The sequence below is a fragment of the Phoca vitulina genome, unplaced genomic scaffold, assembly GCF_004348235.1.
Source record: "Phoca vitulina isolate PV1807 unplaced genomic scaffold, GSC_HSeal_1.0 scaffold71, whole genome shotgun sequence".
Classification (NCBI taxonomy): Eukaryota; Metazoa; Chordata; class Mammalia; order Carnivora; family Phocidae; genus Phoca; species Phoca vitulina.
Window position 1 is genome coordinate 13,712,276 of NW_022589774.1, and position 144,179 is coordinate 13,856,454.

The following is a 144,179-nucleotide window of genomic DNA, read 5'->3' on the forward strand; positions in this document are numbered from 1 at the left end:
AGGCTGATCACAGGAATGGTTTAATGGAGGTACCTAGCATCTGCCTCATTCTAAGACTTAACCTACACTAATGTGTGTATTTCCCCCTGAAGGCAGATTAGAGTAATCTGGATTGCTTTGCCTGGAAAGCAGAAGGAGGAAGCAGACAGAAGGAATGGCTGAGGTATCCTACAATAACCGACACAAAGAAGCCTTCCTTACGGGAGAGCTGAACACCCCATCAGGCAGACCATTGCCAGGTTAAAGCAGCTTTATCAGAAAGATTTTCAGGGTGTGGGCTCTCTCCACCCTGGAGGCTGGCAGGTGTTTGGGGACAGGCTTGAGCTGCATAGGCCTAGAGGGCCCTACTAGCCAAGGGCTGGCTGACAGGGTGTAGACCATGCATGCACGGGCCACACAGATCAAGGCAGTCAGGGACCTGGAACAGGGAAATATAGGGTAAGGCCAGGTCACAAGAGGGCATTAATAGGGGTACCTGACATGTGCCTAATTCGGAGGCTTAACCTACTCAATATTTAGCCTAGCATAATACAAGGTGATTGTGCTTGGAGAAATATTGGCAATAACAGCCATAATAATTACAGAATTCCTTGAGCGACAAGAACAAGAATTAGAAGTTTAGAGGACACTACCTTATATTGCAGGCATGGATCCACTATGCATCTTTTATCCTATCAGTATTTCTACTGGGCCAGGGCAGCATTTTGCCTATTGCTCACGACTGGATCCCATACTCATTGCAGCTATGGATACTCTTCTGACAGCAAAGTCAAATTAACTGCAGGAATTAAAAAGAGAATGAAAACATGCATCCCTAAAATAAGACAACCTTGAATCCTTATGTTACAGGGGTCAAACACACGCTTGATAGGGCTATGCAGGCTTGTACCCCTTGGAGCTTGATAAAAATGATCTCTATTTAGAAATAATTTGTCAAGGAAATTAAACTGAGGGGTTTAAGAAGGTTTGATTTGATTGAATGTTCATGATTAGATTGAAAGTGACGTAGAATCAAGGAGTAAATTATTTTTGTGAACTTAGATCTGTACTGGGCATTAGGTCTAAGGACCTAATTAGTGTGGGAGTGATTTGAAATTACACAGCTGATTGTTTTGCATTGGTTTCAAATCCACTCAAAGATTAAAAAAAAAAAAGTTGTTTTTAGAAGGAAAGTTGTTTTAATATAAGAATGAACTAAGTTGGGGCACCTGGGTGGCTCAGTCATTAAGCGTCTGCCTTTGGCTCAGGTCATGATCCTAGGGTCCTGGGATCGAGCCCCACATCGGGCGCCCTGCTCAGCAGGAAGCCTGCTCTCCCTCTCCCACTCCCCCTGCTTGTGTTCCCTCTCTCGCTATGTCTCTGTCAAGTAAATAAATAAAAATCTTAAAAAAAAAAAAATGAATGAATTAAGTTGTGTCAGGACATCATCATCTCCTCTGTTCTCACCCGTAAGAACTCAGTAGCTCAGCTCGTGAGGGGCCCTCCTGGGGGCTTACCAACAAACCCATATGAAGAAGCAGCTCTAGCAAGGCGCTATTTAGACTACATAGACAGACAATGCTGAGACTACATATATGATCTAAGAGTGCTGGGTCTGGGCAAGGCTACACTTCGCTGATCTAAGATAGCTCTCTGAGGCCCTGGGGCAATTAGTCTCTGCAGCCTGCAGCAGTAATGGTGACTCCTACGTCTAGTGGAGAAAGCCATCCAGTCAACCCTCTCAGAACATCTTCTGTCCGTAAACACCGGCACCATCGTTCCCTTCCAACGTGCTCTAGAACACAGGACTCTTACCTTTGCACTAGCAGCCAGACTTCAGTTCTCAGTTGGCTAAACCATGTCTCCCAAATACCAACTCATATAGAAGTACACATTAACTTCATGTACTTCCAAAGTAACATTTGGGGTTTATTCCTTCCAGCTTCCCTGGCCTGGACAACAGTGTGACTAACCTAAGATTATTTTGGAGCATGTCATTTCTTTATTGGCTAATTAAAAGACATTGTATGCTAATGGCTTATGAAATTCTCACAGTGAACCAATGTAAATACATCGTTGGCCTAGACAAATCAGTCTATGAATATTATTGCCTTCCAAAACACAACAGCCTTCGGGGATATATGTGCACTTGCAGAGGTTGGGGCTTGGAACTAGGCTGACTTCAGGTACCCCCACTAGCCTGCCCCTGTGACCTGGCCTTGCCCAACATTTGCCCTGTTCTAGGTCCCTGAGCTGCACCACCTGCCATGAGCAGTCCACGCTCTGTCAGCCACCCTTAGCCAGAGGGGATCCTCCAGGCTTGTGAAGCTAGGGCTCATCCCCAACCCCTGGCATTGTGTCAAATGTGGAGGGAGCCTACCCCTGAAAATCATTGTGAGGCAGCCATTAAATGGGTATCAGTCCATCCCCATGTGTACCCCCCATTTGCTGGGGTCCCAGGGTCCTGTAGTAATGGAGGCTCCCAGGTGTCTCTTCTTGGAGGGTACCAAAGCCAGCCTGCCCAATCCAACCCCAGTGAGGCAGTCCAGATTCCTTCAGCATTGCCTTGAAAGGGAATATGCTTACTTGTGTAGTCAGGGCTTAGAATTAGGCAGATGCCAGGCACCCCCAATGGCCTCCCACCATGACTGGCCTCCCTGGACATTGCCCTATCCCAGGTCCCTGGCTCCCCTGACCATCAATGCCCATGCACATCTAATCTGCACTTTGTCAGTTGGCCTTCGGCTGCAGGCCTGTGGAGGTTAAGGCTGTTCCCAACTACCTGCTCACCCTCCATGTTAAAGAAACCACCCGCCCCCAATATCTTTGAGGCAGCAGCTTTATAATGGCAACTCTCAGCCCCCATTTGGACTGGCTGCCTGATGGGATCTGCTCTCCCGGAGGTCTGCTATTGGAGATAACCTGACCAGCACCCCGGGCCCTTCCCCAGCAAGGCAGTTTGGATTTCTCCAACTCTGCTTCAGCGGGAATATGCACACTTGTGCCAATTAATGCTTGGAAGTAGAAGGATGCCCAGTACTCCCAATAGAATGGTCCTGTGATCAGCCTCATCCGACATTGCCCTGCTCCAGGTCCCTGGCTACCCTAATCTGTGAAGTAAACTTGGCCCAATTATTTACAAAAGTGCATCACAAGTAGCGATTTATCCTATAGGCCTCTTTAAAGCACTGTGCGCTCTGCCCATGTCAGCTGGTCTTGGGCCTCAGGGTTGAAGTCCAGAACTTCTCAGCAATCAAGGTCCGAGGTGTCTGTGATTGGAGGATACCCCAGCCAGCCCACCTGGCCCCCTCCTGGCAAAGCAATCCAGAATCCTCCAGCTTTACCTTCAGGGGAATATGTGTATTTATGTAGATTAGTGCTTGGAATTAAGCAGCTACCATGAACCCCCAAGAGCCCATTCCTGTGACCCACCCTCTCCCATTACTTGCCCTTTTCCAGGCATCTGCTTAGCCTGACCTGCATCACCAGCATGTGCCCATATGCCCCTGGTTTGCTGGCCTTTGGCAGCCGGGGCCCTCAGAGCCTGCAGAACCCAGGCCTGTCTATACACACCTACATACATGTCAGGCTTGAAGCATCTTTTTTTTTAAGATTTTATTTAATTGTTTGACAGAGAGAGAGTATGAGCTGGGGGAGTGGCAGGCAGAGGGGAGAAGGAGGCTCCCAGCTAAGCAGAGAGCCCGACACCGGACTCGATCCCAAGACTTTGTGAGCACTTTGTATGCTATGGCAGGTGATCGTTTTTCCTCTCTTCACTTGAAATTTGACCTTCGTTTGGGGGCCTTGGTTGACTTCCGAAAGGAAGCCTTGGTTGGGGGACAGACGTCAATCAAGAATCAGGGAAGACTTAGGGATTCTGCTCATAGAAGTTCTCTTGTTTCTTGGATTCTTGCTAATATGCATCTACTTTTGCTGTCGTATAGGGTAATACCTTGCTTAAGATAAAGAAAGTAAAGTAAAGCCTAGGCATGTGTCATACTAATTTGATCCCTTCATGCAGCCCTTTGGGATGTGTACTTAAAAACTGAGCAACTTTTAGTTGTGACCCCATGAAAAAGAAGATGATGATATTTTTCTATAATACTATTCAGCCACAGTAGTCTTTAGACCCCGGAGGAAAATGGCCTAAAGATGGATCTTTGAGTCAGAATTAGAATCTTGCAACGAGAGTTGTTTTGTAAACAGGATGGAATGAAATACCCTTTTTCAGTTTTTTTGTGTTGTTGCACCAGAATAAGGCTGTGCAAAAGAAATATAAAATTTTAGTTCAACAAGAAGGGCAGGTGAAGAAACCTGTTCTATCTGATTCTAATGAAAAGGACTATTTATTGTTGATTCGTGCACACACTCACTGCACCTCCACTTCCTCAGCCCCAGCTGCAGCCTCAGGCCCAGCTCCCCACGTTCCCCAGGGTCAAAACTAGGAATGGTCTCTCCCTCCCACACCCAGCAGTGTACTCAATAAACAAGGAAGTCATCCCATCTCAGGTAGGGTAATTCGCTTTAAAGCAAGTCCTTATAGGAGGTGTGGACATTGCTGGGCAATCAGCCAGCTTTGATTTGGCTCTACTCTCCCTTTTCATCCTTGGACTTGTTTAACTGGAAAAAGATGCCAGTTTACTGAGATGACCCTATAGAATGGAGAATTTTTTTAAGATTTTATGTATTTATTTGAGAGAGAGAGAGAGAGAAGGAGCAGGGGGGAGGGGCAGAAGGAGAGGGAGAAGCAGACTCCCCGCTGAGCAGGGAGCCTGAAGCGAAGCAGGGCTCGATCCCAGGACTCTGAGATCGTGACCTGAGCCAAAGGCAGACGCTTAACGACTGAGCCACCCAGACACCCCTAGAATGGAGAACTTTTTTGCCTCTATTTTTGCTACCCATAATCCAACTTGGGCCTTTATTCAAGCCCTCCCATCCTCCTCATATCAGAGGAAGGTAGGGTGATCTCTGAAAAGGCTCATGCTGAAGCTGATAAAATGCTTGAGGAAGCCCCTAATAATCCACTGAGAGTCAAAGCAGCCTTTGCCATGCCAACAACCGACTCTAGATGGAGCCCTTAAGACATGGGAGATAGAAACAAGCTTGACCATTGTAAGATTGCATATTTAAAGGGTTAAGGAGGGAGTCCCAAAACAAAGAAGCATAAATAAGGTTCAGGAGATAAAGCAAAAACCTAATGAACATCTTTCAAAATTTTTGGAAGTTGTTTTTAAGGCAATACACAGACATAGACCCAGAGGCCCCTCAGAATTTAAAAATGATAAATATGACCTTTATTGGTCAAAGTGCCCCAGATATTCAAAAGAAATTGCAAAAAGTAGAGAGAGCCCTAGGCATGTCTGTGTCTCATCTGGTTGAAATTGCCTTTAAAGTTTTCAAGGGCCGAGATCAAGTTCAACAAAGAAAAGGACAGAAGATGAAACAAGGAGCTGTTTTGGCTGGTGGCTGTTCCTGCCCCAGGACCACCTCACTCTCCGCCACGAGGAAGAGTTCCGTCTAAGGTAGGCTGTTTGGGCCCCAAGTCCCAAACCTTAGGGGACAGCCCACAGTGGCACCCCACCAATGTGCCTATTGCAAACAGGAAGGACACTGGAGAAAAGAACACCCCAGCCTAAACCAAGCCCCAGGAAAAGGCAGCAACCAGCCATTCACCAGATGCCAGAGATCACTGTAGGGATCAGGAGTGAGGAAGCCCAGGAGCTGCTTTAGACCTCACTAACCCAGTCAAGATTTCCCACACGGAGCCCCACGTGCCCATGTCAGTGGGAATTAAACTCCTGGACTTTTTTTTTAGAGAGAGGGAGAGAGGGGGTGGGGGGTGGGGGCAGAGAGAGGGGGAGATGGAGAGAGAGAATACTACGCAGGCTCCACGCCCAGCATGGAGCCCAACACAGGGCTTGATCTCATAACCCTGAGATCACAATCTGAGCCAATATCAAGAGTCAGATGCTTAACCGACTGAGCCCCCCAGGCACCCCAAACTCCTGGACTTTTTTGATTGATTCTGGGGCTAGCTGTTTGGTACTCAACACTCAGCTTTCCAAATTGTCTGAACAGACAGTGTTAGTGACTGGAGTTTGGGGGAAAACATTGAAAAAGTCATTTCTCCAACCCCTAGACTGTCAAATGGGAAAAATACATCTGAAACACTGTTGTTGGTTTGTTTTTTTGTTTTTTGTTTTTTGTTTTTTTTTGTATTTGCCTCAAAGTCCTGTTCCACTGCTGGGGCAAGATTTACTGACCAGATTAAATGCTAGAGTCACTCTTGCACCCAAATGGCTATCAAAGTTTTACCTGATCAGGCTTACGCCCTCCAAGTAGTACTGTTGCAACAGACTACAGAGACTCTGGCCGAGATCCCAGAAGAGATTCTGTGAGAGGCGTGGGCAGATGGTAGGCTGCCATGGGCAAAGACAGCAGTACTTACACATACTAAAGTCTGTTCTGAGTCAAAGGTTTCAGTCTTAAAACAGTACCCACTAAAGAAGATGTTACACAAGGTATTCAACCCTTGTTGGCTGTGTTCCTTGAATATGACCTCATCGGCCCTTGCTATTCTCCATATAACACACCAGTTTTGCCAGTGTGAAAGCCAGGCACACAAGAATATTGCTTTGTCCAAGATTAAAGCGCAATTAATCAGATTGTAGAAGACATCCATCTGATGGTGCCCAATCCTTACACCCTGCTTACTACTCTGTCCAGAGATTTTAGTTGGTTCACAGTTTTAGACCTTAAAGTTGCATTCTTTTTTTGCAATCCTATGAGCCCTGATCCCCAAGATTTGTTCACTTTTGACTTAGAAGACCCCAATACCAGAGTCAAGGAACAATACTGCTGGATTGTTCTTCCCCCAGGGCTTCAAGAACTCCCCCCACCATCTTTGGCAAAAGTCTGGCCAAGAATTTGAGAGACCTTCAGTTGGAAGAAGGAGCTCTTCTCTAAGACATAGGCAACATTCTGATAGCCACTAACACTAAAGAAACTTCAGATAAAAACACAATCTTAACTCTAAACCTCCTAGCCAAGCAAGGCTACAAGGGCTCAAAAAAAAAAAAAAAAAAAAGCCCAAATTTCCCAACCATCCATCAAATAGTTGGGTTTTAAACTGGTCACAGGGGCAAAGGAGTCTACTCTTTGATAGGAGGGAAGTACGAGTCTGGGTAGCAGGCCCACCACTAGAAGACAGTTACATGGATTCTTGCGCATCTGCCATATCTGGATCTCCAGCTCTGGATTAATAATCAAACCCCTTTATGAGGCTCTCAAAGGAGGAGACAGTGAATCCCTCAATTGGACTGGTGATCAAAGAAAAGTTACTCCCGGCTCCTGCTCTGGGTCTTCTAGATATTAGAAAACCATTTGATTTGTTTCTTCATGAGAGACAAGGAATTTGTCTTGGGGTTTTAACCCAGAATCTGGACCCCACCAGGAGACCAGTTGCCTCCTTTTCAAACCAATTGAAATACAGTACTAAAGGATGGCCCATCTACTTGAGAGCTGGGCCTGTCACCTGTGATCTACTGCCAGAAAAAAGAGAAGTTCACACTGGGACAGTCTCCCACAGTGTGCAAACCCCACTATGTGCTTCCCCTCTGAAAACAGAAAAGGGGTTCTTGGCTCACATCAAGAAGACTGGGCAAATATCGGGCCATCCTATTAGACAACCCAAATATTACATTAAAGGCAGTTTCAAATTTAGATCATGGCACACTGCTTCTAACCAGTACAGAGGAACCTATGCATGACAGTATACAAATAATTGACCAAGTTTATTCCAGCTGCCCTGACCTGATGGATGTGCTATTAGAACAGCCAGACCTCAAGGTGGTCGTTGATGAGAGCAGCTTCATGGATCAAGGACAATGTAGGGCTGGATATGCCACAGTGACTCACCAAGAGATACTGGAAGCAGACGCCCTTCCACCATGTACCTCAGCACAGAAAGCAAAACGTAACAAGGGCTCTTCATCGAGGTAAGAATAAAAGAGTGACTATTTTTACTGACTCCAAATATACTTTTTCAGTGTTCCATGCTCATGGGGCCATCTGGAAAGAAAGAGGGCTATTAACTGCGGGGGCAAAGGAGATTAAACACACCGAAGAAATCCTAGATTTGTTAGAAGCTATTATGGAACCAAAAGAAGTGGTCATTGTCCACTGTCCCAGCCATCATTTTGCTTGGCCGCCCTAGGAAACAATCGAACAGATCAAGCCACAAATTGGCAGCTAGAACAAAGTTGCCTAAATCTTCAAAGATGGCTTTAATCCCACATATAAACTTGACCAAATATCACCCAAAATATTCCCCTGATGATTTAGAAAGAGCTAATGAATGGGAATTTTATTGGAGTCCTAATTGTTCTCAGGATGCTAATTATAAGTATACCCCAAAAGGGTGGATTTATAATAAGCAGGGAAAAGTCCTCATCCCTGAACATCTTATGGAACACGTCAAAAGTCACATTTACCAGAGCACCCATTTCAGGAGAGAGGCTACTCTCCAGTGGATTCAAAAATTCATCATAGGACCAAACATGCACAGGACTATTCAAAAGGTAATTTTAAAATATATGATATGTGCTAAAAACAACCCAAAGATGGGACCACCGTAAATAATAAAAGGGGTCTGATCTAGAGGCACTGGACCAGGAGAAGACTGGCAAATTGACTTCAGTAGGATGCCAAGAGCAACTGGAAACTTCAGGTATTTATTAGTGTTTATAGACACTTCTACTGGCTGGGTAGAAAACTTTTCTTGCTGATCTCAAAAAGCTTCTGAGGTTGTTACACTCCTCTGAAAGGAAATATTTCCCAGCTTTGGGCTACCCATGTCTATTCAAAGCGATAATAGAGGAGGTCGGACAGCAAAAATAACCCAAAAATGTCAGGTGCCTTGAATAGTGATTGGAAACTACACGCTTCTTGGTGATCACAGCCTACTGGCAAGACAGAAAAAAATGAATCATACTCTTAAAAATACATTAGCTAAAATTTGTCAGGAAACTAATTTAACTTGAGATAAGATCTTGCTACCTGTCCTGCTCTAAGGACGGCCCCTAGAAGCAGGCTCCAATTGAGCCCCTATGAAATGTTATATGAGAGGCCCTTCCCATACTTTGAGCACCATAAAGTATATAGTCTTTGAGAGCTACTCAAACTACTATACATGAGTTTGCTTCTAGCAGGTTATTATATCCTACAGATACTCCTCTCCACCACTTGTCTCCTGGAAATCGGGTCCTATTAAAGTCCTAAAGAAACAAGCACATAGAAAATTAACTCCAACCCCACTGCGTGGGACCATATGAGGTCCTACTGGTGATGAACTCTTCTGTTAAGCTAAAAGGTGTCAAGCCATGGATCCATCACTCTTAAATAAAGCTGGTTTCTTGGGAATCATCAGACCCACCATGCCCCATCTGTCGGAATGCCACTGGGAATGGAAACCATGCCATAGAAGAACATAACAACCCAGATCATCACAATTGGGCTTGTTTCATCCCCCAGACACTGATTTCTCCAAGTGGACCACTGAGGCTTTGACAGACCTCTAACTACTGTTTAAAAGGAAGGTCCCAATGGACCAAAAATATAAGTAATGAATAATATGCATGCTATCATTCTCATTATTTTGATTTAATTACTTTAGGTGCTCATATTTAAGTACAAACATATGGCTCTTTTTCTTCTTTATCACATTTCCCTGCTGATTCCAACTCCCTAAGCCTGGAAAAATAATTCTATGATTAGGATTTCCCAGATTTTAGCTAATTCGGGAAATCTCTCTAGATGTTGAATTTGTCACCCAAAGCCTTATTTGGTGCATTATCATAGTGACCCCATGCTAATGCCAGTGGCCAAATTTTCAAATTTTCCCAACTTTACCATGACATATGACCAAAAAAGTCTATGCTAGATGCTGGGGAATAATGTAAAAGCAAAAGCAGTTAGATTCATAAAAATTAATTTGCTGATGGGCAAAAGAAACTCACTTGTTTACTAAGATTTGGGTTATCTATACTTTGCATTTCATTAATTGGGTACGTAATAATCAAACGTGCTTTCTGATGCTGCTCCAAAACAATCAAAGAAAGCATATTTTGGTCATGCAGAATGTACATGTTAAGGTAAGTACTGGAAAGTATTTCCAACAAAGTGCAAAGTTGTTTCATTCCTCAAGCCCCTTTCCAGCAGGTAGTAGCCAGAGCAACTGTCACCCCAATCCCTCAAAATTGAGGAATGATCAAATGATAGGGGGGGACTGAAACCAACATGCCGAGTTAACAAATGTTTGATTGTTTTACCTAAGAAAACTCAGGTTAATCTAATTGATTTATGAGCTTATTTTGTAGAAGTTGACTGACCACCAATAAGCAAAGACTAGAGCAAACCGGGAAGAATTCTTGCAGTTGCACAAAAGGGATCAAGAATGCACAAAAGTGATCTCTGTGAGGACACACCCGGAGATCTCCCCCAACTTATCATGCTTACACCGCCATTTTATGAATGGTCTTCCATGAAGAGACACGATTCCTCAACGGGCGTGCTCAGAAAGGACACCTCCCCTTTTCCCAACATCCAATCAGCATATTCCATTCAACCTACATACCTTGTGATATCCTGACCCCTTATCCTTAAATGCACCCAACCCCAACCCTTTGGGGAGGTGGGTTTGAGAAATTTTTCTGCCATCTCCTTGCTTGGTGCCCTACAATTAAACCTTTTTTCTGTCACAAAACGTGTCAGTGTCTGGCTTTCTGCACATCAGGCAATGGAAACTTGTCTGGTAACATCTTCATACTACAATCTTTAAATAAAGCACAAAACGTGTTTACTGACAGACACAAATTTTAGCCTAAGTTTCTCTGTAATAGGGAAACCAAAAGTGGGTAAACCTATGTGTTTAGTAATTAATATTTCATTATTTTATTTGGAAATGATCTAGATACTCAATGAATTTAAGTCATCACTTGGCAAAAACTTTAAAGTTCAGGATATCAAAAAAATTGGGGGGATTTTTTTAAGTACATATATCATAAAATATAATTGTTGCTAAAAGGTTATGTATAAACTCTTATTCTACTTATACCTATCTAAAACATTTGCTCCCAACAATTATGTTTAGATCACCCACAAAAACTTTATGAGACATTAGACAAAATCAGTTACATTCTAAGTTAGTTTTGTTGACAAATTTTGTAACGGAGATAACATGAAGTTATTTAACTAGTAAACCCCAGTAGGAGAAAAAAGTGTTATATTTAATTCTGATAACTCTAAAGACATGTCTATTTTAAACAAAGAACCTTAAATTAGCTAATGGATTATTTTTCCCAGATCCTGTAAACCTGAAATATATTTGGATTAAGTTTCTTTTTTATTTTAGAGAATTTTTATGAATACTAAATGTATGTAAGCACTTAATTTTCTTTAAGCCAATGAAATAGAGCTCTTTTATAAATTAATTATGGCGATACCATCTGGAGGTAGAAAAATACCGTATCTCTAATATATATACATACGAATACAACAGATAAGCACAGAGATCTTATAGTTTCTGTTTTAAAACGATATAAAATACGCTAGTCAATAAATAACAGTCTGAATAAATTAAGTTTACTAGCTCAGATGGCTAAAGTCTTTTAGGGGTCCCTGGGTGGCTCAGTAGGTTAAGTGTCTGCCTTCAGCTCAGGTCGTGATCTCAGGGTCCTGGGATCCGAGCCCCACATCTGGCTCCCTGCTCAGCGAGGTGTCTGCTTCTTCCTCTCCCTTTGCCCCTCCCCGCTGCTCTTGCTCTCTTTCAAAAATAAATAAATAAAATCTTTTTTTTTTTTTAAATAAAGTCTTTTGGAGCACCTGGGTGGCTCAGTCGTTAAGCGTCTGCCTTCAGCTCAGGTCATGATCCCAGGGTCCTGGGATTGAGCCCCACATCGGGCTCCCTGCTCCACGGGAAGCCTGCTTCTTTTTTTTTTTTTTTAAGATTTTATTTATTTATTTGACAGAGAGAGACACAGAGAGAGCAGGAACACAAGCATGGGGAATGGGAGAGGGAGAAGCAGGCTTCCCAGAGAAAGAATGAAAGAGTTTTGTTTGTTTGTTTGTTTGTTTAGTTTTGGGGTAATTATTATTTACCTCTTTTAAGTACAAGGCCATTTGTTCTAATATCCTGGTGTTTTCTGATATCTACAAATATTTTGAGAGGAATAGGCAAGGTTTGGGGATTGGTAAAGATAGGTGGGTTTTGACTTGTTTCTAGAGTTACATTTCTGGTTTTGTAGAGATCTTCAAGACAAAAGCAATAGTTTCTAATTCCCCCAGAGAACAGGATTAAAGCTTGGATATTAAGGAACTGACCTACCTTTTTTTTTTTTTTTGATTTATTTTATTTATGAAAGAGAGAGAGAGAGCTTTTGTTAGAGTCATTTCTTGGCTTTCAACATTTACATGAGTAACCCGTATACTTTGAACCCAGAGATTGGATCAGAGTGCTTTTTTAAGTCAGGATAGGTAAAGGGAAGTTAAAACAGGCAGATGGGGCCAGATTTTAAGAAGGGGAACTTACGTTGGATATGGACAATAATATTTGTCTGAAGTCTAATTTCTGTTCTTTCCTCTTGTCGAGAGTCCCTAAGTCCAACTGTTACACTAATAAGACAATTGAGAATGCTCTATAAAGAGTGGGGTTTGGGGGCACCTGGATGGCTTAGTCAGTAAGCGTCTGCCTTCAGCTCGGGTCCTGATCTCAGGGTCCTGGGATCGAGCCCCACATCGGGCTCCCTGCTCAGCGGAGAATCTGCTTCTCACTCTCTCTCTGACCCTCCTCCCCACTTGTGCTCTCTCAGATAAAAAATTTTTTTTAAAAAAAGTGTTTTTTTTTTTCTTTCAAATACAGCCAATTTAAAGGAGCCATCATCTGGCCATGATGAGTAGGATCATATTGATCTCAATAGTGACTCAAGCCAATAAGCCTTTTTATGGAACGACCCAGAGGCAACTTTCCAGGCTTAGCCCTTGGGTGTAGGAGGCATCCCTGGAGAGGGCCTAGATGATGCGGCACCCACGATTCACAAGTTTACTCCCCAAAAATAGCCTAAGAAAACAAAGGCCTTTATTGTACAGGTAGTAAAAATGGGATAGTGAAAACAATGTCTCTGGTCTCCCACAAAAATGTGAGATGTCTCCAGTCAGTCGTGCTGATCTATGACACGAGGGCGACATTACTGCAATGGGACTTTTCCAGCACTAACAAACAATAAAGGTTAAGATGACAAAGGTCCCTTATTGGCAAGGGACCTCTTACGACTAACTCCTCAGAGAGGTGGCTGGCACAGCCAAAGGGAGCACTGCTTATAACTGTGTGTCTCTGAACCCCAGTCTATGTGACTACCCACCAAGTTGTGCCCAGGTTAAGTCACCCTCCGGATGGCGGAGACCAGAGAGAACAGTCTCACTAGTCTCAAAGTAAAGGTTTCAGACATAAAACAAGACAAAAGGAAAACCCTCATCTGGTTTTTACAGAGGGGCCCACCGCAAAGTTTGTCTAAACAGACACGGTCTGATGAGAACCATGAGCACACCAGTCTGTGAGGCTGGTTCGAACGGCAGGCTGATAAGGCCAATGCCTGTGTTCCTTCTCTACCATAATTCCTTTCATGGCAAATGACACAGAAGCAAAGACAAACAGTGACCCTCTCTTGGAGGAAGTGGGTCAAACAAAGAGCACTTTACCAAATTTACCAGAGATGCTAAGCCCAAGTAACGAATTCCACGAATATTGTCTCCTGCTAATCTACGTTTAGAAAGAGATAAAAAGGGCCCCCTTCATTTTCATTGCATTAGACCCTGCACTTAGAGAGCCAAGTAAGGACTCTTACCTTATGTCGGCTGTTTGCTACCTGTCCCAGGATCTCAGCTGCAGCCGTGTCCAGCCAGTGAAGTCCATCCTGCTGACTATGCCAGCCGTTGGGGAGGAAAAATATTTTTCCATCCTTCAAGATTCTTCTAGCTGGTCTAAGAATTAAATTGACATGAGAGAGATTAACAGAAGGAAAAAAAGTTTAGTTAACTGTGCATAGAGGCCCAACATTAAAACTGAGACCCAAAGGAATGACCAAGGCAGCCAGCTTTTATGCTTTTTAGGCAAAGAAACAATAAACCAGTGAGTAATAGTTAAAAGAAAACTTATGTTTGATGGCTTCAGTCAGTAAGGAATTCTAAAAAGAATTTGGTCTGAGGTAGTAAATTATTAAAAGTAACAAGGTTTGTTTATATAGAATTCCCTCTCTCTGGTGATAAGGATGTCTCTTCACATCTGGTACAGGGAAAAGTGTCCCAACCTTTCACATGGGCAATTTATTTCCTGTTTTCAGGAGATACAGTGGAGGGAGAGGGTATCTGTGTGTTCTCCTTGCGCTGGCTGTTTCTTATGTAACTTTATTTCAAAATAATATCCCAAAGGGGCATATTTTGGGGCAGACTGCCATTGGCCCCCACATGCACATTTGTGTAGGTTAGGCCTTGGAATAAGGCAGATACTATGGACCCCCAAGAGATCACTTGTGAGAACTGGGTTCTCCAGATGTGGCTCAGTTCAGGTCCCTGATTTTCCAGATCTTCAGTGGCCCACGAATGTGCAGAACCTACCCTGTCAGCCAGACTTGGGCTACCTGGGTACTCCCAGGGCCGGGCAGCACAGATGCATCCCCAACCAAAGGCATAGTCTCCAGTGTGGAGGGAGCCCAACCCCCAAAAACCCGTGTAAGGTGGCAGCTTTAAACTGGCCACACTCCGTTCCCATTTGGACTCGCTGCCTGATGAGGTATGGGGTTTACCAGCAATCAAGGTTCCCAGCAGTCTGTTAGTAAAAGCTATACCAGCCAACCACCCAAACCAGCCCTGGCAGGGCATACCAGATCCCTCCGGCTCTGCTCTCAGGCGGAATAGGTGCATTTGTGGAGATGAATGCTTGGAATTAGATGCCAAGTATTCCCAAGAGCCCCACGTCCTATGACCCAGCCTCACCCAACATTGCCCTGCTGCAGGTCCCTGGCTACCCAGACTTGCATGGTTCACATGTGTCAAGTACAGACCCACAAGCCAGCCTTGGGAAGTCCCAGCCCTCCAAGCCTGAGGAACTCGAGTCACCCTCCAACATAATCTCAGCACAATCCCTGACATGGAGGGAGCCCACCGTCTGAAAATTGCTCCAATGTGACAGCTGCAGGTGGGCAACAGTCCTCATGTGGACTTGATACTTGTTGGGGTTCCAGGTTTCTTCCGGAACCAGTACCCCCAGGCGTCTTCTAATGGAGAATACCTTGTCCTGCTGCCCAATCCTTCCCTGGCAGGGCAGTTGAAAAACCTCTAACAATGCCTCGAGGGGAATATTTCACAACGGATCAGTAGACCTTGAGATTAGGCCAATGTTTTATTCTAAGAGCCCGCTCTTGTGAACCGACCTCTCCAGACACTTGCCCTGTTCTAGGTCCCCAGCTACTCTGTACATGCACAGTCCACACTCCAGCAGCTGCCCTGGGGCAGCCAAAGCCCTCAGGCCTGTGGAGCTGAGACCCATCCCCAACCTAACGCTTTGCCTCAGCGTGGAGGAAGCCAACACCCCAAAAATCACTCTGAGGCATTGCTGAAAGGGCCAACACTCAGTCCCCTCGTGGAATGGCTGCCTGATGGGCTCCCAGGCATCTCTTATTGGAGCCCACTCAAATCAGCCCTAGCAAGGCAGTCCGGATTCATCCAGCTCTGCCTTCAGGTGGTGGGGGGGTGGTGATATTCACATTTGTGGAGGTCAGTGCTTAGAATCAGGTCGATGTCAGGTACCAGCAAGAGTCCCCTTCAGTGACCCGGCCTTGCCTGACATTGCTTCACACCAGGTTCCTGGCTCTGTGAGGACCAAACGTGCACAGTTTGCCCTCTGTCCACAGGCCTTGGTCTGTAGGAGTCACTTCTGCCCTGTGGAGCTCTGGCTTGACCCCAATCACCTACATGGCCTCAGGGTGGAAAGAGCCCTTCCCCTTAAATACTTTCTGAGGCAGCAGCTTTAAACTGGCCCCATCAGTCCCTAACTAAAATGACTGCCTGACAGGGTCCTGGGTTTCTCCAACAATCGAAGCTTTCAGGTGTTTATTATTGAAGGAGACCCTGGCCCTCCCACTCTGTCCCACAAAGGCAAGACAACCCAGATTCCTCCAGCTCTGCCTTTCGGGGGAATATGCACATCTATGTAGGTTTAGGCTAAGCATTAGGCAGATGCCAGGTATCACCAATAGGCCACTCCTATGACCGGGTTTCTCCTAACACAATTTCAGTTTCCTGGCTAGTCTGACCTGCCCCAGCAGCAAACGGGCAGTCACAGGGCACACCCTGTCAGCTGGCCTTTTACTGCTGGAGCTGCCAAGCTTGTGGAGCCCAAGCAGGTCCTCAAACACCAGCATAGCCTTGTGAAAGAAGATTCCAAAATGAGATAAGCATTGCTAAGAAAGTCATTCAAAATAGAGTCAGTAGGATATTGAGGAGGCAGAGCCTTTGCACTCTCCTGTTTCAATTCTTGGAACACCATGAACTTTTGACTTTTGTCAGTTGCAACTGGACCACTTCCCCCAACATGCTCTGTGCATAAAGCATATATTTTTGTGGATATGTTCACCAGTCTTGGGCCTATGAATGTCCTGACAGTTGGAGAGGCCTTGGTGGCACATGTTTTGGGGGGGCATTTAACATCTTTTACTATTCTCAAAATGGCTTCCTGAATCTCACTCAAGAAGAAAAAGAGCCTCATCCATAGTCGATGAGCGCCCTGATGAGGACCCTTCTGAATATGAAGACAACAGCTGTGGCCATAGCTAAGGCTGTGGCCTTCTTGTCAGATATTTCAGAGATCAGATACCAAGTCATAGGTCCGTGGCTTGGAGTAGGCACAGCAGACTTGGAAGTTATGATGAGAAGTCTTACCAGAACTGTTAACAGAGTAGCTTGAACCACCCCCAGAGCCGTCGGAGCCCAGAAAAGATCTTTAGGTTCCCTCGCTTTGAGTAGTCCTTCACAACAGGATGGCTTTAGATTATTTACTTGCAGCCCTAGGAGGAGTCTGTGCCGTACCTAATACCTCTTGCTGTACTTGGGTAAACACCTCACAACAAGTAGTATGGGAAACCACTCCTTTGCTCAAACTAGCCAAGTCCTTAAAGGGGCATTTGAGCTTTACCACAGGAGGTGTAATTTTAAGTTTTGTGATATTTTTAGCTGGATTATTTTAATTTGTCCTATATGCTATTTTCAAATTGCTTGTACTGCATATTTCCTATTGCTGTACTACTCAAAATGTCAATGACAGTTGCTCAAAGACTTGAAACCATTCATCAGATCTACCCTTTGACTAAAAGAAATGAGAAACTGATTGATGGCTAGACCTTATTTCCTCAAACCTCCTCGTTACTCCTTGTGGCCATAAGACTCTCACCTAGCACCTTGTTGAATATACTAAATATCAATCAGCTATGAAATATCCCCCTTCCTGAGAGATATGATGGACCAAGAGGAGGCTGCCAACCACTGCAGCGATGAAATGAAACTCCACCATCATGAAATTGATCACTGATGCTTTCCTGTCTGAAAGATCTTGATCAAAAGGGGGAAATGTGAAAAAAAAAAAAAAATTCCAACATGAAGTAAGCATTGTTAAGAGAGTCATTCAAAATAGAGTCTGGAAGATATTGAGAAAGCAGAGCCTATGCCCATCTCCTATTCAATTCTAGAACACCATGAACTTTTGACTTTTGTCAATTGCAACTAGACCACTTCCCAGAATGTTCCCTTCTACTTTGGGCTGAAATGGAGATAATGTAACATCTGCTAGCTAAATAGCTAATCCTGTATCAGTCAGTTGAACTCCACCAGCACCATTCATAATTCTTTCAAAACAAGTGTTGTGGTTTCTGCCTTTACAAGGCTGCACTCCTGAGCTCACAGTTTATAATTCAAATGTTGGTCAACTCTGTGTCTCCCAAGATTGCAATCCCTAAGGCCCCAAATAAACACTTTGGGCTTTACAGACTTGTGGTCTTCTTGGTCCACAGCCTTCAGGGTGGAGAGAGCCCACCCACCTAAATCTTTCCAAGGCTTCTTAAATTGGCCATTTTCAGTTGCCATTTGGACTGACTGCCTGATGAAATCCCAAGCTTTTCCAGCAATCAATGCTCCTGAGTATTGCTTAAGAGAGAGTACCCCAGTAATCTCACCCACCACTGCCCTGGCAAGGCAGGCCAGATTTCTCCAGCTCTGCCTTCGGGGGGAATATGTGTATTTGTGTAGGTTAAGGCTTAGAATTAGAAAGATGCCAGGTACCTCCAGGAGCTCCCTCCTGTGACCAGTCTCAGCTGACATTGTCCTTTCTCAGGACCCTGCCTGCCCTGCCCTGTCTTCCTCCCTACCCCCCAACCCATGCATTAGCAGTCCAGACCCTGTTAGCAGGGCTTGGGCTGCAACGAGCACTTCAGGACCAATGACTTTGGGCAGGACCCCAATTACCAGAATGGCATCAGGGTATAGAGAGCCCATGCCACGAAAATATTTCTGAGTCTCCACTTGAAACTGGGGATTGCCGATCCCTAGTTGGACTGGCTGCCTGTTGGTGTCCCAGGCTTCTCCAGCCATCGAGGCTTCCAAAGGTCTCTTATTGGAGGGTACCCTGACCATCCTGTGTGGCCCACCCTGACTAGACAGTTCCAGGTTCCTCCAGCTCTGCCCTCAGGGAGAATATGCGCATTTGTGTAGATTAGTGTTCAGAATTTGCCAGATGCCTTGCGCCACCAACAACCCACGCCCCGGACCTGGCTTCTCCGGACACTTGCCCTATTGCAGGTCCCTGACTACGCGGACCTGCACGGCTTGTGCATGCGCAGTACACACCATGTCTTCTAAGTGTAGCTCGGGCCAGGCCGAACCACCTGCATAGCCTCCTGCCTGGAGGGATCCCGCTCCCAAAGATCTTTCTGAGGTGGTAGCTTTAAACTGGTGATAGTCCACATGAGGACTGGCTGCCTGAGGAGCCTTTGGCTTCTCTAGCCATGGAGGCTCCCAAGTGTCTCTTATTGGAGGCTACTCTGGCCAATCTGGATGCTGGCCAGTCAGGGTAGTTTCCTCCAACTCTGGATTCGGGGTGGGACCACCATTGGTCCAGAACAATCGCAGCCTTCCCTCTCCCCGCCCCAAACTCAGCCCCATCATTATCAGCACAAAGCTCCCAGCAGCTGTTGCAGTGGATCAGATTAGAAGCGATTTAAATGGGCATTTGTACAGCACTTGAGATTAGGCAGATACTTGTACCCCAAACAGCCTGCTCCTGTGACCAGGCCTCTCTCTACCTGTTTCCAGTATCACGGCTACCCTAACCTGCGCGGCTTGCGCATGTGCAATCCGCACCTTGTCAGCCACCTGTGGTTTGCAGGCGCGCTCCAGGCCCATGGAGCTATGGGAGGACCGGACCCCCTGGACGGCCTCAGGGTGAAGGAAGCCCACTGGCAAAATATTTCCGCGGTGGCAAATTTAAATGGTGATAATCAGTCCCCATTTGGACTGGCTGCCGCGGGGCTCCCGAGGTTCTCCAGCAATCAAGGCTCCCAGGGATCTCTTATTGGAGGGTACCAAAGCAGTCCAGTTTCCTCCAGCTCGGCCTTCAGGGGGAATATGGACATTTGTGTCGGTTAGGGCTTGGATTAGGCTGATGCCTTGTACCCGTGTAGCCCACTCCCCTGCCCCAGCCTCTCCAGACACTTGCCCAGTTCCAAGTCTCCGTGACCCTTACCTGCTGGCTTGCGCATGTGCAGAATGCATGCCGTTAGGTCATGGAGGGCGGGGGGGGCGGGTCCTCCAGGTCTGTGGAGCTGAGGTGGGTCCTGAACCACCTGCGTAGCCTCCTGGGTGGAGGGATCCCATTCCCGAAAATCTTTCTGAGGTGGCAGCTTTAAACTGGCAACAGTCCACATTTGCACGGGCTGTACCTTGGGGACCCCCAGCTTCTCCAGAAGTCCAGACTCCCAGGGGTGTCTTGTTGGCTTACTCCAGCCCGTGTGCTGGGTCACATGCTGGCAATGGCCTCAGGTAAACAGTTTCCTCCAGCTGAGCCTTCAGGGGGAATATGCGCGTTTGTGTGGAATTGGGCTGGAATGAGGCAGATGCCAGGGGCTGCAAATCACCTGCTCCTGTGATTCCCCCTCTCCCTACAGCTGCCTTTTCCCAAGTTCCTGGCTCCTTTGACCTGCACTGCTTGCGCATGAGCAGTCTATACTCTGTCAGCCAGCCTTTGGCTGCTGGAGCATTTCAGAACTTTGGGGTTCAGTCTGGTCCCCAACACCTGCAAAGCCTCCAAGGTAGAGAGTGCCCACTCCCCCAAAAATCTTTCTGAGGTATCAGCGTTAAACTGCCATTAGTCCCCAATGGACAGGCTCCCTGGTGAGATCCCAAGCTTCTCCAGCAAGCAAGACTCCCATTTATCTGTTATAAAGGGTATTTTTGAGACAGGGGAAAAGGGACCCCATGAAAGAAAAAGCTGTTTTTTTGCCCCTTTGCTTTTTTTTTTTTTTTTCCTGCTTCTATTCTTGCTAAGACCTGCACCCCCACCCTACACATGCTTCAGTGCATGTCTTCCTTGTATGGAACAAAGAGTTAATGATATCATTGGAGTCTTCCAGCACAACAGATAATTCCTAAGCCACGGGCGCTAGACTTCTTGACGCCAAGACCCCTGGCTTCAAGGAATAAGTGACTTATGATAGACACCTGGGTCTTGTCCTTGTCCAAACCAGTTCCTGGATGCCTGAGAGGACACGTACACCAGACCCGAAACAAAGAGGAGACTCATGCTCGTGCTCCTTTCCTTTCCGAGTCTCCTGGATGGGGGTCTGTATCTGCTCTCTCCATATCTTCAGTAAACTCTGCTTGCACCTCCTGCTGGCTCGTGTTTGACTTCCCTCCTATGGGACCCCCGCCCCCCCGGCCCGAGTCCCTGCACCCGGCCTGCTGGCATCATCTTGACCATCCCACACTTTCCACACTGGTAATGTAGTTTTCTATAGCTCTGTCTTTGGGGGAATATGCTCATTTGTGTAGGTAAGCCTTGGAACTAGGCAGATTCCAGGCACCCACCCAGAGCCCTTTTTTTGTGAACTGACCTGGCCCAGCATTGCCGTATCCCAGGTCCCTGGGTAGCCTGAGCTATGCAGCCTGCTTATGCGCAATATGCACCAATCAACTGGCCTCGGGCAGACCCAGTCCTCTAAACCCATATAGCACAGGCCAGCGCCCTGCGTAGCCTTTGGCAACTAGGGATCCCGCCTCCTGAAAACTGCTCTGAGGCAGCAGCTGCAGAGAGTGACTATCAGCCCCCATGAGACCAGAACGCCTGATGGCCCTCTGCCACAATCAAGGCTCTCAGGTGTGTCTTATAGAGGGCGACCCTGGCCAGGCCTCCCACCCAGCCCTGGCGAGGCAGTCCAGATTCTTCCTCTCTGCCTTCCACGGGAATATGCACATTTGTGGGGGCGCCTGGGTGGCTTAGTTGGCTAAGTATCTGCCTTTGGCTCAGCTCATGATCCTGGCGTCCTGGGATCGAGCCCTGCATCGGGCTCCCTTCTCAGTGGAGAGTCTGCTTCTCCCGCTCCCTCTGCCCCTCCCCCTCCCCCAGCTCATGCACATGCACGCGAGGGCACTCTCTCTTCTCTCAAATAAATATAAATAAATAAATCTTTAAAAAATATAGATGCACATTTGTGTCAGTTAAGGCTTGGAATTCAATACCACGAAGCCCCAATCGCTCACTCCCGTGAGCTCACCTCCCCAGACACTTGCCATGCTCCAGGTCCCTGGCTCCCCTGAGCTGCATGGCTCACACATGTGCGGTATGTATCCCATCAGCTGCCTTTGAGCAGTCGGGGGGCCCCCCAGGCCTGTGGAAGTTGGGTCTATCCCCAACCACCTGCACTGCCTGAAGAATGAAGAGAGCCCACCCATTGGCAATTGTTCTGAGTCATCAGCTGAAATGGGCAACAGACAGTCCCCAGTGGACCTAACCCTAACCCTAACCTGATGGGGTCCTGGGCCTTCTGGTACAATCAAGGCTCCCAGGTGTCTCTTATCAGAGGATACTACAACCAGCTTGCCCAGTTTAGCCCTATCCGTAAACCAACCATTATCCTCTAATCTTTAATCCATAAAAATATAAGTTAGTCGATGCCTCTCCTTCCAGTATTACCTGCAGTGTCTATTTTAGCTTGTTTTGATGTCTTTAAAAATCCATAGATCGGCTCCTGTACTGTAGATGATCCCCCACTTCTTCTCATTGAGACTCATAAACTAAACTTACCCTTAGCCAAGGAGCATTTACCTGAACTAAAGAGCACATTTTGCACTTGAGAAGCAGTGGCCTGAGTCACATCACAATAGGGTAGAGTTGGCAAGAAGATGTAATGCTTGCCACCATTGGTCCAGAACAATCGCAGCCTTCCCTCTCCCCGCCCCAAACTCAGCCCTATCATTATCAGCACAAAGCTCCCAGCAGCTGTTGCAGTGGATCAGATTAGAAGCGATTTAAATTTATTTCCCATCCCTGTCATAAAAGAAACAGCACGCTGATTTCCAAACACAGGCGCATTTTGCTTTTTTTCTACTTAAAAAACAAATGGGCTTTGCCAATATTAATGTCACATTTCTTGGCAGTCCCTCTTCTTCTTTATGCAACCGTGATTGCTTTTGCATGTGTTTCTTTTTTTTTTTTTTTTTGAGATTTTTTTTTTCTGGTGGTTTATTTTGTATTATTATATTTACAATGTAAATTTACAATTTACAATAATTACAATGTTTAAAACATGGCAGGTACTTAAATGTTTACTTGAACATAAACTATGACTATTATTTAAATACTCTAATGACTATTGACTATTATTTAAAACGACCTATCAAATAAACAAACACCTGCACACACATCTGCATTGCATACATATACTTTGCTACTGCACTCACCATGACCACAGGTGGGTGCTTTTAAGAAAAGCAATAAATTGCATTTGTTTCTTATGGATGTTGAAGAATGTGCCTTATTCCAATTGGTTGTCTTGTTTTAGCCAGAAAGAAAATCTTTTTCATTTTTCTCAGTCGACTGATTCTTGATTAGTTCCAAAAAGAGCAAGTTTATAGAAGTTGCATGTGTCATTAAGGATGGGACAGGAAACCGCCCTCCTTTAGCAATAAGTCCAAGAGCCAAAGAATCCTGCGAGGGTCAGGTGACACCCCTGGCCATCAGTGGAGTGACGCAGCCCAGTCTCCAGGCCTGGAACCTGCTGCGCCCTCGTTCACCATTCTCCGTGCGCTCGTCCTCATTCACGAGGCTTTCTTCAATCGGAGAGAGAGATGGAGGTTGTAAGCTAGGTCCCAGGAATTGCTCCCAACCTGGGGTGTGCTGACTGGGAATGTGTTAATTGTTAAGTATGGACATCATTCAGTTATGCGTCTGGAGTGGGAGGGGCCAGAGTGTCTTCAGACTTTCTGCCTTAGAATGTTGTCCAACCAGAATTAATGAGCAGAATTGCCCTCGGCGCCCCCCACCCACCCTTCTCCCAGCTTTCCGGCCGCACCGTCTACACCCAACTAACAACATCGATCTGTTGACATCTTTTGTAGAATAGTTTTCTACCAAATCTGAATTTGATTTTGAAAATCTCAAAGACGCACTCCTGCAGTTTAGAAAAACAGGAACTCTCAGGAGTCGGCGTGTCTTAAAATTAGAGCTTTCATTGAAATGGGCTACCGAGGATGTGATTAAAGGAGCAGTTAATAGTCATTCCCAACCTCTGCAGGTTTGCGGCAACTTGATTTTTTTAATACATAAACTCACCACTAGAGGATGTTACATACTTCTCCAAATACATTGGAACAGACTGAGGCTCCATACTGTGAAAACCGGATTGAGGAGGACAAGAGGGGCTATGAATTATTTACCTACTCTAGGAATTGTCATTTTAAGTAGTATGTAATAAAGAGGATGTCAAGTCGGAAGTTGCAATCTGGGTCATGGAATGGTTGATACAGAAGCTGACAAAGATTCTTGACCAACCTTTAGTCAGGTTCCGCAACCTTCTCATAGGTCCATCTATGCACTTGCTTGTAAAATACAGCTTGACCAAGAACCCTGCTAAGTCAGTTTAACCCTAACCCCACACACCCCCACAATATCTGGTCTGGCTCCTCATCCTCCAGTGTCCCCCTAGGGGATGTCTAATCCCCACAGCCTGTCTCCAGCAAGAATCCCGTTGGGTGGGTTTATCCAGAACCCCCCTCATCCCCAATGTGTCCCTGTCCTTTCCCAAGCCCAACCTCCCTCCCCCACTGTAAAATCTCACAGCAGTGGTCCCTTTGCCTAGCAGGAGGGTCCCCAATAAGGTCCACCTTACCATCCTTAACAAGTGTCACTGACGTTTTATTCTCTAACAACGTAGCTTCATCAAGCTACACGAAGAAAGGATATTAGCTAGAGTGACCCTTAGCTACTTTGTGAAGAGGAAACAGAGTGGGCAGATCCGGTTTTGTACAGGTGCAGGGCACTCCTTACTGAGAAATCCTCCCACACCGTACATGATTTTTGGGGCCTGCAGAGGCCCCCATACCCACAAACACTAAAAATGAGACACTTAAATGGTCTTTTTTTGACTTGTAGCCTGACACTTTCTAGGATCCCTAATTTTCTAATATTAGTACAAATCAATATTTGAGATGAGCCATCCATTCAGTAATGTCTGTTATTACCATGTTCCCTGAGATGCCATCGTTAAGTTCTCACGTTAACATCCCTCTGTCATTCCAAACACATAACAATAATAGATAAAATATTTCAAGGGGATTTTAAAAACACAGAACCAGGCTCAAAAACAAAAGAAGCATCTTTGGGGCCCCTGGGTGGCTCAGTCGGTTAAGCATCCTACTCTTGGTTTCAGCTCAGGTCATGATCTCAGGGTCATGAGGTGGGGCTCTGTGCTCAGCAGGGAGTCTGCATGAGATTCTCTCCCTCTCCCTCTGCCCCCTCCCTCGCTCCTGCGAGTCCACACACGCGCACTCTCTTTCTCTCTCTCAAATAAACAAATAAATCTTTAAAAAAAAAAAAACAGAAGAAGGGTTGCCTAGGTGGCTCAGTCAGTTAAGCATCTGCCTTTGGCTCAGGTCATGATCTCAGGGTCCTGGAATTGAGCCCCGCATTGGGGTCCCTGCTCAGGGGGGAGCCTGCTTCTCCCTCTCCCTCTGCCCCTCCCCCTGCTTGTGCTCTCTGGCTCTCTCTCTGTCAAATAAATAAATAAAATCTTAAAAAAAAAAAAAAAAGAAGCATCTTTGAGGATCAGAAACAGAATAAAAACAAAGTGGCAAAGCCACATGGACGCTGCATCCAGTCAGGCAGGGGCTCCTGGGCGCTTGGAACAAGACTGCCCCGGGTGAGGCATGGAGTTTGGTTACATAAGCATGATGGCTTGTTGGCAAGCCCTGCCGACTTGGTATTGTTACCTGCAAACACTCAGTAATTACATTGTTTCCAGCAGCCTTTTAAAAAACATCTGGTTTGAAAGCCTCCAGTAAGTATGCTACAAGCCACTTTCATAATTTCTTATATGTCATATAGTTTGTCTTTGGCTGAACAAGGTGATTATGAACCTGAGCCACTATCTTTCTGCTTATAGACATAATTTTGTTACATGAAGTGGGGCTATAATTACTCACCAGACACATTACTAAGCAGTGTGAACACACATCATATGCTTCTGGTTACTACATCCCCATGTTGGCTCTATTGTCGGGGATAACTGCATGCCACTTTGTCAATTTTCCATTCTCTATATTTCTTCGTTCACATTTTCACCATATTGCTTCCTGACTGAGAGCCAGAAATTTCTCAGAAAGCAAGAAAAATAGAAGCATAGATGAATTCATGTATCTACCATGCTGTCAAAACCATTAACGGTGGTTTTCAAATGTCCCTTTGTACATGATACTGAATATTATTTAATCATGGAAGTTAGCATTTATATTGCACTTCTTTTCTTCAGACTGGGTTCTTTATTATATCTGATTCATAGATGCGCTTATACATAATTTTGGAATTATTTCCTTCCCATGAAATTTTGACATCCTATTTTTAATGCATCCTTACAAGCTGTGAAGAATTTCTAATAGGACTCTTTTTCAAAAAATGCATGGCCTAAATGAAAATAAATATCTAAAAATTAAATGTGGCTTTAAATAATAATACCCCAAATAATCAAAGGAAGATTAGGATTAGGATATCTAATCTCTTATCTGCTTTGTTTTATTTACCCTTTTTTCAGCTTTATCGAGATATAATTCACAAAATTGTATATATTTTAGGTGTATGAGGTGATAATTTGATATACGTATATTGTGAAATGATTACCACAATCAAGCTAATTAACACATTCATCACCTTCCCTAGTTACCTTCTCTTTGTGGTGAGAACACTTAAGATGTACTCTCAGCAAATTTCAAGTATGCAATACAATGTTATTAACTCTAATCAATGCCGTACGTTAAATCCCCAGAACTTACTCATCTTATAACTGAAAGTGTGTGCCCTTTGACCTACATCTCCTCATTATTATTTATTTTAATAAGTGGTGCTTGTCTCAAAAAGAATATAATGATATTTTCAAAAAATCTCTCTTAAGATCTATATTGACTGTCAATTTGTTTCCCTATTAAGTGTTTTCAAGTACACAGTAATTTTTTGTATATTGAATTAGCAACTTTCATCATCACAACTTGTAACATTTTACTCTTGTGATACTAATTATTAATTAGATTAAATGATAGATTTTCAAATCTATCGCATAAAGTGACTTTCATTCCAAGGTACACTATAGATTTAGTTTATTATTTGAAAGTGAATATTCAGCTTTAACAAAAAGTCTGAATTTCAAGCTTCATTTGAATTTCTGTCACTGTTCAAACGTCATTTACTGAGAGTCTATCTCTTCACCGCTGGCTTTAAATGTCACTTTGTGACATACTCAGTTCCCATATGTATTTGTGCCTATTTCTGAATTTTCTCTTTGATCCATGGATCTGGCCATCAGGCATAAGTACCATACAGTTTAAATTATTGTAGCTTTAACATATGGTGGTGGCTCAGTTAGTTTATTTTCATAATTTTCGTAGCACTATTATTTCTTCAAACGAACTTTAAAATCACCTTGTCTAAAAAAGATTAGTATTTTTCATATGGGTTGCATTAAAATTTCTTAAAAGTATTTATTTATTTTAGAAAGAGAAAGAGTGAGAGCACAAGTGGAGGGAGGAGCAGAAGGAGAGGGAGAGAGAGAATCTCAAGCAAATTCCCCACTGAGTGCGGAGCCCGACGCGGGCTTCAGTCCCACGACTCTGAGATCATGACCTGAGCCGAAATCAAGAGTTGGACGCTTAACTGACTGAGCCACCCAGGTGCCCCGCATTAAAATTTTTAATGATCTCATGGGAAATTGGAATCTTTATGATAATTACTGCATATCCAAGAACCAAACAAACTGCTTAGTTTGGGTAGCCTTGTTTTTGTGATTATACTGTAGCTAGAAGATAATAGAAAATGTTTTGTTTCTCAAATCCCAAAACCCACACCTGGTGAAGTTCTAACTTTTGTACTATAAAAACACCTAATTTTTGTACTGAAATATCAAAGATAATAGTGGGTTCTCTGTCTCTCTCTCTCCCTCCCTCTCTCTATTCTCCCTCCCTGTCTCCAACAGTGGGAAAGTTCCTTCCATTACCTGGAAGGGAGGAATCTTTACTCATCTTTGGAATCACTCAGTTCACTAAGGATCACTAAGAGAAAAATATTGCCTGCAATGCTACCTAATTGCCCTGGTTCTCTTGTGACAGGAAGCTCCTCTCTCTTGAAATTCTGATTATTTTGCAAATAATGATGAGTACTAGAAGCTCTATGAAAATATGTATTCCTAGGCAAGGAGTATGAACACCCTCTCACCAAAGCCAAGTATCCCCAATCCTGTCTCCTGACTCTGTTTTCTGTAATCTTAGGCATGAGGCAACACACTCAACTCCATGACTATTTCCTGGATGCCCACCACGCACCAACAACTGAACTGAACCCTGGAAGCTGAAGGACAATAGAAAAATAAAAACCCTCACGTGGGTTGGGAGAACATTTCCTTCCATCGCAAAGTTTGTAATCTTGAATAAAACCTTTCGTCTTCTATCTGTAGGAAATACAACTAAGAATATGTATGTTTGGCAGAATGGCCTTTTTGCTGACAGATACCCATAAACAATGTGCTGGCCAGAGCCTGAGAGCAGGAGATCGACATTTTGGCACTGAATGACAGCATGCTTTCAAGACGTTACCCAGAATGAGTAACTGAGTAACTAGCCCTGCGTTAGAAACGATTGACCCCAGGGGCACCTGGGTGGCACAGTCAGTTGAACGTCTGACTCTTGGTTTCTGCTTGGGTCATGGTTTCGGGCTCATGGGATCGAGCCCCACATCCTCTGCATATCTACCCCCATCTCTGGTTGAATTTCATTCTCTCTTCACTGCCTATAAATCACCTTTATTCATGGTTTCCTGCCCCTAGTGACCCAGAACTCATCTGCTATGGACTGAATGCCCGTATCCCCCTGAAACTCATGTGTTGATATTCTCACCCCCAATGTGATGGTTTTAGAGGGTGGGGCCTTTGGGAGGCAATTAGGTCATGAGTGTGGAGACTTTGTGAATGGGATAGTTTCTTTATAAAGAGACTCTGGAGAGCTCTCTTGTCCCTTCCACCATGTGAGGACACAGCGAGGAGATGGCTGCCTATGAACGGGAAATCAGGCTCCCACCAGACAACAAATCTGCTGGTTTCTTGACCTTGGACTTCCCAGTCTCTAGAACTGTGAAAAATAAATGTTGTTGTTGAAGCCATGAGGCCTATGGTTATTTGTTATAGTGTCTGAATGGACTTAGACGCCCTTCTTGGCAATCTCTCTGTCTCTCTCTCTAAGCTGAGGACCGAATCTGACAGGAAAGGAGTGCTGAGGCTAGGATCAACTTCCTAAGGTAATTATGCCACACCTGGCAGGCTGAGGGACCCATCGTCTCTGCTCCTGCCGCTCTGAGGACACCAGACTCTCGTATTTTAGTCCAGGGCAAGCAGATACCTGGAAGGATTCCACTTTTGGAAATGTGTGTTCATTTTCTGTCCCAGAGTATAAACCCCTTGCGGGCAGGTGTGTGCTTTTCATTTATAGTTCTCTAACACCTAGAACAATGCTTAGCACCTGGTGTAGAGTTCCCAGCAAATGCTAGTTGACTGAACAGTTCTGCATATGTTAGCCCTATTCTCTAATTTGTGTTTTCAAAATCTGTGCACTTTTGGCCTTCCTGCGTATCTCAGCTCACACCACTTGGTTCACCCTTGGAGTAGGAGTTGGATTAAATGGTTGAAGCTGTGGACTCAGCCACAGAGGGAACCGAGGGAGTGATGGTTCTAGGCCACTTAACTGACTATGTAACTTTATGCAACACCCGGATCCCTGAAAGTTACACCCAAGTCAGATTTCTGGCAATCAAGTTATTTTGTCTTTACTGGAATGTTCTGACTTCATTGGAATGGACTTGGTGTCAATTCCCAAGCATTTTGGGAGATTCCCGTTTGTAATCTGAAACCTGCCCCTGTACGCAGAGGGCAGGGAGAGACCAAAGAAAGAGGCAGCCGTGTAGATTGGCAGGCGGCAGGTGTAATAAGCAGAGAATTTAAAAATGAGGCTTGTTTTGGGGTGGGGGAGGGGAGGATGGCATCAAGACTGGTAGAATCCTGCACACCTTAAAAGTGTTAACTGAGTTCAGTCACGTATACCATCCAGAGGGTCTCAACACAACATCACCATCTCAAGGCTCTGTCCTTGGGGAACAGCCTCTGGGAGCTGGAAAGACAAGCCAAACCCACATTCCAAGGACAGGGGAGAGGGTGAGGAGCCTCCGACTGCCAGGGTCCAGCTCATGGGTCAACAGGCAGTCATATCCTCTCAATGACCTCCCCAACACTTGAACAACCAATAGGCTCTTTACACTTTGGCTTCAAGTTTCTTTGCCTAGAAGCCTCTAAGTCAAGAAGCTGTGGGGAAAGGAAGGCATGAAATACTAAAATAAAATGGTCCTCGTGATCATATAGTCAAAACCCCTCATTTTACAGATGGGGAAACTGAGGATCTCAGTGACCATCTAAGGCCATGTGGTTGTCACCGCAAAACTGAGACCAGACACGAGATCCCGAGCTCTAGGCTGCTGTTGAACGAGAGAAGCAAGTGAACTAGAGAAACACAGTATTTAAAAGAACCTACTGTGATATCAAAACGGGGGGTAGGGGGGCAGGAGGAGGGTAAAAATGTAGAGCTTTGCATCCAAACTTAAATTGCCATCAACTTTAAAAAGGTAAAACTTCAAGTTATAAGATGAACAAGTCATGGGGATCCGATGTACAGCATGGTAACAATACTGTAGAAAGTCACTAAGAGAGTAGATCTCAAAAGGCTCATCACAATACAGCAGCAACAAATTTATACCTGTATGTGGTGGTGGATATTAACTAAACTTATTGTGGTGATCATTTTGCAAATATACAGACATCAAATTGCTATGTCGTACACCTAAAACTAATACAACACTCTAGGTCACTTATATCTCAATGTTTTAAAAGTTAAATAAATAAGTAAAAGAAACTACTGTTGAACTATCCTATGATATGAAAAAATGCTGTTTGCCCCAACTGGTGGCTTTATCAGCACTCTGGACTTGTTTCACAGAGTCCACTCCCGTGCACACCCCCCAGATTTGTCAAGCTTACTCTCTAAAGCCCTGAGACCATGGGACCAGCAGCCCAGTGGGGGGCTTGGAGGAGGGGCTAAAGGAGACCCTGGAAGGGAAGCCTCACTCCGGTGTTCACTCGGTCCTTCTACCCATGTGATTCACAGGTCCTGTCCCCCTCCCTCACCAGCTCAGTCTTCTGCTGCCCAGGTCCCAAGAGCCAAACCAGCCCTCCAGGCGACGGCCAATCCGGGCACCGCCAGGGGTGTGGGCAGCAAGTAGGGCGGCTTTGGTGCTACCAGACAGGCCTGGGGGCCTCTATGGGGTGAGGAGCAGATGAGGCAGGCTGGGCAGAGCTTCCAGGCAGGGAAGGTCTAGGAGCAGAGCTGATGTGGAGCTAGAGAAGGAGAGGTGCACCCTGCAGTCTCTGGGAGGTGGGCTGGGAACAGTGTCTAGACATGGGTCTGGTGTTACCAGACAGGCCTGGGGGCCTCTATGGGGTGAGGAGCAGATGAGGCAGGCTGGGCAGAGCTTCCAGGCAGGGAAGGTCTAGGAGCAGAGCTGATGTGGAACTAGAGAAGGAGGGGTGCACCCTGCAATCTCTGGGAGGTGGGCTGGGAACAGTGTCTAGACATGGGTCCCAGTTTGCACACATGCGTGCTTGTTTCCCGTGCTCCCACTTAAAGGACAGAGCCACTCTTGCTACTACTGAACCAGGAGGAGACTGTCCTCACCGTGCCAAGTCCTGGGGAATAGCCATGGCTTTGTGTGTTTGCAGCCTTGCCCAGCCCGCTCAGAGAGCTTTGAGCAGCAACAGTGCCCCTGTTTCAAAGCCAAGGCCTTTGAGAGGCACCCCAGTGGGTAGACACCACTCTACCCGGTCAGTCTGGGACTCCTGAAAAATGTGCATCCCAGAGAGGCCGAGCCTCGAGCGGCAGATCGGTGCCGTTAGATTCCCACCGTCTCCCAGCTGGGTCTGGAAGCAAGAGGCGTGGCGGGGTGGTTTTGCATGAGTTGATTTGGGGGAGCTTCACACTGGAAGAACCAATAAATGACCAGCTAATTTTGTTAGGGTTGGTACTGGTTGCTGAGCAAATCCCAAAAGAGATGGAGCTTAGCGAGGAGGTGATAGAGAAACCGGAAAACTCAGATGTTACGGAAGGAGCGTGGCTTTGAATGGTCTGAGCTTCGTGCTCCGGATCAGCTCTGAGAGCTGTCCCAGGTATGCTCCCCATCGGGCAGCCTAGGACCTTGCTCAGATGCCCGTTACCCACTCCGTTGCAACTGGCCATGGAACCATCTTCTCCAGGGGCTCAGACTACAACCTCATTACATCTCTGCCATAGTCATGTGCTTCAGTATAAATAAAGCCCGGTATTTCATCTTCTCAAACGTTGTAACCTAAGGCCGCTTCAAAGACATGCATAAAGGGAACAAAGGGGCATTCTTTTCTCCCTGCACTCAAATTTTTCTAGTCCACTTATATTTATGGTATTGTTCTAGTTCTTTCTCTCCCCTTCTGAATACACCTGTCTTTTTGTAAATATTAAGAATGGCCTAATGAAAGGAAAAAAAAAAAAAAAAAGAATGGCCTAATGAAAGGGAAAAATGCACCGTCCTTCCTTTAGCAGACTTTGGCCGACTGCAAACCATGTACCGAGCACTGTGCTGGGTGCTGGGCTCATGCAGTGGTGAATCCAGCCCTCCACGAACATTCTGTCTACCGAGGAGATAAAGGGCCCACCAAGTATCAGCACTCCAACCTAGAATGCCACAGGGAGGTAGAGATAGGCTGTTTGGGTTATCCAGAAAAAGGGAGAGTTTACTGCAACGGTTGGCAGAGGAGTAAAACGTTGAATCGTGGAAAAGGTTTGAAGGACAGGCGAAATTTGCACTGGTGGAGATGGGTGTGTGGGGTAGGAGTTGTAACTGAAAAGTCATTCCAGGTGGGATGAACAGGATCTAGAAAATTCCTGGTGTTTTTGTTGTTGTTTTACCTTTTTTTGGTGGGGGCGGCAGGGATCCCCCTTTTTTGTGTGGAGAGAGAGAGAGCACTCCTGGGGGGGGGGTGCGCGCAGAGGGAGAAGGAAAAAGGAAAGAGAGAATCCCAAGCAGGCTGCCAGCTGAGCATGAGCCCGCTGAGCATGAGCCGGCTGAGGGACTCAATATCACGACCCTGAGATCACGACCTGAGCCAAAATCAAGAGCTCGATGCTTAACCGACTGAGCCACCCAGGCGCCCTTGCGGGAACCCTTTTTGGATGTCTGATGCACACACATTTACATTGAATCCCAGGGGGCTCATAAACCCCATGTGCATTCAAACAGATCAGTTTGGTTGAGTCCCTGGGGGGGAGCCTGCGATACTAGTGTGCGCCTGGTTTGTTCACCTTCCCCACCCCCTCTCCCTCCCCTCTCTGTGGCCAGTGCTCCACCTGCTGTGGCAGGGTGAGAACCACCAAGGGACAGGTGGCTGCTCAGCGGAGCAGGCCCCGTGCAGCAAGGTCAGCTGCCCAGAAGGCTACGGGGACTGCCCTTGTGCCTGGCTTCTGTCTGGGGACCCAACAGTGCTCTGCCTGAGGCCTCTGCCATCCATCCAGTTGGCGGGCACCACCCAGGACCTGGGCATGCCTGCAGCCAGGAGGAAGGGGGCCAGGCCTCCAATCTCCCACTGCCTCTGCGGGGCTCCACTCACCTAGCCTTGCACCTCCCAGCTGGTTCATTCTCTCCACTGTCCAAATCTTCCTTTCCATCTTAAAATATGCTGCCCGCCCAGGCCTCCCCCGACATTTCCCCCAAGATAGGCTGCAAAGTTACATTCCAACACACTTATCTTTGGAGTTTCCTTGAAGACAGCTTTTGTTTAGGAAAGTCCATCGTGCCAGAAGGAAAGTGAGGATCCCTCAACACCCTGCCTTCCTACTGGTTTGCTAAGCCCCCAGCTTCTGGCTGGACAGGCAGCCAGGCCCTCCCAGAAAGCTTGGTTTTCATTCTAAGATAAAACATAGCTGTTAAAAATAATTCAAACATGAATGGTCACAGAGGTTCTGTTTGGGGCTTTGGACACGGTGGTGATGGAGGCACAAGCTTGTGAATGTAATTAATGCCACTGAGTCGTACACCTCAAAATGGTGAAAATTATAAATGTTCTGTTATGTATATATTTTACCACAACAAAAAAAATTGCAAAAAAAAATTATACGATATGAACCTCTGCTGGCTGACATTGTTTTCCCTCTGGTCTTCCAGCCATTGACCTGATGGGGAGAGACTTGTTCCACACCTGTAGTGGAGAAGGCCCTTTGCCAGGGGAGGGTCCCTGGGGGGCCCGCGCCGCTGCATGTGACTACCCAGCATGCACTATTCTCAGGCACAGTGTTAGTATGTTAGTACTCAGAAAAAAAAAAAAATCTTTTCAAGATGTAGAGTCACAAAACTCACAATAATATAACCAGGCACACACTGAGGTTTTATTTCTGCCCTTGTCTCATTGATTCCCCACTCCCTCCCAAAAGGAAAGCATTTTTATTAGTTGTTTTTTTTTTTTTTTATGTATCTTCCAATGTCTAGCTCAGGCATATCTTATATTACCATTTTTTTCCCTTATTTAAAATTCTCAATTCTTGATTTTTCTCTTTTGAGTTCCTCCTCATTTATTGTCACTAGCTCCTGACTCTGAGCTGGGGGGTGGTCTGGAGGGTGCTGTGTGCTGGGCACCCTGAGACACACTGTGAAGGGATGCCCAGAAGCCTGGGGTGCAGGAGTGTGTATTAAGAGCTTGTGTGCCACTGGGCTCTCCACAGAGGGAGATGCTAGGCAGTGGAGGGGGATGGCTACTGGGGCCGGGGGGCTCAGGTGGAGAAGGTACCCAAACAAGGAGGAGAGAGGAGGAGCATGGACCAGACTAATGAGGGAAGAAGGGGTGCTAGCTGTCCTTGTCACTGTTGTCTGGGACATGCCTAAGTCAGTGCCTGAAGTTCAAGGAGTGTGGACCATTTCCATTGTGAGTATAGGGCTGGGGGAGCTCCTGGTTATGCTTTGTCTTGCTGCTGTGCCGTCAGGAGCCCCCAGCCTTAGATACTGATGGTTTGGCCCTCTTTTTCTGAAAATGATCGGTGACCTCTGAGCAGCACTTGTAAACCTGAGTCTAGAAAATGGGATGGAAGCAGCTTTTCTCTGAAGTCCCTGGAGAAACCTCAGGGACAGGGTAAGGTTTTGAAGATCTGGATTGGCATGGTGCAGCTCATGGGGCTGATGGTGTCAAGGGAACCGAGGGCTGTGTTGGTCAGAGAAGCCCATGGGATTTGGGGTGATGGGCCTGTGATCTTGATCACTGCTCCTGTCCTCCCCTCCCTACCCATTTGGGTATGGAAGGTGCAGTAAGACCTGAGGCCCGGGGCTGAGCTGAAGGCGTTCAGGTGTTACCAGGGAGAAGAATGGGGCCAAGGCTGTGAGCCCCACCCCATCGCGTGGGGCTGCAGGAAGATACGGGGGCAGCCCCACCTCACAGAGGCGCCGGGTGAGAGGTTGGGGGTGGGGTGGGCCTGAGCCACTTCGCAGGGGAGGGGATGGCTTGAGGTTGGGGTGGGTGTGGTGATGATAGAGATCAGCTTCAGGGTTTCTGTTCCCAGCAGACAACCAGTGACAGAGCTGTGGCCAAGGGCCACCAGGGCTGAGGTGAAGTTGTGCCCCGTGGGACTCCCAGAAGGCCTACAGGGGCAGAGCTGCCCACTGCCCACCCAGCTGTAATCAGGGCTCACAGTGGCCCTGAGATGGGCAGAGGGTGTCTCTCTCAGACCCACACATGGGCCCACACACAGATCCACCCTCATCCTCATCCTCTCTGGATGCTCCCTTTCACACATACATTCCCTTCCTCTCCTGGTCTGGCAGAGAGGATCTGGTCCCCAAACTCCTCTACTGTCCCCTCCCAACATGTAAGGGCTGGCTGTGTAACGCTCTGCTCAGGTCTCCCCGGGCTTCAGAGGGTTGGTGATTTAACCCAGAGCTACCGGTGGGGCCACCACAGGCCTCGATGGTGAGGGGGCAGGGAGCAGGGCTGAAGCCCGGGCTGCTCCCCCGTGAGGCTCCCTGTAGTGAGCTGGGCCACTTCACCTCAGGGGCGGCAGCAACTACACTTCACATCCCCTTTCCCAACAAACAACGTATCCTCCCTGGGCATGAGCTCTGACGGAGGCAACATGGCAGACAGGACCTGTTAGTGTGGAAGCAGGAGGGGAGAAGAAGCTGGTAGATTTTGGTGTTGACAATGGACATTCTGGGAAATAAAAAGGACCATTCGCTCTTAAATCCGTGCCTGGCTGCCCCCTCCTCAGGTGAATAACAGAGGATTCTGTGAGATTTCTATTTCAAATTCCTCATTTATTTGGACATTCACTTGGTTGTGACTCCAAGTTATCAAAGATGCAGGATGGGAAATCTGTAGCAGGAGCAGTGACATGGAGGTGGAGACAAGATGGCAGACAGGAGAGTGTTCCCAGCTTCTCCTTCTCTTCCTGTTAGGGTACGATTTGAGAAGTGTCCAGACAGTGTCCCATGGGACAGACTCCACAGAGAAAATGTGTGCAGCGCAGTTGAATGGGTGAGCTTCCTCTTCGGTAGGTAAGGCCGTCCCCGCGACAGGGGGGCGGACAGGCAATCGGAGACTGTGCCCTGCACGCTGTGGGGGTATGTAGGGGAGAGCTGTGACCCGTCATCTCTCCAGAGTCCCCAAGCCCAGATTTCGATGTGTTGACAAGATCTAGGCTGGGAAAACTACAGGAGGACAGGGAACTGTATAAGATGCTTTTCATTCAGGGACCCCAGTAGATCAGAGCCAGGAGCAGGTGACAGCCGGCAGGGCTGTCTTGATTTCTCCAAAGGCAGGAGGAACAATGACATTATGTTTTGGTGAGGAGCAACCACCCTTGCCGTGGCTGGTCGGCTGTGGAATTCCCGGGCAGCAAGGCACAGGGGCTGGTCGTCAGGAGGCCGCAACGGCTGTCAGACCCAGCCGCTCATGGCAAGGGGGGTGCGCTTTGCCCAGGAAGGACGGGCGATGGGATGGCGCATGTTAAAGTTGCTGTCCCACACTGGTGCCTCTGGACTGGGAGGCAGATCTCACGACACCCTGCTCAGAGCCGCCTCCTGCTATAAGGACCTGTTACCGTCTGAGATGCCCCAGGAGGAGAATCAGACAAACATGTTGCTTTTCACCGAACAATTAAAATCGTTTTGCCTGCTAAACCTGTATTTCACGGTGGTGGCTCAGTCCTCAACACACATCCCCGTGCACTGGATCAGGCCATTGGCAAGTGCATCTAGCCCCTGCCAGGACTCGGGCAAGGAAAAGCAGTCAGTGTGGCCAGCAGATCTTTTCAGGAAGTCCTGGCTGTTTCTTAGGGACCGTCTGGGCAGGTCTCCTTTTCCTGGAGAATATGGGGTCTCAGAGAAGATAAATGACTGATCCTAGAGCTAACGAGTGACCTCAGTGTGACCAGACCCCAGGTCCCCTGATTCTTCACCGGGTGTGCCCTAATTACAGCTGAGATGCAAGGTGACAAGTGCCCAGACAGAGTGAAACGGGAGGTGTGGAGCATCCTCTCCTCCTCCCCTCTCTCCCAGCTGCACCTGGTCCTTTCTCAAATGCAAAATCATGCTTTCCACAAAGGGGCTAGCACTTTGCCTGCCCCACCCTCTGCAGCACATGGTGACTCAGAAGTGCTGGGGGTTAGGTATGTCCTTAGAAGGGGGAGCAGCCACCCCCTTAGCGTAGAGGCAACTGGAAAACTCATCAGGTGCACGCTCTCAAACAGCATTGGGCCACAGTGGAGTTCTAAGTGGGAAGGGAGGGCTGGGCTCGGGCAAGTAACAGGCCCTCACTGGAGACTGGGGGGCTGGGGGGTGCAGCGGAGGGTGGGCGGCAAGCGTGGAATCCAGGAGCGGGGGCCGCTGTCCCCGGTCCAATGAAGTCATCCCGCTCTATGATGACGCGGCTGGATGCCCGAGGAGAAGGCTGGGCCTCTAAGGGGGGTACATGGCTTCAATGCCGCAGCATTGTCCCCCAGGAGGCAGCAGGCTCCCCCTGCACCAGCCAGCTGCTTGCTAGGCGACTAGCCACCTTAATCACCTTCCACTCACGCTGTCTGAGGGTCAGATTCCCCTTTCTAGTGCGTACATCAGAGCCCCTTCCACCCTGCAGCTCCCAGCGGCCGCGAAGCCCCGGTGTGTGACGTGTGCGGGTGGTGACCGGTGTGTGCCCACCTGAGGACACACGCACCCTCGCAGCACCGCTCCCCCACGCAGCGCTCAGGGTGGCAGACCGGGGCCCCAGAGACCATCAGCAAGAAGGTCTCATTCGCTGAGCTGCTCAGACTCAGGAACAAAACTTCAACAAGGTTCTCCAGTAGGGGCAGCTGGTTCGGGAGGCAGAGAAAGAGGATTTGGGAGGAGACAAGGTTAGGCTTCCCTTGTTGGTGCATTCCCCACAAATAACCTTAGGCCACGGCCTTCCGAGTCCACTCAGTGTGTCCCACGAGGAAGGGGAACGTAGCAGGTTCCAGAATCAATATCCATATTGGAGCAGCGACAGGGACTGCAGTTCCCATGATCATCACATACAAAAAAACTAGCTTGTGAACTGGGTCTTAGATTTGTTTTAGCAAGCAGGTCCTGAAGAGGTCCCCTGAACACCTTCCTCTCCCTTCTCAGATTCGCAGTGCCTTACTTCTCAGCTCTCCCCGCGCCCTCAGTCCCCTTTCTCCTTCTATCCCCCAAGGAGGCCCCCCAAGAAGGCCTTCGCTTAGCTTTCCCTGCTGTTCTTCCGCTCAGAGTCCAGCAAAGCTGGGGCGAGCGAGGGGAAGCAAGAGCGGTGGCGGCAGGGCTGGAGCTGGGGGAGGAACGTTCCAGCACAGAGAGAGGCACGGCTGCCCACTCATCCAGCCAGCCCCCACCTCTGGGCCTGCCCTGGTTCTCAGTGACTCCGCAGCTTGAATTCCACTGTGGGGCAAGAAAAGCCAAAAAAAACAAAAACAAAAACAAAAACAAACAAAAACAAACAAAACAAAAGAAAACCACTGAGATTGTCCTTGTGGGCTGTTGGAGGGGTCCCCTGCTGCCCCCCGTTGTTCCTGCCGGGACAGCAGCGTCGGTATGTGGAGGGGTCAGGGGTGCAGGGGGGTTACACATCTGTACTAATAGCCCTTGGATTGGTGAAGGCCTGGCGCCCAGAGCCTGGCCACGTCACCGGGTAACTCTGGGGCACTGCCAACTTGAGGGGTGGGGGTCCCCCTTCCTTGTAGTATGCAGGAGCGAAGGAGAGCCTCTCGCCTCCGCCCCCATTGGGCACCATGTCAGCCGTCCGTATGTAAAAGGGGGAGCTGTATGGGGAGCAGGTGGTGCAGGGGCCGGCCGCCACCCCACACGGCTGGCCGCAGGGCTCGCTGGTGAGAGGCGCCAGGCCGCCCCGGCCGTCCGGGCCTTGGGAGCTGCACGCATTGCAGCTGGGGCCTCTGGGGTGTGGGGGCAGGTCGTGCTCCTCCTCCTCGTCGTCTGCATCTTCGGCTCTGCTCTTCTTGCAGCAATAATACTGAGGGGAGAGGGGGGAGGGATGCCTGAGGGCCGGACGCTCCCCTTCGGGTGGACAAAGGCACCCATGCCCCTCGCGCACCGAGGACCCTGCGCAGAGAGCTCTTTGGTGTTGGGACTGAAACTCAACACCAGACACCCACGTTCCACCAGTATCTATACTCCCAGCTTTGCCAGACCAACACCTTCCCTTCTCCTTCCCCTACTTCCGAGGGCATTCACTCCAGGCCGTGGTTGAGAGAGGCAGGACCTCCGTGTCATATTGAGGACAGGGCTGGGGTCGCTGGGAGCAGCTTTCTCCTAGTCTTCCCAGAGGGGTGCCCCTTCCCAGCACTCCTGAAATCTCAGCTATGCCAGAGACACAACACAATGACCCGATATCTTCCCGGCATGGCCTCTTCGGGGGACCCCAAAGCGTACAGAGTGTGAGAGACGCATGGCTCCCTTCTGGCCAGCCCCGATTCCCAGCCCCCCACGCTTCATGGCTTTGAGCTTTGTCACCCTCGAAGTGGGCCTCCAGTTTCTGCCCCGAGATTGGGGACGGGGTTTGCTGGTGGCCTCTGGGGACTGACCTGGAGCCTACAGTAACACAGGACCGCAATGATGCAGAGGAGGATGACTGTAGCTAGGATTCCGCCAGTGATCACAACTGTTCCCGCTGTCATCCGCCCGACGCCCCATCAAACTCTGCAAAGACGTGTGCGGAGAGGTGAGGGGCAGCCACACCAGGCGTGGGGTGGGGAGCCTCCTGGAACTTTCTACACAGTTGGAGGCAGGGGGGAACCTGAGGGCAGCTGGAGTAGGAGGACCACGGGCACTGAGAAACCAGGGGCTTCCTGAAGACAGAGAGAGGCTGTGGCCTGGGCCAGCCTAAGCCGGGGGGGGGGGGGGGGGGGCGCCGGGGGGGGGGGGGGGGGGGAGGGGGGGGCGGGGGGGGCGGGGGGGACGGGGGGGGGGGGGGGGGGGGGGGGGGCACCGCCGAGGGAGGGAAGAGGGGAAGCAGAGCGCTAACGGAGAGCATAATTCTGCTCTCGGCTTCTGCTCAGTTTCAAAGGTTCTTGCTGTGCCTTTCTCTCATTCTCCTTCTCCTGAACATCCTGCTCAGCCCCCCACCCTCACCCCTTGGCTCATCGGAGACACAAAGACAACAGCTTCCTTTCCTGGGGGCTTAGTCTGTGGCACTGCCCTAAGCTCTCCCTGCTTGTCTCAGGTAATCCTCAAAATACCTTTCAGGATGGTTATTAATTATCCCTGTGTCACACATGATGAACTGCGGCTTCGATTGGTTTGGCTGAGATTCTACCCAGCCTGGCTCACCCCACAGGCCATGCTCCTAATCACTGTCCTCTAGGGCACACACAGCAATGGCCCCTGAGCCCTGGACTCAGGTGAAGGGGACAGGGTCCGAACCTCCAGAGTTCCACCTGGTTCTGCCCTGGCTCAAACCCACACTCCTTTTGGGAGCATCTCTGTTCTCTTTCCAACTCTGTGGAAGATGAGGGCAAGGTGAGCCCAGAAGGTGTGGGCAACAGGCAACATTCTGGCTCCTGGAAGGTTGTGGCGAGGCTAGAGAATGGTCCTGCTAATGGGGGTAAAGCTCTGGCCTGGGGCAGACTCCCTCTTGGGCACTGAATGGGGACTTCCCAGCCCCCCCTCCCCAGGCACATGGGGACGAAGACTGGCCGTGCCCATGGAGCAGGAGGGTGGGAGGAGCCTGGGCATCTTGAAGGAAGAATGACCGTGAGCACTTACGTTCAGTAAAGGGAACAGTGACCTGCAAGACAATAAAAGGGACAGAGCTATTGGAAGAAGAATGTTACCTCTGAAAAAGGCCCCAAGGGTTAAATTAGTCGCTAAGCCCCCTCTTCCCAGCCCCGCTCTGCCCTCTTCACTGGGAGCTCTGTCACCGACAAGCCCCCACCTCCCAAGTCAGCCTCCGCCTGTGCCTCCCACTGCTGCTTGACGGACGTGTCACTCGGGTGTCCCTCCGGGATGTCAAACTCTGGCGTCTGGTGTGACAGCCTAAGTTATCACCCTCTTTCCAAGTGGGCATCCCCCCCCCCCACCATTAGCGCTTCCACCAGAGTAGGCTGTTCATTACTCAAAGGGCAAGCGGGGCTGGAACGCAAGCGGCAGTCCACTCAGGAAGCCGTAGGCCCTGCTGCGTTCACCTGGCGGAAGGGGCACCTTGTTCTTCAGCCAGATATGTCTGCCCCTCACCGTCACCATGCACCTTTGCCTTGCCCCACCGCCTGCATGCTCACCACCACCTTAACTCCCCTCCTCACCTCCCGCTCTCCCCCTACATGAAGCCTCTGTCCACCAGGCAGACCCAGTTCTTAAGAAGCTCAGAGCCTAGTGATGAAAAGACACTTAACATACCTTATGATATGGCCTAAGACACACAGAGCAGCGGCTGTGGGGACACAGAGGAGGGAGCAACTAACTACTTGGGGAAGGTTCCCGAGAAGAGGTTATGCTTGAGCTGGGTGCTAGAAGCTGAGTGGGAGCTTGCCCAGCAGACAAGGGGAGAGGGCAGGCTGAACAGCCCAGGTGTGTGAGATACCACGAGGGCCTCCAGGGACTGTAAGGAATCTGGAAAGGCCGGGTAGGGTAGGCACCAAGTGGGAGAGGCTGTAAGCCAGGCAAGGATTGGCATTCAATGCTCTCGGAGGCCACAGGGGTTCCTGAAGGGCTTCATGAGCCCACTTTCTCCAGCTGTTTAGATCCTGCCCACCCTCCAGCGCTCTGAGAGACCCCCCCGGCTGCCCCATCGTGGTGCTCTCTCTCTGGATTCCCACAGCAAAGCCTTTCCATGGACCACTTTCCAAAGCCCCTCTTGGTAGGATGCTTGTCTGCTTTCACGTGGGAACATCGTTACTCCTCCAGTACATGAGAAGTCCCATGCAATCAGGAGCTGTGTCCGATAGGGCTTCCTACCCCTGCAGCATTGTACACAGAGCCGGCTGCACGAAAGTGTTTGCTAATCCTCGGGCCGGGCCACACAGCACGTCCACCGGCCTGAGAGTGAGGACTCTGACCCACCACCAGGGGGCAGAAAGCTGCATCGCTCCGCTCCCATCCCCTCTTGTAGACCTGAGCATCGCTGTTCAAATCCAATTTGACTGACTTTGCCCAGATGCATGGTGGGCCATGCTTCAGGGATTCGCTGGGCATTTGTGGGGGGATGGGGTGGGGGGAAGACGAACCTCAGCCTTGGGAGAATGTGTGTGCCCTCATTACAACATGCCATCACTCTCCCCTGCTTGCCCTGCACGCTCATAACGGAGGGCCGTGTGAGAGACAGAGAGGCCCGTGGAGTGACCTGGAGTTGAAGGCAGCAGTGAGTCACTCTACCTGCAAGTCTTGGCCTTGCCCCCTGAGATGCTAGCCTGTTTTAGGATACAGGGAATGAGGAAGCTATATAAGAACAGAGCCCTCCCTCCTTCTGACCTCCATGCCTGGCCTCCCCTCTTTGGGTACCATGCAGCGGTTCCACAGAAGTGGCCTGGAAAATAGGGGGGAGGCATGGCAGAGGCGCACATCTGAAGGCCCATCTGAGGCCCAGCTGTGCCATTTAGCAGCCACCCCATCTTGGAGACTGACCTCCTTTCTCACTTGTAAAAGAAAACTTAACAAAAAACTCAGCTTTCCAGTATGATTGTGAGGGAAAAGTGAGATTCGCGTATGCAAGAGCCCCTTGGGAACTCTAAGAGATCCTTCAAACACAGTTATTTGCGGGGAGAAGGACGGCCCAGACATTTTAGATGTCGGCTTCAATCTGGCCTTACAGTCAGAAACCCAGAAAGCACTTGTAAAGGGCATGCGGGCAATGCCCAGGTCCCAGCCACTTTCCCTACAGACCCCGTACTCATGGTACAATCTAGCATTTAAATTACTATGTCCAAGGGTTCCTATTATTGCAGGTGGGTTCATTTTCTCTTTGCAACTAAACGCAAATGATCACAATAGCTGCCTGAATCTAAAGAGCACTCTACAGTCTACAACGTGCTTCCATTTCCATCCCCTCCTGGGATGGGCAGGCTCTAAGACGGCCCCAAATGAGCCCTGCCTCTTGGAAGTCATGCCTCGTGTGCTCCCCTTCCCTTGGGGGGGGTGTCATCTGCAACTTACTTCTAACCAACAGAACACAGCAAAGGTGAGGGGATGTCACCTCTGTGAATAGATTATATAACATTCTGAGCACCTTCTTGCTAGCCAACTCCTTCCCCTGCTGGTTTGGATGCAGCAAGTTGCCACGTTGGGAGGCCCATGTGCCCAGGGACAGGGGGTGGCCTCTGGCCCTCAGTCCAGTGACCTAAATGGAACTGGACAATCACAGAAGTGAGAGTGGAAGCAGGTCCTTCCCCAGTCGAGCTTCAAGATGAAACTGACAGACCCTGAGACAGTGGACCCAGCGGACTGTGCCTGGATTCCTGACCCACAGACACTGTGAGCTGGTGAGTGTGTGTTGTGTCAAGCTGCTAAGTTTGTGGGAGTTTATCATGCAGCAAAAGATAATGGATACGCCTCTGAACCACACAAAAACCCCACGTGCAGGAGAGAAAGTCAGACCTTTAAGTGCTTTGCCTCAAGTCATACGATAGAAAATGTCTGAGTCAGACCCCAGGGCCAGTGCCGTGGAGTTTCCATCCTACAAAGCTGCCTTCTGCTGAGCTTCCTAAGGACAGGAGCCAAAGGTTCCCTCCCAGGGCCTGGCAGATGGGCTCCGCGGTGGCCAAGTCAGGGACCAAAGGCAGCCAGAGAGGACAAACCCATTGCCAACTCAAGACTCCTGGGGCCTGCCCTCTGTGACCAGAACTTTCTGGACCTCACTCCCCACCAACACCCCTCCCCACCCAGGGCCCAGACACCTTCTCCTGGGGGGAGAGGGTCAGCCTGCACCTCACACGTACGTGAAACAGCTGGGACAGCGATGGCTTGGTCACGCAGGCTGCGCCTGAGCAGACAGAGGTTGGGGATGCGTCATGGCCAAGGGCATCAGTTCCTGCCAGAGAAGAGAGGGGAAGATCAGTGAGAGCTGGAGGGGGAGGCCGAGAGGATGGACAGACCCCGAGACTGAGTGGATGTCCCCCAAAGGGCCTTGTTTGTTGGCTTCCGTGGCTGCCTCAGTCTCTGAGCCCCCAGCCTAGGAACCCGAGGACAGGCTTATAAGGCCACATCCCATCCCGTCCTTGTTTCCTTCCCTCCATTGTCCGGAACCCACAGCCCAACATGGTAGCAGGACGCTGGGCACAAGCCTCTGCCTGTTCTGGGAAGTGAGGCTCAATGGGGGGAAGGAGGATCGAGCTACCTCTTTCACACGCCCCTGGAGAATTCTGGCCTATCCCCTGGCAAACGTGTCCTTGTTGCCTGTGTGGCTTTTTCTCTCTTTTTTCTCTGGCCCCACGTACCTCTTTCCCATTCCCTTCTGCATCCTTCCCTGGGCCCGTCCATATTCCAGCGCCCACAGCCGCGTATTCCTGTCCCTCACTCCAAAGTCCCGACCTCCCTCAGGACAATATGCCAACAGGACAGTCGGATGAGCACGTTCACACTGGTGTGCTGATGGAGGAGGGGGCCGCAGGGTCCTACCAGGACATTTAGGAATCCAGTGGAGGCTAATTCCTGGGAGTCCCTTCAAATGAAAATTCTTTAAATATCCACTCAACCTGATCTACAGGAGAGTCTGGGCCTTATACTGGGAGTAGGAGAGTGAGGAGAGGAAGGACGCTCTCTGGTGAGGTTTCGCTCTGTTCATTGTCCTGAGGGGAGAAGGCCCTGCTAGGTGTCTTTGTAGTGGGGAGGGAACCCAACTGATAACTGGATCCACAGAGCCCCCTTCCACAGGGATGGGTTCTCTGCCACAGCCAGAAGCTGGAGGTCAAAGGGCACACTTTGTCTCAAAGGCCTGGCACTTGTCGGTGTTCAGCAGGTCCCAGGAGCAGAACTCTCGGAGAAGCTGAGAAAGCAGATGTTCACCTACAGAGTTGGCCCATCCCCACCTTTACCTCCCCTCTAGATCTATGCCTTAATGCCTGGGATCAGTCTGGAATGTTCTGGGCACTTGGGCTTTCTTTTCTCAAAGATGTTCTTACTCTCGTTAAAATGGAAGTCATAGATAGCTGGGTGTCCGAGAGGACTCTTCCTATCTAAGTTTTGATTCAGATGCCAAAGAAACGAGAAGACTAACATGTGAGTTTGGGACAGGTCCCTCTTCCCCAGCCATGTGCAGAGGAATATGCATGGGAATGTCGAAAAGTCTGTTTCAGGATCCAGGAACCTTTCTCCCACTTTGTAAAATACAGATGGGTCACGAATTTGGTGAAGATCTGGTGCGGAAGATTTCCCTCAGCAAGTTGTTGCTGAGCCACGAATCCCCCCACCCCCAAAGGGAGGAGGGCCGCGGGTCTGGCAGAAAATGGCTGGCTGTCCTGAGTCTGTCCAGGAGGGCCACCCGGAGGCGCGAGAAGAGCCTAGTCCACGAGGCTGGAGCTGGACATCCAGATGCCCAGGGGCTGAGCAAGGAGTTGCAGGAGCTGCCTGGGACAGGGTTGATGTGTTTGCCTGGGGTAAGGGAGTTGCAGGAGAGAGAGGCCCAGCTGGGAACCTCAAAAGAGCCCACAAAAAAAATCCACAAAAGCAAGAGCCCCTTTGAAGCTTCCCCTGCTCTCTAACCTGTAAGAATTCCCCATTTCAATCTGGCAGCTCGTGAAACAGAGCTCTTGGGGGTGGTGGGAGGAAGGGAGGAGTTGGGGAGTATAGACAGCAGAGGGACACGGCCCACCGCCCCAGCGGCTTCCAGCCCGAAGCAGATCCAAGCCGGCACAAGGGAGAAGAATCACACACTGTCAATTATTCAATGATTCCCACTTCTCAGTTGAGACTGTAGCCATAGCTGAGAGGTACCACAGACTGTCACCCCAGAGGGGGTGACACGCAATGGGACTGGCGCAAGTTTTTATCTAGGGGCAGGGGAAGATTTCGTCCACTGAATACATTCTAAAGTAAAGGGATGCTCAAAGAGAGAAAAAAAGAATCAAAGTTGTTTGTTAAGCACAAATCATGCAATATGTTTGTTTAACCTACCAGTTACTTCGAGAAAAATGATCCGTGGAAATGGAAGGACTCTGAGAGATCTGGCCCAGTATCTCTTTTCTAGATGAAGAAACCAAGTTCAGAGAGGACATGTGACTGGCTTAACCACACACAGCAAGAGACAGAGCAGCAGAGCACTGGGAGTGGGGCCCCCCGCCCCAGTCCCGGCCCTGCCATTAGGCTGTGGTCTCTCCCACACTTACTTCACCAGGTGCTAAGGTGTCCCCTGAAGCAGGGTCTTCCAAATTATCTTGACAGTAACGATCACCCGAGTCAGGTGTTAAAAAACAGAGACTCCAGACCGACCAAGGCAGCATCTCCAGAGGAGGGGCCCGAGAATCTGAGTCTCACCATCTGGCCCCTTTTAGGAAATGATATAGGAATGAAAGTCTTTGAGAGGATCTCAGGCTGTAGGCAGCAGGGGAGGTAGGCGACCTCTCAGAGCCTGGGGCATCATCTGCTGCCAAGAACGCTGGCTCTGGATTCTGTGTCCTTGGGGCAAGTGGGCCAGAAGGGAGGAGGAAGAGAGGAGTGCAGGAGAACCATAGGGACGTGGCAACCCCACACAGGGAGGCCCAAAGAGGTCAGGGATGGGGAATCTTAAAGGCCATTCTTCCCCGAGAGGCTGGGGGGAATGAAAGGCCACCCAGATAGGATGTATTGGGAAGCGAGGGTCCCATTGCCCCCGAGGCCAGGGGTCTGTGACTTCAGCTCACTGAGGCGGGGCCACCTTCTCCCTGCCTGCAGGTCGCTGGCAGGCAAGACAGCCACGACCGGCAGCAGAACGAGGAATTAACGACCGGCTGGCCCCTTGCTCCCCGAGCAGCCCCCTGAGGAGCACAGGTTAATTGAGTGGGGCCTAAGCACCACTGATCTCAATTTCTTCCCAGGCAGGTAAGCCTCTTCCAACCATTTATGAACTCATGAAATTGACACAGCCGGTTAGCAGCCGGGGAGACCCGGGACAGGTCTTCTTGTCTGTTACCAGTCTTCCTAGCCTGCAATCCTCAGTCCAGGTCGGCAGAGGGGAGGGGAGGAAGGGGTGCCTTGGACTTTGATTGTGCCCGTGGCCCTCCCCAAGCCCATATCCCCGGGAGGAGGGTGTGAAGAACAGCGGCCAGATGGGTTCCTCTGTCCCCCGTGGGCAGCTACGGCAGCAGAGACACTCACACTGGTTGAAAAGTGGTCTCTTCGGGGATGTACAAGGAATCCTCGCAAATCGGCAAGGGTAAAAAGGGACACTTCATGTCGTAAGGGGCCATGGGGCTACCAGGAAAGCGAAGAGACGCCCAAACTCACGGCTAATCTGAGGAATACGAACTGACACCACAGTCGGCTCTTACTTTATGCTGGTAGGACTGGCAAAAATTAGAAAGCTGGCTCATGTCCAGGGTCGGAGCCGCCGTAGGAATTTAGGGGCAGCGCTGGGGGGGGCACAGCCAGAGCAGCCCCTGAGGGAGAGATCCGTGTCCATAGTCATGTTAAGTCCACACATACCCCCACAAGAAGCAATTCTGCTCCCGAATCTAGGTCCCCAAAACTTCTCAACACATCCGTAAGGGGTCATGTGTGAAAGATGTGCATTGCTGTGTTGTTTATGGTGCAGGGAACTGGAAGCAAGCTCAGTGATCATCATGGGGGAGTGGAGAAGCAGTCAGGTAGATGCCACCTCACAAGATAATGCGACTGTCGAAAGCACTGGACCAGAGAAACAGCGGTAAATCTTAGCACAGCGCTAAGTAAAAAACAAACAAACAAAAAGCCAAAAACAGTGAGCTGCCTCATACTGCCTACATAAACTTAAAATGCAAGCGTACAGATCAATAATTCACATTTTCAAGAACACATACTAAAAAATGGGTCACATTAAATGTTAGAATAGGTGCCTATGGAAGGAGAAGAATGGCATGGAGAGGAGCAAAGAGAAAAGCATATAAAGCAAGAGAGGGGCCTGGCACAGACCCATGATAAGCGATAATGTGTGGAATATGATTAACTTCACCTTCTGCACCTGAGGTCCAACTTGAACAAAGAGAAAAGAAAGCAAGGGGCTGTTACCACCTCCAGGAAGCCTTCCATGATGTACTTAATGCCGCACATTTTTGTTGAGCCTCCCTCTCTGTCCCCAGGTAACTGTATTTGTTCATACGTTGCTGTCCTTTGGGTGTACTCTGCCTCCTTCATTCGATTACAGACCATCTGAGGGCACAGACTTGGAATCCTGTGTCTTCGTAAAGCTCCACTCCAGCTGCCTGGTGTTCTGCCCGTTCTAGACACAGGAATGACCAGCTCTAATTGGGAAGTCGTTTTGTATGCAGGGTGCTATCCTAACACACAGCCTTGCATTCTGGGCTCATCTCCTGTGGATAGTGGGAGGAGCACTAGGCTAGGAGCACCAAGATTTGGGCTTAAGTTCTATCTTCTATACTACCTTGGGTGCCTTTGGACAAATAATGACCTCCTTGAGGTTCACCTGCAAAAGGAAGGTAAACGACACACCTTTCCTTGCATGGGGAGGATGATGGGAAGGGGGATATTGTTTTAAATTATGCCGTCTTCTAGAGAGAGTGGGTGTTGTTCCAAGGACTCAGGGTCCCTGTGGTCCTCTGTGCCACCAACAGAAGGGATAGCCCTTCATTCTCACTTGTCCCTTGATGACTTCACCATGCCAATGTTTGGGAGTAGATCTGGTAAGAGCTGGACCACTCAACACAACAGAATGAGAAGAGTTTATTGAGGTATATGGTAGCAGGTGGACCAAAGAGGGTGGGATAAGGAAGAAAAGGGATCCAGAAAAATTGGCTGAGACTGGGGTGGGGGAGGCTCTGTTGAGTCTCTTGGCCAGTTAAAAATCCCAGCAGTTAGTTAGTGCAAACGGCTTTTAAGATCTGGGCGGTCTCTATGTTTTTTGTGTTGTCCTCTCAAATTGTTGGTAACTCCTAAATGTGAATGATCTTTTTCTCATTTGTGGCAATCAGATGAAGGGGCTGAGCTCAGACCTGGGTGCACATCGGTGGAATGCAGATGACACAATAAGGACTAATTCAGCAGACAGGGGTTTGAGCAGGTCCTATCTAGATCCTTAGAACACACGACCCCAGCTCCAACATGAGTTATGCCTCAGGTAACTCATGTGAAAATAGTTTGTCTTTCTCTTCCGTTCTGGCCCAGACCTGCCTCTCAGATACAACTTGTCCCTAAGATCCCTGATCATGACCTTGACTAGCATTCCTGCTGGGATCTTTGTGTCTCAACATGATACTCATGGAAAACCTATGTCATTCCCCTTGCTTATTCTTTACCTACTATTGAGCACAGAGCCTGGCATTGAGCTCCACCTCGGGAGCACAAAGATGATGAGGCTGAGCACCCTCAAGAAGCTTACAGGGAGTGGGTGAATAGTAAACAGTAGGGAACATGGTCCCAGAACCCTTAGTTGGAGGGCCTGTGGTCATACTGCAGTCCTTATCAGAGCCTGCAAACTCCCTGGAGCAGGCAGAGCTGCTTGTTCAGCGTTTGGGGTTATCAGTAAACATTTGCCACAGATAAATAGCCAAGGTGGGGGGCCCTGCTCCTCTCAGCCCAGGGCCGACCCAACGGTGTCACCTGCATCCTCGATGCCTCTCTCAGAGATGAGGCTGAGCCCACCTCTTCCCTGTCTAGGGAGGCACAAAGATGGACCCCTCTGCATGGTCCCTCGGTTAAAACTGCGCTGGTCCCGGAAGAGCAGTGGGCGCAGAAGGGGTCCCACCTGTCCCAGCTCACAGCATTCCCTGAGCTCGCCTCCTGCAAACCCCAGTTGCACTCATAGTTTATAGACACAGTGGGACTTAATTATGAGTCATTTTCGATGGGCGGAGGCTACTTTGTACAGCTGACCCTTCTCTCTGCAGCTTTGGAATCAGGATCCCTGACCATATAGATCTCCCCTCCCTGCTTCAGAGAGACTGGAGCAGAGGCTGGTACACTTCTTAAGGGTGCGGTTCACCCTGGACTTGGCTTTGTTTCCCTTGCTGCCTTTCAAAACAATGATCATTACCGCTTCCAGAATTTTCCCGGGTTTCATCTTGTCTGATCTCCAGGCATGGCCTTTTTTGATTTCTTTTCTAGAAAACATGAAGTTCAGGAAAGCCATCCACACAGCTAATTCAGGGAGAGTGGGAGTGCCCTGCCTGCATCGTTCTTCCACGAACGATGTGGCTCCTGAACACGCACGGTGGCCCATCGCTGTGCCCCCCTCTTCTGCCCTCCCCCCCCCACATTCCATGCTCTTGCCCAGCCTCACCACTTGCAGGAGGGAAGGCGGCACCATGGCCTGTGTCGTGGGAAGGGACTGGCTTTTCCTTTCCATGAGGTGCATTGTTCTGCACCACGGGCTTGGATTTCTCTCCTTCTGTGTTCGATGTCTACTGCTGTTGGGAAGGTGTTCTGAGGCCCCCAGGCAGCAGGCCTCCAGCCCGATGCCCGCTAAGCCGGCTTGTTAGGGAAGGCAGATGCATCTGTAGGGTTTGTTTCTCCTCTCTAGCAAGATGTCAGCGGGCTGGAAGAGATCCCCATAAGAGCACAGGCCACGCAAGGGAGGCGGAGCTTGGTTTTCGAGGCCAGACAGTGATCAGGAGGGCATGGCATTGGGACTGGAAAGGCAGCCGGAGGGAGCTAGCCTATACAGGGCTGGTCACAGACGGAGGCATCAAAGCAGGGCAGGAGGAAGTGGGAGGCTTGCTCAAGGCTTTCCAAGGGGGCCAGGAGTTGAAGTAGGTATAAGATTATACCAAGGGAAATTCAGACCAAATCCAAGACAAATCTCACAGGACATAAGCAAGTGTAACAGAAATGGGGAATTGTTGACTCCTGTCCCACAGGGAGGCTTGGGAGCATTACAGAGCAGGTGGCCTATCCTGCCCTCCGGTTCAGGGGACCGGGCCTCTTCCTATACCAGCTGAGTCTGACGGGGCCAGACTGAGGGCAGGAGGAGGGTGGGACATCTGGGGAGGAACGGGGTGGCTTCTGGGTTTAGGGACCTTTAAAAAAGGCAGCAGAATGTATTCAGAATCTTTAATCATTTCAGAGAAAACATTCTAAAATGGGCAAGAGAGGCCCGAGGAGGATTCTCAGAAGTCCAGGAGCAAGGTGAGCCGGTGAGGGAGGCGGCAGGCCTTTGCTGGGGAACCCACGGGAGCCCAAACCAAGGGCTTCAGCAAGGACCCCGGGCAGGACCCCATGGGCAAGCCCAGCCCAGAGGGCCGGCAGAATCTGCAAGGAAGGCACGCGACTGGATCAGAACAAAACCATCCCCTCGGCCACACGGACTGGAGCTTCCCCCTCTAACCCCGACTCAGTGAGCAGGAATGGGGAGTTCACGTCCAGACGTGTCTCATCCTCAAGGCCATGGCTCACCACAATATATATGGTTCCTCCTCCACGTTTTGGGTCTAGTACTTCTCAACTAATTCTTTGGGTGTCTTTGTGAAGGGCCAAGTTAAACTCCTCTAGAAACCGACCTGCTTAACTATCAGAGTCAATATTGTAGAGGGAGTAAAACTAAGGAAACAGCATCTGTATCTCAATGAATCGTATTTCTGTCTGAATGACATACTCAGATTTCTCTGGTAGTGGTGGTCTTGTGATGCTTCTTTCAGCTGAATCTTTATCCCTTTGCACCTTGCAGATGGGGTCGAGGAGGCTTTCATAGATTCTACACTGCAGCTTTTAACTCTTCCCCCAGAAATAGAGATTAAGGACAGGAGCCCAATTTCATCCACTGGCACCCAAGGGCTGAGGCAGGGGTGGGGTGGGGACTGCACGTGGCCACCTTACCCATTGGGGGAGCTTCCGTAACAGGCTGATCCAGATCAGCCAGAAAACAGGTTAGGAAGATTAAGAAGAGCACCTTTACACTTCTTTTGTGTAATAGGAAAACATGTTAAGGTAGAATGTTCATAGGTTCTCTCCTCTGCTTTCTGGTAAACTGTGTCTACCAGCTCATCTGCTGGAGTGGGCAGATTTGGGGTAAAAGAGAGGCTGGGAGGTCCCATGCTGTTTGAATTTATGTGAGCTAGAAAGGTCAGAGTGCCGACCTGAATACACTTGGACAATGAGAGGAGAGGAGGAGAAAATCCAAGAGCCAGCATGAAAGGCATTTGAAAAGCATTCTGGAAAGACAGAGAGAAGAGGAGGCTCAAGGTGGCCACCATGTGCATGAGATACTGGGAGAGATGGAGATGGGGATAGAGGATATTTTAAAGTTTTTTTATATATTATGAATATACTTTCTCCCATGGGGATCTTCCCAAAATGAGCAATCAAGATTTAAATTGCTTTCCAAATATGTTTTTTTTTTGCATATTGGATTGGAATTTCCTGGGATGAGACTCCTTGAAGGGACTGAGACTATGGGGTAAATTTTTCTTTTCTGTTGTGGGTTATAATCATAAAGGAAGATGATTTGTCTAAAGAAAAATGATCAGTAGCAATTTAGTTAAATCAGTGCCACTTTGGTAAAGTCGAAAAGCATTTACAAACTTCCAAAATGTTAAGCTTGGGTGTGTGTGTGTGTGTGTGTGTGTGTGTGTGTGTGTACGTGCTTGCTTCTGGAGCAGCAGTATGGAGCTTTCCTCAGATATCAGAGAGCTCTGTGACCAGAGAGCTTAAGGACCACCGAGTGAGATGATGTACAGAAAGACTATAAAAGAGGAACGGGATGGCTAAGAAGACGGCAGCTCTCTAAAAATAAAAATAAAAATAGAAAGGAAAGAAGGAAAGGAAGAAGGGAGGGGAGGAGGGAGGGAGGGAGACTCCTGTCTTGGGACCTACAGGTAGAGGAAGGAAGAATCATTAAATTTAAATCAGCTATGCGTGGTCAAGACAAGATGTCATTTCCACAAGCAAAAATAAGCCAAACAGAGGGAAGAAAGTAAAAAGACACAAAGAAGTCAGGGATTTGGTAGGAAACAGGAATGATAAACAGCTCCTCAAAATGTTCCCAGCAGGTGACCCCTCTGGGATGAGCTGACCGTCCCCATTGACCTGTGGCCAAGACAACAGCACACATCTGGGTCTCTGACATTTTTTAACCCCCAAAGGGGATATTTTAAAAAGACCTCCTCCTATGTGAGTGATCACTTCTTAATTTCATACATTTTCCTACTTGTTATTTTGTGCTTTTTAAAATCAATTTCTTTGAAAATTACCAATTAAGCAAACCATAATACTTATGGTGTCATAAATACTGTAAAGATTTGTCCTACTATGGACTCCTTTTCCATACAAAAGTTTAAAATTTTTAGGGAGTTAAATCTTTTATCACTTTTTCTTTCCTACTTTGCTTAGGAAGTTTTCTTGCACACAAGTTTATGTCAGGGATTTCTCATTTTTTAAATGTAATTGTTCATCCAGCATGGGTCTGGTTTTATACTCTAAAGGTTTCAGTTCTAGTATTTTTTTTTAGACAGAGAATCAATTCTGCCAGTTGAACCTAATTTTCTTAGGTTCATCTTTACGCACATATTACGTACATATTAATTTTAGATTTATTTATATACAGATCTATATGTGAATCTGCTATTTAGTTCTACTTACCTATCTACCTACAATTATTAATAAACCCTACTGTCTTTATTAAGTTGCCTCATAATAAATTTTAATAGCTGGTAAGACTATATTTTAACTTTTTATTGAAATGCAACATACAGAAAGTGCACAAGTCATAAATAAGCACCTTGATGAATCTTTCCACATTGAACACACCATGTAAGCTGCACCCTCGAGGCCTCCCCTGGAGCTCAAGCTTATAGGTCTGCTTGAACCCCAGCAGAACTCTGCCAGATGGCATGTGAGTTCAGACTTTCCCAAGGCCACTAGCTCCTTTGCTGCTGGCTCTTGGGCTACAGCTTCTTACATGATGGCTCAGGGCCTCGGAACAGGAAGTCAAGGTAGGGAAGATTGTCGTGGAGGGACTATGATGAGAAAAGAGATGGGGGCTCTGTTCTAGGGCTTTTCCACCAGAGGAGCACCGACTGTGTCATCTGTAAATGAGCAAAAGGGAAAAGCTCCTGAAGCCTGTACCCTCACTGTTTCTTATCAACGGCAGGAAGAGCTGGTCCAGTCCGCTTTCAAACTCCACTATCCAGGCCAGTGCGAGGGGAGGATGTGGGACACAGTCCCCTTGAGAGAGCGAGGGGCCATGGGTGAGGGCCGGGGGGGCTGCTTGCTTCCCCCTTACAGAAGGCCACCAGGGGAGGACACCCAGCCCCAAATCAGGGCTGCTCTGGGTAATATTGTAAAACGGGATTGTTTTGTAGACAGGGGAATATTGTAGACAGGGGAATTTTTATGGGTGATGCCGTGTTTAAGAAAATATTTTTCTTTCTTAATTTGAGTATAGACTGAACTGTCTCTGAGAATGATGTGACCTTGGAAGGTATGTGGTATGAGTGTGTGTGTGTGCATGCACACGTTTGAACCAACACTAACCCTCTGGAGAACTGCAGTAGGCATCTCTGCACATGGTGTTGCCTGAGAGAGCCAGAGAGAGAGCCAGAGAGATATGGAATGCCAAAGCCCAATTATGACTGCTCTGTCCCAAATGCCCGATGGAATTCAACACCGACTCGCTCAGACTCTGTGAAATAAACTGCTGGCATACTGTGTCCTTGCATTGCCACAGAGGGAAAGGGGAACAGACCCGAAGGAACGACCACACTCTCTGAGTCACAGACTGAAGAATGGTCCCCTCTGAGAAAGAGAGACAGAAGAGGAAGAATGGAGAAATAACTTGCTTTCTGTCCCTTTAGATTACAGTATTGAACCGGCCAGACTCAATATCCATTTAAATTTCCTCCTCCCTGCAGAAGCCTCGCCTCTAATTATTTCCAACCTGCCTATCAAATGTGTTACACACTCGAGCCTTGGGGGCGGGGTGGTCAGAGGGATGAGCCACGAACGGGAAGGGTGCATTCGTTCTCCACCCCACTATTGCATGGAGACTAATGTAGCAGAGGCAGCACAGCATGAGAAGGCCAGCGACCCCAGAGTCCGGGGGGAAGAGCCACTGAAATGGAGCAGCTGAGAATAGCAGGGAGAGGAAGAGCAGTAGCGTACCATGAGGAGATGCTGATGCTAGTGGTGGCCTTGTGATCAGATGTGGCCAGCTTCTGTATTTATTAAATTTTCTGGAGGAGGTGGATGGAGAGGGGAGAGGAAGAAAGACAACATTTGGGTAACAGATAAAAGAAGATGAGCTGAAAGTTGCCTGTCTGTAACTGTCACTTGTTCCAGCTGGTTTACCCCCAAGGGTCATTTATGACAGATTTCTTTCTCTTCAAAAGGCAGCTTTTTCAACATCTCAAGACAGACAGCTTGGTGTACAAGGCCCTTCATGCTCTGCTAGCTGCTGGGACAGAGAAATCTCCAAATCTGGGACCTGGGCCTTGCACATGGTAATGTAGGGACTCAGGGTCCTCCCATGTAGTGACTGCCTGTAGCCATCCAGACGGAGGAAGAGTGGGCGATCACTGCAGGAAGGGTTTGGTGGGCCAGACCGGGAAGGCGGGGGCATGTCACTCCCACTCACATGCCATTGACAGGCCATGACCAACCACATGGGAGGCTGGGAGGCACAAAGGGGCTATGTGCCCAGGAGGAAGGAGGAGCCCAGTCCCTAACTTCTGGTCTATCTTTTTTCCTTGGCATTACCTCTTTGCACTTTTGCTCCAAGAATACCAAAAATGTATGTCGTTTCCTAGGTAAGCCATTCTCTCTCCTATCTCTCCATCCTTATACATACTGTTCCATCTTCCTAGGCCACCTTCTCCACCCTGATTTATTTGGCAAATTTCTATTACTCCTTTAGGAATCGGCTCAAGAACCCCCTCCTTGACTCCTCTAGGCAGATTGTAAGCCCTTCTTATTCTCTACCTTATGGAAACCTCCTTTGCAGCACTGGCATGATTTATAATTCATAATTTATCATTGTTATTAATTGTCAAAAAATCTGCCTCCTTTGCTAAACTGCCAGCCCAAGTGCAAGCAGGAATTTTGTTTTTACCTCGGTATCTGCTTCACAGAGTGCCTAGAACAAAGAGGACTCAGTAAACACTCACTGATTGAATGAACGAAAGAATCTCTCTCCCTGTTTTCTTTTTTCTTCAGGCTAAATGTTCTCATTTCCTTCTACTTTTCCCCAAGTGGCATGGCTACCAGTTTTTCACCATCCTTGTCTCCATCTTCAGAATGAGCTCCAATTTGTCTACATCCTTCAGAAGATGCGGAGCCAAGGATCTGAACAGGGCACTCTGGGTTCGAACTGATTGGTGCTGATTCACTGCGCTGACTTTGCCCCTTTGCTTGACAGTAAATCCACAGCAGCTGGGGGACCAGGCCTCAGCTATGGTCATAGACCCTTCTTTCCTCTTGGAATACTTCCCCCTAACCACGCACATCTACTATTTCACCCAGTAATCATCCATTCTAATAGAATATTTTAAAGACTTTAGAGGAGGGATGTTAAGTTTAGATGTGTAAGGTATTGCTGGGTTATGTGAGACTCTGAAAGTTATGCCTGATGCTTATCTGTCCATAGATAGGGATGGTCACTTCGCAGCAGATTTTCTTTCCTAGTGGGGAAATCACTTAAATAGCCTCTTTTTGTCACATAAATACAAATGACTGGTGTGGTAGATGGGGTGCAACATCTATCCTATCCTCCTTCTTGCCCGTCCTATTGCAAGGCCAAGGCCGGAATGCTAAAAGTGACATTTTCCAGACTCCTTCGTATCTAGGGTTCTGGACATGATGTAAGTGTAGCCAATCAGATGCACTCGCATGAGATTTGGGAAGTGGAAGTAAAGCAGAAGCTGCTTTTCTGCTGCTCTGCTGGCAAGTGGGCTTATTAGACATGGAGTTTTCTGGAGCAGGGTTATCAGAGGTCTCAGTGTCTCTCAAGAGGCAGGGCTAGTGGTGTCTATTTTTTGCAGTGGTGGATCCAGCAGGACCTGTGTGGCCCGGAAGCCAACAGCTGTGGCGGCAGCCTCCTGACCTCTGGATTACAGCTAAGGCCACGTACAGCTATGGCCAGCAGCTACTGTCTCAGCTTCATGATCCCTCAGCTTCCTGACATGGTGCTGTTGTCCCAGGAGTCCCCTATAGGTGACCTGCCCCTTAGATCTTCCAGTGATTTGTAAGCACCTAATCCCCTGTATTAAATACACCTCTCTGGAGACAGCTGAAATGAAATAAACCAAAATAAAGACAACTAGAAAAAGAAAAAGAATTTTAAAAGATAGAGTGGGATGCCTGGGTGGCTCAGACGGTTAAGTGTCTGCCTTCAGCTCAGGTCCTGATCCCGGGGTTCTGGGATTGAGCTCCATGTCAGGCTCTCTACTTAGCGGGGAATCTGCTTCTCCCTCTCACTGTCCCTCTGTACTCTCTCTCTCAAATAAAATAAAAATAAAATCTTCAATAAAATAGGTAGAGTGACGTCTGTTTTTTGCAACCCAACCAAATGAATAGGCATCCACTGACCTCCAGGAAAGGTAACCCAAACCTTTTGCAGTTTGATGAAAACTGTACCTCTTTTCATGAGGCCACAGCTGAAAACTTAAGATATGAATTTGCATAAGGATCCCAAGATTCTTCTGAGAGGGAAGAAACCAAGACTTTATCTCCTTCTCCCCAAGATTTGAAGTTAAGGAATCCTGTGGAGTGGCCCTGACCAAGGTCTGCTGGAAGTAAAGAACTGCAGGGGGGGGGGCGGGGGGGGCAGGCAGTGGGTATCTGTGAAGGATTCAGGCTTAACACAACAGCTTAACAGTTGTGGGGAAATTGCTCATCCTGAAATGTCACCTGGCTCAGGTCAGAAGCCTCTCCTTATCCAGCTGCCTTAGCATAGTATGAGGCTTTGGGGGACAATGGCTGGATGGGAACCAAGAGATATTTAAATTGGGACCATGGCCTGTTCACCACATCAGCAGGGAGGACTTTGCCACAGCCGTGGACATACATGTCCAATGGACAACGCAGAGCTAGCATTCAGTATTACATCATGTAGCATCAATCAATGCAAGAAGACTCACCAGAATTTCTTGTTTCTTTCTTGATCTTATACCTAGAAACAGGAGTAGCCTCCTCTGGGTTGAGTAAGACCCTTAAGGCTTGAGGGAGGAAGGCAAGAGAGGTCTCAAGAAGGAGATATGGAACTTTCAGCCAATAAGAACATTTGAGGGTTGAGCAGTTAATCAGAGAAATAAGAGTTATGAACTCACTTGTACCCCAAACTGGTGAAGTGGGTCATCCAAGTTATAGGCAAGAAGAAAAACCTGACTACATTCAAAATTCACACTTACATATGAAAGAACTCAGAATAAAAATTGATGAAAAGATAAATAATAAATTGGGAAAGTAACTACAGTAAATATGAGAGCATATTTTGATGATAAAGGAATATATTAAGATCAAATAGGTAAATGACCAAAGCACAGAAATGGAAGTTTACAAAGGATAAAGTAAATTAATAACCATATGTAGAAATATCCAATTTCACTACTAGTCAAAGAAATGCAAAGTGTGACATACTTCTTCCTTCTACTAAATTAGGGGAAATTATAATACCTAGTGCTGATTAGATTGGGATTTAATACTCTATATTGCTGGATGAAAATTTGTAAAACTCCATAGGAAAATATGCAGCAATATTTCTTTTAGAAATGTACATAACAAAGGCTTCTAGCTCTAAACGGCTGAGCAAAAGTCTGTATCTTTCCTACCTCCCAACGTCTCATTGAAATAATAGAAGACATATGAAAAATTAACCTTAATAGCAGCACTGGGAAACCAGAATGGTGTGCCTCCAATTGCGAATTTCTGGATGAGATGAAGCTGATGGGAGCAGATTGATGGTGAACCCCAACAACCCATGACCCCCTAACAGATGGCAAAGAGGACATCCAAACCAAGTGGTTTTCCTACCAGAGCTCTGGCATAATCCCAATATCAGAGGCGTTGGACCTTGGGAAAGAAGATAGCTTTAGCCCTCAAACTTGGGCCTTCAGACAAACTAGCTGAGCCGACCTCTCCCCCTACTGCCTGGGCTGATGACTTGGGCATTTGCCTGTGGGATAAAGCTTAAGTTTAAGGCTCTCCAAAGGAGGAATTTCACCTCAGGAAACTCCCAGAACAGACACTAAAGTTAGATAAACAAAGGAGTACCCTAGTGATCAGGAGAGATGGACAGCCACTAAACCCAAAAGTCAATGACTTATTGTTCATCTTCCTAGTAATCAGGAAATGTAAATTGAAACAATAATGAAGTAGCATTATTTGCCCATCTGATTGCCTAAAATGTGAAAGGCTTGATAATATGCAGTGTTGTTGAAGGTAGGGGGGTACCGGCCCTTACATGCACTTGTTGGTGGGGTATAAACTAGCAGAGCCAATTTGAGGGCAATTCAATAATATGTGCCAAAATTTGAAAGGCACATACACTTTGCCCCAGCCAATTCTACTTCTAAAGAGCCCATCCATAGAAATACACATGTGCACAGAATACAGGTACAAGTACATTCCTTATAGTATTATTTGTAACTGCAAAAACTTGATAAATAGCCATCAGTAGAGCAAAACTTAAATGAATTAAAGTTCTCCCATGGAGTTGTTAAAGAAAATAAGATAGAGTAAGATTCTATTTGCATTAAAAGTTGGTGTATGAGGGCACCTGGGTGGCTCAGTTGGTTAAGCGTCTGCCTTCCACTCAGGTCATGATCCCAGCATCCTGGGATCAAGCCCCAAGTCAGGCTCCCTGCTCAGTAGGGAGTCTTCTTCTTCTCCCTCTGCCCCTCTCCCTGCTTGTGCACTCTCTTTCTCTCTCTCTCACTCACTCCCTCTCTCTCAAATAAATAAATAAAATCTTTTTTTAAAAAGTTGGTGTATGAGATTAACACCTAAAAGTGTTCATATTGTTTGACCCAATATTCCCGTTTCTGGAAATATATCCAGAAGGAAATGATCCAAAATAAGGAAAAAGCTAGAATCAGAGAAAAAGTTAACTTGTAGTGTTATTTATAATTGAGAAAAAAACTGGAAACAAGCTAAATATCTAGTGATAAGGAAGTTATTTGTTTATGCATAACAGTCAATGAAACATTGTGTAGTTATTGAGTTATAATTATGAACACTTTATCCTAACATGGAAAAGCATTTAAGAGGATAAACTTGGACATAAATTCATGTAAAATATGATCACAATCAGGCAAAACATAGAATATAAATGAAGAAAAGAATAGACTATATGGCATTGAGCTGGGGGTAGAAATGATGTATAAGGATTGTACATGATTTTTCCTTTATTTTTATCACTTTCTCTAATGCTGTTTTATAATAAAGTCTTATAAATTCTTTTTGTTGTTCTATAAATCCTCTTTAGATGAATTCTTATTTGCTTTTCAGTAATTCTAGTTACTCTAATGTCCCTCCTCCATGCCCCTTTCCTACCACTCTCATGTGCATGCTTCTCTTGGAGGGTGCAGGATGATGTCTATGGTTACATGTTTCCGTGCTGAGTTTGTGGGGAAGAAGCCCAGGCCTTGGTGCTAGAGGGCCCAAGTTCAGTTCCTGGTCAGTGGAACTTTAGACAAGTCACTTAGCCCCTCTGAATTCCCACTTTCCATTTCCTTATGGCAATGCTTTTCCTACTTACATGATTACACTGTTCTGTAAATGTCCCCCTTTGACATTTCTTTGTTATCCTGAGTTCAACTTCATGTAATATCTGTCTGAATTCCTTTCCAGACATAAACTCCTCTGATGCAGGGACCTGTCTTATTTATCTTGTATCTCCCACAGCATCTAGCAAAGGGCTCTGTACATCATGGGTACTCGTATTTGTTAAATCAAAGTCTCACATAGAGACTTTGTGAACCATATAAGCCCTTCACAAAAGCAAGGAATTACTGTTTTTTAATTAGTTAAATTCTTTGCAAAATATGCTTTTTGTTACAAATTATTCAATTTATTTAAATTAAAATTTTTTTTCACCCATTCCTGCCACCACCACCCCCCATCACCCACCTCTGGCAACTACTAATCTGTTTTCCATATCTACATGCTTGTTTTGGAGGGTTTATTTGTTTGTTAAGATATCACATATAAGACAGATCATACAGTATTTGTCTTTCTGTCTTATTTCACTTAACATCATACCCTCAAGGTCCATGTTGTTGCAAATGATTTCACTTTTTTTATATTTTTATATATTTACATATCTACATAATATTTCCTTAAATATGTATACCACAATTTTTTCATGCATTCATCCATCAATGGACAATGAGGTTGTTTCCATATCTTGGCTATTGTAAATATGCTGCAGTGAACATGGGAGTGCTGGTATCTTTTCAAGTTAGTGTTTTCATTTTCATCAGATAAACACCCAGAAGTGGAATTGCTGGATCATATGGTATTTCTATATTTAACATTTTGAGGATCCACACTTTTCCACAGTGACTGCACCAATTTACATTCCCACCAACAGTGCACAAGGGTTCTCTCTTCTCCACATCCTCACCAGCACTTGTTATTTCTTGTCTTTTTTATAATAGCCATTCTAATAGGTGTGAGGTGATATCTCATTGTGGTTTTGATTCACATTTCCCTGATAATTAATGATATCGAGCATATCTTGATTTTTTGAATATGATACCAAGAGCACAATCTCTAATTAATTTCTAGTTTCATACCATATACCATGATCCTTTTAATGTTTTATTGAATTTGGGTTGCTAATATTTTGTTGGGAATTTTTACAACTATGTTCATCAGGGATATCAGCCTATAATTTTTTTCTCAGGGCATCCTTGTCCGGTTTTGGTATCAGGGTAATCTGTCCCATTAAATGAGTTGGGAAGAGCTCCCTCCTCTTCTATTTTTTTGAAATTTGAAAGGAATTGGTCTTAAGTCTTCTTTGAATGTTTGGTAGAATTTACCAGTGAAGTTATCTGGCCCTAGACTTTTGTTTTTTGGGGAAATTTTGATTATTGATTCAATCTCCTTACTAGTAATCAGTCTGTTTAGATTTTCAATTCCATCATGACTCAGTCTTAGCAGATTATAGTTTTCTAGGAATTTATCCATTTCTTGTTGGTTGTCCAATTTGTTGGTATATATTGTTCATAGTAGTCTCTTTTTTTTTTTTTTTTTTTTTTAATTTTATTTTATTTGAGAGAGAGAGAGAGTGAAAGAGAGAGCACAAGAAGGGGTAGAGTCAGAGGGAGAAGCAGACTCCCCACCGAGCAGGGAGCCTGATGCGGGACTCTATCCCGGGAGTCCAGGATCATGACCCGAGCCGAAGGCAGCCGCCCAACAAACTGAGCCACCCAGGCGCCCCTCATAGTAGTCTCTTATGATCCTTTGTATTTCTGTGGTATCAGTTGTAATTATCTCTTTCATTTCTGATTTTTTTGAGTCCCCTTTTTTCTTGGTGAATCTAGCTAAAAGTTTGTCAGTTTCATTTATTTTCTCAAAGAATCAGCTATAGTTTCATTGATCTTTTCTATTGTCTTTTTAGTCTCTGTTTCATTTATTTCTGCTGTAATCTTTATTCCTTCTCCTAACTTTGGGCTTCGTTTGTTCTTCTTTTTCTTATTCCTTGAGGTATAAAGTTAGGTTGTTTATTTGAGACTTTTCTTGTTTCTTGAGGTAGGCATTTATCACTATGAACTTTTCCCTTACAACTGCTTTTGCTGCATCCCAAAGATTTTGGCATGTTACACTTCAATTTTCATTTGTATCAAGGTATTTTTTCTTTTTCTTTGATTTCTATTTTGACCTGTTGGTTGTTCAGTAACATGTTGTTTAATCTCTAAATGTTTGTGAATTTTCCAGTTTTATTTGTGTAATTAATTTCTAGTTTCATACCATTGTGATTGGAAAAGATACTTGATATTTCAATCCTCCTAAATTTATTAAGACTTGTTTTTTGGCCTAATGTATGATCTGAGAAGATGTTCCATTTGCACTAGAGAAAAGTGTGTATTCTATTGCTTTTAGATGGAAAGTTCTGTATTTATGTACTAAGTCCATCTACTTTAATGTATTATTTATTTATTTATTTATTTATTTATTTTATTTATTTTTTTTTTTTTAAAGATTTTATTTATTTATTTGACAGAGAGAGACACAGCGAGAGAAGGAACACAAGCAGGGGGAGTGGGAGAGGGAGAAGCAGGCTTCCCGCGGAGCAGGGAGCCCGATGCGGGGCTCGATCCCAGGACCCTGCGATCATGACCTGAGCCGAAGGCAGACGCTCAACGACTGAGCCACCCAGGCGCCCCTAATGTATTATTTAAGGCCAATGTTTCCTTATTGATTTTCTGTCTGGGTGATCTATCCATTGATGTAAGTGGAATATTAAAGTCCCCTACTAATATTGTATTGCTGCCTAATTCTCTTTAGATCTGTTAATATTTGCTTTACACATTTAGGTGCTCCTATGTTGGATGCATAAACATTTGCAAATGTTATATCCTCTTGCTGGATTGACCCTTTATCATTATGTCATGCCCTTCTTTGTCTCTTACTACAGTCTTCCTTTTAAAGTCTAGTTTGTTTGATATAAGTATAGCTACTCCAGCTTTCTTTTGGTTCCAGTAACATGGAATATCTTTTTCCAACCCTTCAGTTTCATTGTGTGTGTCCTTATTTTAAACTAAACTAAGTCTTTTATAGGCAGCATATAGATGGGTCTTGATTTTTTAAATACATTCAGCCTCTCTATGTCTTTTGATTGGAGAATTTAGTCCATTTACATTTAAAGTAATTATTGATAGGTATGTTTTTATTGACATATTGTTAATTGCCTTCTGCTGTTTTTGTAGTTCCTCTCTATTTTTTTTTTAATTAGAATTATTATTAATGATTTTTGGTCTACTAGGTTTTACCTCACTGTTAGAACTTCTTAAAGCATGCCCATCCACCACCTGCAACAGAAATGCCTACTATGCTCATTTAAAATCCAGATTCCTAAGAACCCCTAAACCTAGTAAACCACATTCTGTGGATGGGGCCTGGCAATATGAATTTTAAGTAGGGTAATATACAATTTATTGCCCAAACTGTGACATTTTTGAGTAAAAGAGGGCACTGTTAATAATGTTGGAATTGTTGTCATAAAACAGGACAGTCATCCTCATTTCAAGTATTTTATTTTACCGTGAAGTGTGAGAACCCCTGACCAAGGGTTCTAGTCCTTTCATGGTGGGAACCAGGTGTCTTCCCTCCTTTAATTCTCTCACAGATCACAACGAGGAAAAGGCCCTGAGCTTATGGGATGGATCAGCAGCTACAGTGCTGCCATTGGGCTGAGCAGAAGCAGAAGGTGGCCATGAGTGTGAGAGCAAGGACAGCTGATGTCCTCGGTATGAACTGGCCCACAATGGCCTCCTGCTCCCTTGAGAAATGCTGACTGTGGCCACCACAGATGAAGCTGTCAGGACTGGTCCTGGTGTCCCCTTGGGGGACCAGCCTCCTTTTCATCCAAAGATGGGACTTTAAGGTGACTGCAGTCACACAAATTATGCCCCATATAAAACAGTGAGAAAGGACACCTGTGCTAAGTCAGAAAGCCCAGGGCCAACAATAGCCACCTAGTGTGTGGTGGGGCCCTGCCATTTGCCAAATGTCCAGTATGGCATTGTGGCCTCCAGCTCCTGTGGCTGGGCTGTTGTTTCCTTCTAGGGGAATTTTCCTTATGTTCATTTTACCTTTCCTTTTAATTTACGATCATGGAAAAGTACCCAGTTCCATCAAAGCCAGTTCTGAGAACTTTGAGCCTAAGAGAGCTGTGAAATTATACCTGAAATACTAGTCTCTGACCTAGCTCACCAGAATCCCTTAAGATTTAATAGGACACCATCTAGAGCCGACGTTTTCATTGTCCCCTAATAGAACTAAGCCAGGAGCCCACAGAATCTCTGTGTGAGCATTTACACGTTATTTTTCTCTTTTCTATACCCCACACTTTCTTCACACACATACTTTTTCTGTGTGATGAGACAAGCCCATACATCACTATGTGAATGCATGATGAGCCTTCCAATTTGTAGTGTAGTTTATAGACTCTTGGAATTTTACAAATAAAGCATAAACAGCTTTTTAAAAAGGTTTTAATTATGCCATCACTAACAAAGTGGCTATGGTAAAGTACATGATATATGTAGACCTTTGACTATCTCCTGTCATTGGGGCATATAGAGAATGGACCCTACCCAGAGAGGGGCTGGGGAGACTCACAGCCAATCAGGTGAGCAATCAATTTTGTTGAGTCTATCTAAAGATGTTGGATAAAGAATGGGAGGGGAGGCTATGATCACTTCTGTCTGATATCTGAAGACCCGTCACTTGAAAGAAGGATTTGTTATATTCTGTATTTCTGGTCCTTAAAAGTGTGTGACTCCATGCTTTCTTTTTCACGCTATTCCCTTCCCCAGGGCCTCCACTTCAATCAAGTTCCACTTCCTCTATAAAACCTTCCCGAGGCAAAGTCAGTCATCCTTCAAGCTGCCAGCACCTATCCCACTGTAGTCTTTTTTAAAAATATTATCTCTTTGTCTCATCCACTGAAGTCTGAACACATTTTTGTATTTCAGCACCTAATACAGAGTAGACCTTTCATGCATGTTTACATGAATAAATTACAAGAATAAATGAGTAAATGATGTTTCCGTAGGAGTTTTTCATATAAGAGCTCTATGAGGTGATGAGGATCATCACCTCCATTTTACTGAGGAAGTAACTGAGGCTCCAAGAAAACAGATGACTTGTCTAAGATCACACAACTTGAAAGTGGTGTTGCAGACTGGTTCTCAAGTCTTGCTGTGTCAAATGCTAACGTCTTTCTGCCATAGAGGAAAAAGTATGAAAACACCCAAGAAACAATAAGCAGGCCACTATTTATTGGCACTAATTATGTCCCTCCTCACTGGGACTGGGCCTTCTATATATGACATCAGTAATGAACAATTTCTTCTCAGAGATACAGAGAAAAGATTGGTAGTTGCCAGCAGGCTGATAGGGTGATAGGAAGTGGGTGAAATGGGTGAAGGGAGTCAAAAGCTACAAACTTCTAGTTATAAAATAAATAAGTCACAGGGGTGTAACATACAGCATGGTGACTGTAGTTAAAAATGTATTGCATATTTGAAAATTGCTAAGAGAATAGATTTTAAGTTCTCATCACAAGAAAAAACTTTTTCTGCAGTCATGTTTTCAGGGGAATCATGGCCAAGCTTTGATGGAGTTCTATTTGTAAAACCCCACATACGGGCACCTGGGTGGCTCAGTCAGTTAAGCATCCAACTCTTGATTCGGCTCAGGGATGTGAGATGGAGCCCCATGTTGAGCTCAGTGCTGGGCGTTGAGCCTGCTTAAGATTCTCTGCTTCTCCCTCCACAACCCCTCCACCATGCTCTCACTCTCTCTAAAAAAATAAATAAAAACCCTAAACAATAACATTAAAGTCATTGTTATTTATTTTTTAAAAATTTCTAACGATGTATAGTGACAGGTGTTAACCAGATTTATTGTGGTGATTGTATATATATCCATTTCATATTTATAAATATCAAATCATTATGTTGTACACCTGAAACTAATATAATGTTACATGTTAATTATGCCTCAATTAAAAAAAGAATGAATAATGTCTACCATAGCTATTTATTACTCACAAAAAAATGCTTAGAAGTGGAACTTATTATTTCCATTTTACAGGTGAGGAAACTGAAGGTCAAAGAGATTAAGAAACTTGCCCAAAGTCACACATCTAGTAAGTGGGAGAGTCAGGACTTGGACCCTGGTCCTCAGGAGCCAAAGCGCATTAACTTCTTCATTCTATTGCTCAATTCAATATTCAATTATTACTACTAAGTACTGTTTTGGGAACAGGAAGACCAACTTTGACTCAAAATAAAGGAGCATTTTTTAACGGTGAGAAACTGCAGAGACAAAGGGGAGGAGGATTCAGGAGGAGACAGTGAGGCCAGCGTCAATCACAATTGGAGGTTTTTAACCATTTGGTGGGATGGATGGAGAAGATGACTTCCATTTATCCAAGGTCTTGTTCCTTTTTTTTTTTTTAATTTTTTTATTGTTATGTTAATCCCCATACATTACATCATTAGTTTTAGATATAGTGTTCCATGATTCATTGTTTGTGCATAACACCCAGTGCTCCATGCAGAACGTGCCCTCCTCAATACCCATCACCAGGCTAACCCATCCTCCCAACCCCCTCCCCTCTAGAACCCTCAGTTTGTTTTTCAGAGTCCATCGTCTCTCATGGTTCTTCTTATCCAAGGTCTTGTTCCTAACATTTGCTGGGCCCAGGGCAAGATGACAAATGGAGGCTGCAGACCATATGTCTAAATATTTAAAAGTTAAAACTCAAGCTAGCACCTGTGAAATAAAAAATGTTCTATCTTCCTACCTTGATAAATATACTTTTATAACATCTGGATGGATGACTAGGTTCCATTTTAGAATTCCAAGACTCCTTGGAACTCCACGTTAAAATGTGACAGCATGGTGATGGCTGGCCCAGCTGCCCACGCCCTCCTCTTTCCGCCACAGATTGGTCCTGTACCCATGAGTGTGTGTGGACACTCCAGTCTGAATGTCCAGGCTCCACCCACTGTCTCCAAAGAGCTGCCTCTTGGCCACCCTACACAGGAGTATGCATACCCCTGGAAGAATAGATCAGGAAGAGGCCTATACAGGCCCTGGGAGCAGCTCGGGGCTGTATGGTCTAAAAAGGTGGGCACAGATGCATCCTCTTGACCCCACAGACCTGTCCTCACATGTGAGCGGCATGGCCTGAGGAGAGCAGGGCAGGGGCCTCTCTTGCCTGGGTCTAAGAGCTACTTCCAACATGGAAGGCCCATGATGTTAAGTTCCTTGGGTCTTTCCTTTCTTTGGAATGTTTACATTATCTGAGTTTAAGAACAAAATCCTCTGTGTGGGACAAAAACATCTAGGCTGGATGATTCTGAGCTGGGCTCAGGGCAGCTTTGCTGAGCTGTTAGACTTTGGGTGCAGGGGCCTAAAAAGGAATATTGCTGCAGAAACCCAGACAAAATGACTGATGGGGACTCTAACTCATTTCCTTGTGTTTTCTGCTCATCTTCCTGGCCAGCTGCCCACACAACATCATTTACTTAAGAATGTTCTGGGATTTGGGGAATTTTTGTCCTTTATCCCACAACTTTCTTTCCCTCATCTCTCTCCTCATTCTCTGGTGTTCCAAAGGCCACCATCTTCCCAGGTCTGCCCAGATTCTGAACTGGAGTTGCCTTCTCCCACCCCTACAGTAAGCCTTTTCTCTAGCAAATATCTTAAACCAGAAATCCCAATCTCACTGAGGACTGACTGCTACCTACCCAGATCACTGGAAGGGTGAATTTGGTCTCTTAAGGGTTACAGGAGCTGCAGAGGCCAGGTCTGCCTTGCTCATCCAAGCAACTCTTCCTTTATCCCAGGTTGCTTCTGCAGGTGGGTTGGAAGGGCTCTCAGAGCTGGGTTGAGTCTGAGAGCCAGACCTCAGTTGAAATACTCGCTCCATTGCTTCTTACCTTTATAATCTTGGATAAATCATGTAAATCACTTTGGGCCTCAGTTTTCCATTCCTAAAATCTCCAAAATGGGGATAATAATAGTAACTATGTTACAGGGCCATTAGGGAGAAGTTAATGAGAAAATTCACAGAATGCTCTTAATTTTGCAGTAGCTAGCACGTACCAGCTCCTCAGAAAACTGTCAGCTGTTATGCTTCACACTGCCTACTCCTGTTGATGGTATTCCTTCCACTTGAAGGGTTGGAACCTTGGTACTCTCTCTGACACCCTTTCCTTGTCTCCTGCATTTTCTTAATCATCTGTCTCTTCCTTTCTATGCCTACTGCTCCCATTTGAGTTAAGGGTCATATTTCAAATGGTTTGTCTCTTTCCTGCCAATCTCTTCTCCTTTCCATATTTTCTGTCTGCTGCTGTATTTACCTTCCTACGTCATTCTTAGGACATGTTCCTCCCCTCTAAAACACCCTGGGGTTCACCATCACCCACCACATAAAACACAGTCTTGTCAGCTCAGCCCTCCAGAATGTGGTCCCTGTCCTACCTTTCCACCATTATTCCCTACCATCCAAAACATGAGTCTTCATTTCAAGCCAGACTGGTCTATTTGTGGACCCTGGCAGTCAGATGTGCTGGATTCAAATCCAGTATGTGCCACTTATTGGTGTATGATCCTGGACAGGGCCCTTAACCACATTTGAGTCTGTGTTTGCATCCTGCAAAATGGGCTTGGCGACACGACTTTATTATTGAATGACTTTACCTTTCTCCTAGGGTGGTTGTGTGGCCCAACTAAAATAATGTGACAGCACTCTGTACAAACTTAAATCACCCTGCAAATATTGAGTTTTTAGTCACTGACAGTCTCGTCCAGGATGCTCTTTGTCATTGTCATTCTCTTTTAAGGGACACCTCAAGGCAAACTTACTCCTGGTTGGATGATCAGATTCAGTACTTAACAATGTGCTAAAATGAGAAAAAGGAAGAGAAAGACGCAAGAGGATTGTAGAAGAGAAGAGAGAAGAGCCTGATCTCCTCTCCTGGGAACGCATTTGAAGATTTTGAGATGAAGTAACCAGAAATTTTCAATTATTTCAAATTGATGTGATGACCAACCAGAGCCATCTTGGGGCTCACAGAAGGGGGTCTAGGACAGTCACGTCCACAAGGAGACCATGCTCTCTGTGTCAGCGTGGGGCTGAAGGCTGGAGGCTGACGTGTGCTAACTGAGGAGGCTGTTTTTGGGAACAGGGGACGATGGTAGCAAGGGCTGTGCCCTACCATAGTGCCCAGAGAGCAGCAGTTCCTTGCGCCATGTGTATAACCACCTGATAAGTGAAGCGAGCTAGAGGGTCAAGCCTTGCTTGAGAACAGTCATAGACTCCAAAAGTGCTTGTTTGCAGACTTCCTGAGCCTTTTCACTTTTGGTGACATTGCTCCTCCCAAAACCTTGCAACTCCGCAATTCAGGATTCTTGCACAGCGTCATACCCGATACATAGCATGCGTCAATTCCTTTCAATCTCGCAAGATCTCTGGGATGTAGGTCTTATTTTTCCCTTTCCAGGGATGGTGAAACTGAGGCTCAGAAATTTAAATTACTTGTCCAAACCCATACGACCCATCAGGGGCAGGGCCAGCATCTCCACCCAAGTCTGTAGGCACCAAAGCCCCACACACCCTACATCGATTTCGTCTGGGCTCAGCCCATTAGAGTTCTGGAAGGTTCCTCACAGGTTTTGGCATGTGCAAGACGGCAAAAGGGCCAGTTTTTGATGAATGGGTCTGGGCCAGTGTAGGCTTTCTCTATGAGGCTTGTGACAAGGAAGCCTCCATAGGAGAAGGAAAATGGGCTCTGAATGGTGAACCAGTGGAGTCTGGCAGTCATGGTCTTATTTAAAACCAGAGGAATATCGTTTGGATTTACTGAATACAGGAACAGGTGAGTGGGCAGTGGGAAAGAAGGAGGATTATTCACCTTCAAAATGGTGCCCTTTTTGTTTCCCTTGACTGGAGAAGAATCCTTTTTTGCCTTGACTGGTCGGAGGCTGGAGGAGCAAGGAAACAGAGGCAGAAGCACCCGAGCCTGAAGGTCAGACCTGCTGCTGACTACACACTGAGAGGAGTGGTCACATGGTGTTTGGCAAAATTACCTTTGCAGAGAAAGTCCTGAGAAACATCATCACTCATACCTCGGTAGCGTTTTACAACTTACAAAGCCTATCTATTAACTCATCGTCTCCCAGAATCTCTGAGCTGGAAGACACACGGGCCCAAGCCAGCAGCCGCTCATCTGGGGAGCTTTGTCCCCAGGCAGGGCCCCAGATCCCACCCCGACCAACGAATCATAATCTCCGCAGGTGGGAAGCCGGATGGTTAAATGCCCCCCCCCCCCACCCCGGGGCTCTCCATGGGGCACTGGATTTGGGCACCGCTGCTCTCAGCCAGGCCAACTGGCACCGCCTCCCATGGTCTGTGACTCGGCCCTGCCAGGGGCTCCTTGTTGGGCCCCCATCCTCAGTCCTTCCCCACTGGGTCCCTTCTCCACTCTGCCACCAGACTCAGTTCCCTGAAACGCACCTAACCAGGTCCCTCCTTAACTCCCTCTGGCTGCCGCCTGGCACTCTGGGGTAGCTGAGAACGGTGTGTCTAGACCCTGCTCTCATCCCCCACCTCACTCCTTGTGCAAAACTCCTCTGTGGGGTGAGTGGTTCCCAGTTTCATCCCAAGCCTGTAACAGGTGCTGTGTATCTTCTATTAGCACCACTCTCAGGGTTATGCGGTTTTTTTATTACAGACCCATTTAACCACACAAGATTGTGGGGGAGGGAGCCTTCGGGGCAGGCTCTGTGTCTTGTTGATTCCTGTATCCCGCCTGCCTGGTCAAGGGCCAGCACAAGGTACCGGCTCTATAAATAACAACGGAACGAGTGAGTGAGTGAGTGAACGCACGCACACACACAGGTACCTTGAGCTGCCCATTGTTTACTTTCGATCAAGCAAGTCCCAAGAATAGACGTGTTAGACATGGTTAGGGTGAGCTCTCCTTGCTCAAAGGGCTAACAGCATAGCTAAACAGCTTACTGTATTTACTCTAAATTAAGAGGAGCCTTGGGAGAAAGAGATTGTTTAGGAACTAGAAGACAGCTTTGGGTTTGATATCACTGGTTCCAGGACCACTTAATGTTTTTTAAATACTCTCATTTCAAACATTAATAATACTGCTTTGTAAGTCAAAGGATGTCAGGGTTCGCCTAATGGACTTTATCTAATTCACACTCCCACATCCCTGATGCTTGGGGAGGTCTTGCTCCCTTTGGCTGGCAGCAAGCCTGATGTGGGCAGCATGCAGGCAGGGCCCAGGCACCCTGTTGTCCCAGCCAGCCCGTCCCACCACAGGACCCTTGAGAAAGGGCCCTGCGCCTGGGTCCTGAAACTCACACAAATGCATAAGGACAAGGACAGAGATGGTGGGCTTAGAAATGCCAGGGGCCAGATGTCGTAGGTCACACTGGAAATGCTCCGTATTTGAGGTGTGAAGTCTGAATTTAAATCCTGGTTCTCCTTGTGACCTTGAGAATGTTACTCAATCTCTGAACTTGGATATTTTCCTTTGCAAATGGGAACAATACTTATCTTCCTTACTGGGTTGTCTTGAGGATTAAATGACCCAATTATGTCAAAGGGCTTAGCAGGCAGTGAGGAGCTGCACGCAGGTGGCCGGGGAGACAGGGCCCCGGAGATCCTGCTTTGCTGCTCAGCCGAAGGCTTTGGTGGGGAAGCAGAAGAGCCCAACCCTGCACCTGAGCCCACATTCTAGCTTAGCCTCCTGTTCACATTCACATTTCCCTGTGCCCATGACCTCTGGGGCTGGAGGCTGAGCATGGATAATCAGGACAGGGACCCTTCAACCAACTTGCACCTGGCTCTGGATCCACCCTGGGGGAAACTGGGACCCCAGAGCTGTCACTGCCACCTTCCTGAGGGGAAGGATCTGAGAAGGGCCTATCGGAAGTGGGCAGGGGTGAGCCCACTTCAGGGTAGGCTCCTGGTGGTTCTGGGAGCCTTCTGTGACATGTTAGGAGGTATTACATGACCGTTTAGACTAAAACAACATGACATCCTTTTTTTAATCCAACAAACCAGTCAATATTTAAAACTGTGTATCAATGAGTCCATTTTTGACCAGGGTGTGGGGGAATGTCCACAAGCAGACACCAGTGAAGTGTACGTAGGTTTAACCTTTCCAGAAGGCAATCTGGCTACACATATTGCTTGTAAAAATCAAGGGTCCAGAAATTCCGCTTCACATATTTACCCCAGAGAAGTAATTATGGCTCTGTGCAAACTTTAAGTCAATAATGTTCCCTGCAGCATTATATATGAGAGTCAGTCTGGAAGCAACTGGAATGCTGAACAGCAGGGGAAAGTTACATACATTATGGTACACACAGAATACCATAAAAAAATTCACATAAATACTGCTGAGCTAGCAGGCTACAAACCAGTATTACTGAATGACACCCTTTAAATATGGTTTTGTAAAGAAAAACAAATATGTATGCATACAGCCTGGGTGGGGGGAGAGAAAAGCCTGGAATAATCTCTACTACAATATTAATAGATTTTTTTTTTAAGGAATGGGATTGGAGATTATTATTTCCCCCGTGTGCTTTTCAGTGTTTTCCAAGTTTTTTACCTTGAGCTCATACACCTTTTAGACACCGCGAAGCAATCATTGTTATGGGGAAAAACAAAACAAAACCCGGAGTCTGGGTTGGGGTACATAAGGCACACAGTCCTACCCAGAGTCTGGGTTGGGGTATGTGTAAGGCACGTAAGTCCCACCAGAGGCTTAGAATTCCCTAGTCCGTTCCATATGGCAGGCTGCAGAATGAAAACCCAGGGAATGCCTTTTTGAGCCCTGGCTGGCTGTACTCTCATTTTATCCCAGGAAAACCTCTGCTTGGAAGACGTGGGTGTGGTGGAGAGAATGCGCTGCAGACTTGCACTCACAGTTTAGGAACGCCTTTATTTATAGCCTGTGCAGTGACCTTTCTCGTGGACCGCAATTTATGGTTTCTTAATTGGTTTTCTTGAAACAAGCAGCGGTAAGTTATATCCCTGGCAAGGGAGGAACAAATCCCATCAGAGGCCAGGAGGGTGAGGACTGGGGGGGTTGGGGGTGGGGGAGGGGATGTGGAGGGGGGCGGGGGGGCGAGGGGGAGAGGTCGGACCTGTTCTCTTCCCAACCTCCCTGCCACACTGAATTACAGTGCCTTTAATTGATCTGGTGCATCACAGCAAGGAGATGTTGGAGAAGCTGGGCTCTAAGTGAATAATCTCTTGATGTTCTATATTTATTTGTCCTCCCGCAGTGACGTCCGTGGCCAGTTTCTAAGGATGGGCAGCTTTTTTTTTTTCCACATTTGGGACCACCTGCCTGGTAGCCAAGCAACAGAAGAGTCCAGCTTACCTCACAGAATTGAAGGGACAGGAATGGGGAGGATTCAAATCACTCGTTAAGTCAGTACATAAAATCATCACAAGGCAGGGGCCCGGAAGGAATGCCCTAAAGCCCCAGCATCGAGCTTTTATGCACCGTGATGGGTCTCAATTCTGGGCTATCTTCTACGTGCAAGAAATGAGATGCAGGATTTTTTTCTTTCTCTAGCACAAAACAGGAATTCAGCAAATGTTAGTGTATTTTTTTTTTCTAATTTTGTGCTTCTATACGCAGGCTTTTTTGCCTTCACAAGATGATAAGCCCCTCAAAGGCTGATACCAGGTCGTGTTTTCTCTGGGTCTGGGGATCCAGGGATTTGGAGCAATGCCGGACACAGAGTAGAAAGGGAATTTTAGAAGGTTACACCAGAGGGACATCTTTGATGTGCCAGGCACTGAGTTAACTGCAAATTTAGTTCATCCTCACAACAAATTCTATAATGCAGAATTGTCTTGATTTTCAGATGAAACAAGAGTTTCTGAGAGATTGAAGATAACTTGCCTGCAGCACCCCCCCTAGGAAGTGACAGAGCTGGGATATGAATGTAAGCAGGGTGGATTTCCTGGCCCAAGGCAGGGACAGGGACATGTGTAGCTGTGGCCAGGTCATTCTTGGAGAGCACAGAAGGTTCTGGAAGGCCCGCGGTTCTGGTGGGTATAGCGAAGGCTTGTCTTCAAACAGAACCAACCACTGAACTGCCCTCCCAGCAATCCTCCAGCCTGGTCAGCGCAGACCAGAGCCAGCCTCTGGCTCCGACGCAGATGGGCCAGAGGAGGTAGGAAGCTCACTTGCCCATTGGGCAAAGTTGGGACTTCGATTCCAACCAAATATGTCTCCAAGAGCGAAGATGGCCAGTGTTTGAGCGAACTCTGGAGCCAGGAGGTATAATCAGGGAAATGGTCTTTACAGCCACTCAGCCTAGCCTAGCAGGAAGTACAATGAGGTTTTTTATATACTCAATTGTAGGGGGGAAGAAATGGAAAGTATAAAAACATGCTAAGCACGTGACGATCCCACATAGCGGCTGAGACTTAGGATCAGATTCTAGATTTGCTACTTAATATCTACGGGACCTTAGGCAAATTTTGAAACCTTTCCACGCCCTGCTTTTCTCATATTTAAAATTGGATTATCTTTTCCTATGTCTTCTACTATTTCAATGGAATGTTTGGGGCTAGGAAAGATGGAGGGAGGCGTGGATTGCCACCCTGTCACCTCCTCTAAAGGGCTGGGTGGTCTCAGACAAGTTCCTAAATTTCTCTAGAGAACATTTGGCTCCCCTGCAAAAGGATGGCGTAGACCCGGGACCCTTCAAGATGGCTCCACACTAGTGTTCTTCACTCTACAGCCACGGGGTGGGCCTAGAACCACCTGTTCTAGAAAGGGGAGGAGACAGGCCTCACTGTGTCCCTGCTGACCAAGGACCCCTCCTGGGCCCCTTCACCACCCCTCTGTCCCTGCATCCCCCACGTTAGGGCCCTCCTTCTCCCCTCCACGGTTGCTAATTCAATGAGTCCGGGTCTGTCGAATTAAGCCCACTGCTGCCCTTGCCAGAGCTTCTAACAGCCCTAATTGGAAAAACAGCCCCAGCCTCTGCCCATCAAAGCTGATTACATCTGCGAGCAGAGGGGCCTGGTCCCTGTCTGGGATGCTCACCCCACCCAGGCCCGTGAGCTCATGCCGCCTGGTTCCCTGGGGCTGTCTGCGGCCGGCAGGAGTCAGCCCCGAGAGGAGCCCCCTCTGCTTGGAGGAGAGCAGCGGGCCTCCGCAGCTTCGCCTCTGCCGGCATAAACAACTGTGTGCTCATCACAGCGAACTGGAGACAAGGCGCTCTCAAAGCAAAAAGTCATTTTCTCTAGCCCGCCTTCACTTTGCCCCTCCACAATCCCAGTGGGATCTCCGGACTGGAGGTGAGGATTTACGCCAAGAAAAGCTACACTTGCCTCAGGGAGCCGTCCTGAGGGACCACAGTCCAGCCTCCAGAGTTCCCAGGGGACTGCTCAACGGAACCCCCTCCTCAGGGGTCAGAACTGTCAACCACCCAGCAACCGATTTTGAGCATCCGTTACATGCCCCACGCTGGGCTGCAGCTCCATGTGGGAGGAAGGGAAATAAAGAGCAGTGTAATCACTTCTCCCCATGAAATCACTGGCCTTTAAAAACATTTTTTGAGATAAAAGTCACATAACATAAAATTCAAAATTTACCCATTGTAAAGTGCGCAGTTCGGTGGTGTTCGAGAATACCCACAGTGTTGTGCACCCATCACTCCTGATTCCAGAACATTTTCATCGTCCCCAAAAGAAACCCTAGACCCATTAGGCAGTCACTGCCCATCCTCCCCTCCCCCCAGGGCCCTGGAAAACCACTAATCTACTTTCTATCTCGATTAAATCACTGGGCTTAAGACTCATCACGCATACCTGCTTTCCCTGCTTTCTATCTCTGCATTTTGTCATGACTGGGTACCGAGGGACTTAGCAATCTCACCCATTTGGCTTTGTCTATACATCACTTCTTCAAGCTAACTGATTAAGCTGAAGTCTTGTCTTGATCACAGCCATTGTACTTTCATAAGTATGTGGGTTTTTTTTTCTTAAGATTTTGTTTATTTATTTGAAGAGGGAGAGCGCACAAGCAAGCGGAACGGCAGGCTGAGGCAGAGGAAGAAGCAGGCTCCCCGCTGAGCAGGGAGCCCAACCCGGGGCTCGATCCCAGGACCCTGGGATCATGACCCGAGCCGAAGGCAGATGCTTAACCCACTGAGCCACCCAGGCGCCCCACCATAAGTATTTTTATGTTCAAAATTTTCCATTACACACTAGGGAGCCCAGATCAGAAATCCTTAATGTGCTTGCAAAGGGCATCAGCAAATAGTAAATAATTTACCCATTACATCAACACACATTTGCATAGTTCTGGGCTCTTTGGGCCCATCATCTATAGGGCTCTCCTTTGAACATGTGTGTCATGGCTTGTATCATAATATCCACATGAACCTGCTTGGCCCTAGCTCGCCATGTGCTTTGCTCCTGACTTTGAGTTATGGCCAGGCATTCTTCAGGGCATGCACTCTTTGCAAAAACAACCATACTTCTTCCATAAAGAAATAGTAATTCTCATAACAGTAAACACACCCACACTTATATATGGTTCTATATAGTTTATATAGTATTTTTACATCATCTAATATAAAGCTCAAAGAGATCCTATGACATGAGATGGGATGGCATTATTATTCTATTTAACCCATAAGTAAACTGAGATTTGGTTTACTGAGGTGATTTTCCCAAGATCCCCCCAGTCAGTGGGGAAGCCAGGCCTCTAACCAAGGCCATGGCCCCATATCAGCACGTTACCATTCACGTGGATTCCCAGAGTTAAAACCCCATCTGTCGAGATGGAGGTCTTGGGACTTCCACTTGAAAACAACATAAATCTATGTGTATTTATAGTAGAATAGCAAAAACCAATGGGTGCAGATAAGCAGAAAATGTGACTGCATATTAGCATCCAGTTTTTAGTCTCAAATGAGCCAAATGCAAGACCATGTTCTCTGGAACATCTCAGTCTATTCATTTAGCTGAAGCATCATCTTGTCACTGCCTGGGCTCCGTCTCTGAGACCCACTAACCAAGTCCCACTGGGCCTTTTAAGGCCTTTGGGAGGAAGCAACTCTCTGTCTTAGCTAAAAGCCACTCACAGTCCCCAATCTCATTAGTTCCCATTAAAGCACCAGAGGATCAGAAACAATGATGGGCTGAGGAGGCACTTGGGCTCTTCAGGGGCTGCTTTACTACAAAGTAAAGTGTGACCCTGACTCTGACCACTCCAGCCCATCTATCCACCCATCCATCCATCCATCCACCCACCCATCCACCCATCCACCCATCCATCCATCCACCCACCCACCCATCCATCTGTCCGTCCATCCATCCGTTCTCTCTCTCACTCCCTTCTCCCCCCATCTCCCTCTGTCCCTAGGCTACTTCCCTCTTCAAAATGTTTAAATCCAACCCCTTTCTACTCCTGCTACCAATACCCTGGTTCAGAGCTTTGTGACCCCTTGCAGACTATTGCCAGTATAAAATATTTTAAATGTTTATTTTGATATAACTTTTATTAATTCCTTTTCTAATAATATAAACATTAGTAAAGATTTTTTAGAAGTATAAGGAAATATGAAAAACACCTAGATTCCTAATACCTAGGATAATTCCTGTTAATATTTTATATCATTCTTCAATATGTGAGTAGCTGTTGATAGCATTCAGTTTTGAAAGCTACTTTCTAAAATACAACTACGCTGCTCTCCTGCCTAAAACTTCTAAAGGCTCTTCCCACCTCTGCTAAACATTCGCTGCCCTCCTGGGTCAGTCTTACATCTCCTTTTGAACCTCATTCCCAGGCCGGGGGACTCTAGCTCAGAGCCTGAGACGCACAGCCATCAAGCGTGCACCTGGCTAGCCGGTCTGTTGTGCCCCACAGTGTTTGAAAGGAAAGTGTTGCTGGGGGGGGGTTGGTGGTGCCTGGCCCCGAGCACCTTACACACACACAGACACACATATGCAGCCTTATACACATGTGTTAACTGCATACCCCTGCAGGTCTTTTTCACAAGTTTACAGCTTGTGAGTCTAGCTACACTGATCTGTGTACGTTCCCCTACATCTGTCTATAAGCCTTTGCGCAAGCCATTTCCCCTGCCTGGAATGCTACTGTCCTTCCCACCATTTGTCAGAAAACCCAGATCATATCTTCATTTTTTTCAGATCCCATGGTCAGAAAAATCTCTTCTTCCCCTTAACCACCGTCTTTTATGCACAGTGTCTCGCCCTCTGGAATTCCTCGTGGCCTGAGATCATCCTCAGGTTGTCTTTTATTCCATAAATGCTGTTCACAGGTGCAGACGGTCGGTTGAAGTGAAGCTGATAATGAATATATAAGGCCTTGGGACCACCCAGCTTCACCTGATCTGTCCTGGGCACTGTCTCCCTTCTGGAACCCGGGCCAGCAGTGTGTGAGGAGGCTGCTCTGACCGACTCGTGATCTTATCTGGGCCGACTGGGATTCTGTACTCTGAGTTCACAGTGGAAGGCCGTGTATACTCAAGACTGCCAAGATGAGAAAACAGTTCTTTATATCTTACCCCCACCCAAAAAGAATTTTAGGTGCTTCAGAAATACATATCATTCAGTAGGGTAAAAATTAAGTAGATAAGGACAGCAAGGAGGGTCTCTTAGCAACATGTGGCCAGTTGTAAGCTGGTATTCCGAACTGCGGGATGTGGGCTGCAAAGTTAACTCTGAGCTTCTTAGCCACCAAAGCAAAAAGGGAAATAGGGTCAGTTACAACAAATCCCAGTTTAAGAGGAGCTTAGTTTTTCATTCCACTAAGCCTTGAGAGGAATCCTCTTAAAGGGGGAGGCTTAGAGCTACAGGAGAAAGTTGTCACTACATCGTCACATATATTTTATTTTATTTTTTAAAGATTTTTATTTATTTATTTGACAGAGAGACAGTGAGAGAGGAAACACAAGCAGGGAGAGTGGGAGAGGGAGAAGCAGACTCTCCGCCAAGCAGGGAGCCCGATGCAGGGCTCGAACCCAGGACCCAGGGATCATGACCTGAGCCAAAGGCAGACGCTTAAAGACTGAGCCACCCAGGCGCCCCCGTCACATATATTTTAAAAAGCAGCTTCTTATTGAATCTCCCAGGATAGTCTGAGGGCCTAAGACCCAAGACCAATCTCTGAAAGAAAGCGTACCCGAAGTTGGTAGCATTCAAATCTTCAGTCCTGCCAGGCGAGCCTGACCTGGAGCTTAGGGCATGTTGAGAACAGGGGTTCTGATAGCTGCTGCCCAGAGCTTGGGAGATCTGGGGAGCCGCCTCACATCTTCGGGGGCGGATGGGGGTGGGGGGCGGTGTGTGGAGGCTGACCTCACGGCGCTTCTGGCCTCCTCCTCCGCCTCACCCAAAGCACTTCTGCTTCTCTGTTTACTGTCTTAGAGTTTGGGGTCAGCTGTTTGACAAAAGGGTTTTGCATCAAAAAACCTGAAGTTTAAGAACCTGTCATGAGTAATATTTCTCCTTGCTGAGCTTCTGGTGGGCTTTTGCCAGCAGAATTTAAATTCATGGTTAAATTCTGGGGCAAAAACTTGAAGGTTTCCATTACTAGGTGTACACCCAGAAGAATGAAAAGCAGGTAGTCACACAAATACATGTGCATGCACGTTCTCAGAATCACTATTCACAGTAGCCAAAAGGTGAAGGCAGCCCAAATGTTCATCAATGGATGACTGGATAAAAAATTCTGGTATATACATGTAATGGAATACTATTCAGCCATAAAAAGAAATGACATTCTGATACATGCTACAATAGGGATAAACCTCAAAAACATTACGTTAAGTGGGAAAAAAAAGCCAGACACAAAAGTTCACATACTGCATGACTCCACTGATACGAAATTTCCAGAATAGGCAAATCCATAGACACAGGATGCCGATTGGGAAGAAACTGCTTAACAGGTCTGGGGCTTTACTTTTTTTTTTTTTTAAGATTTTATTTATTTATTTGAGAGAGAGAGAGAGGGAGAATGAGCAGTGGAGAGGGGCAGAGTGAGAGAGAGAGAGAAACAGACTCCCCACTGAGCAGGGAGCCCAACGTGGGGTTTGATCCCAGGAACCCGGGACCATGACCTGAGCCAAAGGCAGACGCTTAACTGACTGAGCCACCCAGGCGCCCCTGTGGCTTTACTTGGGAGTGATGGAAACTAAACAGAAGTGATTGCACAACACTGAATGTACAAAATGCCACTGAATTTCACACTTTAAAGTGGCTATTTTATGTTATGTGAATTTCACTTCAATAAAGAAAACAGAAACCCTTGGAGGTTAGATCACCAATGGTGCCCATGAAAGGCCATTTTACCATGTGGCAATCGAGGGAACAGAGGGTAGGGCTGACATCCTCGGGGCAGCAGAAAGCTTGGTCGGGGCCCACACGCATATACTCCCTCCCATAGCAGAGCTGAGGGGCGTGCAGCCATAAAAGAACATTAGGGTCATTGTAGGTCATTTCTCTTTCCTGTGATTCCTACCTGGGGTTTACACTGCCTTTATCTCTTCAGCCCACACTTAGGGCTCCTAACAGGTGGACTGGTTGACTAGACCACAAGTTAAGTGTCGGCTCTGTATTTTGAATCCATCACTCACTGAACCTCGTACGTGACTATTTCCCTAATGTCCCCCACCCTCGACCCCCATCAAGTCATTCAGCCTCATCCGCTTCTGAATTTATAGCAAAAAATTATGAGAATAAATCTTGCCTGTCCAGGACCCCACGGGGTATATGTTGTGGGTAGAATTAGGATTAATCTCCAGCGGGTTCCTTCACAAAGTCAGGTGCATCTTTATCCTATTCTTTCCCACTGGATTATAGGTCAGCTTCAGCTATTTTTCTGAGGGCCCTCAAACTATTCCCCGGGTGTCGTGCCCTCACCCAGAAGACAGCACACTCTTTTATATGTGTATCCGTCCATCCACTGAATTAGTATTTATTGGCTATTGAGCATGTCTCCGGTGCCAGGCACTGGGCCAGGAGAGCAGTGGGCTGCAGTGTGGACAGGACAGGCAGGGCTCCCTGCACAGGGAAACAGAGGCACCAGCACAATTACGTGTGCTGGGGCTCTGATGGGGGAGCACTGGGGGCTACAGGAACACACAGGTCTAGGGGCTCAGGGAAGATCTCCCTGAGCTTGAGGGCAGGCGTCATTAGGAGAAGGGCTCCTCCAGGACCTGGGAGTGGAAAGAGGCTGCCCTGGCGGTGACTTCAGCCCGGACTGAGAGCAGGTCAGGCCATCTCACTGCACGGAGTACTGGTTGGCGGGGGGTGGGGAGAGTAGGGAATCAGTGTTGCTTCTACCAACTCAGCCTACAGGCCACAGCGAAATGCTTTCTCACAGGCTTTTCCAGTCTGGCTACTTCTCTGCTCTACCTGGCCCTTACCTACACCTCCCTTACCACGCCTCCTTCAAATCTCCCTTTCTTTATGTCATTGGGTATCAGTCTCAGCTTTTGGGGTGTATGGATCCCTTTGAGAATCTGACGTAAGCCAAGGACACTCTCCTTGAAGAAAAAAAGCACATACAGAATTCTGCCTACAGGGAATTCATGGAACCCCCAAGGCCCACCGCTGAACCGCCCCCCCCCCCCCCCCCCCCCCCGGAGTCCATGGGTTCAAGAGGCCCAGGAAGCCTGGCAGCCAGCAGCGCCCCCAGCGGGCAGCCCCTGCCCCACAACGCGCTTGTCCCTCAGGGCCGTTGCTGTGCCAGGTGGGCTGCCCTCTTCTCCATCCATGCTGGCTCTGCCTCACTCTCCCCCTCACTCCCCCAGGTCTGTGCCTGCACCCCTTTATTCTTTCCCCAGATGCCCGCCCCCCTCTCTTCACCATCTTTCTGCCACCGAGGCACCCCTCCCTGGGGGGCGGCCCTCCGGGCCCTGGGCCCTCCTTCCCCAGCCCACCTCAGCACCTCCCTTGGCTCCTTGTGGAGCAGCTCAGAAAGCTGCTAGGAAATGCCTCTGGGCAGATTCTGGTTGAACAGAAGCTCCTGGCAGGCGGTTTAATTCCTTCCTATGGGGCCACAGTCAAGTTCAGCAGAGCCGCCCAGGGGTGAGGAAGCAGCTGGTGCTGGGCAGTGCCTTAAGGAAGGAGCCCCGGAAGATGGAGGAAGATGACAAGACAGAATTCTTTAAAGTTACGTTAGAATGTGCCCAGTGCGTCTCCCCTCACTGCGGTCCCTACAGCAACATACGGATGGAAACAGCCCCTCTCTGCTCACGGGCTCACGGCCCCTTTCCTTTAGAAAAGGCCATTCTCACTCTCTTTCTTCACATTCATTGCATTTTCATGTGGCACCACACCTAAGAATCTTGGTGCTTTCCCAGAATGGAAACTTCTGGAGGGTAGAAAAATCTGTTTCATTGGCTCTATGCAGGACCCTATAGGTGAAGAGGGAAATGCTTCCCGAATACTGTTTACACCTGTGGGGCCTGCCCTCTAGAGGCAAACACTGACCTGCTGAAGGCGTTCAGGATAAACCATCTCAAAATATGCCACTCTGGTATATTGATTATTTTGAGCCAAAGGCACTTGGAAAACAGCAAGCGCACGGAGGAGCTTTCCCTGAACTCCCCTTACCTGCCTCAAGACAGACCATCCAACAGGAACTCGACGATCGTAAATCCTCTTCCAGAGAGTTTCCTCAACCAGGAAAGACAGACTCATCACAGGACAGGAAACTAAAAGCCCACACCACATGCAGACGAACTCTGTCACGAACTCCCACACCTTCTATTCTTCTAAGGGCCCATTCGTCTTTCCTCAAAATCATTTACTCTCCCCTAAGTTCCCCATTCCTCTTCCCCTTTCCCATTAAGACCGTATATAAGCTCTTAAATCTCACTGCCTTTTGAAGTATTCACTTGTTTTTCTCTGTGATGCCCCCATACACATAATATTAAAAATTAATAAATTTGTATGCCTTTTCTCTTGTTAATCTGCTTGTTGTCAATTTCTTTCATAGACCCAGTTATTGAACCAAGGACTACAGAAGAGTCTTTCTGATGCTCAACATCACTCATCATCAGGGAAACACAAATCAAATCCATGATGAGATACCACATCACACCTGTCCAAATAGCCAAAATTAACAAGTCAGGAAACAACAGGTGTTGGTGAGGTTTTGTAGAAAGGGAACCCTCCTACACTGTTGGTGGATGCAAACTGGTGCGGCCACTCTGGAAAACAGTATGGAGGGTCCTCAAAAAGTTAAAAATAGAACTACCCTATGACCCAGCAATTGCGCTACTAGGTATTTACCTGAGGGATACAAAAATACTGATTGGAACTAGTATATACATCTCGATGTTTATAGCAGCTTTATCAACAATAGCCAAACTATCAAAAGAGCCCAAGCGTCCATCGGGTGATGAATGGATAAAGAAGATGTGCTATATATACACAATGGAATACTATTCGGCCGCCAAAAAGAATGAAATCTTGCCCTTTGCAAGGACACGGATGGAGCCAGAAGCATACATTTATGCTAAGTGAAATAAATCAGTCAGAGAAAGACAAATACCATATGATTTCACTTACATGGAATTTAGGAAACAAGACAGATGAACATATGGGAAGGAAGAAAAGGAAAGAGGGAAGCAAACCATAAGAGACTCTTAATGATAGAGAACAAACCAAGGGTTGATGGAGGGAGGTGGGCGGGAGATGGGTTAAATGGGTGATGAGCATTAAGGAGGGCACATGTTATGATGAGCATTGGGTGTTGTATGTAAGTGATGAATCACTAAATTCTACACCTGAAACCAATATTACACTATATGTTAACTAGAATTTGAATGAAGATTTGGAGAAATAAATAAATAAAAGACCTAACAAACAAACGAACCAAAAAAAGGAGTCTTTCTTCCTCTACACTGGCAAGGTATGGGCTGCTCAGGAGGTACCATACTGCGGGATCTTAAAGGTTTTAATTTTGCTAATAAACTGGTACTGTTTACAGCAGGACACTGGGTTAGGTTTATGGCGCAAACCACTAGCTGCTTATAACACCTCCCTTTCCTTATTAGTAATAGAACCTCAACTCTGTTTTTGTTTCTTCAATTTAAAAAAAAAATGTAGGGGCGCCTGGGTGGCTCAGTTGGTTAAGCGTCTGCCTTCGGCTCAGGTCCTGATCCTGGAGTTCCGGGATCGAGCCCCACATCGGGCTCCCTGCTCCGCGGGAAGTCTGCTTCTCCCTCTCCCTCTCCCCCTGCTTGTGTTCCCTCTCTCGCCGTCTCTCTCTCTGTCAAATAAATAAAAATTTTAAAATCTTTAAAAAAATAAAATAAAATAAAAATGTAGATGTACATGCCGTTAGTTTGTAAGGAAATAACAGAGATCACATATACCCTTTACCCAGTTTCCCCCAATGGTAACATCTGGCAAAACGATAGAGCATCATCACACCAGGAAACTGACATTCACACAATCCAGTGACGTGCAGATTTCACCAGTTTTATTTGAATCCATGCATGTTTGCCTATGTATATTTCCTTCTCTGCAATGTTATTATGTGTACAGATACGCGTGACCACCACCACAGTCAGGATACAGAACAGTTCCGTGACAAGGATCCCTGGAGCTACCCTCTGACAGCCCACATCATCTCCCTCTCTCCCCATGCTCCAACTCCTGGCCACCGTGAATCTGTTATCCATTTCTGTAAGTTTGCCGTTTCGAGGATGTTACAAAAATGGAATCATATGGGATATAATCTTTTGAGGGAACCTCAATGTTCAGCTGGACATTCTGCCACCCAGAACAAAACCTGCATTTCCCAGCTTCCCTCGAATCTCGTGTGGCTATATGACCATATTCTGACCAGCCGGACTTAAGTGGAAGAGTTATTTGGGTCTCGCGGGAAGGTTGCTTAAAACTTGGAAGCCGACTGGGCTGTAAGAGTCCTTTTGGCTCTTCTGCTGTTCCTCCTGGTCTGTATTAGGATGTGTGATATTGTGATTTATGACAAGAAATGTAAATTTGGTCTTCATCCAATTCCTGGCACAGAGCTCCTAAACTCTTGAGATTTCTTAAATCTTGAAAGCAATAAAGGTGTCTTTTGTTATGTTCATAGGGTAACTTCTGGAAAGCCCCTAGGTAACCAAAGGATGGGGGCTGGCTGCCAGGGGAACTAACCCTGGGATTAGAGGACTGGAACTTTCATTCCAACTTCCTGGGAGAGGGGTTCTGAGGGCTTTCAGACTGATGAGCCTGTGGAGGTTGGGGAGAGTGGTGGGTGCAGAGGGGCCATGGAAGCTCTGAGCCCTTCCCCCACACCTTGCCTCTGTATCTCTTAATCTGGCTGGCGATTCGTATCCTTTAATATCCTTTATAATAAACCAGTCATCTAGTGAGTAAAATATTTTTCTGAAATCTGTGAGCTGCTCTAGCAAATTGAACAAAAGGAGGTTGACAGAACCCCCAATCTACAAAAGCACAGGTGATAACATGGACTTGCAACTGGCGTCTGAAGTTGTAGGGAGGACAGTCTTGTAGGACTAAGCCCTTAACCTGTGGGATCTGATGCTATCTGTGGGAAGATGTGATAGCTGGAGCACCAGCAGCCATCTTGAATCATGAGGAAACTTGATGACGAGAGGGTCATGTTCCAGGAGCGAAACAGAAAGCTAGGAAGCTGGGTGTTCTTGATGACACCATGGAGTTGCTAGAGCAGCTCTGCACGGCCCATGGCCAGACTTCTTTTGGGCGAGAAATTGATTTCTATCTTGTTCAAGCCACTTTATCAGTTGTTACCTCCAGCGGAAACCAATCCTAAGTAAACGAAGTGTTTTAGGTTTTTAAGCAGAGGAGAAACTTGTTTAGTGGTGGGTTTTAGGGCAGCGCTTTTCCAACTTTAGCATATATCAGAACCTCCCCGCACAGACTGCTGGGCTCTAGCCAGAGTTTCCAAACCAGCAGGTCGAGAATGAAGCCTGAGAGTATGCATTCCCAGGTGACACTGAAGCTGTTTAGTCCAGACCGCACCTTGAGAACCTGGAGTGTGAACAGTGGACTGGAAGCATAAAGACTGGAAATAGGATCTAGGGCAGGAGAGAGGAGAACAAATGGCTTCTGCTAAGCGAAGGACAGGTGAGAGGAACTCAGAGGAGAGGGATGGGGGAACCTCAGGGACAGGGGAAGTGACAGGACTTACGAACAGACAGAGGTGAGCCACGGAAGGTGCCGCATGTGGGAGGGCACAGAGAATGGCAGTAATGGGACCAGAAAGAGAAACTCTGGAGGAGTTGCCATTCGGAGGGGAGTAGTGGAGTTTGGCCTCATTTGGCAAAGTTGAAATGCTAATTAAGAGCAAGAGAGATGGTTGGCATGGAGACCCGGGAGCCCTCTGCCACTGAGAGGGGTCTTTGGGAGCAGCTGCGTAGATGGTGTGGGCAGAGGACAGAGTCTCAAGCAAACTTGCTTTCGGAGGCTGGGAAGGTGGGGCCGTGCCAGCAGATGAGTCAGAAAGGGTGGACAAGGACGGAAGGCAAGGCTGACGCGGAGCCAGGGAGCCTGAAGAGAGCATCTGAGAGAAGAGGATGTGATCAGCCTCCAGGAGGCACAGAGGTCAAGGAGACTCATGAGGATCTGGGACTCGGTGGTATACATGGGTGGCTGTGGGGACGGTGCTGAGGCTCTAGGGAGAGGGGGGTGAATGGAAAGCTGATGACGCGGGCAGAGGGGAGACTATTCTGCGTTTTTATGGAGCAGGGCTGGGTGACAGGATCTATGGGAAGGAATGAGGGATGGAAGACTGAACACATACATAAGTGAAAAAACATATTTACTTCCTACTGCGGCCAAACAGACATCAGTTAGGAAGCCGGGGACGGGGCACAGGACGGTCTGGCGGAGAAGCTCCCCGGGTCCAAGCAGGAAGGCCTGAGCCCGGGGCCTGCACTGCTGCAGTAGAGAAAGCTGAGCCCTTCGTGCCTCTGGCCACCCCACAGCCTGTGAGGCTTTCTGTGTGCTTGTTTTCACCCAGCCCAGAGGCGGTGGTGTTTTATTCTCTATCACATACCATTGATCATGGCCCCAGCTGCTCCCACTTCAGCAATAATCTGCTAAGTTCCTGGGGAGTGGACAAGTGTGGCCCTATCCAAATGTAAGATTTTTTTTTAATTTTGAAGATGAAAAACTTTTTATTATAGAAAACTGAAAACCTATACAAAAGTAGACAGGGTGGTATAATGAGCCTCAGCCTTGTTTCATCCAAATCTCCCACTGATTATTTTGAAGCGTATCCTAGATCCCATACGTTTAATTTCATAAACATTGTGGTATGCATTTTTAAGAGTAGCTCTTTTAAAAACCTGTAACACAATATCGTTTGCAGACCTAAACAAATTAGTAATAGTTGCATCATTTGGTTTAAAAAAATCCAGCGTCCATACACATAGAGCATCTGACCACACCAAAGCCAAAGCTGGGTGTTCTCACAGGCATGCAGACATCACGACCTGGCTGCATGTCATCACGTGCCTCTGTGGCCTGTCAGATCCTCGGAGGGCCTGCCCTAGTACACCCAGGTTGGACCAGAGCCCCCCACATGCTGATGCCAGGACCCAGGAGACAATGTAAAATCCTGAGCAAACGCACATCTGATGGGCTGTGTGGTCTCAGGCAAGTCACTCTATGTGGGTGACTAGTTGCAAATTAAGGGGTTAAAAAAACGGAGGAAGCAGCCCAAATGTCTGTGGGCAGATGAATGAATAAAGAACAGTGTGTGCACGCACGCACGCACATGCACTGGAATATTATGCAGCCTTAAAAAATCCTTTTTTTATCTTTATCTTTCACATACCACAACATGACTGAACCTCGAGGACATTATACGAAGTGAAATAAGCCAGTTGCAAAAGGGCAGATACTGCATGATTCCGTTCATGTAAGGATCTAACGTAGTCAAAAATCATAAAAAGTAGAAAGGTGGTTGCCAAGGGCTGGGGGAAGGGAGGAGGTGACTTAGTGTTGAGTGGGTATAGAATATAAGTGCTGCCCGCTGAGAAAAGTCTAGAGATCTGTTGCACACCGATGTGAATACACTGAACCCTACTGAACTGCATACTCAACAATGGTTAGGAGAGTGAAGGTTATGTTATGTCTTTCACCACAATTAAAAACACACAAAAAAATTCTGGGGTCCATCGTAGCTGTAGGAACTGGGGGGACATCATAAATTCTGAGACCTCACTCTGCTCTGTGCTGGGAGGTGCCTCAGGACACCATACGCTCCTTCAGAGAGTGAGGTGGGAGGGAAGCCGTGTTTGGAACCTCCCCTACTTTTGCCTAATACCCCCCCACCCTGGAAACAGGAGGCTGCACCCCAACAGCTGCAGGCAGGGGCGACGGAGGCGGGGGCGGGGAGGGGGGCTGGGCAGGCTCTGTAAGGTACTTGTTCGAGGCAAGCGGTGGGTGGGGGGTTGCCAAGTCAGAGAAACAAAGGAAAGCGAAAGCCTTTATCTGGGCCTGGGCTGTCCTCCGGGAACATTCTGGGAAGAAAGGAGAAAGCCCAGTTGGCCGGGAGCAGCCATGCGGGGGGATCCGAAGTGACAGATACAAATGTGTAGTACACTGGGCAGGCATGGGGGAGATTAGAAGTGCGTGGATGCTGACAGCGGGCGCTGGGAGGGGGGTGCGGGAGGGGGGCAGGGAGCTGGCAATACCGAGACCCCGAATCTCTTCCCAGGACACCCGGGTCTGCAGAGTGCTTTTAGTGCACATTAGCATAAAGCTATTTTTCAGATTCGCGCAAGCCTGGCCTAAGGGAATCCAGGCGGCAGGAGGCAGAACTGGAGGGCCAGCAGCATGTCGGCTACATCTCCGGGGAAGGCTCCCCGGGAATCAGTGCAAGCCGGAGAGCAGAGACCAGATTCCCCGCACTGGACCGTAACATCATCTTGGTGCCCGCCATGGGTTGTCTGAGTGTCTGAGGGAAGACTGCCGGGAGAGCGGACGGCACAGAGGACTCCGTGCAAGGCTGTGAAAAAGGAATAACCGTGTCTCGGACGTGAGGGCGCACCGGTCATGCTCTCGGGGGTACTCGGATTATTTGGGAGAGTTGGGTCCATCCATCACAACGGGAGGCCTAAGGGCCAGGTGGCTCATACAGGTCAGGGTCTAGGTGGCTGAGGAAGTATTAGCGCCGCCCCCCCGCCCCCCCAGCAATGTCACTGCGGGTAAGTGTCGGCTGGGGAACTGGAGGCCCGGCTTCGTCCGGGGCCTTGGGGCTCTTCCGGCAGTTCTGAAGTCACTTTCCGCAGTCACCCTCCGGCCCGCCACACTCTCCACGTGTGACTTCTGGGCACGGGTGGGGCACCACACCCCTTTGTCTACCGTTCCAGACAGCAAATCCAGGACACAAGTGAGAACAAGAGGATTAAAGCTCTAAGTGTTGAACCAGCTCTGGTATTTAAAATAAGCAAAAAATGATTCCCAACACGTATTTCCTTAACCAGTGCTTTAACTACCGGCGACTACTCGTCCCTACAGATGTGCACACCCGCTTGGGGGTTGGGCGCCCTGCTGGCTTCCCCACTCGCGAGCGGCTCTCCTCGCGCACCTGCCGAGCTCATCTAAGCAACCCCCGCCCCCCGCCCACCCCCCCGCCCACCCCAGCGTCCTAATGCTCTAATCTTAGGAACTTCTCATGGGCATGAATCCCACAGGCTTTTGCTCGGGCTCACCTAGGCTGACACGCAGCGTGGCCTTGCTCTCACGGCGCGGGCCCCGGGCCAGCAGCTTCACCCCGGAGCTTGTGACAGATGCAGGATCTCGGGCCTGATGACTCAGAATCCACACTGAACAAGATTTAACAAGATCCCCTGGTGATGGGTGTGCACGGTCAGGTCTGAGGGTGACCGCACCAAGACATCACACCCCACCTCCCCTGCCACCAGGCAGAGAAGTAGAGCAGCATCCACTCCGAGGCCTGATCGAAACAGCCTCCACCAGCTGCAGCCGTCCCCATGGTGGGGGGGAGAGGAGGGAGGAGGCGGGGGACACAGAAGGAGTTGCTACGGCGGGCAAAGTGCATTTAAATTTGGGGGTACTGAGGGACGCCTGAGTGATTCAGTCGCTTAAGCGTCTGCCTTCGGCTCAGGTCATGATCCTGGGGTCCTGGGTTGGAGTCCTGCATCAGGCTCCCTGCTCAGCAGGAAAACTGCTTCTCCCTCTGCCTGCCGTTCCCCCTGCTTGTGCGTGCTCTCTCTCTCTGAGGAAATCCTGAGATTCTAGAATTCAAGCGCTGGAACTCTGAATCAGAGTCTGGGCAAACTGTTTCTATATGGGGAACCCCAAAGCCTGTCCATACGACTCTACACAGGGCTCAGTCTGCATCTACGGCTTGGTCTCCCTGCTCCTCCAATGGGTATACTCTTATCTGCCTTGCGGCCTTCCCCATCCCTTCTGCCCAGGTGTCAGGAGATGAAACAGAGCCTGGCGCTGGCGCGTGGGACAGCATCAGTGTCCTGAGGAAAGAAAGGCAGATAAAAATACTGCCTTGTGTCTCCCTTGTCAAGGTCACCCCACACCCACATGGGCGTCTCTCCATCAGCTCTATTTTCTGCCATACTGCCAGCCAGTTCTGTGAATCTTGTTTCTTTTGAGTCCCTGGGAAAGTTGTTTGATTGGTTCAGGTTTCATTTAGCCTGAGAGTCGTTTATGATTTCCATTATAAAATACAAAGAGCTCACTCAGCGTGTGTGTGTGTGTGTGTGTGTGTGTGATCTTTTAGAAATAATTTTTCAAAGTGGTTCCCCAACCCAAAGTGGATGGGGCTGGCGAGGAAGCACCAGGGGCAAAGTCTGAGTGAGGCTCTGAGAGAGAGGAATGCAGACTCCACACACCTGCCTGAGGCCTCTGGGAAAGCACCTCTTCTCTGTCAAGGGAAGGCAGCTGTCTTGCGGCCTTTGCAGAGGTCCATGCATTGGGACTCCCCTGCCTTTTGGGGGAGGGTGGGGGAAGGGGTTGGTCTGGCTTTCAGTTTCCACATCTGTAAAATGGGACTTGCCCCAGCCTACCACCAGAGATCTCCACTGGGGCTGAGATGCAGGTCTCTAAGTTCTCTGCTCTCCCTAAGAAGACAGTGCCTACGGGTCTTTGTTGATTAACCTTATCAGTCTTGGACTGGAGAATCGAACGTTCTTAGAGCAGAAGAAGAGGAAAAAAGAATCCATCCCAATGGCCTCGTTTCTCAGAAGTAGAAACTAGCCAGCCCTGTGTCCTGCAGCCCCTTCGCTCTCAGATTTTCGTAATTCAGTGGCAATGCTCTGGAATCTTACAGGCGTTGTGTATTCTCTTTTCAAGGAAACTGAGCTCCTGGAAGATAAAGACCAACATGTTGCCCAAAGCATTTCTCTTCTCGGCCCCGACAGAAGTGTGGACGCCGTGGCCTTCACTCCTTTGCTGGCTGCCGAATGCAGAGCCGGAACAAGGAATATGTGAGCTTTTTCTCTGCACAGCAACGAAAATGAATAAGGAGAGAAGAGAGGTGAATCACAGCTTTCCTCCTCAATCTCTCCTTGCTGAGCCAATAACCAATCCCTGAGCAGCACATGTGGAGAAGAACAGCTCTTCATGTGAGCCCAGGGAAGGCTGTCCGTTTGCTACAACCTTGAAAAAAAAGAAAATAAAGCGTTTCTCTCACAAGTGGCCCAGGAAGGCTCGCTGTTTGGGCCTCCTTGCTCCTCAGTCCATGACAATAGATCAGGCACCGGCAAAGTGCTAGGTCACAGGAGGACCTTGGTAACCAATGTGCAAACATCTAGCTTCAGGCAAGGGAACTCGACCAGGCTAGCACCTCTCCTCCCCCCAACCGTGACAGCCCTGCCTGTCCCACATACCCAGCATGATCCCAGTTCTCTCCAGCACTCGAGAAATGACTCTCCTGAGGTTTACTCCCATTATAGCCATATCTCATAACTCTTAAGGAAGCAACAGAAAGTACTACTGAATCCTGGCCACGTTCATTTGTAGCAACTATCTACGCCATAGGTTTCTAATGCGATTATGTCTGTCTTTATGTGATTATATGGCCTTTCAAAAATCATTCTCTTTTGTTCATCCATCCATCCATCCATCCATCCATTCAACAAGAGCATTTGGCATCTACTCAATGCTGAGTAACTTCTAAGCCAAAGTCAATGGGAAATTTTCCAAGCTTTAAAATTCCCTGCCTTTAAGCAGTATCCGTCGAGCAGGGAGGTGTAGGCTGGGGTGGGGTTCAGTGAAAAAAAAAAAAAACAGCTATGTTAAAACCTAAGCTGTCGTTAACTAGTTATTTATTCCCTCTGAGCCTATTTCAACAGTTCCAAACAGGGACTGTTGGAAGAATTGTCCTGAAGTTTAAAGGGGGGGAAATGTATATAGTAACAGACTCCGTGCTTGGCATGGGAAAATGTATTTGATAACTGTTACGTTAAAGAAAGTGACCCAAGAATCGAGCACGTTCCTCCCATACTCTGTTCTCCTAACACCTCACCAACACCCGTCAATATCCTTTCAGGTTTATTTTGCTTCCTAGGACAGTGTGCTTTTGGTTTTAATCCTGTCATGAGCCAGCCCTGTCTTTATTCTGTCTGATGGGCTGCACCATTTTGAGAATATGATCTGTATCAAAGTCAGCTGGGAAGCTCCTGGAGCTTGCAGAGGATGGATACATAAAGTCCTGTTAATAAATAAACACACAGACATCAAGGCTACCGGCTGGGCTGTCGGCTGGCTGTTGTAGTAACAAGACTTTATGCCTTCCTGGCTCCTGTCATCTTCGGGACTGAAAGCACTTAATGAATTCGTCTTGCTTGCAGTCCTCCTGGAGAAAGATACTGAGTGTCTCCAAAGAGCAGTCAGGGTCACCAGCTAGAGGTCAATGACTCTTGGGAACACTGCCAACCAGACCCCTAGAGGAGCTTTGTACGTTGTGTCTCATCATGAAAGTCCTAAATGCGTATTAGAAAATTTTTAAAAATAGGTAAGTTAAAATCCTGTGACTCCATCCACTGGGAGATAAGCGCTGGTAACACTTTGTCATCCCCCCCCACACACACACACATGCTCACTGGAGTCTCAGATTCATGCCATTTTATAATTTAGCAATAGATCGTGACTATCTTGTCATGTAAAATGTTTCTACGTCATTTTATGTGACTGCTGGTTTGCTGGAGAAATCCCTTCTTATATGAAACAGTTCAGTTGATATGAATTGCTTTCACCGTGAGAACCATCCAGTGTTCTCTCTGTTTCGGATTTCCGTTCAGAATTTAGGGAGCAGCGTGTGTAATGCAGGGTGGAGGGTGGCAGTCCAGGAAAGTGCTTGTCCCTTGGTGCCCAGAGGTGGAGTGGGATGAGGACACCCGGGAGCATTGTGTGGAACCTTGGGGGACACACAAGAGGAGGGGAACACACAGAGGCCTTCAGCACTTCTAGGCTTTGAAAAGACCCTCTGGTAGCAAGAGGGGAGGGGATGCCCTGCAGGAGACGAGACCACACCTCCATCCGCTCCTGTGTTCACCTTACTGTCAGTTGTCCCTTGAGACCCAAAGGTTGCATTTACTGTCATGGTCTGGCCCTTGCCAGTCCCTCCAGCCTCCTCTCCCACCTGTCTCTGCCCTGCCGTGCTGTGTGCACGCTCTGGGTCTCTGCTCGGTTGTGCTAGGTCCGGCATGCCCGTTCTCCTCCACGTCACTTGAGGAACTGATTTTTTGATCACTCGGTTGAGGTGTCACTTCCTCCAGTTTTCCCTGACCCTCCCCCTCTCCCAGGCCGGATTAGCTCCCGTCCACAGCACTTCTCGAGTCTGAGCACACTGTGTCCGTGTCCCTACTAGACTTGGAGCTGCCTGGGTCAGTGTCTTACAGGTTGGGCAGACAGTGGGCACCCAATAAATGTTACTGAAGAAGGTAAAGGTGGTCCCAGTACCAGTACGGCCAACCCTTGGGTGTGACCAAAAACCCTTGGGTATGACCTTGGGTATAACCTTGGGTATGACCAAACCCTTGGGTATGACCAGTACCCGTACTGCCAACCCTTGGGTATGACCGTAGTATGTGAGACATCATGAATGAGGGGGGCAAACCTCAAATCCATCTGCATCTCCCTGTCCCCACCGCCAAGCTCTAGGCTACCCTCAGTCTCCTGGCCCATTTAGTTCTTCCCAACTGGCAGCCACTTAGCAGACAGACGACCTGCCTCACACATCAATCTGTGCATATCTCTTTCCTTCTTACAACATGGCACAAATATTTGGATTACTCTTAAAACAGCACTGTTTACGAGGCCCTACATAAACCTGGCCCCTACCTACTTTTCCAGTCTCAGCTTGTACCGCTTCTCCCTTTGGTCCCTCGGCCCCGGCCAACGGGACTTCTTTCTGATCTTCAAATAGCCAAGGCCCTTTCTGGTGTTGGGATCTTCTCTTGCCAGGAATGTTCAGTCCATCATTCCTCATGTGACCGGCTCCTTCTCGTCCCACAGGCTTCTGCTTTAGGGCTACTTCACCCAGGAAGCCTTGCTTCAGAACTGAACCTAAAATAAGTCTCCTTTCATTCTCTGGATGGTACATGCTCACTTTTTTTTTTTTTAAGAGCATCTTTATATTTAGTAGTCGTATTTTTATTTTTGTGATCAGTTGTTTGAGAATACTTTTTATTCTCTCCGTGGGGGTGGGGGTATTTTGTCCCCCGGAGGGGGACACTGGGCAATGTCTGCACATATCTTTGGCTGTCGCAGCTGGGAGAGGGTGCTGCTCGCTAGCATCTAGTGCGTAGAAGCCAGGGACGCCGCTGAAGGCCGAACAAGACACAGAACAGCCTCCCACAGCAAAGGACTGTCCATAGGGATTCGACTGAGAGATCCTGCTCAAGACTGCAGGTCCCACGAAGCCAGGGAGGGACCTCGTCTGCCTTGTCCACCATTTCATCTCCAGCACCCGGCTCGGTGTCTGACACACAGTGAGCCTCCAGATAGAGCTGGATGGAAAAACAGACAGGTGGTGAAGGGGGGTCGCGAAAACTCTGGAACAACTGGCAGGGCACATGGGGACTAGTCAGAACTGATGCCCACCACAGCACGGGAGCTGGCAAGAGGCGGTCCCTGCCGTGCCGGGCATTATCCCTTTGGTGGCTGGACTCTGGGGGAATCTGGGTGTCCTAAGGGAGGGGCTAGAGCAGCCCCAGAGGTGGGGGACTCAAGGAACCCCACGAAGTGGCCACTTGCCATCTGAGAAGCATATAAACACCGTGACAACCTGCATGGCCCTAGCAAGTCATACCTCCTTAACGTCAGTCCTGGGCGGAGGGATGGATGGGATGGATGTCCAGAAAGCCAGGAACTCCAAGGTGGTGGCTTATGAGGTGAAGAGAGGAAAGGGGCAAGAAGGAACTATTTCTAGTGTCTATGGAGACCCCGAATCTCTGTGCCCTTCACACTTACTCAAACTCACCAAGCGAGGGAAAGTGTGAGGTGGGGGAGAGCCTGAGCAGACATGCAGATGGTTCAGAGAGAAAGGCTGATGGGGTGGGAGGGGAGCATTAGCTTGTTTCCTCTTTCTGTTGTTCTTCTCTTAAACCACTAAAAGCTTGTTTCCAAGAAACTGCAGCTTTTTCTCCTCAAATATTGTAGTAAAATATCTTGATTTAGATTCTAAAGAATCCAGAAGATGGAGTTAGCATGTGTCTGCCAGTAGGGAAGCATTTGGAGAGATGATCTGATTGAGGAAAGCTCTGAAATTCAAATAAGAATTCTCTCCCAGAGCAGATCGGCATGTTCTCTGAGACAGAAAGGGAACAAGAAGCTACAAGAACCATCATCAACCACTCGTAATACTGCCTCTCTCGTTCAACTCATGCCACCCTGACTATTCCCTCATAGACTGTCCCCTCTAGACCACTCCCCTCATAAACATGAGTCTTTCCCAAGGTTCCATCCTTGCCCCACCATGCCTGCCTTAGGCCCTCACCTGTCCATGGACGATTCCCAGAGCTATGTTACTAGGTTGAACTCTCCTGGGTTTCTGACTTGCACCACCAAGTGGCTCCTAGCCACTGCATCCTTAGCTCTCCCACAGGAATCTTTAATTCGAATGGTCTCAAACAGACCTCATCATTTTACCTGCTCTTTCCCCCACCAAAGTGCTTTTCCTCCTGCATTCCTCCTCCTAATTAGTGGTACCACCATCCACCTAGTCCCTGAGCCCAGTAACTTGTGAGTCATTCCAGTCTCCTCTCTCCAGCTCTCCCCTCAAATCCACTCAACCACCAAATCTTATCCACTTCATCCCTTGAATGTTTTGAGGATCTATCCTTCTATTACCATTGTCTTCATTTGCCTCCTCATTAACTTTTTTCCCTTTGTTAAAACACTGACACTCAGTACACTCACATCAACAAGGGCAGCTGAATTCCGCATCTACCTATCTCCTAAATAAGGCTGCAAACTCTCCACTCTCAAGTCAGGGCTCTTCACCACCCCTCCAAGTCTCTCCCCTGTTGTACTTCCTGTCTCTCAGAATGGTGCCACCGCTCCCCAGGCCTCCTCCCCCCAGTCAAAAATCTGAAGGTCATTTTGGATTCCTTACTCTCTCTTTTCTATCACTCTCAACTCTTGACCAGACAGGTGTAATACGCCTGTCTGTACCCAGCCACCTACCCCTTAATAAAGCAGACAAGGCATTTACCGCCTCTTACTGTTCCCGGTGTGCCAATCTGGCTTTTCTATTTAGACTATGAGATCTTTGAGGGCATGGACCATGTCTGGTATTTTTTCTGATTCCTCCAATGTGCCCAGCACATCACTGGGTACAGAGTTTGCCCAACAGAGAAGAGAGTTGGCAATGAAACCCATCTGCCAGGAGAAGCCTGGTGCTGAACTATCAGCCTCCTAAGATGAATGGTGCTATTGGCTCAACTCCTTTGCCTCAGCGAGAGACATGCCTGAGATCAGCAAGACCTCAGCAAAGAGGTTGGAAATGATTCTCTGAGAGGTCTGGGAAAGAGACTCCACCAAGGACAACATCATGGATCGTGGAGCCATCAGGAGGACTCAGCCGATTTCTGAGGTCTTGAACCTGTGGACCCCCATCCGTAATGCTGTATGGTGTCCTCCAGTGGTACTCAGTGGCCCAAGAGCTTGGAATTACATCCCACCTGTTTTGTGGTGCCCACCTCCCCTTGGAAATAAGCAACAGTTCAATCTTTTCAGGACTCTCTTCTGTTTTCCAGAATTAGAGTCTAGAGTGTTTCATTTCTGTTACTTTGCAAATATCCTTATTCCTTTGAGGTCCATGATATCTGATTATTCTTTACTCTATCCTTTACCCCATCACTGCCTCTCCTTCACTCATTGAGGACTCTAGCAATTGTTTCCCTTTCATCTGAGGTTCTGCCATCATCCTAGAAAGTTTCAATATACACAGATGGCCTAACACCCCAGCCTCGTATTTCCACGACTTCCATAATGCCAGTGGTTTTTAGTTTCATTTCACTCATCCGCTAGCATGACTCTACCTTGGACCCATATCACTGAAATTGTCCTCGAGTCAAGCCTTGCCTAGACTATGACCACCGCCTCCTGACCAATGACTCTGCCACTGTCCAAAAATCTACAGTGGTTCTACATCTCCTACAGGTTCAATTCCAGGTCCTTAGGCCAGGAGGCAGAATGCCAGCCTGCTGTCCGGGGTCTCACCTCATCCCCGTCACCTGGCACTTCCTGTTCTGACATTACTGGACCAAATGCAGGTTCCATTCCCCCCACCATCTCCAGAGGCTCCTGGGCCTAACTGTTACTCGAAGGCCCAGAAGACTTCCCTTCTTGTCGGCAAAGATATTCCCTCCCTGTCTATTTCCCTTCTGGTCTACAAAGATGTTAACCTTCACGTTCCAGCTCAAACACTACCTCCTCCGGGAAGCCTTCCCTGCCTAGTCTGGGCACATCTAGGGACTCTTTCTTCTGAGCTCCCCAGCACGCGATGCTGTCATTACAACATTTATCTGGTCAAATTAATATCACAAGGGCAGGAACCATTCCTATTCATCTCTGTATCTCAGCCCAGAATGCAGGCCTAGTTCAAAGTTGACTTCACTGGATGTTATAAAAGAAATGAAGGAGTGACTTCCATAGATGTCCTGTCCTCTGTAGATCAATGAGGTCAGAGGAGACTGGGCTCTTGAATTAATTGAACCTCTTCTCTCTTCACCCTGGCCCAGTGCCCTGCCCATATGCTTAACTCTCCTAATAGAATCTGCCCTGGCTAAGCACCACATACAAATAAATCCCTCAGCATTAAGTAGCAAAAAAGCTTCCAAATGCTTAGAGAAGAAAGAGACTGGTGCTTCACAGACGGGAAGGGAGACATGTGGCATATGGAGAGACGTCTATCTGATTTTTAGGTACTGAATACCTGGGATTATTGATGACAATTTCACACTAAAACCAATTATGTGTTCAGCACTGTACTAGCCACTGATGGTGAGAATAAAAGTTCAAACAGCAGCATACATTTGTTGATCACTTTCTACATGCCAGGCACAACTCCATGGAATCAGCATCATGATGATTATTCCCATTTTACAGGTAAGAAAATGGGCTCGATGTCACACAGCTAATAAATGCCCCAATAGTGTCATCTCTCACTATTTTCTTCACTCTGTCTCTTCACTGTCCTCATCACTCCCTTCTAAAATAAACTTCTTCCCCCATCCTCTCTCCCCACTAGCCACCCTTCCTTCTCTGCATCAGACAGCAACATTCTCATCCTCTACCACCTCATACAAACTCACATCTGCTCTCATTCTATCCTCCTTCTGTCCAGTTGTCCCAAAGAATGGCCCCTCTCCATCCTAAGGGCTATCCCTCCACCTGCACGTTTGAGGGGGTCCACCCATGTTCTTAGGAACCTCACATTATGAATTATTCTTCCTTGAACCTATTACTTTTCCATTTGAATGGGTCTTTCCCATTGACATTTAAAGGTGCTCAACTGTCTCCCATTAAAACAGAACAAAACCACCCATCTCTTCAACTATCACAGCCAAACCTCTGGAATGTTCACTTACACATTCAGTGTCCACTTGGTCCTCCACCAGCTATAGTCTGACTTTTGCCCATCACATCCCTGACGCTCTTGTTTAAATCACCTGTGATCTCTGCGTTTCTGAAGCCAATGGACATTTACTGGTCCTCATTCTCATGGACTTTTCAGCAGCCCCTATGCTTCCTCTTCTCTTATTCAGGAAACACTCTGCCCTTGGCTTTCATGACATTTCCCCCTCCTGGCTCTTCTCCCTATCTCTCTAGATCATCCTTCTCTGCTTACCTTCTAGGCTCATCCTAACTCAAAGTCAACCTAACTCAAAGAGAAGAGGCCTTCTCTTCTACGCCTATCCTTCCTCCCTAGGCAGCCTCATCCATGCCATGGTTTCATTTACCCCTGGATGTTGATGATTTACGGGGACACATCTCCTGCCCAGGCCTCTCCTCCAAATTCCTGTCCCTATATCCCCCTCGCTTCTTGACCTCTGCACTCAGATGGTTCAAAGTCTCCTCAAGTACAACATGCTGAGATTGAACTTACGACGTTTGACTATTTCCTGTCTCGGGCCATGGTACCTCCGTCCACTGCTACAAAGCTGGCAGCCTAGGGCTCATCCCCAGGACTTCCCTCTCACCTCTCACATCTAAACCATCACGTCCTGTCCATTTTACCTTCTAAACCTCTCCAATCTATCTACTTCTTTCTACCCCACAATAAATGTCCCAGCATAAACAACCATCTCCCGATAGGTCTTCCTGGATCTTCCCTTGGCCACCTCAAATCTACTGTCCACCCTCTATGGTCACTGTGATCTTTCTGAAATGGGAGATCTGGCTGTGTCACCCTCCTGCTTAAGTACGTCAGTGATTACCTGTTGCTTTAGAATCAACATCAGAGTCCCTACTGCGGCTGATAAAACTCCCTCCTGCCTCTCCTGCTCATCTCACATGTTTCTCCCTCTCCCTCTCTGCACCCCAGTCCACTGGCCTTGGGAACCTCAAAATGCCATGCCTGCTCTAGCCATGACCCTCCCCCATTCCTGGAATATCCTTTCTCAGCTCCCAAACCCTCCTCACCTCCTCCGCTCCTACTCAGTCTCCAGGTCCCAGCTGAACCATCATTTTCTGAGGATGAAAGGACAGATGAACCATCATTTTCTGAGAAAAAGGACATTTCTGAGGACTTCCTAGGTCCTCCCTGAGTGGCCCGGACCTCCTATTAAATGCCCTTATCATGCCATGGGCCTCTACTTTATTGCTCTTATAAGTGTCACTTTACACTTACTCTGACAAATTTGTCTCCCCAAATGACTTCAAACTCCATGAAGCCTGGGGTTTTGACAGTTCTGGTTTCCCCTGCACACTGTAGCCCCCATGACACTCAATAAATACTTGCTTGACATCATGAAAACACGACCCAATTCTATCTAGCTTCTGGCCTCATTATTCTCCTGAAATTGCCCTTGCTAAAGTCATCAACAACCTTCAAACTGCCAAAACTGTGCGCCTGTGGATCCCTGGTGTTCTACCAGCTGGACCGAGGGTTTCCTGCACTAAAATAGAATCTTGGCAGTTTTTCCCCGATTCGTAGAAAAAAAAAAATTAGCTGACAGACTTATCCCCGATTTAAAGCTTTTGTTTCATAAAGTTTTCTTTCTCAAAACTTGGTGTCGACTATTTTATGTCTGTGGTAGAATCTAGCGGAAGATGCTCTCTGATTTAGTCCAAAATTATATATTCAGCCATTTCAAAATGTTATGGTATTCTCCAGAAAACACCACGATTTCCATGGGTTTCACAACATGAGCAAGTGTTTGAGACCCACTGGCCAAATCCAAAGAAATATTTTTAGCCCTCTAATTTGTTCTCTTGATGGTATCTGGTACTGTTTATCAGATTGCTTATTCGTTTTAGCAACCAGCATTTACTGAGCACATATTATGGTTTCCCACAGTCCTTCGTTGCTATATTTACTATGGCATTTATCACCTTCTCCTGTGATCTCTCCCATGTCCTGCCAGCTCCTGGAGGCTACAGGGACCATGGCTCTCTCTTTTCTCTCTCTCTCCCCAGCTAGGCCAGCACTTGGCTCAGGCACACAGATCATCTTTTCTGCATGTAGGAATAAGTGAACGAGTGAATCCATGAGTGAATAAACAGACAAACAAAATGGTGGGGCAGAACTTGAATCCCCATTCCTAGTGCTCTGCTGACTCTCCACTGGGAAGCTCATGGTCATGCAGTGGTTGGATACAACAGAAATGTCAATTTCACATAGGTAAGCTACCATCCGTTGCTATTTTAATAAGTAAAATGAATCTGATGTAAACGTAATATAGTTTTATAGTCTTGCACTTGTGGGAATCACTTCTACTATCTATCCATCACCAAGCCCTGTTGATTTTACCACCAAAAAAAAAAAAAAAAAAAAACCATAGTGATTGTCTATCTTATGGGGATCTAAACAGTTTTACTCTGCAAGCACCTGAAAATGCCATGTATTATGTCTGTGGCAGAATTTGAGTAAATAATGGCATTACTGATATTAATGTATCTTTAAGCGGTCCATAGTCTATCGAAACCCATTCTCTTGGCCTCTTCTGCCCTTTCTCCTGAGCTTGTCTATCAAAATTGTACTTAACCTTCAAGGCCCAGCTCAAAAATCACCTCCTCCAGAAAGACCTTAACAGTCTGCCGGAATTACGGGGGCCAGCCCCAGGTTCACTTTAGCCCCACTGCATGTGACCGACCGCATGTCATTTGTAGCTCTACTTAGCACTTATTTCTTTATTCTGCAGGGCCCAGCTGCTGATGTGAATGGTCCTCCCACACTGCCTGTGGGCAACTCAAGCCCAGGGACCACACCTTGCTCATCTTTCTGTCTTCCCGGTGCCTTGAATGATACTCATTTTCCAAACCGAAGTGTGTTAGACTGATCATCCACTACTATTTCGCTATGCTATGTAAACACCACTTTTGTGTGTCATCAGGTGACTTTTTTTCCTAAATAGTTGGGGCATCTGGCTTTCCCCCTCGTGGTGAGGTTCTAGCAGCCTTAGCTGAGAGCCCCGTCCAGCTTCTCGCTCTCACCCTCGTGAGCCATAGCAGGATATAGAAGCAGCAGCTGCCCTTGCTCTAGAATTCATTTGGGGAAAAATTCAAGCTGTTACCTTTTGAAGTGGAATGGGAGTCAGAGGTGAGCCCTAGCCGGTGAGCTGCGTGGGAGGAGAAAGGTTTGCCGTGAGCCAGGCCCCTGGCTCTCAGACTGGTTTTGCCAAACAGCAGACAGCCTCCCAGCACAGACCTGGGCCTCGGGGGCCACCCTGCCCAGCTTCTTCCTTGGGTACAGACACAGGGTCTCCCGAGCACCTCGATGCCACTAGCATCTGCGCCAGAGCAGAGACAATCCCCCCCTTTCCCCGCTCCGTCCCCGCAGAAGATCACACTCACGGGCCACGGGGCCCAACCCTAATGCACACGCTGCAGAGAGAGAAGCAGGAAAGCTGGAAATCCAACCCATGAATGCTGACGGCTTTGTCCCTGAACTGTGCCTTGTACAAACCTCCCCAGGCTGCAAAGAGTCCAGCTCATCCATCAAAGTGTGTAACGCTCAGCCACACGCTGTTAGACCCAAGCTCCTGTCTCTGAGCACCTGTGATGCTCCCGAGCCGCTGCTGCAGGTCACTGTGCCCGGGAGGAAGGTCATCAGAGGAAGAGCAGAAAGGTGCTGCTTGATGGCAAAGATCCTGCGCTCTCACACATACCTGATCGGGACGTTAAATGAGATGATGTAGGCAGAGTGCTTAGCAGAGTAGCTGGAACTTAGCTCCTAAGGAAGGCTTCCCACATAACAGTGCTGGAAGCCTTGCTCCCATGCCCTTCATGCATCTAGCTTCCAGGGTGGGTGATGATCGGCAGAAAGGAATCCTTGGGGGGCGGGGGGCGCTGAGCTGGCCATCTGTGTTGATGGGAGGCACCCAAGGGGGTGTTCCGGGGCACACTGATACCACCACAGCTGAATCAATAACCTTCCTTCCTCTTCTGGGACAATCCGGCCCTAGACCCCAGAATAATTTTCAAAACTTTTCTTTCAAGTGTATCTCTCTTCTCTCCTTTCTGAAGCCCAAGTGTAACACCAGAAACAGACCTACTGCCCTCACTGACGTGCAGCCACGCTGTTCCTCCTGTTCCCTCCCCTAAGGCCGCCCAGGTGCCCGCAGTGTCTCCGGGACCGGGGAGTATTAGGGCAATAAAGAGAAGGATGGTTTCTATTTCTTCATATTGTTTTCAAGGCTAGAGGGTCATATCTTGCCCACCCCGCTCAGAAGGGTGTCTAAAGGCACCTCCCCCTCCAGCTGTCCAAGCACAACCTGCATACTTACAAGAATTGTGGACGGCCCAGAGCCCAATGGAACCCCTCAAGCAACCTGAGAGCGGGGCTGTCACCCCACTGTTCAGCTGGAGAAGAGCTCAAGGGAACCTATCAGGCACAGGGCAAGGAAAGAGGATTTTTGTAATAGTTAATGTATTCACAGGGTTCAAAATTGAAAGGTACAGAAGGGTTTCTTGGTCCACTCTCCCTGAAGGCAACAGATCTTACTAGGGTTTTTGTATATAATTATGTACATTCAAGCAAATATCTTGGAATTCTCTGACTCCTCTTTCATAACATAGACATTAGCATATTATAAATCCTCTATGCATTTTTTCCACCTAGCCATGTATCTTAGAAATCATTTCCTATCAGTTATAGAGAAATTTCCTAAGTTTTTTTTTTTCGGTTTTTTGTTTTGTTTTGTTTTATGAATGAATAGGACCATATTCAACTACCTGGGAGGTACCACAAGGTATTTAACAAGTCCGTCTTGGATGAGCACGTAAATTATTCTTTCGTAGCTCAAATGATGCCATACTGTGCATGTGTCTTTGTGCCCATGGGCCAATATAACGGCAAGCTCAATTCCTAAAAATGGAATCACTGGGTCTGATGGTGTGGACACTTCTAATTTTAGGAGATGTTTCTAAAACATCTTCCAAAGAAGTTGTACCCATTTACTCTTCCAAGAGCAACATACGAAAGCAACTGTTTTTCCAGGACTTCATCAGCAGCTTATCAATCTTTTGGATGCTCATTGAAAGGTAAGTTGCAGTTTACACTTTACATATTAAAGAATCAATCCTCTGTGTATAATTAAACCCCTGAGTCCTGGAGGGAATGAAGAGCATGCAGTTTTTTACCAGTCCAGCACTTTCCCTAAAGTCTAACGGGATCACAACATCTCTTGGACCTACAAATACCAGTGTTTATTCACAATGGCTCTGGATGTCCAGCTTCCACACGTGCATCTGTTCTTAACAGGAGGAGACTAGCACTGCGGAAGGAGCACCGCCTTTGGAACTGGGAGACCCGGCTTCACACAGCAACTCTGCCACTGACTAGCTTGATGCTCTTAGCAAGTTATTTAACCTCTCCCCAACTCAGTCTCCTCACGTGAAATACAGGGATAATCATATTGATTTTGCAAAGCCTTGTCTGGCACAGAGAAGGGACATTTAATAAAGGCAGCAGTTTTCATTAGTGTTAATGATCATCAGGCCGGATTCTAAACCTCGGGGCACTTTTCACAATTGACAAGACCTGGACTGGCCCAGCCAGGGCCATTCTGTTAAGAGGCCACCCAGACGGTTCCCAAGTTCGGCTCCGATCCACTTCAGCCTCCTTCCAAAGTCATCGGGAGACATCACTACAATCCCACCCTGGGCCTCTGGGTGAGGGTGGGCGGTTCCTGTGCCAGGATGGGCTCCTTGTTGCCAGAGGATGTCTGCACTCAGCCCGAAGCCTCTCTGGACTAAGCAGAGCTCATTTCCAATTACAGATGGGCCGGCTGGAGACAAAACAGAGATCCTCGAGCAAAGTATGAGGGACTTGCTCTCATCAGCACTGGAGCCCATTCAGCTTTTCCTGAGCAATTTTTGATAAGGTCACTAAATGCAAATTTCTAGTTCTGGCAAGAATGCCAGGGATGCCCCCCACTAGGGTTTCTATCTATGCATGTGACACAGATACCCTGCCCCCATCCCACAGGACTTCAGAGGTTTTTCTCATTCATACATGGTCCTCGCTCATTTCATGCCCCAGGTGGCAGAAATTATGGCCATGCTCCTCACGGGGGTGGGGGGGGAGGAACTTTGAGGAGAGTGCTGCTGATTTGCCTAACACCCCAACTGATCCACCCTGGGTGCTGACTGGACCCCCTATCTCTATATGCTGGTTTAGATCCTCGCGGGTACTACAACTGGAACCTCTGGAGAGAGGTCTGAGAAATTATCGTTGCTCTTGGAGAATATACCTTTGCTCTTTCTTCCCCTTGATCCACCTCTGTCAGCCTAAAGGAAAGAGGCAAAAACTGCATGTACTTCCAAGTACTTCATAAGTACAGAAAGGAAGCTGCCTTCCACCCTCCCGCCCCCCACCCCGCCCCAGAAAGACTCCAAATCCCAGCGAATCTCTGGCAAAGCGCACTTGCCAGACCTGAAGCCCCCCCCCCAATTGTTTGTCTCTCACGCGGTATAAAAAGTGGGTCTGGCTCAGCCACCGGAGACCTGACAGGGCACAGAGATCCGACCGCGTAGACGTCAACCCCTGCCAGTTACGCTGGACCCCCAGCCTTGCGGGTGAGAACCCCCAGCTCCAACCCGGGTCCTCCAGCCAGGCCACGAGTGTGGCCCCGGGCTGGAAGAGGGTCCGGGGCTGGGCAGACTGGAAAGAACGGGAGAAAGTGCCACCACTGACTGTGGGGGGAGGGGGCTGCCTGCCCCCCACCCCCCTCTCGCCGCGTCAAACTTGCTAGAAAGAGCAAACTTCCAGGACCCCACAATTCCACCCAGAAAAAAGGAATGGCCAAGTGTGACAGAAAAGCACGGGTGGTCTATGTAGCCCAAGGGCACCGACAGAGAAGACAGATCTCCACCCCTGCCCTCCCTGGCTGCCTTAGGCAGCGCAGAGACCGGAGCAAGCCACCCAGGCAGGAGGTCTCCGGGGCGCCGCTCTGGGCACCCTCCCCGGGCCACCCCAGCCAGCCGGGGTGAAGGGGACGGGAGCAGCAGCACGCGTCGCTTAGCCCGACACTGCTTTCCGCTCAACCCTGCTCTACTGGGGCCAAACCCTCCTCCGGGCCGCTGAGCGAAGCTTCGACGTGGCCCGGCGCCCCCAGCCAAGCCCGCGGCGCACGGCCCTGGGGATAGGGGTGCGCGACGCCGGCTCCGGCCTCAGCAGCAAGCGGACAGCGGCCCGGGTGAGTCCGGTGTCTCGGTCCCTCAGGCAGACGTCGGCCCCGGCTGCCTTGAACCCGGACGTCCTGGCGGAGATGGCGACCCCGCGCCGCGAACGCACCTCCGCCCTCCTTCTGTGGTCAAACTTCAGCAAAATCCCCAGCAAACCGCGCCCAGGTTGCAAGGCTGGCGCAGAGGCGCCCGCGCGCTCGGAGGCCCCTGGACGCACAGACCGACGGCGGTGGCGCGGCCCGCCCGCCCCGCACCCAGCCGCCGCGCGCTCAGCCCCGGGCCCCGCTCACTCACGCGCGCCGGGCGGTCCCGCCGAGTGTGCAGCGTCGCGGGCCCGGGCCGCCGCATGCTCCCGGGCGGTCGTGGGCGCCGGGGCGCAGCAGCCGCGTCCGTGTGCGCTCCGGCCAGGGGAAGGCGCTCGCGGAGCAGGAGCGGGCGGCAGCGGCGCAGGCGGGGACAGGGGCCCTGCAAGTCCGGCCCCGAGGCGGGGACAGCGCGACCCGCGGCCTGGCCACGAGGCCGGAGACGTCCACCCCCACCCCCTCGGAGCGCGCGGCTCCTGGTACGGAGCCGGAGAGCCGAGCGCTGACCCAGACCCGGCCCGGCTCGGCCACAGTCAAGATAGGGGCGTGAGGGGAAGGCGGCCCCGGGGCTCGCTGCCCGCGGTGCTAAGGCGCCCTCGGAAGTACGCCCCGGCCCGGCACTTCCCCGTGCGGAGGCCGGCGGCCCGAGGAGTCCCCGGCCCGCCCCTGCTCCGCTCCCTCCCTCTCCTTTTCTCGCTTGGGGCAACGCCGGCTCTAGGAGCGCCCTAACCCGTTACCGCGGCTGAGCAGCTTCGCTCCGGCGACCGCTCCCGCGTTCGGCTGGCACCGGGTCTGCGCGCGTCCTTCCGAGCGCCCGGGCCTGGGGCTGCCCACGTGAGGCTCCTCTGCGTTCCCCCGCGCTCCGAGCACTGGCCCCGCACCGAGCGGAGAACCTCATCGCCCCTCCAGGTGGCCGGGGCTGGGGGCAGGTACCGAGCCACCTGATTGGCGCTGGCCCCAGTCCTGGGAGAATCCCCCACCAGAGAGGCTGCTTGCACGAAAGCGAAGGGAAGGGACAAAACGGCGCAGGCTGGTGCCTTCCAAAGAGCCTTCCCTTAGCTCCAGTGCCCTTTCGCCTAAGAAATGTGAGCTTCGGAGTGGGCGCCCTAGGAACTTCGCGAGCCAAGCTCAAGCCCAGCACGGAAAATCCTGAGAGAATGATAGTTTTAAGGACCAGGGTGGGTCGCTGTCCCCTGGACTTTGCCTGGAGAGCCTCCCGAAAGGCTCATCTGTTTCCCTGTTTCTGGCCAGCACTGGTCCCTGGAAGACCAGTCACATCTGGATGTCCCCGCCGTGGAGGGGCACCGCGTCCTTGCAGCGGGGCAGGGAGGGAGTAAATAAATGTGTAATTAGAATTGGGACGGAGAGATCTAGCAGGAAAAGGCAGCAAAGGAGACGCGCTGTCTTCTCCACCACCACCGCCCCCCCCCCACCCCGCCAACAGGAGGAGAAAACGTTAACGGTGCCCTCGATTTCTTCCCTGAAATTACCCTCCTTTAAAATGTTTTCAAACTCTACAAGTTGCTTATGTGCTGTACCCCCAAACAATAAACTGTGACATCAATGTGCTTGGAGAACGTGGTGGGGCGAGAGGGAAGGAAACCGTCACTTTTTCGCATCTCCAAAGCATCTCAATATGGAACTTTTGCTTGTTCCGGTCTGCTCATTTTTCTCCTGACCCTGCTCTCAGGCTTGGACTGAAGACAGGGTAGGAGGGGGGGAGAGGGTCACCCAAATTAATGCTCAAGGAGGGGGGTGTTCTCTACATCAAATATGTTTTCCTTCATACTCTGGACAGTCTGGGGGATTCAAAGCAAACGTGAACATTTTATCTATTTCTAGAGGAGAGAGAGAGAAAAACATGGGTCCCTCAGCCCAAGTCCAACTTGGAAAGGAAAGGAGTAGGAAATTTAGCAACCTTTATTATTCCTAAAGCACTCTTTAAAAAAATATGCATATATCCAAAGGCCAGCTACCCACCCAATGGGTCCAGCAGGTTTACTGTTGCTTCCAACACTCCACGTTTTTCCTTTCCTTTCTTTTCACAGGTTTCAAATTTTTTTTTAAAGATTTTATTTATTTGACAGAGAAAGACACAGCGAGAGAGGGAACACAGCAGGGGGAGAGGGTGAGGGAGAAGCAGGCTTTCTGCTGAGCAGGGAGCCCGACCCAGGGCTCCATCCCAGGACGCTGGGATCATGACCCGAACCAAAGGCAGATGCTTAACGACTGAGCCACCCAGGTGTCCCTCAAATTTTGATCTCAGAGCGTCATGTGCTGCCTTTTCTCACACAGTCAGACCTCACACCTACATTCCTTCCTCAGTCTCACTTCTTCTCAAAGGCAAAACTGCAATAGGAAGAGCTGTGTTGTTTTGTTATGCACAATTACACAGAGAGAGAAGTGAAGCCTGGTGCAGCCTGACCAATCATCCTAAACCAAACCTGTGCACTCAGCCAGGTCACTGACATCACCCTACAAGTGCACCCATTCCTTTTCCTAAGCCCTTCCCTACCCCCTCAAGCAAAAGCCATCCTGACTTTACAGTAATTACTTCCTCGTGTATGCATGCCTAAACCCTGTTGTTTGGTTTGCTTGGTTTTGTACTTTCTGTAAATGGAATGATAGATCACGAATTTTTTGTTTATCTGGCCTCCTCTTTCACTTGGTTATGTTTGTGAGGTCATCCATTTTTGTTGTATATTGTTGTAGTTGGGGCTATTACAAATAATACGGCTAACCACATTCTTATATATATCTCCTGGCGTCCAAATGCAAACTTTTCTTTAGAGTATATACCTTGCCGTGGAATTGCTGGGCCATAGGTTATGCCGATATTTAACTTTATTAGATAATACCAAGTTGTTTACCAAAGTGGTCATAAAATTTACACTCCCACCAAATATGTATAGTAGTTTCAGTTGCTCCACATCCTTGCCAAGACATATTCTTAGACTTCTTAATTTTTGTCAATCTGGTGGATATGTAATGATATCAAAATTGTGATCTTCATTTCATATTCCTAATTACCAATAAGATGGTGCACATTTACATGTGTTTAGAGCCTATTTGAATTTTCTGTTTTGTGAAGTGCCTATTTAAATCTTTACCCATTTTTCTACTGAGTTATCAGATTTTTTTTTTCTGTTGATCCATAAAGGTTCTTTGTATATTCTAGCTATCTGCCTTTGTCACTTAGAGATTGCAAGTATCTTCTCCCCCTCATTAATCTTCATCTTTTGATCGGGAATAACTTTTTAAAGCAGAATTTTCATTTTGAGATCATTGTAAATTCATATACAGTTTCAAGAAATAATGCGGGGGTCCCAGGTACCCTTAACCCAGTTCCCCCCATTGCTACCATCTTGCAAAACTATATCACAACCAGGAGATTGGCATTGCCAGAGTCAGAACATTTCTATCAGCACAAGAATCCCTCAGATTTCCTTTTAATAGCCACACCCACTTCCCCTCCTCATCCCTAACCCCTAGAAACCACTTGTCTGTTTACTGTTTCTAAAACTGTGTGACTTCAAAGATATTAAATAAATGAAATAATATGATATATAAACTTTTTTTCCCACTCAGCATAATTCTCTGGGGATTCACCCGGGTTTATTAATTGGATGATATGGATGTACCATGGCCTGTTTAACCATTCATTCACTCATTGAAAGACATCTGGGTTTTGTTTTGTTTTTCCAGTTTTTAGCTGTTATGAATCAAGCTGCTATAAACATTCATGTGCGGGTTTTGGTATGAACATAAGTTTTCATATCTCTGGGATAAATGCCCAGAAGTGCAATTCCTGGATCGTGTGGTATTTGCACACATCCTTTATGAAAGAGATTGCCAACCTGTTTTCCAGAGTTGCTGTGCTTTTTTACATTCACACTGGCAGTGTATGAGTTACTCAGTTTCTCCACATCCTTGCCAGCATTTGGTGTCACTATTTTTTAAATTTTACCCATCTTGATAAATGCATAGTGCCATCTCCTTGTGCTTGTAATTTCTATTCCCCTAATGGCAAATAATGTTGAACATCTTTTCATGTACTAATTTAGCATCAGTATTTCCATCTATATGCTCTGTTGGTGAAATATCTGTTTATGCCTTTTGGACACTTTCTAATCAGATTGTTCTTTTGAGTTATGATAATTTGCATATTCTAGATCCTAGGGTTTTTTTTGTTTTTGTTTGTTTGTTTGTTTGTTTGTTTTAGAAAGAAAGTGCGACCAGCAGGAGGAGGGACAGAGGGAGAGAGACTCCTAAGCAGGCTCCACACTCAGCCCACAGGCCCAGGCAGGGAGGCAGGGATGAGGGGCTTGAGCTCAAGACCCTGAGATCATAACCTGACCCAAAATCAAGTGTCAGATGCTTAACCAACTGAGCCACCCAGGCGCCCCTAGATCCTAGTCTTTTTGTAGATACGTGGTTTGTAACTATTTTCTCCCAGTCTATAGATTATCTTTCATCCTCTTTACATGGATTTTGCAGAGGAATTTTTAAATTTTGATAAGGTCCAATTTTTCAGTTTTTCCTATTATGGGTCATGGAGTTTCTGTCAAGTGTAAGAACTCTTTGCCTAGCCTTACATCCCAAAGATTTTCTCCAATTTTTTTTTCCTCTTTCATGTTTTACCTTAAAGTCTGTGACCCATTATGAGTTAATTTTTTATATAAGATGTGAGATTTGGTTGAGTTTTTTTTTCTTGCCCAAGTATGTCCAATTGTTTTAGCACCGTTTGTTGAAAAGCTATCTATCCTTCATTGAATTGCTTTTGCACCTTTGTCAGGAACTTACTGAGCATATTTGTGTGGGTCTATTTCTGGATTCTCTATTCTGTTCCATTGATCTCTTCCTCCACCAATACCACACAGGTTGAAATTGAGCAGACTGATTCTGCCCATGATATTCTTCTTATCCAAAATTGTTTTAGGTCTTCTAGTTCCTCTGCCTTTCCATTTATGCTTTAGAATAATCTTCTCTATATCTACCAAGAACCTTGCTGGCATTTTGGTTTTTTGTTTTGTTTTGTTTTGTTTTATTTTGTTTGTTTGTTTTTTAAAGATTTTTTTTTTTTTTTGACAGAGAGACAGTGAGAGAGGGAACAAAAGCAGGGGGAGCAGGAGAGTGAGGAGCAGGCTTCCCTCTGAGCAGGGAGCCCGATTCGGGGCTTGAGCCCAGGACCCTGGGACCATGACCTGAGCCGAAGGCAGACACTTAACAACTGAGCCACCCAGGCGCCCCTTGCCGGCATTTTGATATTAGGGAGAAATATTCAGCCTTTCATCACTGAGTAGAAATTAAGCATAAATAGTAGGTATCAAGCTAACAAATTTTCCTTCTATCTGTAAGTATCAAGCTAACAAAATTTCCTTCTATTTTTATTTTTGTGAAAATTTTTGTGATAAATGGGTGTTGAATTTTGTTGAATGCTTTTACATTGGGTTATATAAGCATGTGATTTTTCTTTTTTAGCTTGTTAATATGGTGGATTATATCCATTGCTTTTTGAAAATTAAACCAGCCTTGCATCCCTGGAATAAAGCCTACTTGGTCATGTTATATAATTCTTTTTATGTATTGCTAAATTCTATCTGGTAATATTTTGTTGAGCATTTCTTCCATCTATATTCATGAGAGATATTGGTCAGTGGTTTTGGTTATTTGTACTATCTTTGCCTGGTTTTGGTATCGGGGTAATACTAGCTTCATAAAATAAACGTGTTCCCTCCTCTACTACTTTCTGGAAGAGATTATGTAGATTTATGTAGATTTGATGTTAAGTCTTGTTTAAATGTTTGGTAGACTTCTCTGGTAAATCTGTCTGGGCCTGGGCCTTTTAGAAGATTTGAAATTATAAGTTTAATTTTCTTAACAGTTACGGGGTGATTAAAATTGTCTATTTCAGACTGGATGAGAGGTGGTACTTTGTATTTATCAAAGAACTGACATTTCCCCTAAGTTGTCAGATTTGTGTGTGTAGAGTTTTTTATTGGATTCCCTTTTTTTCTCTTTGATATCTGCAGAGTGTGTAATGATCCCATTTCGTTCCTGAAACATTGGTCATTTGTGTTGTCCCCCTCCTTTTTGTCCTTTGCCAGTCTTGCCAAAGGCTCATTGATTTTATCAATCTTTTAAAAGAAACGATCTATTGTCAATTTTATCGATTTCTTCTTGTCTTAATTATATCCTTTCTTCTTGTTTTAGGTTTATTTTGCTCCTTTTTCCTTAGATTCTTAAGGTGGAAGCTTAGATTATTGATTAAAGACTTTCTTCTTTTCTAATATATGCATTTAGTGCTATAAATTTCCCTCTCGGGACTGCTTTAGCAGAGTCCCACAAATTCTGACATTTGTATTTTCATTTTCATTCAGCTCAATATATTTTTTATTTCCCTTAAAACCTCCTTTTTGATCAATGGGTCATTTACAAGTGTGTTGTTTGATTTCCAAGTGTTTGGAGATTTCCTGTTATCTTTCTGTTATTGATTTCTACTCTGATTCCATTGTGGTTGGCCTCCTTCTCTCCACTTTTCCTGTCCTGTCTAGAACCTCAAGTGAAATTCTGAATTGCAGTGGAAAGAGCAGACATCCTTGTCTTGTTCTTGATCTTAGGGGGAAAGCATTCAGTCTTTCACCATTAAATATAAGCTTAGCTGTGAGGTTTTCCATAAATGTCCTGTATCAGGTTGAGGAAGATCCCTTCTGTTCCTACTTCGTTGAGTGTTTCGTAATAACAGGGTGTAGGATTTTGCCAAATGCTTTCTGCATCTGTTACTGTCATCAAGTGGTTTTGGCCTTTATTCTGTTCAAATAGTGTATTATATTCAATGATTTTTGGTTGTTAAAACAACCTTGAATTCCTAGGTTAAATCTCACATGGTCCTGGTGTATAATCCTTTCTAAATGTTGCTGATTTGTTAATATTTTGTTGAGAAGTTTGGCATCTATATTCATAAGGGATATTTGTTTATAGTTTTTTCTTCTCGTATGTCTATCGGGTTTTGGTATCAGGGTAATACTAGCCTCAGAGAATGAATTGGGAAGTATTCCTCCTACTGTTGTTTGGAGGAGTTTGTGGAGGTTGGTATGAATTCATCTTTCAATGGTATAATTCATCACCTCTCTGGATCTGGGCTTTACTTTGCGAGTAGTGTTTTAATTACTAATTCAATCTCTTTACTTGCTATCGGTGTATTCAGATTTTTCTATTTCTCCTTGAATTAGTTTCAGTAGCTTATGTCTTTCTGGAAATGTCTCCATTTCATTTAGGTCATCTAATTTGTTGGCGTACAACTGTTCATGGTATTCCTTTATCACCTTGTTACTTCTGTAAGGTTGGTAGTGACTACCTGTCATTCTTGAGCTTTCTTCTGTCCCTTTTTCTTGATCAGTCTCCTTACAGGGCTGTTAATTTTGTTGCCCTTTTCCAAGATGCAGTTTTAGTTCCATTGGCACCCTATTGTCTTTCTGTTTTCTATTGTATTTATTTCCACCCTAATCTTTATTAGTTCTTTTTTCCTCTTGCTTTGGGTTTAGCGTGCTTTTTTTCTCTAGTTTCCTAAGGTGGAAGTTCAGGCAGTTGATTTGAGAGCCTTTTTCTTTTTTAATATAGATGTTTCCAGGTATCAATTTCTCCCTAATCATTGCTTTCACTGCATTCCATGAATTTGGGGTGCATTCTGTTTTCATTTTCACTCGTCTCATATTTTCTAGTTTTCCATGCGATTTCTTCTTGGAACCACTGGTTATGTGGGAGTGGCTATTTGATGTTTAATTTCTTCATATTTGTGAATAAATTTCTCAAGTTTCTTTCTATTATTATCTAATTTTATTCCATTCTGATAAGAGAACATGTTCTCTATGATATCAAACCTGTTGTTGAGGCTTACTTTATGGCCTAATATATGGTCTATCCTAGAGAATATTTCATGTGCACTAGAGAAAAATGCTGTTGCTGGTGGAGTCTCTATAGATGTATGTTATATCTAGTTGTTTTATAGTGCTTTTCAAGTCTGCTATATCCTTGTAGATCTTCTGTCTAGTTGTTCTACTCATTATCAGAAGTGGTATATTGAAGTCTCCACCTTTTGGGGTGCCTGGCTGGCTCAGTTGGTAAAGCATGTGACTCTTGATCTCAGGGTTGTGAGTTCAAGCCCCACGTTGGGCGTAGAGCTTACTTAAAAAATTTTAAAAAGAAATTAAAGTCTCCAACTTTCGTTGTTAAATTGTCTATTTTTCCCTTCGATTCTATCACTTTTTGCTTCATGTATTTTTGAGCTATAGTGACATTTTTCACATATGACTGTGTAAGCAAAACTTTTGAATTTTCACCACTAAGTATGGTATGGAGTCTTTGAGATCATCATGGTGTAAAGAAACCCAGGATGAAAGATCGTGTGGCAAAAGAGCAACACTTTGGCCACACACTACACATTGGAAGTGAGTTACCAAATCCAACCCACATTCAAGTACAAATGCTCCTCCACTTGCTATTCACCCGACCCTGGAGTGTAAGTCCTTTAGGCTCCCAACCTGAGGCAGGAGGTGGTTTCCCAGCATCCATACTTTGGGTGAACCATGGGCTCCAACATTTGATTACCAAATGCCCCCCACTTGCTCCAAATGTAAGGCTCATCAGTTTGAATTTCTATCCTCTCTTGAGACTTAAAGCTAGTAATTTTCCTTATGAACTTGTTGGATCTTTGATGCTTTTAATATGATTTTAAACATTTTCTCAAAACCTTTAGTTATCCTCAGCTTACCCTGCCTTTGTCAGAAGTTGAAGTGCTCCAGTTGCCTATGTGAATGTGTTGTTGTTTTAATCTGGAAGGACTTATTTTGGGTAAAAAAAATACTGCCTTTTTGCTAAACATCAATAGGACTATATCAAAGAAAAAAGTAATTACCCATACCTTTTGCACTCTTAGATGCATTCTAGTAAAGTAATATTTTTCTACTGACTTTCATTATAAAATCAAAGGACCACTCAGACAGGGGCCACATCACTTAATTGGAGTGAGATAAAACCCTGTCCTCCCCCTAGTCTCCCAGGCCACTGGAAGCATCTCCTCCTGCCTTATGCCTCTCTTTCCAAAGCAGTTTTGGTGTTGTCAGTGTAACTGGGAAAAAACTGCTTTTTATCTAAACCCAGGTTCTTCTGGTGGAAGCTTCCTGAGATATCAAAAAGGGATATTACCTTAATTTTTTCTTTATGACCAACTCTGCCATCTGACCTTCAAACCACGTAGTAAATCAGAGCTAGGATTCAAGTTTTTCTTTTTAGAGATGTCAACTATTGTTTAATCAGTAATTAAGATCACAGTTTTCTCTAAAGAGGGCAGCATTATAAAGCCCAGCTTAGTGGTTTTCTCTTGTATAGATCTACAATCCCTTACCAACAATTTGAAATTCACAAATCTCTGAAAGTCAGTTTAGAAAAGATCTCATTTGAGAACAAAACCAGATCTGACCTGATCTGATTTGGGGGCAAAACTTAAACTCCAGTGAGGTTATTTAAAGTCTTTATCTCATTTTCATGCCAATAGTTATTCATTTTGCTGCAAAAACATTGATGTTTGCTGCTCCAGTCTCTATTTGGGGTGTGTTATGCTAATAGACAGGTAATGCACCAAATTACCTTTCTAAATTTTGGGGGCCGGAGGGACTGATTTTCAAAAAACTGTTATCCATGAGGCAAGGGGAAGATTTTGTTGCTCCTGGGATGTAAGGAACAAGGAAGAAGAGAAGAGGAAAGTGGACACGTGTGTATAGCTGAAGACTGAGTTTTACCACGTCACCCCTTTCTGTGACCTTCTTCCCCCTAATCCTCAGCAAAATTTCTACACTGACAATACATGTTTTCATGAGTGAATTTGTAGGTGTGGGGAAAGAGGTGAAGATGGTTGGCTTTGTGCCTGTTTCAATGTAGGTCAGAAAAGAGGCCGCACGTGTGGACATATGAGCACAGAGACGAGAGGAATGTGAGGAAGTTCTGAGGACTCCCAGAAATGGTGAGGGTGGGGCAGGGGTCTTCTCTCACAAGGCCTTGGAATTGGGATTGTGGTAAAGGTATAATTAATTATCTAAGGGGGAAAAAGGGGGGCCTGCTACCCCTGTGAAGGTCTGAATTTCATCTTGCATTTAAATTTACTCAAAATCGCATTTTCTCCTGTCTCTGGTTCCTGGTCTCCCTTATACAAGTGAAACATCTATCCTCTCTTGAGACAAAGTCTTTTATTTTCTAGTCGTTTCATGGGAATCGGGAATTATTGAATTCCTCTCACCTGTTCCGGCGACCTGGCTGATGCATGAGATTCCATAACCACTTTACAGCTGCTTTCAAGATTGACCGCGGTCAACCTCTCCTTTTAGGAGGGTACAAATATTACTCATTAAAACAACGTGCTGAAGAGCACTATAAGCATAGCGAGGTACTTTCTCATGATTGAATTAAAATAATTGGTTACAGAAAAATGGGTATTAAAAAAGTGTGTTTGGCTGTATGGGGACAGAGTTCCAGTACGCACACCCTAAAAGTTCCACCAGTCCCAGAGAGCTGTGGGGCATCTGTGTTTCCATAGAAAGCAAAGTTGACATCCAATTTCCATGTTGGCATGGGCCACCAGAAGATATTTAAGGGTGAATCAGTTCTTCACTAGAAATTCACAAAAGAGGGGCACCTGGGTGGTTCAGATGGTTAAATGGCTGCCTTCGGCTCGGGTCATGATCCCGGGGTCCTGGGATCAAGCCCCACATCAGGTTCCTGGCTCAGCGGGGAGCCTGCTTCTCCCTCTCCCTCTGCCTCTCCCCTGTTCGTGCTCTCTCTCTCTCTGTATCTCTGTGTCTCAAGTGAATAAATAAAATCTTAAAAAAAAAAAAAAAGAAATTCACAAAAGAGCTATGAGATAATTCAGTAAATGAACAAGGAGCAATTTCTTATTCAGATTTATAACCTCTATAATTGTTTCCTGCAACTTCTGTAAAATATTAAACTATAGGAGAATCATTTAAAGAAATGGAATTAGTTGGCCTTTGGTCTATTTTTAGCCACCTAAAACAAAGGCAAGATACTAGCTTGTTTATCTTTCCCAACACAATTATATATTTAGCAATTAATTCACATCTCTGGGAGCTTCTCCATGGCCCATGAGAACTGGGATTTTTAGTCCATTTTACACATGGGAAGAGAATATATAAGTGACTTACTCAAGTTATACAAAAGATCTCAACAGACCTAGGAACTCATCGCTGGCACTAAGTCTCTCTTTGCCATCAAAGATGTGATATTGGTCTTGTTCCTGATCTTAGAGGAACTTAGAGTTTTTCACATTGAGTATGATGTTAGCTATGAGCTTGTCATATATTGCTTTATTATGATGAGGTACATTTCTTCTATAACTAATTTGTTGAGAGTTTCGATCATGAAAGGATGTTGATTTTGTCAAATGATTTCTATTACAATGATCACATGATTTTTGTCTTGCATTTGTTAATGTGATGTTCGCATTTATTGCCTTATGTGTGTTGAACCATCCTTACATCCCACGGACCTATCCAAATTAATCATGGTGTATGGTGCCTTTAATGTGTTGTTGAATTCTGCTTCTAGTATTCTCTTGAAGATTTCTGAAAGTATGTTCATCAGGGATATTGGCCTGTAGTTTTCTTTTCTTGTAGTGTCCTTATCTGGCTTTGATATCAGAATAATGCTGGTCTCAGGAACAAGAAAAGGATGCCCACTCTCCCCCTTCCTATTCAGCACAGTCCTAGAAGTCCTAGCCAGAGTAATTAGACTACAAAAAGAGATAAAGGCATCCAAATTGGGAAGGAAGAAGTAAAACTGTTTCCATTTGCAGATGACATGATATTATATAGAAAAACAAAGACTCCACCAGAAAATTGATAGAACTAATAAATTTAGTAAAGTCGCAAGATACAAAATCAACATGCAAAAATCAGTTGCATTTCTATATATCAACAACAAACCATCAGAAAGAGAAGTCAAGAAAACAGTCCCAGTTACAACAGCATCAAAAACAAACAAAAAATACTTAGAACTAAATTTAACAAGGAGGCAAAAGATCTGTATAATGAAATCAACAAGACACTAAAGAAAGAAATTGAAGAGGATGCAAACAAATGGAAAGATATCCCATGTTTACTGATTGGAAGAATTAATATTATTAAAATGTCTATACCACCCAAAGTGATCTACAGATTCAATGCAATCTCTATAAAAATTCCAATGGCATTTTCTACAGAAATAGAAAAAAATATTAAATTCCAAAATTCATATGGAACCACAAGAAACCCCAATAAAGCTAAAGCAATCTGGAAAAAGAACAAACCTGGATGTATCACACAAACTATAATAATCAAAACAGTATGGTACTGGTATAAAAACAAAGACCTAGACCAAAATAACAAATTTTAGAGCCCAGAGATAAACCCATGCATATATAATCTTTGAAAGGTCTCCAAGAACCAAGAATGCAATAGAGGGAAAAGACAGTCTCTTTAATAACTGGTATTGGGAAAACTGTAAATCCACATCCAAAAGATATTGACACTGAACCCTATCTTACTCACAAAAACTAACCAGAAGTGGATTAAAAACTAAAAGATAGGACCTGAAATTGTGAAACTTCTAGAAGAAACACTTAAGGAAAAATCTTCCTGACATTGGTCTTGGCAGTGATTTATTGGATATGTCACCAAAAGCACAAGCAACAAAAGCAAAAAATAAGTGGAACTACATGGAATTAAAACTTCTGCACTGCCAGGGAAACCGTGAACAAAATGAAAAGGCAGCCTACAGAATGGCAGAATATATTTACAAACCTTATATCTGATAAGGGGTTAATATCCAAAATACATAAGGAACTTCTACAACTCAATAGCAAAAAACAAACGAACAAAATAAAACAAAATTCCATTAAAAATGGGTAAAAGACTTGAATAAATGCTTTTCCAAAGAAGACATAGAAATGGACAGCAGGTACATGAAAAGGTGCTCAACATCACTAGTCATCAAGGAAACGGAAATCAAAACCACATTGAGGTATCATCTCGTACCTGTTAGGATGGCTTTTATCAAAAAGACAGGAGATAACAAGTGTTGGTGAAGACGTGGAAAAAAGGGAACCCCTGTGCATGTAAATTGGTGCAGCCACCAATGCAAAGCAGTATGGAGGTTCTGCAAAAAACTAAAGATAGGACTACCATACAGTGAGCAATCCCACTTCTGAGTATGTATCCAAAGGAAACAAAATCATTGTCTCAGAAGTTTCTACACTCCCATGTTCACAGCAGTATTATCCACAATATCCAAGATATGGATACAACCAAGTGTCTGTCAACAGATGAGTGGATAAAGAAGATGTGATATAGGGGCGCCTGTGTGGCTCAGTTGGTTGAGTGTCTGCCTCTGGCTCAGGGCGTGATCCCAGGGTGTTAGGATCGAGTCCCACACTGGGCTCCCTGCTCAGCAGGGAGCATGATTCTCCCTCTCCTGCTCCCCCTGCCTGTGCTCTCTCTCTGTCAAGTAAATAAAATAAAATCTTAAAAAAAAATGTGATATATACATATATATGTGATATATACATATATATATATATATATGAATATTATTCAGCCATGAAAAAGAAGGAAATCCTGCCATTTGTAAAAACATAGATGGGCCTTGAGGACATTATGCTAGGTGAAATAAGCCAGACAAAGAAAGACAAATACTGCATGATATCACTTATAGTGAAATCTAAAAAAGCTAAACTCATAAACAGAGTAGAATGGTGGAATGGTGGTTACCAGTGGCTGAGGGGCAGGGGAAATGGGGAGATGCTGGTCAAAGAGTACAAGTCTTCAGTTATAAGAAGAATAAGTTTGGAGGAATCTAAGGTACAGCATGATCACTCTGGTGAATAATACTGTATTGTATACTTGGAATTTGCTAAGAAAGTAGACCTTCAACATTCTCACTACACGCACACACGCACACGCCCACACAACGGGCGCACAGGTAACTCTGAGATAGTGGATATGTTCACTAACCTGATCGTGGTAATCATTTCTCAAAGTATATTAAACCATCACCTTGTACATATAAAAATATATACATGTGTATTTGTCTTTTATACCTCAGTGAAGCTGGAAAAAAAGAAGAAATAAAAGACAGCAACTTCACAACAACAAAAACAGGATGCGGTATTTGCCCCCTAAAGAGACTTTCGACAGCATATCTGTAAGCAGGTAGATGGGCACAAGGGAAGAGATGGTGTTCTAGAACCGGCAAACTGCAGGAAGACGCAGGGAATCATGATGGCTGTGCTAAATGCCGCCGTGGGGGTCAATGCTCGGTCCTGCTGCAGCAGCCCAAGTCCAGAGCTTTGTTTATCTGGCCCAAGGTGGGCACCACTAGTCAATGTCTTCTTCTTATACCTGAAGTTATAGTCTAAAATCTACCATATAAATTTACTGCCATCTCCTATTTCTTGTCTTGTAGAGCAAACTGCGCTCGTTCCTCCGGAAATCTGAGATTGCTCTCCCACTGGTATCATTGCTGTGTGGGGTGGAGCCCTCGATCTCTGCACTTGGCTCAGTCTCGCTCTCTGAGGCTCTCACATCACCAGTGGTTTGCTCGTTGTCATCTGGACATTGACTGCTGCTTCAGTCCCTCCTTCGCTATTCCACATCCAAGCTTACATGTGTAGCTTTTCATGGCAGATGACCTCCTAAGACTACATCCCCTCTCTCTTCCCAGGCCATTCTGTCTGCTCTTCTTTCAACACTCCATGGATTTGTCCACTGACTCTACACACGGTACTGGGGGAAGTTTTGCTTCAACTTAATGAAGGAAGCACCACTACCCATTTCAAAAAATGAGTGTGTTGGGTTTGTCTCACTAAAATGAATCGTGGGCATTAAGACACACATTCTTTGGCAAATTCATTGTAATGCCAAATTCCATAAAAAATAAATCAAAATTTCCAATTAAACCAAAAAAAATTAAAATTCCAATTTAAATGCCCGATTCGGCAAATAAACTTCTTTGTAAACTTGGAACTTTCCTCAGAGAAGAAGCATTTACTGTAATAAATAACTGTGGGGACAACACAGGGATAAACACATAATCTTTCCGTTTGTTCTCCCTACCAACAATGATTTGAGCTTTATATTCTGTCTATTTTTTAATCATATAATTTTCAAGAGTTGCTGAATGCAAATCAGTGCTCCTTTACACTAAAGACTCACACACACACACACACACACACACACACACACAGACTCTGGTTTTAGATCCAGCATAATAACTTGCAGAGTTGGGCACTTAATATTTTCTGCTGATGACCACAAACGTGTTCATTTCAGCTTGAAAAACAAACACCCCCAGGGTGCCTGGGTGGCTCAGTCAGTTAAATGGCTGTCTTCGGCTTGGTTCATGATCCCAGGGTCCTGGGATCGAGCCCCGTGTCAGGCTCCTTGCTCAGCGGAGAGCCTGCTTCTCCCTCTCCCTCTGCCTGCCTCTCTGCCTACTTGTGCTCTCTATCTCTCTGTCAAACAAATAAATAAAATCTTTAAAAAAAAAAAAAGAAAAGAAAAACAAACACCCCCATAGATTCTTCCTGGGGTACTGGTTTCTACTTTCTATCAAAGGCAAAGAAAGAGAATGTCACCAGGGGGCTTTTCCTTCCCAGAAACTTGCTGCCCAGCCCCTGAAGCAAGAGTCCATATGGTGCTCTGACCCCCCAGAGCCACATCGGAGGCCAGATGTGAAGGCTGTCTGTCTACCACATCTGTCGCCCTGTGATCCCAGGAGCGTTTTGAATGACTTCTACTACTTTGGTGGGAGTGGAGGTTCTATCCTTCTCCAGCACTGTTCCACGTTCCCAGAAAGAGGAAATCCGTCTCTTTTCAAAGTATACAAAGGTTATGGAGGCTTAGCCTTGTTTCCTATTGTACTGTTTGCAAAGGGCTTTACGGACGCCAGCACGTGACCCTGATGGCAGTCAGCACTTGCACGTGGGGAGGTCAATGCTCCCCCACCCCCATGGAATGAAAGGTGACTGGGCTGTATGGATGGTAAGTGAGGGCTCTTTGCAACACCCAACCTGTCTTTCGTCTTGGCTACCGGCCTCAAACACCGTCTTCCTTCCAGCCAGGGCTGACAGGAGGCCAGGCCCCAAACGTAGGAGGCTGATGTTCAAATCTCCTAATGGAGCTTGACAGCAGCCGGATTAAAAGCCCAAATGCAGCATCCAGAAAGCAGTGCAGGACAGCATCTGCATCCTCTCCCTGTCCATTTCTCCTGCTCTCGGCTCTTTATTTTTTTTAGAGAGCTGAACCATAAGAGAGAAACAGAGGCTTAAGAATAAAAGCACGCTGATAAAAGGGCTTTGGTGAGTGGGAAAAGAGGGCAGACGTAACCTTTGTTGTGAGATTTCTAGGGGCCAGGAGCTAGGTTTGTCTGCAGAACAAATTCCTTTGAGGAAGCAGAGAGATCAGTAAGCAAAGGACATCATGTTGGTCGCGGTAATACTGTTCTGCTAGCTAGGCTCGTTTGTAAAACCAGGCCAACTTGGAAAGCAACTACTGACTTACTTTCTCAGTGCAGGTGACAACTGTTACGAGCAAGCAAGAGCCTCCCCAGCCTCAACTCTGCCCCCCCCCACCTCCACTTCTCAGCACACGACCTCCTGGGGTTACATTTCCACTTCGGCACTGAATTGTTGCCTCACCCAGTTGGTGAAACTCTAAGATCCTTGAGGGTCAAGCAATGCATTGAAATTAATTCAAAAATATTTACAGACTGTCTATACTTTAAACTCAGCTGAAGGGAATTCAAAGACATTTGAGGAACTCACAAAAATAAAACAAACACAAAGCAACTATATGTCAATGCAAGGCAGCAACTGAGTGAGGTCATAAATACGTGGTGTTATACGATGAATGTATGCCAGATTTCCTCGGGAAAGGAGATTGTGCTAGGGAGATGACAGGGGAGGGCATGAAGAAGGAACAGCTCCAAGAAGAGTAGCTTCAGGATGCTGCCTTTCACCTGGCAGGAGGAGAAACAGAAGGGTCCAGTCTGACTCTGTCACCTTGAAGATGAGAAGGAATGTTCTTCTCCTCCAAGAACGAGAGCTACCCAGCTGGGTACAAAATAGATGCATTTACTGAAAATCTGGGATTAACTAATTCTTTTTTTTTTTTTTAAGATTTTATTTATTTACTTGACAGAGAGAGACACAGCAAGAGAGGGAACACAAGCCAGGGGAGTGGGAGAGGGAGAAGCAGGCTTCCCGCTGAGCAGGGAGCCCGATGTGGGGCTCGATCCCAGGACCCTGGGATCATGACTTGAGCCGAAGGCAGACACCCAACGACTGAGCCACCCAGGCGCCCTGGGATGACATGTGCATGGGAACCAGTATGGACCAAGTGCTTAGAACAGGAGCCGGTGACTTGAGGGACAGGATCCCAGTGACTTAGGGAGGAACATCATCAGCCCTCTCTCCCTTCTGCTAGGGTAGTTTGTGTTGATTGTAGGCTATCCAAATTGCTTTGTCTTTTTATCCCTGTGGCTAATCTTTGGCCATATGAGTGCTCATAAATAGTGACAACTGGGGACATGTGTCTGTTTGGCAGACAGTTAGCAAACAAAAGACCAAAAGCAAACCAACCACAAACACGCCAACGCCACTTCTCCCAAATTGTCCCAGGAAAATATGGAAATACCAGAAAACCTGTCTAGAGATCATAGAATTCCCTGGGTGCTCTTGCATCTGTGCTGATTCCGATAAAGGTGGGGCAGAGCCACAGGGAGAAGGAGAAAGATCACTTACTGGCTGAAATCTGGTGCTTCGCAGCCCCTCCAAAGCCCTCTTTCAGGCTGAAATGAGCAGTCATGCAGCCTCATCCTGCCGGCACCAAATGCACCCTGACAGGCCACTTAAAACACAAAGTCTCTCCATTTACAATTCCTGGAAACGTAACTTTTATCCAGAGAGGCCAGAGATACGATCATTCACAACTGTGGATAATACTCTGAGTGACTGTGCATTCTCAGGACTCATATAAGACAATCACAGGTTGAAAACATTTTTAGGAGAAAGTGAACTTTGAACAGACATAGGAAAGACTGGGAGTAGGAAATATAACACTAAGAATAGCTACACGTTCATTCTGCGCCAGACAGTGGGCTCGGCGCGGCATACGCGCGGCTTGATTTAAACTGTGTGACAACATTCCAGCCACTGTCCCATTTTCTGTGTCCTCACAGCAAGCCTCCAGAGTGAGCTCACATTGTCCCCACTGTCTCACTTCCCACTCTTCCTTTTGTCCACTGTCAAGGTCACTAGCCATCTTCCCATTGGGAAGACTAGGAATAGACACATCACTACATCCTACTCCATACTTTACCTTTTGGCAACATTTGACAGAGCTGACCAGACTCTCCTTGAGAGCCTCAAAGGCTGGGGTTTTTTTTCCTACCGGTCATTTTATTTTTCTTATGGGATTTATCAGTACCCAAAGCTGCTTTGTGTCTCTCCCCACTAGAATATAGCTCAATAGGGACAGGGACTCTGTTTCATTCACTGCTCTATCCCCAGGATCTAGAACAGTGCCTGGTGCCGTTGGCCCTGGGATAAAAAATGGATTAAGGGAAGCGGATGGGGGGGGAAGATTTTTCTATAGGGCCTTTTAATCCTTTTAAGTTTTGTACAATGCATATGTTATTGGCTATAAAAATAATAATTGCACAAAATTTCCCAAGCACTGGAATTTACGGTAGAGGAAGTTAAAGAATCTGGAGAAGTCATTCATCCTCTCCCCTACCTTTTACAGGGCCCCACCAAACTGCCCTAGATATTGTTTTAGAGGAAGAGGAGTGGAGACAGACGGCAAGTAATTTTTGTAGGTCACCTTGATAGTCCATATTGGTTGTCTTGCCATCTCATTCAAATCCAGATGTATTAGCACTTGCTTTGCTAACACTGTCAGTAGCCATGTATGGCTCTGAAAAAACATTATCCTTGGGAAGACTGGCATTTTTCATCCACCCTCGTCCTGGGAAAGCATGCAGTAGGATTCCTTGATGTTGACTCTCCTTGGAAACTGGGAGCCAGCTCAGGTTTTATTAAACCTGGCCCTGGTTTCTGGCCACAGATGCCAACTTCTCATCCAGAATTAAGCAGCTGATAACTTTGCAGGGAAGAAAGGTGATTCGTGAGCCCAAGATAGATTCAAGGTGGTATTTGCCTCTCTCTTTGCCAAAATGTCAGACATGGCCTCTGTAGGTCTGGACCAAATGGTGGGAGTCAACACTGAAGTAAGGGAATCGTAAATCACAGAAACAGATTGAGGGACTCCGCGGGGTTCGTGTCACAAATCATTCTTCTTTTTCGGGGACCCACTGTGTTTGGGACAACCCTAGAGAGTTCGTGTTCTAACACCTGCCAAGACAGATTGTGAGCAACAGAATTACATACATAATGCCATTTGGTAATGAAGGAGATTTCCCACTTCCACTAGAATATATATTTACTTGTAGATTAACCAATACTAATCCTTATCTAAATGCTTTTTATTCCAAAAATACCCCCCAAGTATTATTACAAAAGCTAGTATTCGAAATTCCAAAGCTACTTATTAGGGAAAGCTATTCATTCCTAAAGATTTGGGGGTCTCAGACATAAGTTGATATAAAGGAGGAAATATAAATTACATTTATTGAGCACCTCCTACATGCCTGACATAGTTGAGATGTTGGCATGAATTCAAGAAAAGAAGTGTCAGTGACCGAGATACTGTGTAGACATTCCTCATGAAACATGAGTGGTAGATAGCAATTGCTCTTAGACTATAGAACAGAAACCTTGGTATAGAACCCAAATGACTTCCAGTGAGAAGCATCTGGATTTCCTGATTCTGAGTTCTAATTAGAAGCATCTGGATTTCCTAATTCTGAGTTCTAATGTTGTCCTCTGATAACTGGGAAGTCCTCAACATCTAAACCAGGAATATCTAAAATCCTAGTTTTGACCTTATCCACGCTTTAGGGACAGGGTGGGATGGGCATGGAAACACTCAAGATTTACTAGAGACCCACTAAATCAGAAAACTTCAAAGTGGGCCAGCTGTCAGTATATGCTGAAAGTTCCACAGGTGATTCTTACTCATGTCTACTTAAGACCCATCACCATACAGCACTTTGTCGTAAGCCTCCTCTGGAGTCTGTGAAGCCAACATCTCCTTGCTTGAACAGATACAGGCTTTTGCTCCTATGAAAAGGCTGTTTTTTATTAGCATTGTTTCTTTACTGAGATTTAATTCATATGCTATAAAATTCACCCATTTAAAATGTACCATTCAGTGGTTTTTAGTTTATTCATAAAATTGTGAAACCATTGTCATTATTTAGTCCAGAATATTTCCATCACCCCAAAAAGAAACTCCATACCCATTAGCATTTACTCCTAGTTCCCCCTCCCCCCTAACCACTGGCAGTCACTAATCTGCTTTCTGTCTCCACGAATTTATCTATTCTAGAAATTTCATATAAATGGAATCACAATATGTAGCCTTTTGGGCCTGGCTTCTTTTACTTAGCATGTTTTTGAGGTTCATCTATGTTGTAGCCTGCATCACTACTCCATTCCCTTTTGTGACTGAGTAATATTGTATTTTACAGATAGACCACATTTTGTTTATTCACTCATCAGTTGTCATGAGTCATTGAGTTGTTTCCACTTTTATTGGCTACTATGAATAATGCTTCTATAACATTCATGTCAAGTCATATCCATAACTTTTTATTTCTCTTGAGTAAATAGCTAAGAGGTAAATTTCTAGGTCATAGAGTAATTATGTATTTAGCCAGACTGTTTTTCAAAGCAGCTGCATCATTTTATATTCTCACCAGAAATATATGAGGGTTCCAATTTCTCCACACCTTTACCAAAACTTGTTATCATCTGTCCTTTTTATTATAGCCATGGTAGTGAGAGTGAAGTATTATATTGTGGTCTTGCTTTGCATTTCCCTGATTGCTAATGATGTTTCGCACCTTTTAATGTGCTTATTGGCCATTTGTTTATCTTCCTTGGGGAAATATCTGTTAAGATCCTTGCCCATTTCAACCGGGAGTTGTGAGAGTTCCTTATATATTTTAAGTACAAGTCCCTTATCATATATACATTTGTAAACATTTCTTCTCATTCTTTGGGCTGTCTTTTCACTTTGCTGATATATCTTCTGAGGCACAAAAATTAATAATTTTGATGAAATTAAATTTTTTTTTCTTTTGTTGCTTATGTTTTTGGTGTTATATCCTAGAAATCATTGCTAAATCCAAGATCACTAAGATTTATGCCTATATTTTCTCTTAACAGTTTTATAGTTTCAGCTCTTAAATTAGGTCTTTGATCCATCTTGACTTAATTTTTTATATGAGGCAAGGTAGGGTCTAACTTCATTCTTTTTCATGTGGCTATCCATTTGTCTTGGCACCATTTGTTGAAAAGATGATCCTTTCTCGATGTACCATCTTGGTACCCTTGTCAAAAATCAATTGACCACAAGTGTATGGGTTTATGTCTTGACTATCAATTCTATTCTCTATTCTATTGATTTATATGGCTATCCTTGTGTAAGTACCACACAGTTTTTATTACTGTAGCTTTATAGTAAGTTTTGAAATCTGAAAGTGTGATTCCTCCAACTTTTTTCCCCCGAGGTTGTTTTGGCCATTCTAAATCCCTTGTATTTACATATGAATTTTAGAATCAGCTTATCAATTTCTTTTTTTTTTTTTAAGATTTTTTTTATTTATTTATCTGAGAGAGAGAATGGGAGACAGAGAGCATGAGAGGGGGAGGATCAGGGGGAGAAGCAGACTCCCCGCTGAGCAGGGAGTCCGATGCGGGACTCGATCAGGGGACTCCAGGATCATGACCTGAGCTGAAGGCAGTTGCTTAACCAACTGAGCCACCCAGGCGCCCTCAGCTTATCAATTTCTATCAAAAAAAAAAAACTTTATCCTTTGATAAGAATTGCATTGATCAATTCAGGAATATTGACATCTTAATAATATTAAGTCCTTCAATCCATCAACATGGACTGTCTTTTTATTTATTTAGGTCTTTAATTTTTTTCAGCAATATTTTGTAGTTTTTAGTGTACAGGTCCTGGACTTCTTCTGTTAAATTTGTTCCTAAGTATTTTACTCTTTTTGATGCTATTATAAATGGAATTATCTTTTTTTTTATTATGTTCAGTTAGCTAACATAGAGTACATCATTAGTTTTTGATGTAGTGTTCACGGGTTCATTAGTTGCGTATAACACCCAGTGCTCATTCACAACACATGCCCTCCTTAATACCCATCACCTGGCTACTCCATCCCCCCATCCCCCTCCCTTCTGTAACCCTCAGTTTATTTCCTGGAATTATCTTCTTAATTTCATTTTCAGATTATTCATTGCTAGTATTTAGAATTACAATTGATTTTTCTATATGGGTCTTGTAATGTGAAACCTTCCGAATTTCTTAGCTTTAATGGATTATGTGTGCATGTATTAGGATTTTCATTTACACAAGATTGTTATTTACCAATAGAGATAGATTTTCTTCCTCTTTTCCAAACTAAATGCCTTTTATTTCTTTTTTTTTTTAAGTTTTTAAAGATTTTATTTATTTATCAGAGAGAGAGAGAGAGACAGAGAGAGAGACAGAGGCAGGCAGAGGGAGAAGCAGGCTCCTTGCTGAGCAAGGAGCCCGATGTGGGACTCGATCCCAGGACCCTGGGATCTTGACCTGAGCTGAAGGCAGAGGCTTAACCGACTGAGCCACCCAGGCATCCCGCCTTTTATTTCTTTTAGTTGTTGGATGTCTTGACTTGAACCTCAGGTATAATGTTGAATAGAATTCGCACGAGTGCACATCCATGTCTTGTTCCTGATCTTATGGAAAAAGCTTTCAGTCCTTCACCATTAAGTACAATGTTACCAGTGGGTTTTTCATCAGAGCCCTGTATCAGTTGAGAAAGTTCTCTTCTATTGCTAGTTTATTGAGTGTTTCCATAATAAAAGTGTGTTGCATTTCATCAAATGTTTTCCTGAATCTATTGAGATGATCGTGTGGTTTCTTTATATATTATTGAGTTATTATCTTAGCGGTTGCCATAGGGATTACAATTAGCATCTTAACTTACAACAATTTACTTCAGACTAATACCAACTTTCAAGTTGATTTCAATATGTGATGGTTAATTTTATGTATCAACTTGACTAGGGCACGTGTGCCCAGATATTTGGTCAAACATTATTCTGGATGATTCTGCAAGGATTTTTTTGATGAGATTAACATTTAAGTTGATAGACTGAATAAAGCAGATTGTCCACCATCCTCCCCACACCCCCCAGCCTCATTCAATCAGCTGAAGGCATGATTAGAAAAAAAGAAGTGACCCTCCCCCAAATAATAGAGAATTCCTTCTGCCTGACTGCCTTCAAAGTGAGACATCAGTTCTTTCTTGCTTTCAGACTCAAGCCAAAACATTGGTTCTTCCTGGGTCTTGAGCCTACTAGCCTTTAGACAGAAACTGGACCACTGGCTCTCCTCCTGGGTCTCCAGCTTGTTGACTTACCCTGCAGATTTGGGGATTTGTCAGACTCCATAATCACACAGGTCAATTCCTTATAATAAATCCATATATATATATATATATATATATCCTATTGATTCTGTTTCTCTGGAGAACCCTAATACAAACAGTATACAAAAACTCTGCTCCTATATATTTCCATTCCCCCTCTCTTTGTATTACATTTTTCATATAAATTATATCCTTATACATTTTGTATCCATCAACACAGATTTATAATTACTTTATACATTTGTTTTTTAAATAAGATAGAAGAAAAACAGTCACCAAGAATGTATATTTTTTACCATCTTCTATATTCACCTATGTAGTTACCATTACCAGTGCTCTTTATTTCTTCATGTGGATTTGAGTTCCTGTCTAATTTGTTTTCATGTTAGCCTGAAGGACTCACTATATTTTTCTTGCAGAACAAGTCCTCTAGTAACAAGTTCTCTCAGTTTTTATTTTGAAATGTCATAATTTCTCACTCATTCTTGAAGAATATTTTTGCTGGATATAGAATTCCTGGTTGGCAATCTTTTTCTTTCAGCACTATGAATATGTCATACCACCATCTTCTGGCCTCAACAGTTTCTTTTTTTTTTTTAAGATTTTATTTACTTGAGAGAGAGAAAGAGAGGGAAAGCACAGAGGGAGAGGCAGACTCCCCACTGAGCAGGGAGCCTGATGCAGGCTGGATCCCAGGACCCTGAGATCATGACCTGAGCTAAAGGCAGACACTTAACCAAATAAGCCACCCAGGTGCCCCTGGCCTCAACACTTTCTAATGAGAAATCAGCTGTTACTCTTTTAAGGAACCCTTGTATGTAATAAATCACTTCTCTCTTGCTGCTGTCAGTATTCTTTGTCTAGTTTGGATTGTGATGTATCTAGGTGGGGAAGTGTTTGAGCTTTGCTATTCTGAATCCATTTGACTTTTTTCATCAAATTTGGGAAGATTTTGTCCATTATTTCTTAAAATTTCTTAAAATATTCTTTCTGCTTCTTTTTCTCTTTCCTTTCCTCTGGGACACCCATTATGCCTATGTTGATACACTTGACAGAATCCCACAAGTCTCTGAGGTTCTGTTCCTTTTTCCTCATTCTGCTCCTCAGGCTGGATAACCTCAATTGAACTATCTTCAAGTTTGCTGATTCTTCCTTCTGTCCGCTTAAACCTAATGTTGAGCCCCTCTAGTGAATTTTTCATCTCAGTTATTTTACTTTTCACCTCCAGAATTAATATATATATTTATGTTTATATATGTGTGTATATATATATATATATATATGAATAGCTTTTCGTATATATGTAAATGTATATCTCATTCCTTATGTTCAAGCTTTTTGGTTCACCTATAATCCCAACTATTATCCACTACTCAGCCATTCATGATGTAAAACAATTACCTCTTATTATTTTCAATAAATACCCCCAGAGAAAAGGCTGTTTACACTGGTTAAACTCCAAATCAGGTCAAATAAAATATACTTGCTAGTGGAGCCTTCCAGGGGACCACTAGACAGGTCAAACAATGAAAGTTCTCTGGTAATAGGGCTTTGAAAGAACTCCAATTCTGTTGTATTCTGCCACCCCCCCACAAATAGCTGCCAGCCTGCTGATTTTCACTGTTTGTGGGCTGTTGGTTTTAAGGGGGAAATGCTAGGGAAAAGGGGGGGTGGAAACAAGGGCAAGGTAAAAGGCCACAAAGCTTGCTCTTCTTACCAAGTTTTTCTTGAACAAATATCCTCTAGATTGTCGCAGGCCTTTGGTTAATTTCCAGAATTTTGAAGAAGTTGATTGACAATTTTGCCAGTGTTTTCATTGCTTATATGAAAAAGAGGATGGCTTTTTTTCTCAGATGGGTTTAGGTCCTGGGCTCTTCAGTTGTCTCCTTCTCATTCTTAAGTAACCATTTGGTATCCCTGCTCTCTCTAAGAAAACTTATGTGCCTTTCCACTGCATGCCAAAGAAAATGATGCATTTTTTAAGAAAAGGAGTTTTGATTAGTTATAAGTGATTCACTGGAATTGTGAAAATGGAAACTTCTGTTTCCAAAAAACTGGAAGAGAGATAACTATAGTTCAATATTCCTCCCATAAGACTAACTCTTCTCAGGGTGCTCTTCCTAGAAATATGGGGAAATTTCCATGAACTTTCAGTGCTTAAATACACATACAGTATTAGATATAGCTGGAGAAGCCAAATGTCAATGGATATTGTTCTCTGGATAGACTCAAGACACATAGATAAAATTATTGCTTGGGATTTTATTGTTGTCTCTTTGATTTCATACAAATAGATGTGGAGACAAGACATGGAAAAGAGTTGCATTTTCTGATAAGATCTTTGGAGTGTTTCCTTTTCAAAAGGAGGTAACCTGATCCTCTCTACCCCCTATGCCTTCCATTAGGCCTTCATTACTTCTACATGAATTATGGATATTGCAAAAATCTCTTAACCAATGACCCTGTTTCCTATCTTTCATCTTTCAGTCTATGCTTCATATTTGCTGTCAAAGTGATCTTTATAAAGTGCTTTGAAATTCTTCAATTCATAAAAAAGAATGAAATCTTGCCATTTGCAATGATGTGGATGGAGCTAGAGAGTATCATGCTAAGCAAAATAAGGCAATCAGAGAAAGACAGATACCATATGATCTTACTATATGTGGAATTTAAGAAACAAAACGAATGATCATAGGGGAAAAAAAGAGAGAGGCAAACCAAGAAACAGACTCTTAACTCTAGAGAACAAACTGATGGTTACCAGAGAGGAGTTGGTGGGGGGAGTGGGTTGAAGTAGGTGAAGGGGATTAAGGGGGGCATGTGTTGTCATGAGCACGGGGTGATGGATGGAAGTGCTGAATCACTAAATTGTATACCTGAAACTAATATTACACTGTATGCAAACTAACTGGAATTTAAATAAAAACTAAAAAAAAAAAAAAAATTCCTTCAATTACTCCCTATTGCCTGCAGAAATCACCACTCCTTTGCATGGCCTGAAAGGCCCATTTTCATTTTGCCCCTGCCTACTTGAGCAGCATTATTTCTCCATTACCTTACCTGTACTCAATGATTCAGTCAGACTGACCTATTTGAAGCTCCTTAAACACACTATGCCCTTGCTTCCCACATCTCTGTGCCTCTGCCCTGCGGTCTCTTTGCTTGGTATGTACCCATTCTCCATCTTACTCATCTTACTGCAATTAATTATGTGAAGAAAAAATGAACTCCTTTAAAAATATCCATGCACTAATTTAAAAATTACTCAGTTTAAATTCATATCAAAAGTTTTGGATTTTGCAACGGGCAAGTGCAGTAGAAAGTATCCCAACCTGGTATTGCAGGACTTCCAGAAGGAGAGAAGGGGGTCTCCCGGCACGTATACACTTTCTCAATTGCCACATGGTACTATGTGATTCTGATGTTCTCAAATTAATCTCTGTGAATGTATATGCTTTCTGAGAGTATTTTTTTTAATTTTTTAAATTTAAATTCAATTAATTAACATATAATGTATTATTAGTTTCAGAGGTAGAGCTCAGTGATTCATCAGTCTTATATAATACCCAGTGCTCATCACATCATGTGTCCTCCTTAATGCCCACCACCCAGTTACCCCATCCCCCCACCCCCCTCCCCTCCAGCAACCCTCTGAGAGTATTTTTAAATCAAAAGGAAGAACACAAATTAACATTTCCACAGATGGCCCTAGATGAAGCAGGGAAAACTATCCCTATTAGTGCACAGAGGTGACAGAACAAGAGTTGAAATTGATGCTTAGATGAAAGTGCTGAGTCTAGGGCATTAGTGAATATCATTATTTTTCTTAGGATGGGAAAACAGAGGATAATGTAGCTAATGAGGGTTGGGTAATATCAGTAAATGAAAAACCTATATCGAATAAACACTTCGTATATAGCATTTGCTTTTATAATGAGCTGTTTATCTTCTGCTCATACCTATCCATCAAAGTGTAGTTCTCAAAATTTTAAAAACTCGATTCTTAAACAAAAAACAGTGAGCTCATTTTAGAGTTTTATTTAACTCTTTAATGATGACACCAGCAGGATGTCAAAGCTATTTTCAAAGACAATGTGAATGCACAGCGCAGCATCAAGACCAGAGTATATTATGAACTCCTGCAGACACAGAAATTTTGCGAGCTGTAGGTTGCAGGAACCCACAGAGCTGGGAAAGCAGAGGTTTAATGGTATTTTAAATGTTTTGACTATACATACGGCAGAATCTGCAATCTAATCATTTTCAGAATATCTGATGCACTGTAAGCAACCGTGGGTCCTGTGTACTCCCTAGCCACCTGCACTCGGAGCAAGGCAAGTCCAAAGGGAAGGAAAGGGATTGCAAATATGTGGAATTCCTACTACACTCCTGGTGCCTTCCTTCCGCAGCTTGCTACTTGCTATTCCCTTTAATCCTCCCAGCTGCCCCGGGAGGTGGCTGTGTTCTAAGCTACACCTCTGGGCCTGGAAGGTAACTGATGCCTTCAGTCCCTTCTCCTGCCACCATCTCCATGACACACTCCCAAGGGGTTTCACAGGGTACCCAAGCTCTGGCGTGCAAACGTCCAAAAGTTCGGTTATGATAAAAATACTCCTAAACCGACGCTTCTTTATGTGTTGAAACTAAATCATTCTGTGCACGCATGTCCGTAGCATTATTTACAAGAGCCAAAAGGTAGAAGCAACCCAAGTGTCCATCAATGGATGAATGGATAAGCCAAATGGGATCTATACATGCAAATGAATTGTTACTCAGCCCTAAAAAAGATAGAAATTCGAACACATGCAACAACATGAGTGAACCTTTACTTATGCCAAGTGACACCAGTCACAGAAAACAAGTACTCTACGATTCCATTTATAGGAGTTACCTAGAGTTGTCAAATTAATAGAAACAAAGAGTAGAATGGTGGTTGCCAGAGGCTGGGAGGAAGGGGAAATAGAGAATTGTTTACTAGGTAGTTTTTGCTTTGCAAGATGAAAAATTTCCGGAGATTGGTTGCACAACAATGTAAATGTACTCATCACTAACTGTACAGTTAAAAATGGTTAAGATGGTAAAGTTTATATCATGTGTATTTTATCACAATTTTTAAAAAAATTAAATCATTCAAAACTTAAAAAAAAAAGACAATGTGAAAACTTGGGGTATTTATAATGAAAGAAGAGAAAAAAAGAAATAGTGAAAGAAATTTGCTACACTAGTTTCAAATTGGTTAATGCTCTACAGGACAATAAACTATAACCCTCGGAGTTATCCTCTTTACATTGGCAGAAAAGAAAATTACATTATAAATTTTACAGACTTGTAAAATGTTTAGGCCATGATTGGTTGTGCAAATAAAGTTAGGTAGGCTTATTAGAAAATGCTCTTAGCTTAACATGAAAGGTCATAAAATCATCTTTTACACTTTTATAAGTTTGGGGTAATTTTCCTTCAACTGATTCCTTTAACTTTTTCTTTTCCCACAGCCAACTGGAATGTATTTCCCAATGCCTCATTTCTTCCTGTTGAAGGATCTTTTAAGTGCTTTTGAAATATCTTCTATGCACTAGAACTAGAGACACGTGTATGACCTTGAAAACCCAGCCTAGGTGGCAATTTCTGAGAAAAAAAAAAAAAAATCCCTGCAATATCTACTGCCCTCCAACCTTAGGCTGGGTCAAGCCTTCTTTGCTGCCAAGGATCCCTGCACATGCGCCCTAGAGCACTTATCACATCCTATTATGGTTGCTTACCTGCAAGTTCTCTCCACCCTGTCCACCCTCTTACCAAACTGTGAAATCCTTGAAGACAGGAATAATCTTTTGTCTTTAGGATCTAGCACAATACAATGCCTGGCACGCAGAAGTTCCCTGGCAAATAAATGTTGATTGAATTAAGAAGGTGAGCATTAGCCATCCAGAACCATCCAGACACTTAGTAACACTTGGTTTTAGTGTCTCCTCTTAGAGCTGATTCCTCAGTTTAAAAATGGGTTTGGAGGAGTTGGAGATTTAACATATCTTGGAAGAAATCTTTAATAGCCATCTTTCATTTTGTGTGTGATTATACATTTTTAATAACATGACGAAGAAATTTAACATCTTTTCCTAGTTAAAATAATACCACTTTGTGTCACCTTCTATGAGTAATTAGAAACAGGGAAACTAGTTACTCACTGAAATTTGTCTGGAACAGGGAAGGCTTGATTAAGAACTGTAAGTTGACTCAGTTGTGATGAGGGTCAATGGAACGCTTTCCCCTTGGCAGAACTCTCAGGATTTCAGTTAATTCTCATATCACTTTGAAGAAGCAGAAGATCTAAGAAGGACCTCTTTGGTCCTAGGCACTTAGAGCCTCATTTTCTGTATTCATTCATTGACTCTCCATAAGGCAGGCACTCCATAAAGGGTTATATAAACTATTATAGTCATGGGTGCTCCTTTTGATTTGGTTTTGTCACATTCCCCTGCTAGATGGCCAAGTTTTCTGGGAATTTTCATAGGGAAGAAGAGTGGGGTTGGGGATAAAGTTATAAGTGAATCCTGTAAGATCCTAGTTTTTGTAGCTGTAAAAATTTTATCAACCTTTAAAATAAAAGTAACGGCCTGAACGTTCCTGATCATTATGGACAGTCTGCCAGGCCCACACTGAGCATTTTGTTCTTGCGACATGATCTACCAAACCGATTGAAAACTGTGTTCTTGCTTTGGTGCTCAAAGTGTAATTTTTTCCCAGTAAAATGATTTCATTTTTTAAAAACCTTTTTTTTTTTTTTTGCAATTCAATTCTTATTTCCAGATTCCCACCTCCTCCAGGTAATAGGAATAACAAATGTACAGTGTCAAAATAAGTTTAAAATATTTCCTCATAGAATGGTGCCTGGGTGGCTCAGTCGTTAAGCGTCTGCCTTCGGCTCAGCTCATGATCCCAGGGTCCGGGGATCAATCCCCTCATCAGGCTCCCTGTTCAGCAGAAAGCCTGCTTCTCCCTCTCCCACTCCCCCTGCTTGTGTTCCCTCTCTCGCTGTCTCTCTGTGTCAAATAAATAAAATCTTTTAAAACAATAAAATAAAATAATAAATATTTCCTCATAGAACATTATTACCAAGGAAGAGAAAAGTATTATATTAAACCGAAGATGAAGACTGATGGGAAAACCTTCAGGTTGTTGAAGCAAGTGCTCAGAGAGCAGAGATTCCGTCCCCTTTTTACACACACTGCAAAGAAGAAAAGGGACATAGATCTCACTAGAAGACACTAAGAGTTACTAAGAGTAATGGGTAAGTTTGAACTGAGCTGCTAGATCCTGACTCTAAGAGGCGCCCCCAGGGTCAGCGCTGCTAAGCTGGGGCCCAGCTGCACGGGGACAGGACAGGGCCGGGCACTCCGTGGCCAGTCGTGGAGCACAGTGGGCAAAATTAGAGGGGGAAGAGCTGAGCATGAAAATGAGAGAATGCTGAATCAGAACGGCCCATTCCCAGTGTCGCCGGGCCGGTTCTGCCTTACAAGATCCGCCGGTCCGGGCTCCCCTCCACATCCCTGGGCTGTCCCGTCCTGGGAGGTGTCCTGAGTTCCAGCTAGCATCTGGTCATTTATTTTTTATTTTTCAAGAAAGAAAGAACCAGTTCTTGCTACTGGCATATAGCTGATCCCAAGGCCTGCTTTTTGTTGTTGGTTTTTTTCTTCCCCCCGCATGCCTGGTCAGTTGCAACTAGGAAGCTATCTTCTTTGAGTAAAGGATGAGCTCTTTTAATAAATTTAATACCATGGAAACAGGAAGTTACACAGCCTGTGTCAAACAGGCCCATCATGAATTTTCATTGAATTAGAAAATGACAGCCCTCTCATCTAGTGACAGAGACACGCTGCCCGGCCGGCTAGAATGCAGGGGGGAAGAGAGACGAGAAAACCATCCTCCCGCAAAGATACTTCCTTCTCTAATGCATTTCAGCCATGTTACCACGACACTTCCGCGAACTGCCCTAGATTTTTCTAGTTAGCTGCGGCATGTTAAGACGGTCATTTCTCTCTTCGGTAATTCAGCAACAGAAGAGTGCGGAAATCAGGTGGGCTGAGAATGTATACAAAGCCATTGAGTAAACCTCAGTATCCCCGCTGTCACGAGTTCTGCTCCTGGGATGTGGTGGGGGGCAGTGATTTTCGGCAGCAGACCCGCTTCCCGGTGCCGGTCCCCGCTCGCCCGCGGCGCCTTCCTGTTGACGTCATCGCAGACTGACGCCAACCGGCTTCCTGCGCGCGCTGTAATTGATCTGCGCGGCGCCGGGGTCACCCGGAGGGTAGAGCAGATGTGCTTCGCGCTGCTTCTGCTTCCCAGCCGCTCGGGTTTTCTCTTGGGGGTTACCAGGGGAGGAAAAAACCCACGGGGAGATGACAGTCTATAAGGGGCACCTGGAAAGCTGTGGCGCTTTCTTTGGAAAGGGGCAAATGTGGCCCGTGGGGCCCCATTCCCTTTCATTTGATCAGACAGGCAGGAACCTCACCGTAAGGTCCTTCTAAGTAGGAATTGTCTTGTTTATCCTCGGATCCTTGGAGTTTTGCATAAGTCCTGGCACATAGAAAAGAAACAAGTTTTTTGTTAAATAGAGGGCAAGGCCAAGGGTCCAGGAACACCGGACTTGCCCAGGCAGAGAAGTGTGGACAGTCCCGTGCCCTGACTCAGGATGTCCCAGGACCAAAGGGCTGTGGCAGCTGGGATGTAAGTGCACCCCCATCTCGGCCAATAATCTCTCCAGCCTCTACACTCTCAGGTTCTGCAAATACTTGTCCAAAGGCAAGCTGAAACGGAGGGGATATAATGCAAGGGAAAGGAACACAGGCTTTTGAAATCATTCCCTCATTCAACAAATATTTATCATGTACCTGTGTGCTGTTGTTTTAGCCTCTCGGGATACAATACCGAACAAAGCAAAGATACCTGCCTTGTGGGGAGTTTACATGCTGGTTGATGGACACAGACAATACAGAATTAAAAAGTCTATGCTGTGTTAGAAGTTAGGTGCTATGGGGAAAAAAGTAGAGCAGGGTAAGTGGCAGGAGGGGGCGATCAGGGGCGTGGGGATTAAGTAGTAATTTTCAAAATGACCTCTTTGAGAAGATGCAGATACTGGAGGGAGAACAGCCAGGCAAAGTCAAAGGTGGGAGCTGCCTAGTTGTACTCAAGGAAAGCATGGTCAGTGTGGGTGGAATGGAGTGAGCAAGGGGGAGGTTGTGGGAGACGAGGTCAGAGACACAATGGGGGGCCATCATGTCAGGCCTTGTGGGTACTCTTGGCAGATTTAGCAAATAAAAACATGGATTCCCAGTTAATTTGAGTTTCAGATTCATAATATTTTAAAAGTATAATTGTGTCCCAAATATTGCATGAGACACACTTATACTAAAAAATTATTGTTTATCTGAAATCCAAATTGAACTGGGCATCCTGTGTTTTATCTGGCTAATACCACCCCTTGAGCGCCATTGCAGGGACTCTGAGGAAGACTGGGAGCCCTTGGACAGTCTTGAGCAAAAGAGGGATTCCAGTAGACTTAGAGCTTAACTGGTTCTCCCTGTTTTGTGGAGAACTGAGGAAAGAGCGCTGTAGGCAGCAGGGGAACTAGATGAAGCGGTTGAAGTAACCCAGGCCAAACACCATGATTCAGACCAGGTGAGAAGAGCACAGGCAGTGGGAAGAGGTGCAACCCAGATACATTTTGAAGGTACAGCCAATAGGATCTCCTGGCTCACTGGGTGCAGGATATGAGAGAAAGGGAAGAGCCGGCGATAACTCCAAGGATTTTGGTCTGGGTAGTTAGATGCAGGGAGTTCAAAAACTAGTTTACAGAAGGCTCTGGAGGTGGCGTGGTGGGGGGTGCAGGTGGGGCCAAGATCATGAGTGCCATTTTGGACCTGCTAAGCTTGAAATGGCATTTGGGTATCTGAGCAGAAAGGTCACGTAGGAATTTGAGTATGGAGCTCAGGATAGAGTTCTGAGCTGGAGACATAAATCTAAATCTCCAGGATGTAGATGGTAATTAAAGCCATGAGCCTGAAGGAACTCAGCGAGAAAGCGATGCCTGCTGCCCTTCAGCAGTAAGAGGTCAGGGCAAAGAGGAGAAGCCAGAAAAGGAGGTGTGGAGGACTGACCTACAAGTACGAGGGAAGCCTAGAGAATGTGATGTCCCTGAAGGAGAGGAAGTGTCAAATGCTGCTGACAGGTCAGACACAGTGAGGACTGAAGGCTGACTACTGAATTCCGCAGAGATCGCTGGACAGACACCTGACCAGGAACATGTTGGGCAGAATGCCGCAGGCAGAACAGGAGTGGGTTTAAGAGGGAATAGGAGAAGCATGATGGAAAACAACAGAGATGACTCTTTGGAGGAATCAGACATATTTAGTTCCTGCACCTTACTAGATGTGACTTCGAATAAATTACTTCATTTTCCGAGCTACAAGTTTCTCCTCCTGTGAGAAAGAAAGAGTAATAAGGATGCTGTGAAAATTAAATATGTAAAAGGTACAGCATATCCTAAGTATTTAGTAAGCTGATATTAACATTACTACGACACAGTATTAAGTTCGGTCAGTGTAGTAAGATATTTAACCTTTCTGTGTCTCAATTTCCCTATCTGTAAAATGGGAGTAATAGAGCACCTACCCCATAGTGTTGTTACAAGGATTAAATGAGATAATCTACGTAAAGCACTTGGAACCAACAGCTTGTGGCACATTATATCAATGCAACAAAGCTCTTACTATCAAGCAATTCTCTTAGGAATGCTGGTCAACCCCTTTTGTAAATGCAGTGCTGCCCAGAAGCAAACAGGGTGCAGAACTTATAAAATAATTTCCTGTCTTGGATAATACTATCCTTGTCTAATGCGATCTAAACTCATTAACTTTTGATGGCAGCTGTCTCTGCTGCGTTGCAACGTGTAAAGCCCTCCACAAGTGACGGTTATTATAACGGACTCAAGATCTCATCGTGAGTCAAACCCACTCTCTATACCAGGGACCTTGCTTTTCTTGAGAGTGAAGTCACAAGGGTTAATGGTTGTTTTCCATCTCCCTGGAGAACCTGGAGAGCCTTCAGTCTTGTAACACAGGATGCAGAATTCCTGCAGGCATTCTTAATCATTTCTGAGAATCTGAGGAACCTTCCCCCAGAAAACATACACACAACATAAAAAATTCAACACACTGCAATAAGAAAATCCCTTTATTTAAAGACTCAAAATGCAGTGCTGCCCAGAAGCAAACAGGGTGCCTAAATCATAAGAATTTTGCTTTCTTTTCCCTACAACAGAAACTTATAAAGGAGGTAAGAACCTGTCTGCCCTGGAAAGTCCAAAATAAAGATGGAAAGGTGATTTATTTTTTCTTAGAATTTTTTCAACAGAGCAAGACAGAATTAGTAGTTGTTGCTTCTGAATATGAGGCTTGTTGGTGTCTCCCCACTGCTCTCAAGGGATAAAAATAGCCACAAAGTAGTAAAGTCTAAGTTGTGTAAAAAAGCAGCTTACATGAGTAAGGTCAAATGGGAGAAATTTTGAACTGTGGGAAAGAAGATCACCCAATGAGAATTACTCAAGACCCTTATTTCCCCCCAAATTCACTTTATGTCACTCAGCTTGTTTTTTTCAAGTAAAAAGAGAGGTTGGAAGAAGTGAGCTCCAAGCTCCATTTCCAACTCAACAATTCAACTGTGCGGTGAGGTAGGAAGTATTTCAAAGGATCTGGCGCAGGGCTTGGCAACAGAACGCCTGTCCTAGAGCGCCCCCTGGCAGTGAGGAGCGGGCAAAACCGCCTCGGTAAAGAAGGCTTCATTTCACTTTGAGAACAACAAAAAGTTGTTTTTTAAATCCAGCATTGGTGAAATACTCTCTTCATTAGCTCTACTCTGAGGAGCAATTCAAGTAGAGAAATCCTAGGCTTATAATCCCTAAATTAAAACTTCCACGAGGTGTCCACGCACTACTTCCGCTTCCCGTTTCAGCAGCTGCCCATGAAAGCTCAGCTCTGTGTCGTCTAGAAAGCAAGCCCCGGCACGATCACCCGACAAGCCCTCAGCTAAAGCCCTGTGTTGACACCAGACCACCCTAACATTCCTGCACACTCCTTCCAAAGACAGCAGGAAATTCAGCTTTGTTCAGGTTTCGTATCAAGGTTCCCAGATAAGATGACTACTGTCTGGTTAGCAAACAATAGAAGAGCGAGCATCACACTGGCTCCCCTGTTGGGCGCGTGGCTTCTGCACTTTCCAGGCTGCCATCACATCTGGTCCCTACTGAGAGGGGGGAAAGGCCACCATAGTTCAAGCCCACATTAAAGCCCACAGTATTTAGTGGGAAGGTGCCACCGTGGGATAGAAAAGAACATGATGACCAAATCAAGATCAGTGTGTGGGAAATGGGGAGTTGCTAATCAGTGGGGTTAATGCTTCAATAATGTGCAATGGGTAAGTTCTAGAGGTCTGCTGTAGGACACTGGGCCTATGGTTAATATTGTACCGTGCTCTTGAAAATCTCCTGCATTCTTACAATTAAACTGCCTTCGGCCACGATTCCAGCCTCCTGGGATCGAGCCCCGCGTCGAGCCCCGCGTGGGGCTCCCTGCTCGGCGGGAAGCCTGCTTCTCCCTCTCCCCCTGCTTGTGTTCCTGCTCTCACTGTCTCTGTTTTTTTCAAAAAGAAAAAAAAAAAAAAAATCTTAAAAAAAAACACAAACTTAAAAAATCAGTTGCTGTAGGCTGTCACGACCCTGCTTCTAACGCAAGAGTTCCCAACTTCTGTCTGTCCCAGCAGCGGCCTGCACCAGGGATGCCTGGGAGGC

The 144,179-nt window shown here is 46.2% G+C and overlaps 1 protein-coding gene across 1 annotated transcript; it reads right to left on the bottom strand.

The window, feature by feature from the left end:
- Positions 1–37,926: 37,926 nt before the first annotated feature.
- FAM163A (family with sequence similarity 163 member A) lies at positions 37,927–108,527 on the bottom strand. The gene is made up of 5 exons (XM_032393150.1): positions 108,421–108,527; positions 44,368–44,459; positions 41,204–41,225; positions 40,024–40,138; positions 37,927–39,452 (listed from the first exon to the last, which is right to left on the bottom strand). Exons 4-5 carry the CDS (start codon positions 40,114–40,116, stop codon positions 39,045–39,047), a joined length of 501 nt encoding a protein of 166 aa, XP_032249041.1. The 5' UTR covers positions 40,117–40,138; positions 41,204–41,225; positions 44,368–44,459; positions 108,421–108,527; the 3' UTR covers positions 37,927–39,044.
- Positions 108,528–144,179: the final 35,652 nt, after the last annotated feature.

Bases quoted from the DNA above. Each gene is read 5' to 3' on its own strand.
- FAM163A (XM_032393150.1), bottom strand. From the start codon at position 40,116: ATGACAGCGGGAACAGTTGTGATCACTGGCGGAATCCTAGCTACAGTC. The intron at 39,453-40,023 runs GTCAGTCCCCAG...CTCTCCCCTCAG, and splicing joins TGTGTTACTGTAGGCTCCAG to TATTATTGCTGCAAGAAGAG.